Genomic DNA, 144019 nt, shown 5'->3' with positions numbered 1-144019 from the left:
CGAACATTATAATGTATTGTCATTAGGTGAAATCATGTATTTCAAATTTCAGCACATTCGGACTAGAAGAATTAGTTTTAACAGCTTTAAAAATTTTTCGAACACGAGTTCGAATTTTTTTTAGTTTTTATGACACAGAGATTAATTTAAAAACATAAAAAAATTTTCGAAAATAACTTCGAATTTTCGAACTTAATTTCGAATATTCGAACATATTATTGTATTGTCATCAGATCTACTTATGACTGCTAAATTTCAGCCAATTTGGGCTATGGGAACTGGTTTTAAAAGCTTTCAAACCTGTAATCTTCGAAAAATCTTCCTGAATTCTTATCAAATATATTTTTCGACAATTATAAATACTAATTAAATTCGTTTTTAAAAATTCATTATCAAGTTCATTACCATTATCAAAAAAAGTTATAATGAAAAAAAATATAATTTTCATTAAATGGTACTTAAAATATTTTTCATTAGAATTTTTTCTATAAATGGTAATGAAATTTTAATGCTTAATGAAAAATTCCCATGTATGCCAAAATCAAACAATTTTTAATCATTGTTATCTTCAAAACCGATAACACAAGTTTACAAATTAATATTTTTGAAATTTTGAGATATAGTGGTTTTCATTTACCATTTTCCTTCAGTAGTGCTTGCACCTGTTTTGGGAACCTGAATTTATCCCTTATAGTTCATTTCTTACATTCTCATTTAAACTTTTTTCGAAAAACTCTTGGAAGTGTGAGTGATAAAATTAGCATCTATTTACCAAGATTTAAGATTATTGCAACGTAATTTTTAATATTTTCGTGACAGGAAGCCATTGTTAGAGTGTTGTGAGGAAGACCAGTAATTTTTTTATATAAAAAATAACTACAACTCAATGTTTTTCTCCTAATTTAATCTCTTTTTAGCATTTTCTTTCTTTATGAATAATTCAGAAATTTTACGTCCTATATTTTTATACCCACCATCAAAAAAGATGGGGGGTATATTGATTATGTCATTCCGTTTGTAACACATCGAAATACTGGTCATAGACCCACAAATATTCTGGGTCCTCATTAAATTCTAAGACGATCTAGCCATGTTTGTCTGTCCGTTCGTCCGTCTGTCTGTTGAAAGCACCATAGAGTCCGAATGGAAAGAGCTAGAGGATTGAAATTTCACATAAATATTTCTTATAGGTAAGGTTTGTTTGGTATTGAAAATGGGCAATATCGGTCCACGTTTTCGGATAGCCCCCATACAAGTGGCCCCTCGAAAAGCAGATTTAACAGTCATAACTTGTTTAAAAATACGAATATAGCGATGAAATTCGACATAAGTAAGTTTCTTATGATCCAAAATCACTATGCAAAATTTTCTGAGGATCGGTCCATAATTGACCCTACCCCCCAAATAAGGTCCCCTTCAGAAAATGACTTTAACGCTCATTACTGGCTTAAAAATACGAGTGTAGCGATGAAATTCGACACAAATAAATTTAATACGAACCAAATTCTGTCTACCAAATTTTATGAGGATCGACCCATAATTGACCCTACCCCCCTATATAAGGTCCCCTTTAGAAAATTACTTTAACGTTTATAACTGGCCTAAAAATACGAGTATATAGATGAAAACATAAGTAAGTTTTATTCGAGTCAAACGAGGTTTGATGGTGGGTATATAAGATTCGGCATAGCCGAATATAACACTCTTACTTGTGTTAAATATTTTTCCTGGACTTTGACGGACAAAATAAAGAAATCCATATACAGTGGTCTTTTATTTTATAAGGGAACCATACTATATATTAATGCATTAGAAAAGTATGTCTGTTTATGAGTTAAACGCAACTTTTTAAAAATCCATTAGCAATTGACGACGTTATTGATCTTTTTTTTTAATACAAAATTGTTCAAAACCCGTTTTTCTGCAAGATGCTCATAAAATTTGGCAGAACTACATATTATGTTTATATAAAAGTTATTTATGCTGAATTTCATCCTGATATTTATATAAAAAAAGAGAATTATGGGTTTAATGTAAGGGGACTAGTGTCAAATAAAGCCCGATCAATACAAAAATCGGTATAAATGAGTTTGCTATAATCCTTAGTGATACTGCTGATTCTTTAAATAATATGGACTATTTTGTCCCTAGTCCCCATACAAACCTTCCTTCAAAAAATGACTTGTATTCCATGTTTATCTTAATTATATTAATATCACGATGAAATTCAGCATAAATAACTTTTATATAAACATAAATAGTTCCACCAAATTTCATGAGGATCGGTCCATATTTAACCCTATATCTATTGCTAATGGATTTAAAAAGAAAAGTTGCGTTGTACAAATGAACGGACAAAGTTTTCTATTGCATTAATAAATTGTACGGTTCCTATATAAAATACTTTGTAAAAACATCTCCAAACTTTGAAAACGGTGCAAAACTGAAATCAAAAACATGGTTGCCGATGAAATTCACACGTATTTCTATATCACTTCCCAGGTATTTATTTTTGTCACATAGTGTAATAACCTGTTATGTAACAAAAAGCTGATTTTTTTTATTAAAAAGCGGGATTGAAATTTAAGTCGGGATCAACCTTTAAAAACGGGATAATACCCCTTCTACCCTACTGTCCGTATATACAATTCGAACAAATCCGTTTTTCGATTAAAAATGAGATTCCACTATGATATCGAACTTTTTTAAATAAAATTTTTATTTCGTTAATGGGGAGGAAAAAAGTTCCTAAAAGGAGTAAAACGGGAAATTTGGTCTTATTCAAACTCAATTTTGATAAAATTTTTATTTGGGAACTTTTTCGTTCTTCAAATTGTACTTTTTGAGTTTTCTATAATATTAAGCATTTAGAACCCGGAATATATGATGATAATCAATAAAAGAGGACTTTTTGGTATTTTTCGTTCTCTGGTCTTGGACTCTGTGTTTTAAAAACCAAGCTTGATCATCTTAGAATTGTAAAAAAAACCGATGAATTTATGCGAATTTTTAAAAATTCGCTGAATTTTTAAATGGCCAAAAATGGCTAAATGAAAAATGGCAAATTAATTTTTAATAGCTAAACGAGATTGAAATATGCTATGTGATGAAATGGCTAAATTGGCAACACTGCACATTGGGGCAGCTAATGGTGAAGGTTGGCGATAATTCAATAATTAAAAATGATATTTACGAAGAAAAATTTATATTGCTGGAAAGCTGACATTTCCCTCCATGCAACGTCTTCATTAGTTTTTTCCTGGACATTGTACCTTCAGGCGGAAGGTAAAGTCGGAGAAAAATTCTAACAAAAAAATTAAATTCAATTTCTTAATAACTGTATGTTTATCATGAAGAAAAGACCCTAACTTGCTATAAAAAGTCCAAATTTTTAACAAATTACAATAAAATAATTTGTTGCTAATATATGTGTAAAATTTTATAAACATTTATGTAAAAACGGGATCAAATTTGTAATTATAAAAAAACATAATTTATTATTTTTATAATTAAAAAAATATTGTCAAAAATTCTCCAGAATTCTCCTACAATTCGTTACACAAATTATTCATCAATATTTATATTAACACATTCAATATCAAAATGTTGCCACAAATTGCCTATCTGAGAACTAGACCCATTTCCCCCCAATGTAAAATTTTATTCATATTAATTTTAAAATGCTATATTACGGTATTACAAGAATTTATAAAATTCATTTAAAATGCATTTTGTAGCTCGGACTCTTATTTGTTGCTAGAAATTAGTATTAAGCCAAAATTTATGCCATTTTGCATTTTTAAGTATTTTTTTAAACCGATTTTAAACTAGAACATAAACAAGTGTTTCAGGGGTAATTAATTTTTCGATTATTTTTAAATAAGACTAAAGTTTTTTGAAAATATATCATAATCATTGAGAAAATCTTTGCAGAAAAATTATTTGTATAGAGTTATATTACCTAACGGGACATTTTATTAAACTTTTTAACTTTGTAAAGTAATGAATCAGTTTATATGTATATTGTTTCTGAATTTTCAATTCTTTACTTTGAATTACATCTCATCCTCTTTTTAGAAAATTTTATTTTCAGCATTAAAAGAGGGTAAGGTGTATGTCAGATTTGTTCCTAAATAAACATATAAATGTGCATAAAGAAAAGTCACAATTATTCCTAAATATAATTGTTGATACACAAAAACATATATGTACATATATTTTTTTAATATTTTGGTAACAGCGTTGTCAACTTAGAGCTTTTAGCGCTGTTTTTAGTGCTTTTGTAGGAGAACCATAGGCATGAAATGGGGTCTTAGTCCTACTATGACAAATTGGCTTTATAAAAGTGTAATTAGACCAATTCTAGCTTATGCTTCAATAATCTGGTGGACTGCTTTGGACAAAAAGTGTAATATCAAACTACTACAGGGAGTTCAGCGTACATGCTGCTTGGGTATAAGTGGTGCCATGTGTACTACTTCAACCAAGGCTCTGGAAACGTTGCTAGATATTCCACCCATTGAAACATATATAAGATATGAGGCGGCGCTTACAGCCGAACGGCTCTTTACTTTAGGCGAACTGGCCAAAAACGGTTATAGGACACGTCATCAATGTATACTGGACACATTGGAAGGTTATACACATTCATCGGACGTGCCTGATCGCATACCAGACACTGAATATGTCGGAAACTTTGAAACGCTAATCCCAGATAGAATGTCTTGGTCAAGCGGAACATTAGAGCAAATACCAGTAGGAATCCGTTGCTACACGGATGGCTCTAAATTAGGGGACAAAGTGGGTCTGGGGTTCTATATTGAAGACCCAGAAACAGAAATATACCACCGTTTACCTAATCATAACACAAGCTTCCAGGCAGAAGTACGAGCAATAACGGAATGTGTAAATTGGATTAGAATAAATATGGCGCCCACAGGGCTTAATATATTTACCGACAGCCAGAAGGCAATTTGTGCGATATCAGGTGATAGAATTAAATCTAAGACCGTATTGGATTGTAAGAAAGCTTTAACTGAATACTCTCCCAGAGGTAAGGTTCACATCATATGGGTACCAGGCCACTCGGGAGTAGCCGGCAACGAAAGGGCGAATGTAATAGCTTTAAAGGGAAGGGAGCTCGATGTAGTTAACCTGACAAACGCAAAACCATTCGACGCAACAAAAGCTGAATTAAAAATATGGATGAGAGAATCCCATAAGGCCTCTTGGAATAATGAAACGGTGGGTAGAACCACAAAGATTCTATGGGGTGACCCTGATGAGAGCAAGACGAGAAATCTTCTCAAAATGAGCAAGTCTGAGGTTAGTATGATGGTACGTATTCTCAGTGGACACACAGGATTACGAGCACATCTATACAAAATTGGACGTGCGAATTCAGACGAATGTAGAGCATGTGGAGAGGACAGTGAAACTCTGGAGCACTTTCTTTGCCATTGTCAGGCATTCGTCGAAGTTAGATCCAAGTATCTTGGAAGTGATGTTATTCCAGAAATAACATTCTTAACCAACACCGATTGGAAGATTCTTAGGAATTACGTCCAGGAAACTGAGTTTCTGAACATGGAAAAATAATACATTCAGTGAACAATTTTTTTTTTTTTTTTTTTTTTTTTTTTTTTTTTTTTCTTTTTTTTCTTGAATTGGAGCGCACAACAGGCCCGATAGTGGCCTAGGTGTATTTCTTCGGATTTGATGTAGTATACATCCTCCTATCAACCTACCTACCTACCTACCTAGTGCTTTTAAAAATTTTCGACGCGCAAAAAATTCTAGTTAGTGGCTAGTGCTTTTTCAAGAACTTTGGTGGCACTAAATTTAACATCTAAACAGTAAATTTTATATTTTTTTTAGGAAACTATATTTTAAGTAATTTTAATTTAATTTTTTTATCAGTTCTATATGTGTTTTAAACGAAAGCGTTTTTCTGTCCCTATTTCTATCATTTAGGTAAAGTAAAGAAAATCTGTTAAATAACAGTCTGATAACTAACATACCAATTATTGAACTAAGGACGTTCAAGTCAATTTCTGAGGAGCACCAAAAACCTATACGGGATGCAAAATTGCATGCGGCTAGGTGAAATAATAGACCGATTTCCAACATTTTCAATAGAAATCATTAAATTATCTTGAACATTACGACCTTTTGTTTGATTACAAGGTTTAGAAACATCAGAAAAAGCCTACTATATCGTATAAAAACAAGCTTTTAAATTTATATTTTTTAATTACCATAATTGCAATATTTGTCAGGACTATGGAACTAGTTTCGTGAGTTGTTCGTTCCATAATTTTCGTTCAAAATTATTACACTCAGAACTCTTTAAAAGAGTTCTTGAACAAAGTAATTATTATTAGAAAACTTACTTGATACAGTTGAAAGATAAACATAAAATATTCTAAACACCATATTTTAGTATTATCACTGTTTCCGGTACATTCATAAATAATTCTATATTTTATTTAAATTTTTAACATCTTAGCTTATATGTATTATTGTAGTCCTAACAATGGAGCATAGCCTAGTCGGATCTTTATGGACTACGGGCGTAGAATTGGCAGGAAAAGTGGCGTAGCAAAAGTGTGTTTTTTATATTTCATCTAATTTTTAAGTCCTCTTAAGACCAATGAAGCTAATAATTGCCAATATTATTTATATTTGTAAGAATATATTTTCATATTAAGTTTTATTTTTTAAGAAAATAATATAAAACTCAAGAATTATTTTTATTTTTCAAGCAAAAACTTAAAATTAAGTTTTATTTTTGAGGAAAAAGATTTGAAATCTAATCTACAATATTTCGCTGTAGTGTAAATGGGGTATTACACATAAACTTACATGAATAATCACAGCAGTGCACATTGGGGCAAAGGTACTCTAACCATGGCGATTAATAAACTACAAAAAACTAATATAAGTGTTTGGTATCGATGAAAAGAGAATTTCTCCTGTATTACAAATATGTAATACCCATCGAACAATTTTAGGAGGTAATTACCAAACTGCGTCGTGAACTTTAAAATTTCAAAAAGCAACAAATTAAAGAAAAAACGCGTACTTCTCATAAAAAAAGCACTAAAAAAAATATTTTTAATTTGTAGAGAAAAAAATTTTATATGTACTAAAAGAAATTCTAATTTGTTCTAAATTCAACCATGAACGATTGTCGTAAAATTAGGTTGAAAGACTTCTTTTGTATAACACTTATTGGTTTCTTCGATGTACTCGTATTTGTAATTTAGTCGTAAGCGTAAAAGTAATTTTCTGAAGCGTATTTTATATGCGGGTGGGGTCAATTATAAACCGATACTCATAAAATTTTGTACCTAGATTTTGTTTTGTACAGAACTGGTATTTTTAAATAAGGAATACTCGTATTTTAAATAATTAAAACCTTTCCTGAAGGGAACCTTATATTGGGGTCAGTTATAGATCAATCAAACCGGAATGAAGAATTATGTTCCTATAAAGCTTTTTTATGTCGATTTCCAACGCTGTTCTGATCGTAACTTTCTGAAGGTGGCTTTATATATGAGGGATACGTTCAATTATGGACTGATTCTCGTAAAATTTGGTGGACCGATCTTGCTTATATCGAATGTCTTCGTTGTATTTGTTTCTGAAGGGGACCTTATATAGGGGGTATTATCAATTTTGGGCTGATCCTCACAAAATTTGCTAGAGAGTTTCTGGTAAAGAGTAACTCATTTGTGTCGAATTTCATCAGTGTACTCGTATTTTTAAGTCAGTAATGAAATGAGGGTTAAAGACAATTATTGACCGATCCTCTTAAAATTTGGTAGATAGATTTTGGGTCATATGAAACTTATTTATGTCGAATTTCGTCGCTATCTTCGTACTTTTAAAACAGTTATGTCTGTTTAAACTGTATTTGGTGGGCCACTTATATGGTGGCTAGGTGAAAACTTCTGCCGATATTATAATTTTCAATACAAAACAAATTGCAGTAATAGAGAATATTTGTGCAAACGTTCCCTAACTCATTCCGTTTGAACTCTATCGTGTTTTCAACAGACTTAGAATTTAATAACGACCCGAAATACATATGGGAAATTCTTTTTTTGTTTTAGATTTTAAGAAATCAACTTTATGCATTAAATATTTCTTTCTTTAAAAATTAAGTTGTGACGAATTTTTATTCAAAAGACTTAAAAAAAAACGTCTATAAAATTTTGTGGTCGAGAGTAGTTCCATGTTGGAGAAATATACACTCAAAGTTAAAATTTATCAAAAATGTGATTGAAACCAAGTAGTTTTTTTACAACTTTTTGATATTATGAGGGCGGCTTAGAACTTAGAAAGCCAATTTTGCGAATGTAAGCTGTACACACTTATTGAATGACTATAGTCCACATTTAATTGTTGTGCGATTTATAAGTAAAGAATTACGTGGTCGCAATGTTTTGAAACCAAATTTTACAAAATTTTATTTTTTTTGGATAGAATATTTGCGACTCTTCGACTATGAAAAATGTATAAATGAGAAAAAGTAGACATTGTAATTACTCGTCGTTTGTTGTATTTCTCCAAAATGTGCTCTAGAAGGTATCTCTGCGGGAGAAGCTTAAATATTGGAAAAACAAACGTGAAACTTTCGAAAAAAAGGGCTTTTTCGTGAAGCACACTAACAGCGTAACTTCAACATATCCATAATATTTTTTTTTAAATTTAGCATGCAAAGATATTAGAGCGAATACAAAAAAATTGCGAATTTTTCATTTTTTACTTTAGCGAATTTTCGCTTCGCATTATAAACAAATTTCAATTTCAAAGAATTGGTTTGCACCAAAAAAATTTAATCAAGGTCTTTCGTACGCTGGGTTTTTTTTCACAACAAAAATCGATGAAGCACACCTAAGCCGCTAATTTAAATTTGGGACATTATACATCAACCCAAAGTAAATTAATAAAGTAGCATCACTTGAACAGCTGACTATTTTTTTTAAACTAGATAAATGAAGCAAATTGTCAAAGTTTGTTTTGAAAATTGTTAACATTGTTTACGTCGCCATTTTTAAATTGTGTTTTGCTATTTGTTAAAATTTGTGAAAAGTTGGAAAAGTGAATTAAAAGTGGTTTTAAAGTAGTTTAAAAGTGTAATAAATTGTATAATATATAATAATATAATTAAATCGTTAATATCTTTAACTTAAAAGTAATATTTTTTATTTATGTTTTGTTCACATTGTTGTTCAAGGAAATTTTATTTTGACACAATCTTAAATTATTCCAAAAACAAAATACATGTGGTTGTTGTAGATGTTGTTGTACAACAAGAGATGTCGCTACTTTATTAATATACTTTGCATCAACCGGTAGCTGACAATGATGCTAATACGAAAATAGATAAGCCGTTCGAAAAAAACTGCGTTATTGCATTAAAAAAATGTAAAAATTTCATTCATGTAAATATATAAATTCTTTATAAAATTTAAATTAACCGAACAGATTCTCATTTTAACGGTTTTTTGCGTTAATAATTCATTTAAATTTAAAAATTATAAAAGCAGTTAATTGTAGATAAGCTGGGATATGTTAACTGCAAAAGAAATTTCATCAAAAATTTTTCTTTCGCTGAAAACGCGGCGTTTCTTGTGTTACAAGACAATTCGAAGTAGCACACCTAAACCGCTAATTAAAATTGGTAACACTTCACATTCATCGGTAGCTGACAATGATGCTTATGCATAAAGTACTGCTCAAAAATATAGCGCACTTTCTGTTTATTATTTTCTCTTTTTATACCATTAAAAAAACTTTAGATAAAACATTTTTTTGCGGCAAATTAAAGCATATAGTCCAGTTTATTAAAACAATATTGAAATTTATTTTAAAATAGCAAAATAACTGTGCTAGACAATATTTTACGGAACAAGTTGTAGCCAATATGTGGTATACTTCCCCGTTTGGCATGTTTCCCTTTATCCAACAAGCATTTTTTATTATTAATATATTATTTATATGTAACTGTATAGTTTAAGTATACTCATCCTTGTTTATTCATGTCCATTGTCGTTAAACAACAGTTATGTTTTCTTATATTCTTTTCCACATTGTTTTTTTTATGTAAAAGTAATACTGTCTAAATACTTAATAAAGCATAGAGAAGTCAGTCTTGTTATAAAAGTTGAACAGACAAGTTGTTTTATTCGTTCGCGCATGCTACTTGCTACAAAGTCCTTAATTATTGATTCAAAATTATAGCGCATTTTAATTTAAATTGGCAATAATATATTCTTATATGAAATGTTTATCAATATTGGATCTCAGGATGATAAAATACTTCTGCCCCTATATTTTAAGACCCATTTGGTCCCAGTTGGTATTGAGTTGCCTAAGTGTAGCGAACATTTAGGGTTTTTTTACCAAATTCATTTTTTTTGCATTTTACAATCAATTTATGCAACTATTTTAAATTCTGAAGACATGCATCGTTAATCAGTCAATCATAATATAATTTATAAATATTTGATAACAATTTAGTCAATGTTATTTGAGAATATTTCCTTGATAGCATTGAGCGTTTTTAATATTTGAACTAGGCCTATGTTTAAATAGGATCAATAATATGGTCATATTTTCTACAAATCTAAAAAAGAAAAATGTTTTTAAAATTCTTTTAAATGGTAATTGTAATTTCAGTAAATGGAAATTTTATTTTCAGAAAATGGAAAATAGAGGTCAATTCGAACGAAAACTATTATTTTTATTTAATTAGTATACAAAATTGTTATCAAATCGATGTAATACGATATTAGATATTAACGGATTAGTTCTTAAATTTTTTATATTATATGTGAGGTTTAGCTTGCGTAGAATTAAGCATATTCAGATCACAATAATGATGTGTTATTATTCCATAGATAATTATTAAAAATTAGAAGCAAGTTTTTTAAGGTTTTATGGTGAATTGTAAAATTATTACAATTTGTAATCTTAAATCTGCCAAAAAGTGACCCATGTTAGAGGGTCAGACTGTTGTTTACCTGGGAAAAAAATTTTAAAATTTCATTTCAAAGTTATCTCCAATGTCACTAGATATAATTCTCATTAAAAAATTGGACTATTGACCAATTAGGTGCATATTTTGACAAAAAGTAATTTACAAGTACTACAAGACAAATTTCAGCAAAAATAGCCAAAAACAACTGCTTAATATTTTTCACTTCAAATTAAATAGGACTTAGAAGCATAGACAACTGTTCTTTCATAATAATAAGTTGCAATTTTTCAAAATTAATGAACATTTTTCAATATTGTTTCAACTTATTTCAAAGAGTGCGCTATAATTTTGAAACAGTTTTTTATGATAAGTTTTGTATAAAAAGCTCTATTAACGTTATTTTGCCGTCTTACGCCGAATTTTGATACTTTTTACATAAACTGGACTTCGTTCTTGAATTTGCCATCAATCATGTTTTTCTAACTTAATTAATTGTAATAACATAAAAAGAATAAAAACCTAACACAATGTGCGCTATATTTTTGAGCAGTACTTTATGTACCAAAATCGATAAACCGTTAGAAAAAACTTCGATTTTGCATTAAATGCATTGAAAAAAGTTCGGTCATGTGTATGAAATTTATTTCCGAACTTCATATAGATTTTCATTTTAACGCCAAAGTTATAGCGGTTTAAAGATAACAGTTTAAAAAATTCCTAAAATTACGGTTTTACCTGAAACTCGAAAATATTAGCGTGGATATAACCCACAACGAAGGATCCAAAATACAAATTAATTTAACCCAAATATTTTAAATATTCGTGGATAAATTCGCTTTTTTAGAGTTTTTTCAACCTCTTCAAAAAAATATTTTTTTTTTATAAAACTAAGTACACATTTTTTATAAACTATTTAACATGATCAATTAATACATTCATTTACAATCATTAACTAAAAAATTATGCATTTATGTTCGGTAGATTAGGAATTGTGAGGATTTTAATTTATTTATGCATATATTCGAACGGCTTATAGATTTTGCTATAGACCTAATTAATAGCAATCTAAAAGAATATAATTTTATTAATTTTAATTAACGGGAAGGGTGTGCTTCACTAGTTTTTCTTAAAAGAAAAACACTAAGTTTTGTGCACACGAGAAACTTTTATGCAAATATTTTTGTGGTTAGCCAATAACTGCTTGTTTATAATTATCTTCTGCTGCCATTTCTGAATTTAAATGAGTAAATAATATAAAAACCGTAAAAATAAAAATCTATATGAAGTTCGGAAATAAATTTCATACACATGACCGAACTTTTTTCAATGCATTTAATGCAAAATCGAAGTTTTTTCTAACGGTTTATCGATTTTGGTACATATACATAAGCATCATTGTCAGCTACCGATGAATGTGAAGTCTTACCAATTTTAATTAGCGGTTTAGGTGTGCTACTTCGAATTGTCTTGTAACACAAGAAACGCCGCGTTTTCAGCGAAAGAGAAATTTTGATGAAATTTCTTTTGCAGTTAACATATCCCAGCTTATCTACAATTAACCGCTTTTATCATTTTTAAATTTAAATGAATTATTAACGCAAAAAACCGTTAAAATGAGAATCTGTTCGGTTAATTTAAATTTTATAAAGAATTTATATATTTACATGAATGAAATTTTTTACACTTTTTTAATGCAATAACGCAGTTTTTTCGAACGGCTTATCGATTTTCGTTCTTCTCATTTATACATTTTTCATAGTCGAAGAGCCGCAAATATTCTATCCAAAAAAATGCAAATTTTGTAAAATATTATAAATTTGGTTTCAAAACATTGCGACCACGTAATTCTTTACTTATAAATCGCACAACAATTAAATGTGGACTATAGTCATTCAATAAGTGTGTACAGCTTACATTCGCAAAATTGGCTTTCTAAGTTCTAAGCCGCCCTCATAATATCAAAAAGTTGTAAAAAAACTACTTGGTTTCAATTACATTTTTGATAAATTTTAACTTTGAGTGTATATTTCTCCAACATGGAACTACTCTCGACCACAAAATTTTATAGACGTTTTTTTTTTAAGTCTTTTGAATAAAAATTCGTCACAACTTAATTTTTAAAGAAAGAAATATTTAATGCATAAAGTTGATTTCTTAAAATCTAAAACAAAAAAAGAATTTCCCATATGTATTTCGGGTCGTTATTAAATTCTAAGTCTGTTGAAAACACGATAGAGTTCGAACGGAATGAGTTAGGGAACTTTTGCACAAATATTCTCTATTACTGCAATTTGTTTTGTATTGAAAATTATAATATCGGCAGAAGTTTTCACCTAGCCACCATATAAGTGGCCCACCAAATACAGTTTAAACAGACATAACTGTTTTAAAAGTACGAAGATAGCGACGAAATTCGACATAAATAAGTTTCATATGACCCAAAATCTATCTACCAAATTTTAAGAGGATCGGTCAATAATTGTCTTTAACCCTCATTTCATTACTGACTTAAAAATACGAGTACACTGATGAAATCCGACACAAATGAGTTACTCTTTACCAAAAACTCTCTAGCAAATTTTGTGAGGATCAGCCCAAAATTGATAATACCCCCTATATAAGGTCCCCTTCAGAAACAAATACAGCGAAGACATTCGATATAAGCAAGATCGGTCCACCAAATTTTACGAAAATCAGTCCATAATTGAACGTATCCCTCATATATAAAGCCACCTTCAGAAAGTTACGATCAGAACAGCGTTGGAAATCGACATAAAAAAGCTTTATAGGAACATAATTCTTCATTCCGGTTTGATTGATCTATAACTGACCCCAATATAAGGTTCCCTTCAGGAAAGGTTTTAATTATTTAAAATACGAGTATTCCTTATTTAAAAATACCAGTTCTGTACAAAACAAAATCTAGGTACAAAATTTTATGAGTATCGGTTTATAATTGACCCCACCCGCATATAAAATACGCTTCAGAAAATTACTTTTACGCTTACGATTAAATTAAAAATACGAGTACATCGAAGAAACCAATAAGTGTTATACAAAAGAAGTCTTTCAACCTAATTTTACGACAATCGTTCATGGTTGAATTTAGAACAAATTAGAATTTCTTTTAGTACATATAAAATTTTTTTCTCTACAAATTAAAAATATTTTTTTTAGTGCTTTTTTATGAGAAGTACGTGTTTTTTCTTTAATTTGTTGCTTTTTGAAATTTTAAAGTTGACGACGCAGTTTGGTAATTACCCCCTAAAATTGTTCGATGGGTATTGCATATTTGTAATACAGGAGAAATTCTCTTTTCATTGATACCAAACACTTACATATATTAGTTTTTTGTAGTTTATTAATCGCCATGTTTTAAGTACCTTTGCCCCAATGTGCACTGCTGTGATTATTCGTGTAAGTTTATGTGTAATACCCCATTTACACTACAGCGAAATATTGTAGATTAGATTTCAAATCTTGCTCAAAGTCTAGATAGATTACACTCAGAGACTTATAACAGTTATAAGTTTTATTATAAAACTTAAAATTTAATAATTATTTTTCAATCAAACTTTTTTCCTCAAAAATAAAACTTAATGTTGAGTTTTATTTTTTTCTTCAAAATAATAAAAATCATTTTTAAGTTTTATATTTTTGCTTGAAAAATAAAAATTATTCTTGAGTTTTATATTATTTTCTTAAAAAATAAAACTTAATATGAAAATATATTCATACAAATATAAATGGTAGGTAGGTAGGTCGATAGGAAGTTGTATACTACATCAAATCCGAAGAAATACACCTAGGCCACTATCGGGCCTGTTGTGCGCTCCTTATCATGAAAAACAAAAAAAAAGGGAACTGAATGAATTATTTTTCAGTGTTAGTCAGGAATGTTATTTCCGGAATAACATCACTTCCAAGATACTTGGATCTAACTTCGACGAATGCCTGGCAGTGGCAAAGAAAGTGCTCCAGAGTTTCACTGTCCTCTCCACATGCTCTACATTCGTCTGAATCCGCACGTCCAATTTTGCATAGATGTGCTCGTAGTCCTGTGTGTCCACTCAGAATACGTACCATCATACTAACTTCAGACTTGCTCATTTTGAGGAGATTTTTCGTCTTGCTCTCATCAGGGTCACCCCATAGGATCTTCGTGGTTCTACCCACTGTTTCATTATTCCAAGAGGCCTTGTGGGATTCTCTCACCCATATTTTTAGTTCAGCTTTTGTTGCGTCGAATTGTTTTGCGTTTGTCAGGTTAACTGCCTCGAGCTCCCTTCCCTTTAAAGCTATTACATTCGCCCTTTCAAATATAAATAATATTGGCAATTATTAGCTTCATTGGTCTTAAGAGGACTTAAAAATTAGCTGAAATATAAAAAACACAATTTTGCCACACCACTTTTTCTGCCAATTCTATGCTCCACTGTTAGGACTACAATAATACATATAAGCTATGATGTTAAAAATTTAATTTTTTTCTTTCAAATTCTCCGCCCATAGGCCAAAAATCAAAAATTTTGCAACGCTATTTATTCATTCAAGTAATACAAAGCCTTCGAGGCCAAATTACATATTTCTTAGCAATAAAAACCTAAGCATAGAGAAACTTAAATATTTTTAACTAAATACATAACCAACTTTAAACATATTTAATAACGGTTCCCCAACTGCAATGTAAAACTAAAGAACATTAAAAGAGCAAAAAATAAATATAGAAAATTTCAAGAGGTCCAAATTAATAGCAACACTGATCAACAAAACGAGTAATACCAATCTATATATATAAAATTCTGACGATTCATCATCGCACAGCCTAAACGGTTGAAGCTAAAGAGCTGAAATTTGGACAGGAGGTTGGTCTCCCGCCAAATAGATCCACTAAGACGGGATTTTTGGAAATTCGAATGTTTAGGGGGTAAAAAAGGGTAAAAACGGGTAAATTCGGTAACCTTATATCTCCTAAACTAGAAAAGATACAAAAACAGTTTAAAGCTTATTGCCGTTCATTTAAAAAATAAACGGACAGGTGTCTGGTACTTTTTTAAAATTCGGCCCCTTTAGGGAATAAACGGGTAAAAACTGTATTTTGGTACTTTCTTCGCACCCCATGTATCTTTTAAACCAGTGCACATTCAAAAAATATTTTTGACTCCTTCATAACTTAACAAAAAAATAAAAATATGAATTTAGTACTTTTTGGATATTCGGACGTTTAAGGGGTTAAAATTGTACCTATTTTTGGTACTTTTTTCATAAAACATTGTTTTTGGTTTATTAACTTATACATATGAATACATAATAACGGGCTCCCACTACGATGTTGCAACTTTTTGGAATAGAATTTTTATTTCGTTAATGGGGAGGAAAAAAGTACCAAAAGGGGTAAAAACGGGAAATTTGATTTTATTCAACCACAATGATCCAATTTAGATAAAATTTTTAAATTTAGAAACACTAAATATCCTAATGGTGTGTTATTTGGAACCCCGGTATCAAGTGATATTTTTTGGTACTTTTCATTCTCCAACTGGTCCTTTTTGAGTTTTCTATGATATTGAAATAGAAACATGAAATGAATAATAAAGGGACTTTTCGCTACTTTTTCGTTCTACACAGGTACTTTTTTGAATTTTCTTTAAAATTAAACCTAGAAACATGAAATTAAGCATGTAGAGCTCGGAGTAAATGAGAATCTATAAAATGGGACTTTTTGGTACTTTTTCGTTCTTGAAAAGGTACTTTTTGAATTTTCTATAATATTGAACCTAGAAACATGAAATTAAGCATGTAGAGCCCTTAGTAAATGAGAATCTATAAAAGGGGACTTTTTGGTACTTTTTCGTCTTTCGACTGGTACTTTTTGAGTTTTCTATAAAATTTAACCTAGAAACATGAAATTAAGCATGTAGAGCCCGGAGTAAATGAGAATCTATAAAAGGGGACTTTTTGGTACTTTTTCGTCCTTCGACTGGTACTTTTTGAGTTTTCTATAAAATTTAACCTAGAAACATGAAATTAAGCATGCGGAGGCCTTAGTTAATGAGAATCTATAAAAGGGGACTTTTTGGTACTTTTTCGTCCTTCGACTGGTACTTTTTGAGTTTTCTATAAAATTTAACCTAGAAACATAAAATTAAGCATGTAGAGCCCTTATTAAATGAGAATCTATAAAAGGGGACTATTTGGTACTTTTTCGTCTTTCGACTGGTACTTTTTGAGTTTTCTATAAAATTTAGCCTAGAAACATGAAATTAAGCATGTAGAGCCTGGAGTAAATGAGAATCTATAAAAGTGGACTTTTTCGTCTTTCGACTGGTACTTTTTGAATTTTCTATAATATTGATCCTAGAAGCATGAAATTAAGCATGTAGAGCCCTTAGTAAATGAGAATCTATAAAAGGGGACTTTTTGGTACTTTTTCGTCTTTCGACTGGTACTTTTTGAATTTTCTATAATATTGATCCTAGAAGCATGAAATTAAGCATGTAGAGCCTGGAGTAAATGAGAATCTATAAAAGGGGACTTTTTGGTACTTTTTCGTCCTTCGACTGGTACTTTTTGAATTTTCTATAATATTGATCCTAGAAGCATGAAATTAAGCATGTAGAGCCTGGAGTAAATGAGAATCTATAAAAGGGGACTTTTTGGTACTTTTTCGTCCTTCGACTGGTACTTTTTGAGTTTTCTATTAAATTGAACCTAGAAACATGAAAATAAGCATTTAGAGCCCGTAGTAAATGAGAATCTATAAAATTTAACCTAGAAACATGAAATTAAGCATGTAGAGCCTTAGTAAATGAGAATTTATAAAAGGGGACTTTTTGGTACTTTTTCGTCCTTCGACTGGTACTTTTTGAGTTTTCTATAAAATTTAACCTAGAAACATGAAATTAAGCATGTAGAGCCCTTAGTAAATGAGAATCTATAAAAGGGGACTTTTTGGTACTTTTTCGTCTTTCGACTGGTACCTTTTGAGTTTTCTATAAAATTTAACCTAGAAACATGAAATTAAGCATGCGGAGGCCTTAGTTAATGAGAATCTATAAAAGGGGACTTTTTGGTACTTTTTCGTCCTTCGTCTGGTACTTTTTGAGTTTTCTATAAAATTTAACCTAGAAACATAAAATTAAGCATGTAGAGCCCTTATTAAATGAGAATCTATAAAAGGGGACTATTTGGTACTTTTTCGTCTTTCGACTGGTACTTTTTGAGTTTTCTATAAAATTTAACCTAGAAACATGAAATTAAGCATGTAGAGCCCTTAGTAAATGAGAATCTATAAAAGGGGACTTTTTGGTACTTTTTCGTCTTTCGACTGGTACTTTTTGAATTTTCTATAATATTGATCCTAGAAGCATGAAATTAAGCATGTAGAGCCTGGAGTAAATGAGAATCTATAAAAGGGGACTTTTTGGTACTTTTTCGTCCTTCGACTGGTACTTTTTGAGTTTTCTATTAAATTGAACCTAGAAACATGAAAATAAGCATTTAGAGCCCGTAGTAAATGAGAATCTATAAAAGGGGACTTTTTGGTACTTTTTCGTTCTTCAAAAGGTACTTTATGGATTTTCTATAATATTGAAAATAGAAACATGAAAGTATGCATGTAGAGCCTGGATTAAGTGAGAAACTATAAAAGGGGACTTTTTGGTACTTTTTTGTTCTTCAAAAGGTACTTTTTGAATTTTCTATAATATTGAACCTAGAAACATGAAATTAAACATGTAGAGCCCGAATTAAGTGAGGACCTATAAAAGGGGACTTTTTGGTACTTTTTCGTTCTTCAAAAAGTACTTTTTGAATTTTCTATAATATTGATCCTAGAAGCATGATATTAAGCATGTAGAGCCTGGAGTAAATGAGAATCTATAAGAGGGGACTTTTTGGTACTTTTTCGTTCTTCAAAAGGTACTTTTTGAATTTTCTATAATATTGAACCTAGAAACATGAAATTAAGCAAGTACAGCCAAGATTAAGTGATAACCTATAAAAGGGGACTTTTCGGCACTTTTTCGTTCTTCAAAAGGTACTTTTTGAATTTTCTATAATATTGAACCTAGAAACATGAAATTAAGTACGTAGAGCCCGGAGTAAGTGAGAACATATAAAAGAGGACTTTTTGGTAATTTTTCGTTCTTCAAAAGGTACTTTTTGTGTTTTTTATAACATGAAATTAACCATGTGGAGCCCGAAGTTAATGAGAATCTATAAAAGGGGACCCTTTGGTAATTTTTCGTTCCTCAACTGGTACTTTTTTCATTTTCTATAATATTGAACTTAGGAACATGAAATTAAATAAAAGAGGTCTTTTGTTGCTTTTTCGTACTTCATTGGTACTTTTTGAGTTTTCTAAAATATTGAATATATAAACATAAATTTAAATAAGGGGCTTTTTGATATTGCAGATATATATACATTTACAATAATATTTATTTTATTCCATTACGATGAGGGTAGCGAAGCACACTGGGTATAGCTAGTATATAAATAAAACAAAAAAAGTAGCAATGTTCTTAAGTAAAAGATATAACAATCAAGGTAGTTTGTAAATAAAAAGGAGAGAATTTGACCTAGGTATTTTACTATATCTATGCTTTCTAGCCCATCTAAGAGCTTCAAAAAGCTCTGGATAGACAAAAATTGGAGAATAAATAATTAAGGAAATGATATACATATGGGGAATTTCGTGTCAAGTTACCCAACTTAAAAAAAATCCCAATAAGTAATCACAAAGCTCTTAAAGGCAATGGCATAAGCATTCTTTTGAGCAAAAAAAAAACAAAAACGTCCATTTTGAAAAATAGGGGAAAATATTGAAAAAAAAAATTGTATTTTTTAGTTAAAAAATATTTTTTGATAGATATCCCACTCGCATCTCATTATGGGACTATAAAGCCCTTCAAGGAAATTGTATAAACTTTCTTTTAAGCAAACAAAGGCCCATTTTGAAAAAAAATTAAAAAAAATTTTAAAATAAATTAAAAAAAAAAAAAATTTGGAAAGAAAGAAGAAATAGCTATCTGAACTCCTTTGTAAAAATTTTGCTAGGACCAATGCAAAGTATATTAATAAAGTAGCGACATCTCTTGTTGTACAACAACATCTATAACAACCACATGTATTTTGTTTTTGGAATAATTTAAGATTGTGTCAAAATAAAATTTCCTTGAACAACAATGTGAACAAAACATAAATAAAAAATATTACTTTTAAGTTAAAAATATTAACGATTTAATTATATTATTATATATTATACAATTTATTACACTTTTAAACTACTTCAAAACCACTTTTAATTCACTTTTTCAACTTTTCACAAATTTTAACAAATAGCAAAACACAATTTAAAAATGGCGACGTAAACAATGTTAACAATTTTCAAAACAAACTTTGACAACTTGCTTCATTTATCTAGTTTAAAAAAAAAATGGTCAGCTGTTCAAGTGATGCTACTTTATTAAATTACTTTGGACCAATGTATGTCCAAAATATCCAAATTTGACTCCCTCTGACTCCGGCAGTCCTTGACCGATAGAGCTGAACATTTGTGTCTGGCCTACTATCCCATAGTACTAACCTTGGTGCAAATTTCATCTAAATCGGAAGACATAGATTTTTAAAGTTGGTCCCCTTATATAAATACTTCTGCTTACCACACTATGTCAAATTTGTTGTCGAATGACCAAGAAGAGTTGTAAAATATTTTGTGTTATTTATTTATTTAATTCCTACAGGATAAAAAAGATGTCAAAAATGTATTTTAAACATTTTTTGAAAAAAAAAATAATATTGAAAACCTAAATATGTAGATATTAAATGATAAAAAATTTTAAATTTTTGACACATTTTCATCATGACAGTATAAAATAAAAATAATATAAAATATTTCCGAACTCTTCTTGTTCTTTTGTCATAAAAAAAGTATTTTAAATATTTTTTGAAAAATGTACTTTAAAAAGGAAACCTAGTGAAACAGTATATGCTTATATACGTAGATTTATTGCTCTTTGATAAATATTAAGCAGAAGGTTTACAATTAACAAGGATAAACTTAAGATTGATGTATTTACTAAAATTCTTATTACTTTGCTACAGCAAGGTCAGACATTTTCATAAATTCATATGTATGAGTTCAAAATTATCTCATCCTACCAAATTTGGACCAAAATATAAACCTGCCAACCAAACTACCAAAAGTCATTTTAGAGATTTGAAACTACCAAATTTGGTCCAATTGTACCAAAGTGGCTACGCTGGATATAACTATTGACATATTTTGCAAATATGCAAGTTGGCATAATATAGTCGAAAAGAGCTTTAAAAGATATGAAAAACTACGGTATTATTTTTTCTCTTCTTCTAGAAGACGAGTTTTCTCTTATTCTATTTGTATACTCACCAAATAAAATCTATAAAAATAAATCTAAATAAAATAAAAATTTTTAGTTTTTATTGAAATAATGGAAAAATAATTAATTTAACAACTAATTTAAAAAAAGGTAATAAGTATATGTATGAAAAAAATAGAATTATGTATTACCTTATAATAAGATTCAGAAAATCTTTCAAATGTTGACTGGTACACTTCCAAAAATTGTAAAAAGTTGGACTCTAAAATATTTTTGTAGTTCCTCATAAATGTTATGATCAATCGATCAAATTGTAAAAGCTTTATTTTGGAACGCATTACTCCTTCAACGAAATGAACAAAAATAATATTATAATTAATATTTAGTATATATACTTACATATGTATTTATTGAAATTACCTGTTATATTTTAGGAAGCAATAAAAATAGGATTCTTTTATGCCCAATACATTTCCCACCAAAAGTTTAAACGGTCAGATACATTTTCTTCAAATAATCGACATTTTTAATGGAAGAAATGGGACTTATATTACTTACCAGGTCCCTTTTTATACCCACCATCAAAAAAGATGGAGCGTACATTGATCAGAAATGTTTGGTATTGAAAATGGGCAATATCGGTCCACGCCTTCACATAGCCCCCATATAAGTGGCCCCCGGAGTATTGTTTAAAACGTTGTAAAAATTACTTTAACGATCACAATTGGCGTAAAAGTAGCAGTATATCAATGAAATCCGACGGAAGCAAGTTTTATAGGAACAAAAATCTTTCTACTTAATTTGATGAGGAGGTCCCCTTCAGAAATTGACTTTAACACTCACTATGGCTTAAAAAACGAGTATAGCGATAAAATTTGACATCAACAAGTTTTGTATGAACCCCATATATAAGGTCCTCTTCAAAAAATTACTTTATGGGTCATAACTGGCTTAAGAATATAAATATAGGCTATGAAACTTGATATGAACAAGTTTTATGGGAACTAAAATCTACCTACTAAATTTTTTAATAATCGTCCATAATTGATCTTTTGATTTTGCGTGAGAGAGAAAGAAATATCAATTATCTCTCTCTCGCGGTACGGGGTTTCTCGTACTCGGAAACTCGTTTTGTTTTGTTATTCTTCTCATTCGTACAAAAACAAACCAATGTAATTAACACGTAGTTTCTATGTGCAGACATTAAGGAAACTTTAAAAGAGAATTACGAAAAAGTTTCTCAATGACTCTTACTTGTTATATTTAAATTCGGCTAGAAGTATTTTAATAGGGAGTACAATATTGCTATTGTTTTCTAAAAAAATTCAAATAATTGAAAATTAATTTATTTATTTATTGTTTTGGATCAACATTACCTTTCATGCAATTTTTTTAAAATTATTTACAGTGACTAACGATGGGAATGTTGAATTTGTTGAAGTTTATTCAAAGAGTTTCTATTTAAGACTAATATACAAAGTTGAACAAAATACAAAAGTTACTAACGTATAAAGAATGAACATGTAAAAAGAAGAATAAGGACGAACATGTTGCAAGGTAGCAAAAGGGTTGCCAAGTTTCAACACTCCTCCTCAACATGTATGTTCTTTACAAAAAAGGATAGTTAAACAAATCAATAAAATTTTATGACATATTCATTAAATTTACAAAATATGTGTGTTTCGACTTAGGGAGATTCTTAGTCATGATGTCAGCCACCATTTCATTTGTTGGACAATATTCTAAGTTGACTTCTCCTTTACGGATGACTTCACGAACATGATATCTGATATCAATATGTTTGGTACGGTTGTGGAAAATCGGGTTCACGGACAGCTTCAACGCTCTCTAGTTGTCCACGTTCATCAATACAGTTTCATTTTTATTAAAACCAATTTCAGTCAGCAGGCGTTTCAAATATACAGCTTCTTTACACGCATATATCCATATAGCCATATATTCAGCCTCTGTAGAGCTAAGGGCTACTGTAGACTGTTTTCGTGACTCCCACGAGATAACGCTTTCTCCAATGTAAAATATATAGCCCGTATACGACTTTCGATCAACAGCGTCAGCATATCCTCTAACACCACCATCACCAATTTTATAAACCAAGCCAACATTAGCAGTACCCCTTAGATAGCGTAGTAAATGCTTTACTGCGGCCATATTTTCCACATGTGGATCCTGATTGTGTTGTGCAAGCTTCGATATGTTATATATCAGGTCTTGAAGTTATAGCGAGATAAGTTAAAGCTCCAATTATTGACTGATAGTCCTCACTAACAACTCTCTTACAATCATTCGTACAATAGGTCTCCGAACCCGGATCGAGAGGTACAGGCACGGACTTACAGTTCTCCATCCCATACTGCTTCGGAAGATCATTTACATACTGTTCTTGATACAATTTCATTTCGCCTATTTCACCATTACGTTTTAACTGCATTCCAAAAAAATGACTTAGCATCCCTTTATCGGGACTTCAATATGTTTGCCAAATTACATTTAAACTTCAAAATCTCCTCCTTGTTCTTGTTAGCAATTATTAGGTCATCAACGTATACTGCAACTAAAATCATGTCACCTTTAACTGTTGTCTTATATAGGCATGGCTCATTTTCACATGCTTTGAAACCCATTTCCTTCAAAACGCTATCGATTTTTACGTTCCAATTTCATTCCGGCTTGTTTCAAACCATATAAGGATCTATTTACTTTCAGGACTTTAGATGCGTCATTTCTGTTAACAAAGTCTTCTGGTTGGGTCATGTATATTTCCTCGTTCATGTCACTGTTCAAATATGCTGTGCTAATATCGATCTGATGTAAATGCAATTTTTCTTTTACAGCTAGCGCCAACAACATGCGTATAGTAGCATATCGTACCACAGGAGAAAATAATTTATGTGAAACTTCTGGCTGCATCCTTTGGCTATTAGGCGCGCTTTGTATCGCTCTATTTCACCATCGCCACCGATTTTTATGGCAAAAACCCATTTGCATCCAATGGTGTTATTCTTTTCCATTAAGTTCAATCTTCGTAGCCTCCTTCCACTTGAAATTATCATCACATAATATCGCGTCATTGAAATTTTGTGGAATAAAAACATTGTACAAATTGTCAATCAAATTTCGCACCTTCCGTGGTCGAACAGGTTCGCCGCTTTTCATAATTTAGGGTCTACCCAGACCTGGTTTAAAACCATGAAAATCATTCTCTGAATCTTCATCAGCTGTACCAAATGAGTCTGCATTTTCGTCACCGTTAGAATCAACAACTTGTTGCTCGTTTTCCTGCTCAAAGTTAAAAATAATAAAATTATTAGGATCAGGAACACATTCATCCCCAATATCTCGAACAAATTTTGTTTCGTCAAATTCGACATCACGACGTTCAACAACATCATGCGTTGCCATATCATATAACCGATAGGCTTTTGATATCAATGAGTAACCGACCATGATATACTCATCACATCTGGCCTCAAATTTCGACCTTTGTAAACATAAACATACAAATTCAGAAGATACAAATTCGGAAACTAAGTATTTTGTTATTGTAAAATGTGTGTTCTCTCCAAAATATCATTCAGAAGCCACTAAAGCGTATACTTCCAGATGAGAAAAATGCAATAGTCATGTTTATTTTATAAGCAAAATGGATGCACTCTTCTAACTATCATCCGGAGGTGACTTAAAAGTATATTTCTAGAAGACGAAAATTCGAAATCAATGTATTTTGTTTTTGTAAAATGTGCGTTCTCGTTTGACAATCGTCCAGAAGTGTTTCTAACGTAGCGTCTGGGGTGATATGCAACAGTTTTGTCTTCTAAATGTTTGGAGGGTGTGCGTACATTTTTAACATACTCACTGGTGTAGGTTATCATATGTTCGGTCATGCCCGACTATACATTAGGGGGATCGATTATTCGACATTTTCCAAAAACCGGTTTTCGAATAGTTGACATTTGAAAAATACCGGTTGACATTTTTCAAATTCAGAAAAAGTCTTTTAACCGGTTTTCATTATAAATAACAAAATCTATTTTAATTTAAAAATAAAACGTTTATGTTTAAATTTGATTAATAAAACATGGCCCGAACTGATTTTTAACAGTTTAGAACAGAGGAGTTTAGTATTGAGATTTTATTTTTAAGTTGTATTCTGTTCTCTGCTGCTTTACCAACACGAATAAAACTATGTTAGTCTATGGTAGTATATGTTTGAGCTCCACTGGTTTAAAATATTATAACAATGGAACAAATTAATTATTGTAATTGGAATATAATCTTAAGATCGATAAAATTTTATCAACAGTAATTCCAATAAATTTTACAAATAAAATTTGTTGATTACCACAGTAAGACAAAATAAACAACAATTGAAATATCTGGGGTGATGTTATTTTTCTGAAAGGTGGATCAGAGTGGAACAAGAATATGTTTTTGAAATTTGCCAAACACCTACAAAATCTTGTGTTACGGGTAAAAAACCTGTTTTTCGTACCTTTAAGCAGTTATAAGACAATAACTTAGTTGAATCTCAGCCGATTTAAGCTGGGGCCTTTAAAATGACATATATTATGTTTAAGTAACCTGCATATTTATATATTTTTGATTTTGGTTTTGTCAAAGTTTGAAGATGTTTTTTGAAAGTATTTTATATAGGAACCGTACTATTTATTAATTTATTAGAAAACCGTGTCTATTCATGAGTTAAACGCAACTTTGTTTATAAAAATCCATTAGCAATTGATTACTTTATTGATCTTTTTCTTAATACAAAATTGTCCAAAAACTGATTTTCTGAAGGATGCTTTATATGGGGGATAGGGTTAATTATAAGCCGATCCTCAATTTGGTGGAAGGATTTATGTTTATATAAAAGTTATTTATGCTGAATTTCATCGTGGTATTAATATTAAAAGGAGAATTATGGAATTTAAGTCATTTTCTAATGGAGGGTTTGTGTGGGGACGAGGGTCAAATAAGTCCGTATTGTCTAAAGAATCAGTAATCACTAAAGATTACAGTAAACTCATTTATACCGATTTTTGTATTGATCGGACCTTATTTGACCCTAGTCCCCATGCAAATCCTCCTTCAGCAAATGACTTTAATTCCATAATTCTCTTAATCGTGATATTTATCACGATGAAATTAAGCATAAATAATTTTTATATAAATCTATATTCTTCACCCAAATTGTATGAGGATCGGCCTATTTTTAACCCTATCCCCCATATAGAGCACCCTTCAGAAAATCAGTTTTTGAACAATTTTGTATTAAGAAAAAGATCAATAACGTCATCAATTGCTAACGGATGTTTAACAACAAAGTTGCGTTTTACTCATGAATAGACATGGTTTTCTAATCAATTAATAAATAGTACGGTTCCTATATAAAATACTTCCAATAAACATCTCCAAACTTGGACAACGGTACAAAACTAAAATCGAAAATATGTATGCTGATGAAATTCACACATATCTCTCCAGGTTACTTAAACATCATATGTATATGTCATTATAAAGGCATCAGCTTCTGTTTTTAAATCCGCAGGGAAACTTAAAATCGGCTGAGATTCATCTAAGTTATTGACTTATAACTGCTTAAAGCTACGAAAAACCGGGGTAACCGTAACCGATTTTGGAGGTGTTTGGAAAATTTCAAAAACATATTCTTGTTCTACTCGGATCCACCTTTCAGAAAAATAGTATCACTTCCCAGGTATTTATTTTTGTCGCATTGTGTAATTAATAAAAGGTGTGTTAGAAAAATATACTCTAGTTCCTGGATTCCAATATTTTTAAAATTTACACGGGCTGTATTATTATTTAATTTAAGTAATCTTTGAATAAACAGCAAATAAAAGTATTTTAAAAAGTAAAAAAACCGGGTTATTCGTTATTCGAAAAATCAACGAAAAATCAAATCGGTTGAAAAACCGAGTCGATCACCCTACTATACATTCATACTTGTTTTTAATGTAACTTACGGCCTTTTTCAGAAAAAAAAAACATATTCTAAAGTATCTTGGAAGTATCCGGAAATAACATTCCTGACTAACACTGATTGGAAAATTCTTAGGAATTACGTCCAGGAAACTTAGTTTCTGAACATTGAAAAATAATATACTCAGTGAACAATTTTTTTCTTTTTTCATGAAAAGGAGCGCACAACAGGCCCGATAGTGGCCTAGATGTATTTCTTTGGATTTGATGTACTATACTATACTATATATATATATCCTCCTATCAACCTAAGGGCGTAAGTTTTATATCTCCGTAAGTGAAACCCCAAATTTTTCTTCATATACTAATTTGTTAATAAAAAAATAAACTTAATTTCTGAAAATGTTTAAAATTTGTGTGTTATTTAACATTTTAGAAGATTATTTGTTTAGGCTTTTTGGATTTTATATTACGATATTTAACAATTACACAGACCAACGAATTCGACTGATTTTCATACTTTTTTAGCTGCTGAAACCGAACCTGATATATGATTTTCTTTATCACCCACAATTTCCTTTCAAAATGGCATTGAAATAATGTTCATATAAAATTTATAAAATAAATTTAAGGGTTAATTCCGATGTCGTTACAAATATATGTGTATTAGGGTGGCCCCCAAATGAAAGTTGCTGATGTTCCCACCGAAAATGAAAATTTAGTTCATTCTAAGATACCATTTCTCAAAATTTTTGTCCTGACGTCAATATTTGGTGAGTTGGATCAAAGGATAAATAGGTCCTTTTTTAAGGTTTTTATGATTCTTTTTTCACATTTCTGGCAAATAAATTATACGCAAATGTTGTATCATATGAAAGGTCGTTGAGGGACTATTTCAATGACATAACAAAAATTTGTATACAACTCCAAAATTATTACAAATATCATAATTTTTCGGAAAATTTTTAGTTTTTCAAATTTTTACATAGAATTATATAATTATTTGCAAAAAAATTAAAATAATTTTTTTAATTATCAATGTATTTTCTGAAATATTAAATTTGCGATAACTATTTCAACATGCGCTGATAGTCCTTATAAATGTTTACTAATGGGCACTTATTTTATTTGAAAAAAGCTTAACCCGTATTTTTAACGATTTTTTAAATTTTAATATTTTAAACTGCTATAACTTTTGCGCGCATGTTATCCAATTCTTAAAAATTTTTGATTTTGCTCATATATAACCGACTTCTGCAAAATTTTATAGCGATTGCTACAAAAACAACATATTTATTAATGTTTTAACTATTATCCGGGAGGTATGGGTGCTAAGTGAAATCATGAACCGATTTTACCCATTATTAACACAAAACAATATTTGTCATCAATAAGCATTTTTGGAGAATTTAATCACTCTAGCTCATAACGTTCGGAACTTATCCGGTTTTCAACAAAAAGACTGACATACAGACATCGCTAGATGATCTTAAAATTTTATAAAAAATATTTATTACACTCTTAAATTTCAGATTTATACAAATTATATAAAGATATACACAAAAAGTTATTTTTTTAAACAGAGAATTTAGACGTAACCACCTCAACATTGTTTATATCATAAAAAATTTGTGTAGGCAATAAAGACGTAAGTGACAAAAAAATCGGATATAGCGTCAATATAAAATCGAAACAAACTGCATCCCATATTTTAGATGTAATAATATTTATTAACGAAATTTTGGAGTAATGCTATGTCGAAGATAATTAAAAAATGCTCCCCTGTAAAATTTAGTTTTTGTCGGTTACGTCTTTTGTGCGAAAAGCGCTCGATATAAACAAAGTTGTAGAACAAAAGCTGCTTAGAAATGTAAGTTTAATAACATGAATTTTTTTCCGCTCAAACAAAAAAAATCAGGCTATTAAGGGTTAATTCATATAGGAATGCTTATGAAAGTCCACCCATTTTTTTCCTAAGATTCTAGCCCCAATAGTTTCTCAGATAAACGAATTTTAGTGTTTAATTCATATGGGAGGTGCCAAGCCCCTATTGCTTGTCCGCCAATATTTTTTCCTAAACATTCATGTTTATACTAAAGTGCCCCTGAATATGAGGACTCTGTCTGTTATATTTTCTCAGATATACTAATTTAAGATTTTCATTATATGGGATGTGCCATGTGTTCACATGGATGTCAAAGTTGTCCATACAAAATTTTAGGACTCTTGCATTTGCAGTTTCTCGGATATGTGACTTTTCACTTGTCTTGTAAAACCAATTTTGGAATATGCGTTTGTTGCTTGGGATCCACAATAAGAAATCCATATTAAGAGAATTGAATACTTTCAAAATCAATTTCTTTTATTTTGTCTCCGCAATCTACCTTGGAATCCCAATATTAATCATACGTGCTCTTGGCATTACTTCAACGAGGTAAGAGATAAATAAATCTAAAGAAATCTACGTCTCATCAAAATTTGAAAAATATATTTAGTTTTATTTTCATAAAATCCCGATGTGAAGAATGTGTGTTGAATTTAATAACCTGTACGATTTTATTGACTTTTCGACTAATCGTAGTGTTATGAAAAGGAGTATCCTGCAGCGCTTAAACCTATAGCAAAATTTTGGATTTACAGTTACATATATTATTAAATTTGTAATGGAAAGTATAAGATTTAATTGAAATGTATAAAACATTGGCGAACTAAGTAAAAAATATTTTGTATGCGCAAAATTATTTTGTAGCAAAATTTTGGATTTGCAGTTATATTATTTAAATTGTAGTAATAGAATATATAAAATTTAATTAATATGTATAAAACATTGGCGAACTAAATAAAAAATATTTTGTATGTGGGCATGACACGTCACCTACAAAAAATAATGGGCTAATTGGTTATATTAAAATTTTAATTAATACCATGATGTCTTATATATCAATATATAGACAAAGATTAGTGTAATACTTAATAATCGATTTTTAATTTTTTTTTCTAAAATACTACGTTTTTGAACAATATTTTTTTGGCTCATTTGAATAGGTTCGTCATCTCTAAACAAAAACAACAACAAATTGCAATTTTCATGTTTTTATTTTTATAAAAATGTTTACAAGGTTTTAGAAAAGATTTACTAAGGAACATATCCGCCGTTCCTTGACATAACTCCGAAAATTCGAGGTGATAAAGAGTTATAAAGGTTCTTAAGTAATGGCAAGGAAATTTCGGTCCAAGCTTCTTTAGGCTTCTTTTGTATCATACTATCTGCCCGACCTATACACATTACGAGAAAGAATATCCGAAACCTTTTCAATAATAAATAGGTGAGAAGATTATGGATGCCACTCCAAAATTTTTACATTCAGATTTCGAATCCACCCTTTTACAGCCCTGGCGGTATGGATCGGGGCATTATATTTTTGAATTATCCACGGCAATAATTCAAAGATATCAAAAAATGTGAAAAAAGCTGTTTCCAGTATGGCATTACAATTATTACAGTATGGCATTACAATTATTACATGCTTCATAATACGAAATTGCCCCCTACTACATCCCACATACTCAACAGCTATGAAAACGACTCAGGTAGAGCTCTTCCTTTCAAAAATCATAAAAATATTGAATATATCGATCTGGACCTTCTAAATTAAACATTTTTTCATTCGAAAAAAAAACAAGATGTTGATATAGCTTTTTATAACCATGTGTTCACGTGAAAACTAAAGAGAATTTCTCTTTATGAGTGGCAATTAGAGTGGCTTTTGTTAATTATTTAATATTTCTAAAGCCTTAGCCCTTCTTACAATTCGTTTTACTGTAGCTAGGCTTGCTGTAACACCCACTTTTTCTCTAATTTTTGCTACAGAATTACTTAACTTGAAGGCACATTTTATGAAATCTCTTCTGTCCGCTTTTGTTTTGACTCTATATGTAGTTCCATTTATGTTTTCTTAATATTCAAACAGTTTTCTTATAAAATTGCGAATAACATTCTGAATTTGCCCAATTTTGTTTGCCAAATTCCTGTGACTTTGGACAGTTTCCAAAAACGCTTGAATTTTGTCATTTTATTCTTTAGTTAATGGCCTACCGCAACCCATTTGTTAAAAAAATATATTGTCTATATTCACAGACACTAGAATATGAATGGATTTACTCACTGCCAGCAGTAAACTGATTTCATTCTGATTGAACCTAATCATTAGTATGTTAGAAAAAAAAAATATTTTTTGTCCCACTAGTGATACCTAAGACATCATGTTATTATTTAAAATTTTAATATTACTAATTAGTCCATTATTTTTTGCAAAAAATAAATTTGAATGTAAACAAAACAGTGAACCTCTTTAAGTGAGCGGGAGTGTATATCAAAATTTTTTATCTATTTTGGTTCTGATTTGAACATCTGGATCTGCTCAAGCCATTTTTGTAATTTTTTACCATTATTATTCGCAATCGCCTTCCCTTCCCCTTGCTTTTCCCCATACTATTATTTTCAAAAGAAATCCGATTTTGTTCGCTATTTCAGCGGAAGTTTTGATCAATTATGGTCAAAAATTAATTTATTGGATTTATGGCGATGCTCTGAGCAGGTCATTCCAATTTTTCAGTGTTTTTTTTTTTTTTTTTTTTTTTTGCTAACAATAATGTTTTTAACCTTTGTCGTGTGTTTGAAGTCATGAATCTGTTTAGGCATTAAGTCTCCCAAACCCATTTTTACGGCATTTGTTTCAAAATTTTTATTAAATACGCTCATTTGCTATTATTTACTCCATTTTCACTAAGATTCCTGATCCTAAAGTTGAATAATGTACCAATACCGATAGAAAATTCCGATGAAATAGTGATCAAAAACGGATTTCTTTTGAAAATAATCATATGGGGAAGGCAAGGGGAAGGGAAGGCGATTGCGAATAATAATGGTGAAAAAAATTACCAAAATGGCTTAAGTAGATCCAAATATTAAAATCAGAACCAAAATAGATAAAAAAATTTGATATACAAGAAATTTAAATAATGATATATAAAATTTACACTTTATTTTGTCCGACAAAAAAGTAAATTTACTTTAATGTTAGATGTTATTCAGAAAAAGTAAAAGTAAGTACAATAATTTAGTTTTATTGTTATTTTTGTAGCATTGTATATTAACTTAATGATTTTGAAAAAAATTTCCATATATAATAATAATTTAACCGATTTTTCGCTGAAAGAATATAGCATTAGTACTTTTGCACTTATTTTGTCCGATAGTGTATATCGTCACCTAAAACGCTAACGGACCTATCTAACATTTTTAAAATTTTACAGGAGAAACAAAAAAACTATTTAAATTGAAAAGTTTATTTCTGTTCACACGATTTATTTGTAGTAAATAAACAAATTGTTTAATAATGAACCCTATCATTTGTTTTTGTAGATAGGGCCTTTTGTTTTTGTGAATAAAATCGATAATTTCGGTCAGAGGAGTCCAATTTTTGATGTGGACACTTGTTTTGATGCAATACATTACAATCTACAATAAAATCGATTTTGAATTTTTGGTTAGTTAGGGCCGTTTGCGTTTCAGGTGACGATATATAGATTCATATGGGAGGCACTTAGACCCCCCTATGAAATTCTGCTTACTTTTCTCCTAAATATCAAAGTAGATAGCCCGAATCATACTACCCTATGTACATTCCTCATTTTCATTTTCGAAATTTATTATGAATTAAAATACATTTCAAAAATTTTAACATTGTTTAAGTTAGAATTGATGTAACTACTTTTTTTGTAATACTTTTTATAACAACCTTAGAATCTTATAATGCTCCTCTTTATTGAAACTTTGTTGGAAGATTCTAACGAGTAAACCGCTAACGGTGCTTAAATATTGTTTGCCACCAAATTTATGCTTGTTTCGATTTTGACATTAAAAATCACTTTTGATTTGTCTACGACACAAGCACTACGTGCATATTACTTATAAAAACCATCTACTTCTACGAGGTAATATTTTGGTTTAAATAAAAAGAGGTCTTCATCTCTAATAAATTAGAAATATTCTTTGTTTTATTTTTATAAAAAATCTTGGGAATCTTGTTGGAGCTGAACATTTGGTCCTTCGAACAGGATTTCTTAGATCATTTATCGGATTTTTTGGATCTTGATATCAGTACCGGATCTTTTTTGGCACCTTCAACTCCATTCCTACAATACAGTCCACCCGAGATATATTTATAATTTATTTATTTCTACGAAATAAGGTACGTAAATATATTTCAATTGTGAGCAAGTGATAAAATTCGTTGTTTTGGGAACAAGTCGGTTTTAGTGACATTTCTAAAAAAAACCCAATATAGTGCGTTTTGAGACGATAAAAGATATAAATTTTTTTTGTCGGCCACGCCTACTTTCGAGTGGGCGGGGCTCCAAAGTTTAATACATTTTTGTGTATATCTCGAAAACTGTTTTGTTTACAATAAAAATTTATACATCAAATTAAAGGTATTAAAAATTATGATATATAACATGATACTAAAATATGGACCGACTTTGGGTTTTTTCCGGAAAATATATATTTTGACCCGACTTTTTTTTTTCATCTAAAAGAAATCGGAAAAAATGTCTATATAATTCTATTATAAATTTCTATATGTTAATAGCCAATGAATTAAGCTTTTATTTAAGGTATAAACCATTTCTGTATCTAATCAAATGATCAAGGATTTTCTCCTCTATGGTATGTCCAACACCGGCTTCGCTTAATAAAGATTAGTATACATACGTTTTTTTTTATAGCAAAATCATAACTAAATTATTAATATCTCAGGAACTATAATACTTACAAAAACATATTATACCTTAATAAAAAGCTCAATATCTTGGCTTTTAAACAATCTAATTTATATACTTACCTACAAAGGCATTTTTTCCCGATTTTTTAGATAAACCTCAAAAATATCGGGTCAAAAATTATGTTTCCCAAAATTGAACTATAATGGGTCCTTTTTTGTATATCATGTTACATATCATTGGAAAGGTCTTTGAAATACCTTTAATTTCGAGATATAGCCATACATATTTTGAACTTTAGAGGCCCGCCCACCCTAAAGTAGGCGTGGCCGACAAAAAATTTTTACGTCATTTCACTCACAAACGAACTCTCTTTTAGTGACGTGAATTTCGACGTGATTTGAAAAATGTCACTAAAACCGACTTAAGCCTTGTTTTGTTTCGCGAACATACACAAACATTTCTTTTGTTAATTTTTGTTTTATTTTTATTTGTGGATACATCTCACTAATTCGAACTTTAATTTTTATTTGAAATTTTTAAATTTCTTTTTGATCCTACGGACAATAAACTAAAGTAAATTTTATTAAAAAAATCAGTGGTTTTTACATTTTCTTTTGTGCGTTATTTGTTTACAGATTTAGATCTGTAAATTAAAACAATAAAATACATAAACGGTTGATTCTTCTACCCTTATATTAGTCACCCTACGCTCGGTCAATTTGACTATTATCACGTTGTTTTTATAAATTTTGTAGTCAAGTAGTAATTTGATATCGGGCTATTAATTTATTTATTTGAATTTGAAGTAGTGAGTGCTAAATATCAAGCCACCTACTCAGCTTATGTCCAATGTGGAGGATCCATATATGAAAAAATAAATCAATTCAAATCGGCTTCGAAAAGTAGTGAATCTCCAACGGTAAATCCGAACTCCGGTAATTCAGAGCATAGTCTGACTCTACCTCCTTGTGATATCGATCCTTTCGGAGGTGATTATGTTTCTTGGCCCGCTTTTAGGGATTTATTTACGGCAATTTTTATTAATAGCTCACGGCTTAGCAATATAGAACGCCTTTGCCATTTGATACGAAAAACCGAGGGTGAAGCAGAAGAAATCGTTTCTAAATATCCACTTGTTAACGCATGTTTTGAGGTAGCCTGGCGCGATTTAAAGGAAGCATATGAGAATCCTAGTATGTTGGTACATAACCAACTAAAACATATTTTTGGTCTTCCTTTCCTTGACAATGAATCGATAACAGCACTCAAAACATTACAACGCGGAATTAATAGTTGCCTTACGGCTCTTTCTATTTATAAAGTGCCTACTGATAATTGGGACCCAATTATCATTTTTATGTGTATTCAACGTCTGCCTAGATCTACAGTTATTTTGTGGGAACAGGGTGTTAAAAACAAAACAGTTTTGTCTACATGGAAAGATTTCGATAACTTTCTTACAGAAAGAATTCAGACATTGCAATGTCTTCAAGATCTTAAAGGTACGAACTCGACTGACGTCACCTGTTCAGCGCAGTCAAATAGTTCTACTATGGCTAAACCTACATGTATATTATGCCCTAATCAGTCTCACTATTTGCGAAATTGTCGTCGATTTAAAAATCTTTCAGTATCTGAAAGAATTTCTACTGTGAATGATTATAACTGCTGCACAGTGGTATAGGAAAAAAAAAGAGGGAAATAATTCGGTAACTTCTAAACGGTTAATCCGATTTTAATGAAATTTGGTATGCACAAAGAGGAGGTGTTGTCGAGTTTAGGTTTTGAATTTGGACCTTATAGGCCAACCAGGGGCCCGGCGGGGGGTCCTCAAATTAGGACACCTCGGCTATGTTAAATTTTTAAAACGATCGTATTTCTTCATTTGAGTTCCGATTTAAAAAAAATTTCGTATATAGAATCTCCTCATCGAGCACTATAAAAAATGTCGTCGTAGCAGTAAATTATCTCTTATAGTTTAGGAGATATTCGCATTTGAATATTAAAATTTTAAAATTTTTACCGTCCTTACTTTAGTTTTTTTGATAATAGCAGGTCCAAATATTTCCGATTTTCGCCATTTTTTTTTATTTGCTTAACAACAAGTTTATATACCAAGCAGTGAAAGAATTATGTAAAAATCATGACTGAGTCCAAAGTTATAGGCATTTAAATTTAAAAAATTAAAAAAAGGCGATTTTTTGACATTTTTTTGGGAAAAAAGTATCTTTTTCTTTTTAAGTTATCTAAAAAGTTTCTAAGAAGATGTATATAGAATTTATACTTTTTGGAAAGCTGACTTTACATAAAATACGATAAATGAAACAAAACCTAAAAATTTTTGATACCGAGGGGACCAGGTCCATCCAAAAAAACCCTATTTTTTATGGAAAATTAAATTTTGAGCAAAAATTCTCAAATCGCATAGTCGATATCAAATTATAGTGACCTGTTTTATATGACCCAATAAGTTCTTAATCATTTTGTAACGGGTTTCGATAACCCCGCCCCTGGTATGGATATAATAGGCAAAAAACCAAAAAATCCCATTTTTGGGATTTTTTAAAACTTTTTTGGGAATTCCGGGATTTCTAATAAGAAAATTCGAAATTTTTATTTAATTTTGGATTTTGAGTAAAAAAATCTACCTAACTGTAAAATTTCATCAAAAAATATTCATAAATAAAATTTTTATTGCAATTTGAAAAATTTGTATCTTCGCAAAAACTGAATAAAAAACATTTTTTAATTTTTTTTAAAAAAAGTATTCCGCGAATTTTTTAATTTTCAAAAATTATATACAGTTTTGAAAAATAGACAAAATTACCTTTCCATTGATATATAACATGCCTACCTAATGTTTTTTAAGTGACAAATTAATTAGGGAAAACTCAACATCTTTTAGAAAATTTGCCTAGCACTATTATTTTCATCCATATATGTAACAAATTTAAGAGTTAACCTTATGGATGAAAATAATAGTGCTATGTAAATTTTCTAAAAGATGTTGAGTTTTCCCTAATTAATTTGTCACTTAAAAAACATTAGGTAGGCATGTTATATATCAATGGAAAGGTAATTTTGTCTATTTTTCAAAACTGTATATAATTTTTGAAAATTAAAAAATTCGCGGAATACTTTTTTTAAAAAAAATTAAAAAATGTTTTTTATTCAGTTTTTGCGAATATACAAATTTTTCAAATTGCAATAAAAATTTTATTTATGAATATTTTTTGATGAAATTTTACAGTTAGGTAGATTTTTTTACTCAAAATCCAAAATTAAATAAAAATTTCGAATTTTCTTATTAGAAATCCCGGAATTCCCAAAAAAGTTTTAAAAAATCCCAAAAATGGGATTTTTTGGTTTTTTGCCTATTATATCCATACCAGGGGCGGGGTTATCGAAACCCGTTACAAAATGATTAAGAACTTATTGGGTCATATAAAACAGGTCACTATAATTTGATATCGACTATGCGATTTGAGAATTTTTGCTCAAAATTTAATTTTCCATAAAAAATAGGGTTTTTTTGGATGGACCTGGTCCCCTCGGTATCAAAAATTTTTAGGTTTTGTTTCATTTATCGTATTTTATGTAAAGTCAGCTTTCCAAAAAGTATAAATTCTATATACATCTTCTTAGAAACTTTTTAGATAACTTAAAAAGAAAAAGATACTTTTTTCCCAAAAAAATGTCAAAAAATCGCCTATTTTTAATTTTTTAAATTTAAATGCCTATAACTTTGGACTCAGTCATGATTTTTACATAATTCTTTCACTGCTTGGTATATAAACTTGTTGTTAAGCAAATAAAAAAAAATGGCGAAAATCGGAAATATTTGGACCTGCTATTATCAAAAAAACTAAAGTAAGGACGGTAAAAATTTTAAAATTTTAATATTCAAATGCGAATATCTCCTAAACTATAAGAGATAATTTACTGCTACGACGACATTTTTTATAGTGCTCGATGAGGAGATTCTATATACGAAATTTTTTTTAAATCGGAACTCAAATGAAGAAATAGGATCGTTTTAAAAATTTAACATAGCCGAGGTGTCCTAATTTGAGGACCCCCCGCCGGGCCCCTGGTTGGCCTATAAGGTCCAAATTCAAAACCTAAACTCGACAACACCTCCTCTTTGTGCACACCAAATTTCATTAAAATCGGATTAACCGTTTAGAAGTTACCGAATTATTTCCCTCTTTTTTTTTTCCTATACCACTGTGTGCTGTACTAATTGCCTTTCGAGGACACATAAAGTCAGATGTTGTACAATCAATAATAACTGTTTTATTTGTAATAATCGACATCATTCTATGCTTCATCAGCAGCATACAGATAATTCTTTAGTTGAAAAACCTACTGTTTCTACTGAACATAATTCCAGTGAGGTTCTACGACCCACTAACTACGACACTCGAAAATCGCGTACGTCTAATAATGTTACTTCTAATTCTCAAGTATTTCATACTAGACAGAATCAATCCGTTTTGTTAGGGACTGCAATGGAAAACATAATTCATAACAGCCATAAGTATCAGGTCCGTGCTTTAATAGATTCGGGTTCAGAATGTTCTTTCGTTTCTGAACGTTTACGAAAAAGATTAAAACTTCCCACTCATTCTGCGAATTCTAACGTTTCTGGCGTTAATAATGTTATTTTTGGAGTTACAAAATTTTGTCCTTTGGAAATTAGTTCAGATTTAGATTCTTCAATAAAACTATCAACTAACGCATTTGTTTTATCAGAAATAACGGGAAATTTGCCTTCGACTTCTGTAAATGTTGATATTGAAAAAATATTGCCAAATCTTTGTTTGGCGGATTCTAATCTCTTTACTAGTAGGCCTGTAGATATTCTTATCGGAGCAGATTTATATCCGCGATTTATTTTACCTTGAATACAACAAAACGTATTAGGGTCATTATTGGCACAGAAAACTATATTTGGTTGGATACTGACAGGTCCAGCTAATCCTAGGGACTTCGAAACATATATCGACAATTTAACGTATTCTACGTGGTCTAACGCTTTTTAACCTTTAATTTATTATCACTTTAAAACGCTCACAGAAATATATTTATGTTCCTACTACCTTATTTATGTTTTTACCTTCTTATTTATTATCTTTATATATCTTACATTGCTTATATTACATAATAATCCACCTGCGGGACTTCGGTTCTGTGGGGAAAGTCGAGAGACTTCTTTAAAATCCACCGGCGGGACTTAGGTTCTGTGAGGAAAGTCGAGAGACTTCGTTAAAATCGTTAAATCGTTTGAAATTCCTTATGTATTGCAAGGTGGCCGGCAATGTTTAAGTTAGAATTGATGTAACTACTTTTTTTGTAATACTTTTTATAACAACGTTAGAATCTTATAATGCTCCTCTTTATTGCAACTTTGTTGGAAGATTCTAGCGAGTAAACCGCTAACGGTGCTTAAATATTGTTTGCCACCAAATTTATGCTTGTTTCGTTTTTGACATTAAAAATCACTTTTGATTTGTCTACGACACAAGCACTACGTGCATATTACTTATAAAAACCATCTACTTCTACGAGGTAATATTTTGGTTTAAATAAAAAGAGATCTTCATCTCTAATAAATTTGAAATATTCTTTGTTTTATTTTTATAAAAAATCTTGGGAATCTTGTTGGAGCTGAACAAACATATTAAGTACGTTAGTGTAGCAAAATTAATGCATTAAATATGCACAAGTTAATGTTAATGCATGCATGGATCATTTTACCATTTTTGGAATCTTCAATATACCCTTAACATCGAAAGATATTGGAAAAACGCCTTTTTTTGACTTGCCAGACTAAAAAATTATATCTCAAAATTTTCTTAACCGATTTAATATCATTCAACTTTTTTGAAAAGTGTTTTCTTTCTACTTTTTAAAAAGTACACACACTTTTTTTACGGAAATGTGAAAAAAAAATCTATTTTTGTCAGTTTTTGAATCGGCCCAAATTACGACATACGATATCGATTGAAATCTCCATTTAGATTCTATTGAGATTTCGGTCGATATCGTATGACGTAATTTGGGCCCTGATTTCAAAATAAAAGTATGAGCTAAAATAAAAAATATTAAAAAAATATGTTTTCAAATAAAGTGTGGGTCAAAAATGATCTTGAATTGTAAAAAAATTTTAAAAATATATAAAAACTTGTATTTAGATCTAAATATTTTACACATTTCCGTAAAAAATATAAAAGTGTGTGTACTTTTTAAAAAGTTGAAATATATTAAATCGAATAACAAAATTTTGATATATAATTTTTTAGCCTGTCTACTCAAAAAAAATGTTTTTTTTTCAATATCTTTCGATTTTTTGGGGTATGTTGAAGATTCTAACAATGGTACTGTAATCTACTCTACTAGACCTACAAACTTCACTAGGTCTCGCGATGAGTGTATTGATTTTTTCTAATTTTGTCACACCGTGTTATAAATGCATTAACATATCTAATACATTTATCCCAGGTCTGTTTGATAGTAAAGGTTGAACCCACCAAAATTGAAAAAATTTTTAATCGTTTATATCTACAAAGCTAATTGACCAATTAAAATAAAATTTTGGATTTGAATAGCCAATAAATAGATTTTTAATATTTCATGTGGTAAGCTTCATAGCTTAAACGAAAAAAGTTGATTTTGCATGAGACTTTTGTGGCCTCTCATAATTGACCAATATTTGTTTATCGGACGTAATAATGGTTAATTTGAGGGATTATTTTCCTTTAGTACAAAGTCGAATTTTTTGTTCATTTTAATTCATTTCATTTCATAGATCATTTAATTGTGTCTCTGGAATAATGACAAATGGATAGGTTTAGATAAAATAAAGCCCTTGTAGTGTAAAATCATACAAATGGTAACATCCGATTTTCAAAGCATTTTCCTCCATGAATTTTACCACGTGTAAAAACAGATGTTGATATAGAATACAAGAACAAATTGGTGGCTTTTTTGTAAATTTGGTCTTTATTTTCTACTTAAAATAATGTGGACAAAAGCTACATAATATTTTTAATAATTTTCCCTATCATGGAATATTATAATTTAGCGTTTTATTTTCATTTTTATCATATCCGTGCAAAATTAGTTTTCTCCGAATAAGCTGAAAACGAGATTTACAATTAAAAATCTATTAATTGGAATAAAATTAAGATGCTATAAGCTATTTAAATCCAAAATTTTATTTTGATTTCACAATTAGTTTTGATGATATCAACGATTAAAAATTCTTCGATTTTGGTGGGTTCAACCTTTACTCACAATGTTTAATTATAAACCGATGTCTTCCGATCGGGATGATATTTGACATTTTTGCGAATCATGTACTTCTTATCTATGTAACTTATTAGTTAAAAATTATCCCAAATAGTTTATAAAGCTATTTTTACAATCTTACGGAAAAAATATTTAAAGAAATTGTATATTTACTATACAATGCATACTACATATTAGAGCCCTGCAAATTTCATTTGCAGTCTAAAAATTATAACGAAATAAAAAAAAAACCAAAGAGAAATTCAAATATTTTTCAACAAAATTTGTTGAATTTTACAAGTTTTTATGAAGAATGGATGCTTAACTATGGTCGAGGTACTTTATAATTTCTGATTTTATCTGTTTATCTTAACAAAATCGTTAGTAGATGGATGGTGTGTAAAAAATATAGAATATATAAGTAGATAATAGACCTCTATAATGATTTATTATTAAATATTGAAGAAAAAAAAAACATTATTATGCTATTTATGAAGTTTTCTTATTCTGAATGAAAATGTTTTGTATACAAACTATAATGAGTACATACTGCCATATTGAAGTATTTGTGGAATCACATTTTTAATGCAAATTAGTTTTGCACAACTAATGAAAAAAATAATGTTTAACTTAATTCTTAAAATTTCACATTAAGCGATTAACGAGTAACTTTTACATCCAATTAATGGAACGCACCGAAATTGAATTAAAAAACATATATTTTGATATACATACTAACTCTTATGTGTTTTTTTTTTTTTAATTATACATTTTGCTTTTAAGTGAAGCATTTTTTGTTGGCTGGTGTAATATTTTCAAGCAGATTTTAATTATGCGATTTTATTTGATAAATATTTACCGCACAAAAAATACCTGAGAGTATTAACAACAATAGATAAATAAAAAAATTATTATAATTTAGTTAGTATGCCGTATTGCGATATCCCCGTTTTCACATTAAAATGTCCTATATTTAATACATATCTTAAGTCATATTATTTGGTACATTATTGACGTTAGAGTTATTGGTAAAACTACTACAGCAGCTGCTCTGAGACGCCTTTGCACCAAGAGAAGACAGCCCTATAGAATCACCAGAATTTTTATTAGTTATAGATGAACCGTCTTTACTTCGAGCCTGATCAATTAACTCAGCGGCGATTTCATAAAATAATCTTTCTACATTTTCAGCTTCTTTTGCTGATGTCTCTAAAAAGTACATGTCGTGTTGTTTTGCAAATTCTTCACCAATTTGGGTAGGAATTTCGCGGTCATCTCTATCAGTTTTATTTCCCACTAAAATCTTTAATACTTTAGAGTTGGCATACTCCTGTATTTCTCGTAACCAATCCGGAAGGCAATCAAATGTAGGTTGACAACTAATGTCATAAACAAGAATCAAAGCGTGTGCGGATCTATAATAACTTTGAGTAATAGATCGAAATCGCTCTTGTCCAGCAGTATCCCAAATTTGTAACTGAAATTAGAAATTATATAGAGTATCAATAAACTGGAATTTATTAATTAACATTAATATACCTTTATTTTATCACCATCGACTTCAACTGTCTTTATCATAAAATCAACCCCAATTGTTGCTCCTTGGCCTGGAGGGAACAGACCTTGCGTAAAACGTCTAACTAGACATGTTTTACCAACCCCAGCATTACCAACAAGCACAATTTTAAAAAGGAATTTATAGTCCTCCATATCACCTGAAAATAAAATTTGCTTTTGGTTAAAATATGAATACTAAAGGTGCCCAAAAAATATCAATTTTGTTTGGATGGGTCTTAATTTATTTATTAGTCCATGCCAGAGTGGATCAAATGCCTAATCTAGCGCGCAATTGTGTTTCACTCGACTTAGAAGGCACTTTGAAATCTGAAATTAGACAATTAATAGAAGCAATTCCTCAAGGGGTTTTAAAAAGTTAGGTCGTATTGTTAATTTATAGGCATTTTAAACTTAGCTTTTTTCAGTAAAATTTTCTCATATGTAATATAAAAAAATTTTGAGCATGACCCTCTCTGAACTGCCGGACTTAAAGTGAGTCAAATTTGGACATTTTGGTCATACAGGGTTTTATTCAAATGAGTGTAACTTTTCACCTATTGGTCCAAGAAATGTTTCAAAAAAAATTGAATTTAAAAAAAATGTTAGTGAATAAGTACCCAGCAGTTCGGTCGGACAGTCTCGAACTACCTATTTAACATACCACTTAGGGTTACCCCTAGCCACCGGCTGCCCAGGTGACTAGCTATCTTAACATGTGCTTGTCCTACGAGGAATCAATCGTCACCCCATTGATTACGAAGAAACAGACAAAAAGCTTATGGGGACACTAAAGTGACGATTATCTTCACCCTCGTTTACAAAGAGTACATCCGTGACGAAAGACGAATTAGAGCCAACCAGGTGGTTAGACGTTAGTGGAAATCACTTTCTTTTTCGGATGCATTGACTCTTTGTCGAACTGTTGAGCGCTATGCAGTTCATATATACGAATACAAAATTTTTGCATTGTCTACTCTATAGACGAATAGATGCCCAATTTTTCTATTCGATAGTACGAATGAGGCTTTGTTATAGGAATTTTTGTTCTCTTTACGTATGAATGAAGTTTTTATTATGTTTTTACTTCATTATTTCGGTACCATCCACCTTTAGTGGAGTTATTGTATTATTCATTACAAGAATTTTGTGTTTTTTTTAATTGTCCTATATACATAAATTTCTACATGTCAATTTCCCAAATTAACAATTAGATTTTCTTGATTTATTTGATTGAAATCTTGAAGACCCAATAGAAGAAATTGAATTGGATTAATAACTACTTTGAGGAAAGTATTTTATTAGTTACTGATAATATTGAAGACTCAAAAACGCTGTTATTGAAAAGTCTTAGAATCTTTATGAAAAGACTGTAGAATTCAGTTTACAAAGTTATAAACATCGATGTTAAAAGATGGTTATATATTAACTGTTAATTTTGAAAGTGGTATGACCACTTTCGAAACTTTAGGTTTAGGTTTTACTACATATACATATGTGATATTTTAACTGTTTAATAAAAAGGATAATTAGAAAATTATTGTTGAAAGTGATATAGTCCATTCAAGTTTGAAAAAATACAATATATTCGCAATATATGCTAATATTTCTATGTGTATAAAAACTTTTGATTAATTTTAGAACAAATATAAGTAAATTATCATTCATTCACTACCACTTGATGTGCAAAGACGTGATTTACTGTGTTTCTTTAAACCTAATTTTTTTCTACAAGTTTACGGTTACTTTTTGTGATCTCACAATAACTAAATTCAAATATAAAAAATAACAAAATTAAACGAAGAAGAGTCGGTGATGTTGTGTGCCTAGAAGAGGCATCAAAAAACAAATAACAAACAGCTCTCAGAGAACTGTCTACCAAAAATATTATACTCCTCTACAAACAATCGATGATGATGATAAGGATGAAGTTATCGTAGAAACAGCTGTTAAGGTAAAAATACCACCATAACAATATTGAAATGTAAAACAGGACAAATACATATGTATTCCAAAAAACCCTCTACGATTCATGAATCATAAGTTGGGAAGACAACGTCAAGTACTTGGGAATAATACTTAATCCAAAACTCAACTTTAATAATCATATACCACATTTATTAGATAAAATCAACAAATTAATATCCCAGCAAAAAAAGTGTGGAAAAATACAGTGAATCAATTAAGTAATTTGCCTATGTAAAATTTTATAAATTTTAAGAAAAAACTTTGTCTGAACAATTATTTTTTTCAAAGTTAAGCAATTTGTTTGTTGTGTTTTTTAAAGAATATCTTATATTTTAATTTTCTACCAAAAAAGTAAAATCGTGATATTAACTAACGAGATTTTTGATAAAATGTGAACGTATTGTTAATTTTTTAGGTCAATAAAGTATTTTGCTTTTTTAGGTTTTTTGTTCATTCCAGATTAGTAAGCAGCTGCAGGGATGCTATCCGCGAGCTATCTGAGTTGTATACAATCAGGTTGTGTTGGGTTCCAGGGCACTGTAATATACAGGGTAATGAGATCGCAGATGAACTGGCCAGACAAGGGTCAGATCTGGACAATAATAGTGGAGTTAGGTCGATGAAACCTCCTATCTGCTACTATTATAGGTTAATTTCCGACAAATTCAGGAACTCCTCCAACCAATCCTAGCATAGTACGATGGATTGCAGGGTATCCAAAGCCTTATGGCCGAGGTTGAATGCCAAGGCAACCAGAACACTATTAGGATTGGACAGGAGGAGTATTAGAATTCTAGTAGGGGTGATAACCGGTCACTGCGCAATAGGAGCCTTTTTGGGTAATTGGGTCTTTAACACACAGGAGTTTTGTAGGTTGTGTGAGGACGAAGAGGAGCTAGAGACAGTAGAACATATTTTGTGTGACTGTCCTGGTGTACAGAGTCTGAGGCGGAAATGGCTAGGAAAAACATTCCATGATGATCTAGGAGATGTATCTAGGTGTAGTACAGGCGACATTCTAGGTTTTGTCAGGGGAGTGGATTGGCTATTTAGGCGCCGGACCTCGTAGAATTCCCTTCCAATACTATCAACATTCTTTCTCTATTAGGATAGGAATTCAGTAATTTCAAACTTATCTCTCCGGCTTTTCTATCTTCTTTCTATTTATTTTTCTTGTTTCTTCTTAAAGGGAATCACAATGGACCCTCCTGGGTCTCCGAGTGGATGTATACCATTTTTTTGGTATACAACCCTTTTAAACTAAACTAAACTTGGTTTTTTGTTTATTTTTTTAATATTGCTGTATAATTTTATACAATTTTACATTTTTATTACTCCTGTATATTAAAATAAAATTTTATAGATACAGATAAACTTCGATACAACGAATCTGAAGGGGATCGCAAAATACTTCGTTATATCCACTTATTCGTTATAAATATGTATCAGCAAAACCTTGGTATAACGAAATTAGAAGATATACGAAAAAAATTCGTTATAACTATAGTTTTTTTATACAAATTCTATTTACTCGAAAGTATTAATAAAAATGCACTATGTATTTAAAAATAAAATAGAAAATTAAATATTTAATTTTTTTATTTATTATTTTATTAGATTTTAGTAAAATATTGTGTTATTTTAGTTTGTTTACGAAAGTTTCTAATACAATCATCAATACTTTTTTCGACTGAAGCTAAGCTATTGAATGTACTTAGTGGTGTAGAATCCTGTGCCTCCAGAAATGTTTGCAGTTTTCCGATAATTATTTTTGCTTCTTTAGCTGTTACAATATTTTCCATTTCTTCAGTTTCCTCTTCCTCCTGCTCTCCATTATCTTGTAGTTTCGTTACACTAATAATAATGTCATCATCGGTAAGGGACCCAGTGGAAGTAATATTGTCATCGAAATTCACAAAATCATCAAACTGTTCTGTTAAATTAAAATGGTTTTTGAGAATAAGCCATTCTTCGCTGTCTTGAATGCAAACATTTTCTGTAATTAAAATATCAGAGCGCTCGACAAAGCCACAAGTCGCAAAGCAATTAAAAATTGTTGATTTTTGAACACTTTCCCATGCTTTGTGTGCCATTCTTATTCCTTGTAAAATATTTATAGAGCTTTTTCGCCCCTCTTCCAGATCGTTGATTAAAATTTTGACCACCTCTTTGGGATAAAATTGCTTAAAATTCTTTATTATTCCCAAATCTAGAGGTTGTAGTTTCGATGTTGCGTTTGGTGGCAAAAATTGTAATTTAATGGATTTAAGTGATGGAACATTTTTATGTGCCGTGCAGTTATCGACAAACAATAAGACTTTACGATTGGCTTTAGTCATATCGTTGTCAACTGGTAAACTTTTTACGTTTTTAAAACATCTTGGATTGGCCGATTTTCCGATTACAAGCAATTTTCTCTTTTCAGAGCCTGTAATGTTAACAGTAAATAGAATGGATAGTCTTTCTTTACTGTGTTTTCCACCGTGACATTTCTCGGACTTGAACGCCATTGTTCGATCTGGAGCGCATTTAAAAAATAATCCAGTTTCGTCTGCATTAAAAATATTGTGCGGTTCATATTCTGCTAACAAACTTGGTAACAGTTTTTTCCAATCAGAACAAACTTTATCACTTACACTGGCACTTTCTCCACTCACTTTTCGAAATCCGATATCATGGCGTTTTTTAAAATTATCAAGCCAACCGTTACTAGCTTTAAAATCTTTGTGTCCCAAAAGTCCTGCAAACTCTTCTGCTTTTGTTTTTATCGTATTTCCTCCTAAAGGAATGTTTTGGTTTCGACATTGTTTAAACCATTTAGATACACATTGCTCAACGTCTTCATATTCAGCAAAACGCATTCTTTTGCACTTTAAAGTTTTATTGTTACAAATAGTCTCTCGATTTTTTAAAATTGTAGAAAGAGTACTTGGCGCTATATTAAACTGTTTAGCAATTTCTTGCTTAGATTTGTCACCACGATCAACGGCATCAATTATAGAAATCTTTTCACCTATAGAAATTGATCTACGCTTTAATGAACTCATTTTGACAAGAATCAAAACAAAACTGACTAGTTTTATGACGTATTACGCATGTGTCCACTATTAAAAATTTTTGGTAACGGGACTTTGCTTACAATTTTATTTTGCTTTACTAAGACTTCGTTATATAGAGGCTTTTGAATGAGTACTTCGCTATATAGAGGCTAATGACAATTGCAAACAGATTTAGTCTTTGTTGTTTTTGAATCGGGACTAACTTTACTCAAAATTTAATTTTGTTTTATTCTCACTTCGTTATATAGAGGCTTTTGAATGAATACTTCGCTATATAGAGGCTTTGCATAGCCACACGTTTAGACTTCGTTGTTCTTGTAACGGGACTGATTTTGCTTTAAATGTAATTTTGGTTTATTATTAATTCGTTGTATTAAGGCTTTTGAAAGAATTATTCGCTATATAGAGGTTTTATGACTTAGTATTTCTTCGTTATAGCTATAGTGCATTTTTGTATGAAAAACTTTGCAATAAAGAGGTTTTTTCAAGGGACTCAGAAAATAATTCGTTATATTGAGTTTTTCGTTATAACGAGGTTCGTTATATCGAAGTTTTACTGTATTTAAGTAGTGGTACGACTAAATTTGGACATTTCTTTAACCGATTTATTATCCTTTATACCTATAAGATTTTATCAATATTTGACTTAACATGAAATCTATTGTTTCTTTGATTTTATTTCGAAAATAATAAGTAATTTTGAAAAGAATACATGATATACTAGAAATCAGTGGATTTGGACCTAGAAAAAATGTTTAGTGGGGTATGAAACTACATATTTTAACAAAATAATCTGGGTTTTTGGTCATTTTGTATTGATAAACAAAAACTACATTACGGAAACCCCATCTATTTGGGGAGTACTGTGTGTATTTTTTTTAGAATTGTATAATATTGATTCTTATTCAATAAAGCTAACAAGTATGGGGATATCACCGTATACCACTATAGAACTATTACATGCTAAAATCTTGATTTTCTACCTCATATTTTGAATGCTTTATTTTATAAATAAAATTCAGTAGGCATAGTTGGATCTGGATAGTTTTTGATTTACACTTTTTTTAAGAATCTAAACTAATTTTTATATTGGAATTGCCTCATTATTTCCCTTTAAACATTTTTAACGCAAATAACTACACAGTTTCACACAATAAGGATATGATTTTTAAAAATTACAATTGAAAAATACTAAACACGTGTCCTTTTAACAATAAAACAATAAATTCCAAAAAGCAATTAAAAAATAATTTGAAAAACCCAACGAAATTAACTGGAATTTTCAATATGCAAAATACTTTATTGACGTGCAAATTCTGATGAAAAATAATAAAATGCAACAATAAATGCACCAAAATTTTTATTTTAATATTTTTTTCTTGGTTTTCCCATTCTACACAATATCTATTTTCAATTGGAAAACATAGATTGACTTTTTACCTGTTTTTTTGAATTTTATTTATGAACAAAAAACAAAATTCTCTTAAAAAAAGGTAGGCAAAAAACTTAGTTGATTCACTGTATGTAGAATTTTCATCACAACCCAGCAAAAAAAGTGAGGAAAAAGAAGTAGAATTTTCACCACAAATAACTTCCAATTTTGGTGAAAAACCTATGAATTTTACATTAGCGTGTCATTGGAGGGATGTTGTTCATTTTTGACAACTTTGAACTACATCTAATCTTATTCATAGATGCAGTAAAAATCCGATATTTGGATGTCAAAAATAAAGCACATTCTTTCAATGACACGCTTATGTAAATTTCATTGGTTTTTCACTAAAATTTGATGTACTTCGAATATGTTATTTGTAGTGACTTTTCAACATCTCTTTCCTCACTTTTAACTCGGTTTTTATTTGTAAAGAAATATTTGGTTTATAAAAGCGAAAAATATGTAATCGCATTTTTAGATGTGATTAAGATGTTGTTTGTAAAGTATGACATCAATTATTTTTTGCTGGCAACTAGTAACCCGAAGTGCTTCAAATTCAGGTGAAAAACCTATGAATATTACATTAGCGTGTCATTGGAGGGCTGTGGTTCATTTTTGACAACTTTGAACTACATCTAATCTTATCTTTAGAAGCTGTAAAAATCCGATATTTATATGTCAAAAATAAACCACATTCTTTCAATGAAACGCTTATGTATATTTCATTGGTCTTTCATTAATATAATCTTCCTTGGCATTATTTTCAACAACGACTCCACACGCTATCTGGCATTGAACTTGTTCAAGATAAGATAAATAGATTAACCATAAACTTCAACAGGAGATGCCAGTTCTCTCAATATTTACATATAAATGAACTCCAGTAATAAACCTATACTCAATATACTCTAGTATAAATTTTTACCCTTTAACAACCATTTCATAAAGGGTTTTATAAATTTTTCCTTCCTTTCTGTATATTAAAAATCTTACTAAAAGCTCACAAAATTCAAATGTAACTACCAGTGTACACTAAACAGGTATGTATATGCAATTGAACAGCTGATAATTTTTTTGTTTTCTTATTTGCATACCTTCTCTGTCAAAATTTGGTTTTGTATATTTGAAATTATTGTAACAAGTTTGCACAAAAAATTAATTTCAAGCATCTTCCGCATTGCGCCCTTTGTTAGGTCCGCTGTCTTTAGCCAAACTTTATCCGTTTAGAACAGAACTTTAATGGTACAAATCAGGTCATTCCAGATATCAACACTCCTCCATATTGCCCCACGTTGCCAAGGCCGTTGTCGTTAGCCAAACTTTGGTAGCCACGACACAACTTTATTGGCACAAATCAGGCCAATTCATATATCAACAATCTTTAGTATTGCGGCCGTTGCCTGGTCCACTTTCGTTAGCCAATCTTTGGTAGCTAAAGATACAAATTAAGTGGCACAAATCTGGTTATTCCAGATATTAAAAATCTTGCTTTTTTTTGGTCCATTGCCAGGTCCTCTGCCAAGTCCTCTATAACATTTACCAATAGGATCTGTTTAAGTTAGAATTGATGTAACTACTTTTTATAACAACGTTAGAATCTTATAAAGCTCCTCTTTATTGCAACTTTGTTGGAAGATTCTAACCGCTAACGGTGCTTAAATATTGTTTGCCACCAAATTTATGCTTGATTCGTTTTGACATTATTAATCACTTTTGATTTCTCTACGACACAAGCACTACGTGCATATTACTTATGAAAACCATCTAGTTCTACGAGGTAATATTTTGGTTGAAATAAAAAGAGATCTTCATCTCTAATAAATTTGAAATATTCTTTGTTTTATTTTTATAAAAAATCTTGGGAATCTTGTTGGAGCTAAACAGGATCCATATACACAGCTTAATATAAGTATATAAACATGTATGTATATCCCTTAAAATTCCATTTAAAATCACTGCATTTTTTTTAAGATTAACTTAAAAAAATATTTGTATTTATTTTGACATTGAGCTCATACAAGTACAAAAACAAAATACATGTTGTTTTTGTAGTGTTGTAGTGATGCATATACCTGTTTAGTGTACCCTGGTAACTACTAAAGTAATAAAACCATCAGACATTGAGAGAAAATACGGATGGAAAATTTGGCAGTCGTATGGCTCTCTTCATTTTTTGAAATGATTTAAAAAACAAGCAAGTCGCATTAGATCAGGGATGTATTTTTATGTAAACACATACAAAAAAAGTGAAACAACTGTTTCCATCTTACTTTTTTTATTGTTTTATACCAATCGTGTAAACACAAAAAATATAAATCATACGACTTTTATTCTCTTTTTTGTCATACGGATGGAATTTCATTTTACTTTTTCATTAGACTTGTCGTACGTAAAGTGTGATCGTCTGAAGGGCCCTTAAGTAGAAAAGAAACAAAGTTTCTAAACTCTTTAATGTGTATAAGCCAATTGTAAAAAGTATTAACATATTAAACGAAATAAACAAAATTGAAATAAGTACCACATTCGAATGCATAAATATATGGACAATTATCAAAGTTTTTTAAAAGTTAATAAAAATAAAATGGCACATTCCAAATGTTAATATATGTTCGCGTTAACCATTTTGATAGAGGGGCCCACAAGTGATAGCGAGTTTCAACTAAATATTTCAAAAAATTCTTAAAAAAAGTATTTACATAATATGTTACATATTATGTTATATTGAATAAAAATTGCACATTGTTAGGGGTAACCCTGTCAACCACTTTACAATCTGGCATTCTTATTTACTACTGTCACATTTGAATTATACTTATATAATTGCTTTTAACCGTCCATCTCAACTACGCGTCTTTTTTTATAGTTTTGTAATATTCTTTAATAAATAGATTTTAAGTTTAATATTAAAAGTTGTCTTTTATTTACACAAGCATAAAAAGTACAACAAAAGTGGCGACGAGTGAAAATCGGAAATTAATGACTTAATTTTTCGCGAAAACGACATAATCCTAATTTGTTGCTGGAAAGTAGACTAAAACGCAATAATGTCCGACGACAAAATTGTTCAACTTATGGCGCAGCAGACGCAGATGATGGATTTTCTAGCAAAACTCCTCCAAGTACAAGAATCAACAAAACGTTTGTCAGCAGACCAACAAGCAAGCACCAGCATTAATGGATCCCTCACACACTCTATGACAGATTTTGCCTATGAGCCTGAAAGCGGATTAGTTTTCCAGGCATGGTATAATCGTTTTATACACGTCTTCGAAAGAGAAGCTAGCGTTCTTGAAGAACAAGACAAGATTGCACTTCTCTGGAGAAAAATGTCCGACCGTGTACACGAACGTTTTAAAAACTACGTGTTACCAAAAAAGCCTTCTGAGATGACTCTCAAGGCGACAGTGGAAAAACTCAACAAACTCTTCGGTAAAGTAGACACAGAGGTTAGCCAGCGCTATAAATGTTTACAACTTGCAAAAGGTGATAATGAGGATTTCCGAGAATACGCCAGTAAAGTAAACCTACAATGTGAACTATTCAAATTGGGCGAAATGAAAATTGACCAATTCAAATGTGTTATTTTCGTCTTGGGTCTCAAGTCCGGCAAAGATAACAACATTCGCATACGTTTACTCAAACTACTAGATGACTCAAAGGATTCCATGAATCTAGATCAACTTGTGGACGAAACGCAGATAATTCTCGATCTCAAAACCGACAACACCATGATTGAACATCAAACAAAAAGTGTATGTGCTATTGGTAAGTCCATGAAAAAGCCCCAGCCTACTACTAAGGTACCGAAACTACCATGTTGGCTATGTGGAGACCTACATTATGTCAAGTTCTGTCCATTTAACAAGCACAAGTGTTCAAATCAAATGGGACATAAAGGCAATTATTGTGCCAGTTCTAAAAATGGTTATACACCCAAAACAAATTACACTGACAATAACAACGGCAACATCAAAACTAAAACGCCAAAGAAGTTCAACACTTCAAAGTCAAGCTACCGCACCAACGCCGTATATTCTACAAAACGGTTACAGTTCCAAGAACTACGCAAATACATTGAATTGGGGATTAATAATCAACCCGTTCGATTACAGATTGATACTGCATCTGACATATCAATAATATCAACAACAACTTGGGAAACTATTGGTAAGCCTGAGGCATTCACTACCAATGACAGCGCCAACGAAGTCAACACTAACAAAATCAATCTTCTCGCCAAATTCAATTGCTTTGTTTCTCACGGCGATGCTACAATGGACCTTCAATGCTACATTACTGACATCGAAGAATTGAATATTATGGGCATAAATTGGATCGAATCATTTAAGCTTTGGGATCAACCAATATCAGCTTGGTGTCGTCAGATTAAATTTTAAATTTCTGAAATCAAGGTAAAATACCCTGCCGTATTTGATAATTCGTCATTAGGACTATGTACCACCAAAGTCCGTATACAACTACTACCGAACTGTAAGGAAGTATATATACCCAAACGTACTGTTCCCTATGCTGTCAGGACGGAAATCGAAACTGAGCTTCAAAGACTTGAAGATGCAGGTATAATTACTCCCGTAGATACATCTAAATGGGCTGCACCAATCGTTGTTAGCCGAAGAAATGGTAAGACAAGAATTTGTGGAGACTACTCTACCGGTCTCAACAATATGATAGAGCCAAACCAATATCCTTTGTCAATGCCTGAGGAAATATCACACTGTCACGACAGTACCGTGTTTACACACTTAGACTTGTCAGACGCCTATCTTCAAGTTGAAGTCGATGACGAAAGTAAGGACTTGCTTACTGTTAACACCCACAAGGGTTTATACAAATTCAACCGGCTCACACCAGGTATAAAATCCGCCCCAGTGGCCTTCCAACGTATAATGAACCAGCTCTGTGCTGGCATTAATGGTGCAAAAGCTTATATAGATGATATAATGTTATCAAGTAAGTCTATTTCTGAACATAAAATCAATCTTGATAAATTAATGCAGCGCATTCAAGAATTCAGATTTCATCTTAAATTTGAAAAGTGCTGATTTTTTAAACCACAAATTACATATTTGGGTCAAATTATTAATAGTCATTGTATACGACCAGATCCTGACAAGATCAAGTCAATTCAGAACCTCAAGATTCCGGAAAATATAACTGAAGTACGATCCTTGCTAGGTTCTATAAACCATTACGGTAAATACGTTCCCATATAAGAAATTTACGCAAGCCCATTGATGATTTACTCAAAAAGGAACAGCCATTCCAATGGACAACACAGTGTCAAAGATCTCTAGACGAATTTAAAAGCATTCTGACATCAGAATTACTTCTGACGCATTACAACCCAAACTTGACAATACATGTCGCAGCTGATGCATCCTCCCATGGTATCGGGGCAGTCATATACCACACTTTTCCCGATAACAGCATCAAAGCCATACATCATGTATCCCGTTCCTTAACACCAGCCGAAAAGAACTACAGCCAAATAGATAAGGATGGATTTGCTGTGCAACGCACAGTGGTATAGGAAAAAAAAAAGAGGGAAATAATTCGGTAACTTCTAAACGGTTAATCCGATTTTAATGAAATTTGGTATGCCCAAAGAGGAGGCGTTGTCGAGTTTAGGTTTTGAATTTGGACCTTATAGGCCAACCAGGGGCCCGGCGGGGGGTCCTCAAATTAGGACACCTCGGCTATGTTAAATTTTTAAAACGATCCTATTTCTTCATTTGAGTTCCGATTTAAAAAAAATTTCGTATATAGAATCTCATCATCGAGCACTATAAAAAATGTCGTCGTAGCAGTAAATTATCTCTTATAGTTTAGGAGATATTCGCATTTGAAAATTAAAATTTTAAAATTTTTACCGTCCTTACTTTAGTTTTTTTGATAATAGCGGGTCCAAATATTCCCGATTTTCGCCAGTGCTATGTAAATTTTCTAAAAGATGTTGAGTTTTCCCTAATTAATTTGTCACTTAAAAAACATTAGGTAGGCATGTTATATATCAATGGAAAGGTAATTTTGTCTATTTTTCAAAACTGTGTATAATTTTTGAAAATTAAAAAATTCGCGGAATACTTTTTTTAAAAAAAATGCTATGTAAATTTTCTAAAAGATGATGAGTTTTCCCTAATTAATTTGTCACTTAAAAAACATTAGGTAGGCATGTTATATATCAATGGAAAGGTAATTTTGTCTATTTTTCAAAACTGTATAATTTTTGAAAATTAAAAAATTCGCGGAATACTTTTTTTAAAAAAAATTAAAAAATGTTTTTTATTCAGTTTTTGCGAAGATACAAATTTTTCAAATTGCAATAAAAATTTTATTTATGAATATTTTTTGATGAAATTTTACAGTTAGGTAGATTTTTTTACTCAAAATCCAAAATTAAATAAAAATTTCGAATTTTCTTATTAGAAATCCCGGAATTCCCAAAAAAGTTTTAAAAAATCCCAAAAATGGGATTTTTTGGTTTTTTGCCTATTATATCCATACCAGGGGCGGGGTTATCGAAACCCGTTACAAAATGATTAAGAACATATTGGGTCATATAAAACAGGTCACTATAATTTGATATCGACTATGCGATTTGAGAATTTTTGCTCAAAATTGAATTTTCCATAAAAAATAGGGTTTTTTGGATGGACCTGGTCCCCTCAGTATCAAAAATTTTTAGGTTTTGTTTCATTTATCGTACTTTATGTAAAGTCAGCTTTCCAAAAAATATAAATTCTATATACATCTTCTTAGAAACTTTTTAGATAACTTAAAAAGAAAAAGATACTTTTTTCCCAAAAAAATGACAAAAAATCGCCTTTTTTTATTTTTTAAATTAAAATGCCTATAACTTTGGACTCAGTCATGACTTTTACATAATTCTTTCACTGCTTGATATATAAACTTGTTGTTAAGCGAATAAAAAAAAATGGCGAAAATCGGGAATATTTGGACCCGCTATTATCAAAAAAACTAAAGTAAGGACGGTAAAAATTTTAAAATTTTAATTTTCAAATGCGAATATCTCCTAAACTATAAGAGATAATTTACTGCTACGACGACATTTTTTATATGCTCGATGAGGAGATTCTATATAAGAACTCAAATGAAGAAATAGGATCGTTTTAAAAATTTAACATAGCCGAGGTGTCCTAATTTGAGGACCCCCCGCCGGGCCCCAGGTTTGCCTATAAGGTCCAAATTCAAAAGCTAAACTCGACAACACCTCCTCTTTGTGCATACCAAATTTCATTAAAATCGGATTAACCGTTTAGAAGTTACCGAATTATTTCCCTCTTTTTTTTTCCTATACCACTGTGCAACGTTTTCACAAAATGCTTTTTGGAAGGAAGTTTACACTTCACACAGACCACAAACCGTTATTGACAATTTTTGGTTCCAAGAAGGGTATTCCCGTTTATACCGCCAATCGTTTACAACGTTGGGCACTTATTTTACTTGCATACGACTTCGAGATAAAATACACCAACACACAAGATTTTGGGCATGCCGACGTATTGTGATGTCTCATTGACAATCATGAAAACCATCTGATGATTTTATCATCGCATCAATTTCTATAGATAATGATATCAGAAGTGACCTCAACGAATCTGTTTCAGCTATTCCTGTTTCTTACAACATGGTCGTTCAGGAAATCAAAAATGATGCTACTATTCAGAACGTTATTCACAACATTAATCATGGTTGGCCTGAAAATAAAAGTATAGATTCATCATTACTTCCATTCTACAACAGACGAGATTCACTCTCAAAAATTGACGTCATACTATTCAACACGTATTGTAGTTCCAACAATTTTTTCGACTCAGAATACTCAAGCAGCTACATAAAGGACACATCTCAGCTGAAAGAAGCAAAACCATCGCTAGAAGCCATGTGTACTGGCCGAATATCGACAAAGATATTGAGGACTATAATAAAAAGTGTGCAAATTGTCAACTTAATGCTACAAATCCAGTAAGAACAGATCTCTGTTCGCGGCCTTTGACAACACGTCCTCTTGAACGAGTACATATCGATTATGCTGGACCCGTGAAAGGTAAATATTACTTAGTTATTGTAGACGCTTACTCAAAGTATCCAGCAATTTACGAGACAAATACAATGACAACACTTGCGACGATAAAATTACTCAGTGAGTTTTGTTCCCAATTCGGCAACCCCGAACAAATTGTCTCAGACAATGGGACACAATTCTGTTCTGAGAATTTTAAATCTTGGTGCATGCAAGGAGGCATCCAACACACCAAGACTGTAAGATTCCACTCCAGCTCTAATGGCCAGGCGGAAAAAATTTGTCGACACTCTCAAACTTGCTTTAAAAAAATCTGATAAGGAAGGAACGTCCGCCGAAGCACTTCAGACATTTTTAGAAGTCTACCGTTCAACTCCTTACCGCAACTCACCAAGCAAACTTTCTCCCGCAGAATCTTTCATAGGACGTAAAATGAGAACCGTTTTCGATGTTATATTAAAACCCGTACCTAATGCTTTGTTACGAGACGAAAAGATGGAAACTCAGTACAACAAAAAGCATGGAACCAAAAAGAGAATTTATAACACCGGAGACCTGGTATACGCGAAAAACTTCAGATTCAATAAAAGTTATCAGGTTCCAGGAGAAATAATAGAAAAAGTGGGCAATGTAATTTACAACACTTTAATTAATGTTGGAGATAGTAAAATTCTTGTTCGAGCTCATGCAGATCAACTAAGATTGAGAACTCCAACTGAGGACACACTACAAATGGAAAATTCCCAACTACCATTGGATATACTACTGAATGATTACCAGATTGCTTCACCTGTAGCTATGGACAACTTTGTGACACCTCCTACTTCACCACTATGCAAGCCTCAACGTATTGTTTCCCGTAGACAACCAGTTGACCCTATTTCTAGATCACCTCAAGCAACTTAAAGAAGGGAGATGTTTGGGGTAACCCTGTCAACCACTTTACAATCTGGCATTGTTATTTACTACTGTCACATTTGAATTATACTTATATAATTGCTTTTAACCGTCCATCTCAACTACGCGTCTTTTTTATAGTTTTGTAATATTCTTTAATAAATAGATTTTAAGTTTAATATTAAAAGTTGTCTTTTATTTACACAAGCATAAAAAGTACAACACACATTATTGTAAAAATAATTAAAATTCAGAGCTTTAAATACATACCATAAGATTTACTCCCTCATTTTGTAATACGAAACTTTCGGTAACGTAAAAAATTTGTATAAAGAATATATATATATTTCATTTCATAATTCTTATAGCGTGTTGGTTATAGTTTTTGAAAAGTTGCGAATTAGTAAAATTTAAGAAAAAATCAGTTAATATCTGAATTCTACGAGCATGATTTATTTTATTTATTTATTCATTCAATTACAGAATTTTATTTATTTATTCATTCAATTACAGAATTTTATTTATTTATTCATTCAATTACAGAATCTTAGCCAATATTTTTCCATACTCTTCCGAATTTATGTTTCAAATTAATAAAAAACTCAATTTGTAAGTGCGAATGTGCCTATCCAAAAACTGATATTTGTGACAAATTTCAACAACCAAGTTCTAATACGTAAAGCAATGTCACACGGATAAGCTTCTAAAGACTTTATCTCCTAAGTGTCTTTAGTTAATACAATAACGAATATTGTCTAAATGTTTAAAGCTATAGACAAAAACATAAAAAGAAGGTGAAAAAGTTAGTTAGTGACACGCGTTTTTCTAATTTAATGAACTTCCAAAACCGATTACGTTTAGAAATGAAGGCCTCTAGTTTTACAACATTGCACTTTATGGGCTGGAAGTCTTTTTTTCGGTACTACGAAAGGGCCTGACAACATAAAATTGTTCCTGATAGAGTAAAAAACATCAAAATTCCAACTTTATAAAAATCTTCTTTTTTGGTATAAAAATCTTCTAATCTTCACACCAACTCAAAAACTACAAAATGAAGAATAAATCTTCATATATGGCAACATTGGATATATTTATACTACATACGTACATATAGTGTTTATAAACCGGTTAACCGGATAACCGAAAAACCGGTTTTTATTGCATATTTCGGTTTTTCGCAAACCGGTTTTTTTAAAACATTGGTTTTCGGTTAACCGGGTTATCCGGGTTTTAAGTCTCGGTTAACCGGTTCCAAAAAAAAACAAATTTTTGGTACAAAATTGTATGTTTTCTCTGATTTTTTATTGTGGTTTTTAAACATTTTGGATAGATAATTCTAAACATTATTTCCGTTTGTGCATATGAAAACAGACCTAAGATTGTTAAACAAATGTAATGTATATAAAATGGAGATTTACAATTTCAGATAATCAGGAAATTAGTAAAAAGTTGGCATTTAAACCAATAAAAAATTAACTATTTAAACAAATTCCAACCATTATATGAAGAAATTTGTTATTTATTAAGACGGATAAATAACATTGATGGTAAAATTCAGGATGCACTTACTTGTTTACTGCGTGAGTATAATAAAAATCGAGAAGTTTCACAAACGTTCTCAAAACGGACTTTATTTATCGAAACATAAGGATTGTTGTTGCCGTCCGAGAACTTATGCTGCTGGGGTTTTTCACAAACTGTAATGGCGCTTAGGTTGATTGACAGGAAGTCAGAATGACACCTGTCAATATTCCTAAGAGTCATTCACAGTAATTTGAACAACCACAGGCGTAGCGAGCGAAGGGAGGTCACTGTCTTGATAGTTCTGCACATAATTTTTGCTATTGATATAGATGGATTATATATTCAAAGGTCAATTTATCCCTCCTATGGCAACTTCCATATACCTAACGAATCAATAATATCTTCAGATCTATATAAGTTTGTTTTCTTATGATATATTAATGTGCATATCTATACTAAAAAGTGCAAATATCTTATTAAGTAATTCATAATAATGACTTTTTCAACTAAATATTATAATATTTTAAAGATTTCCAAACATTTCGGTTAACCGGTTTAACCGGTTTTTTTATACTCGGTTAACCGACAAACCGGTTTTCTAGAAGTGGTCAATTTTCGGTTAACCGAAAAACCGGTTTTTCCAAAAGTCGGTTTTTTATAAACACTACGTACATACATACATATGGGCAATTTCGTGTCAAATGACCCAACTCAAAAAATCGATTTGGATGCGAATTTCATCCAAATTTAAATTAAAATTTAAATTTTTTTTTTTTTTTGGAAACAATAAAAACATAGCTATCCTTTGGACAATTTTTGCTAGGACCAATGGGTGGAAAATTACGCTCATTTGAATAAAACCCTGTATGGTCAAAATGTCCGACTTTGACCCCTTCTAAGTCCGTCAGTTCTTGACCGATAGAGCTAAAAATTTAAGTCTGGTATACTATGCAATAGTACTAGTTTTGTATGTATATTAGAGTGGAACAGCTTTTTTAACAATTTCATGTAGGAATACCTATTAATCGATGCACAGTGGTATAGGAAAAAAAAGAGGGAAATAATTCGGTAACTTCTAAACGGTTAATCCGATTTTAATGAAATTTGGTATGCACAAAGAGGAGGTGTTGTCGAGTTTAGGTTTTGAATTTGGACCTTATAGGCCAACCAGGGGCCCGGCGGGGGGTCCTCAAATTAGGACACCTCGGCTATGTTAAATTTTTAAAACGATCCTATTTCTTCATTTGAGTTCCGATTTAAAAAAAATTTCGTATATAGAATCTCCTCTATAGCACTATAAAAAATGTCGTCGTAGCAGTAAATTATCTCTTATAGTTTAGGAGATATTCGCATTTGAATATTAAAATTTTAAAATTTTTACCGTCCTTACTTTAGTTTTTTTGATAATAGCAGGTCCAAATATTTCCGATTTTCGCCATTTTTTTTTTATTTGCTTAACAACAAGTTTATATACCAAGCAGTGAAAGAATTATGTAAAAATCATGACTGAGTCCAAAGTTATAGGCATTTAAATTTAAAAAATTAAAAAAAGGCGATTTTTTGTCATTTTTTTGGGAAAAAAGTATCTTTTTCTTTTTAAGTTATCTAAAAAGTTTCTAAGAAGATGTATATAGAATTTATACTTTTTGGAAAGCTGACTTTACATAAAATACGATAAATGAAACAAAACCTAAATTTTTGATACCGAGGGGACCAGGTCCATCCAAAAAAACCCTATTTTTTATGGAAAATTAAATTTTGAGCAAAAATTCTCAAATCGCATAGTCGATATCAAATTATAGTGACCTGTTTTATATGACCCAATAAGTTCTTAATCATTTTGTAACGGGTTTCGATAACCCCGCCCCTGGTATGGATATAATAGGCAAAAAACCAAAAAATCCCATTTTTGGGATTTTTTAAAACTTTTTTGGGAATTCCGGGATTTCTAATAAGAAAATTCGAAATTTTTATTTAATTTTGGATTTTGAGTAAAAAAATCTACCTAACTGTAAAATTTCATCAAAAAATATTCATAAATAAAATTTTTATTGCAATTTGAAAAATTTGTATCTTCGCAAAAACTGAATAAAAAACATTTTTTAATTTTTTTTAAAAAAAGTATTCCGCGAATTTTTTAATTTTCAAAAATTATATACAGTTTTGAAAAATAGACAAAATTACCTTTCCATTGATATATAACATGCCTACCTAATGTTTTTTAAGTGACAAATTAATTAAGGAAAACTCAACATCTTTTAGAAAATTTACCTAGCACTATTATTTTCATCCATATATGTAACAAATTTAAGAGTTAACCTTATGGATGAAAATAATAGTGCTAGGTAAATTTTCTAAAAGATGTTGAGTTTTCCCTAATTAATTTGTAAATTATCTCTTATAGTTTAGGAGATATTCGCATTTGAATATTAAAATTTTAAAATTTTTACCGTCCTTACTTTAGTTTTTTTGATAATAGCAGGTCCAAATATTTCCGATTTTCGCCATTTTTTTTTATTTGCTTAACAACAAGTTTATATACCAAGCAGTGAAAGAATTATGTAAAAATCATGACTGAGTCCAAAGTTATAGGCATTTAAATTTAAAAAATTAAAAAAAGGCGATTTTTTGTCATTTTTTTGGGAAAAAAGTATCTTTTTCTTTTTAAGTTATCTAAAAAGTTTCTAAGAAGATGTATATAGAATTTATACTTTTTGGAAAGCTGACTTTACATAAAATACGATAAATGAAACAAAACCTAAAAATTTTTGATACCGAGGGGACCAGGTCCATCCAAAAAAACCCTATTTTTTATGGAAAATTAAATTTTGAGCAAAAATTCTCAAATCGCATAGTCGATATCAAATTATAGTGACCTGTTTTATATGACCCAATAAGTTCTTAATCATTTTGTAACGGGTTTCGATAACCCCGCCCCTGGTATGGATATAATAGGCAAAAAACCAAAAAATCCCATTTTTGGGATTTTTTAAAACTTTTTTGGGAATTCCGGGATTTCTAATAAGAAAATTCGAAATTTTTATTTAATTTTGGATTTTGAGTAAAAAAATCTACCTAACTGTAAAATTTCATCAAAAAATATTCATAAATAAAATTTTTATTGCAATTTGAAAAATTTGTATCTTCGCAAAAACTGAATAAAAAACATTTTTTAATTTTTTTTAAAAAAAGTATTCCGCGAATTTTTTAATTTTCAAAAATTATATACAGTTTTGAAAAATAGACAAAATTACCTTTCCATTGATATATAACATGCCTACCTAATGTTTTTTAAGTGACAAATTAATTAAGGAAAACTCAACATCTTTTAGAAAATTTACCTAGCACTATTATTTTCATCCATATATGTAACAAATTTAAGAGTTAACCTTATGGATGAAAATAATAGTGCTAGGTAAATTTTCTAAAAGATGTTGAGTTTTCCCTAATTAATTTGTCACTTAAAAAACATTAGGTAGGCATGTTATATATCAATGGAAAGGTAATTTTGTCTATTTTTCAAAACTGTATATAATTTTTGAAAATTAAAAAATTCGCGGAATACTTTTTTTAAAAAAAATTAAAAAATGTTTTTTATTCAGTTTTTGCGAAGATACAAATTTTTCAAATTGCAATAAAAATTTTATTTATGAATATTTTTTGATGAAATTTTACAGTTAGGTAGATTTTTTTACTCAAAATCCAAAATTAAATAAAAATTTCGAATTTTCTTATTAGAAATCCCGGAATTCCCAAAAAAGTTTTAAAAAATCCCAAAAATGGGATTTTTTGGTTTTTTGCCTATTATATCCATACCAGGGGCGGGGTTATCGAAACCCGTTACAAAATGATTAAGAACTTATTGGGTCATATAAAACAGGTCACTATAATTTGATATCGACTATGCGATTTGAGAATTTTTGCTCAAAATTTAATTTTCCATAAAAAATAGGGTTTTTTTGGATGGACCTGGTCCCCTCGGTATCAAAAATTTTTAGGTTTTGTTTCATTTATCGTATTTTATGTAAAGTCAGCTTTCCAAAAAGTATAAATTCTATATACATCTTCTTAGAAACTTTTTAGATAACTTAAAAAGAAAAAGATACTTTTTTCCCAAAAAAATGACAAAAAATCGCCTTTTTTTAATTTTTTAAATTTAAATGCCTATAACTTTGGACTCAGTCATGATTTTTACATAATTCTTTCACTGCTTGGTATATAAACTTGTTGTTAAGCAAATAAAAAAAATGGCGAAAATCGGAAATATTTGGACCTGCTATTATCAAAAAAACTAAAGTAAGGACGGTAAAAATTTTAAAATTTTAATATTCAAATGCGAATATCTCCTAAACTATAAGAGATAATTTACTGCTACGACGACATTTTTTATAGTGCTCGATGAGGAGATTCTATATACGAAATTTTTTTTAAATCGGAACTCAAATGAAGAAATAGGATCGTTTTAAAAATTTAACATAGCCGAGGTGTCCTAATTTGAGGACCCCCCGCCGGGCCCCTGGTTGGCCTATAAGGTCCAAATTCAAAACCTAAACTCGACAACACCTCCTCTTTGTGCATACCAAATTTCATTAAAATCGGATTAACCGTTTAGAAGTTACCGAATTATTTCCCTCTTTTTTTTTCCTATACCACTGTGCTATGCGCATTAATGTACTGAACACGAGAAAACTAAAAATATTTTTTTTTCGACTGTTCCTCAGCTTTCTACCAGCGATTGAAAATCCTAACCTCAGTATAATTTTTGAAAAATAAAATGTCTTCGATTTTTCCAAAATGGGTCTCAAAAGTACCGTAATGTTCTGCTGATTACGGCAAAAATAATTTTAACATTTTTGTAGAATATTTTTGGACCAAAATATGATTTTGGCTTTTTATCGAAATGGGTGTCAAAATTGTCGTATTTTTTAGCTCATACCGAAAAATATTTAAGAAATAGTTTGGCATTTGGTTTAGTCCATTTCAGAATTTTTTAGGATTTTTTGAAATTTATGTGCCCTTTATAATACAATAAAAGTCGATTGCATACCAGAAATACACTAACAAAAATTTTAATTATTTTTCCCGTGATAAGCTCAAAATTACGGAATTTTTGACACCCATTTCAAAAAGATTGCACAAAATTATTTTTGAACATATTGTAATGAGATTAAGATTTTCAATCGTAGGAACTGAGAACCTTTTCAAAAATGTAGTACATTAAGACGCATCGTTTGAGAGATATTCATCCAAAAAAGTGGTCCACGGAACACCCTAATGTATGTATATCCCAGCAAAAAAAAAATCGAAGTCATACTTTACAAACGGCATTTTAATCACATCTAAAAATGCGATTGCATATTTTCACATTTATAATCTAAGAATTCCATTAAATTAAACCTAGATAATAATGTAGAAAAGTCATTGGTGAAAAATTAGGACTTCGAAGTATATGTAACACTAAGGGCTTAATTTACCGTGCACGATGACGATGAACATATAGCCGTTGTAGTGAAGCAGATTAGAGTTTCCGGTTGGAATCGAACCCACAACCCCCAGACTGATGAGATAGCACAGTTCCAACTAGACTACCGGCGCACCCAATAAATGGTGTAATAAAAAGTTATTGTTTTTTAGTTAACATTAAAGATAAAAAATATGACATAATCTTTATCGATATTAAAATTATAAAGATTTAAAAATATTGCAGTAAAAAAAATAATGCACTATAACTCGAAACAACTAAAAATAAAGCAAAATTATCTTTAACCATAATGTAGAAAATTCTCTGTAGAAATTATAATAACATTTGAACGTGTACAGCTCAAAGTTAGGTCATTTTTGAGATCCATTTCAAAAAAAATTGGAGATATTTATTCTTCAACATATTATCTGAGGTCAGAATTTTCAATCGCTGGTGGGGAACTGATGACCATACTAAAAAAAATAATTTTTATTTTTGTCCAGTTCAGTACATTAATACACATTGATTGAGAGGTATGCCTACATGAGATTCATAAAAAGGCTGTTCCTCGGGAAACCCTAATATATTTGCAAAAAAAAAAAAAAAAAACGATGGAAGTCATAGTTTACAAACGACATCTTAATCACATCTAAAAATGCGATAACATATTATTCGCTTTGAAAAACCAATCATTTCCTTAAAAATTAAAACCTAGTTAAAGGATGAAAAGGATGTAAAAAATCTCTAAAATGTTGGTAAAAAACCAATGAAATTAACATAACCCGACAGAAAATTTTCAGAGTACTAGGAATTGTAACTGCCGGTCCACACTAGGAAACTTTTTTTGGGAAACTTTTGATTTTGCGTGAGAGAGAAAGAGAAAGAATATCATTCATCTCTCTCGCGGTACGGAGTTTCCCGTACTCGGAAACTTGTTTTGTTTTATTCTTCTCATTCGTACAACAACAAATCAATGCAATTAATACGTAGTTTCTGAAACAAAAGTTTTCATGTGTGGACATTAAGGAAACTTCAAAAGAGAATTAAGAAAAAGTTTCTCAACAAAAGTTTCCTAGTGTGGACCAGGTCTAACCAATGTTGTGTGCTTTACTTTGCGTTACTTACAATTAGATTTACTTGTATATAAAATCTGGATATGAAGTTTAATTTTTTTAAATTATTTTTTTTTTTCATTACATCTTAATATACATACTTGTGATTAACATTGTATATGAGAACGGAAAATTTAAATATAAAAAAATCAAGTGTGCTGTAATTTAATCAACAAAAAATTTTCATTTATTGAAAAATATTTTTTGGATGAACATTTTTTCAATCTTTAGATGAATTTTAAGCAAAATTTATTGCTTAAAATTAGGATCATGACCTAGTGATAATTGGAAAGGCCTTATACTTATGAATGAATTTGTAGATACATGTATGTGGGTAGCATTTTTAAATATATATTTAGATACTTCTTAATACACAAGTATTTAAACTAGAAAGTTGTTGTAGATACTTTTTGATACACTTGTGTTCCAGCCAGTAGAAACAATTTTACTTACTAGGTATACCGGTAAGAATGTAGGAATATCTACTTTTCCACAAACATGTATAATGTACACACAATATCGCAAACCAAGTACAGTAAAACTTCGATATAACGAACCTCGTTATAACGAAAAACTCAATATAACGAATTATTTTCTCAGTCCCTTGAAAAAACTTCTTTATTGCAAAGTTTTTCATACAAAAATGCACTATAGCTATAACGAAGAAATACTAAGCCATAAAACCTCTATATAGCGAATAATTCTTTCAAAAGCCTTAATACAACGAATTAATAATAAACCAAAATTACATTTAAAGCAAAATCAGTCCCGTTACAAGAACAACGAAGTTTAAACGTGTGGCTATGCAAAGCCTCTATATAGCGAAGTATTCATTCAAAAGCCTCTATATAACGAAGTGAGAATAAAACAAAATTAAATTTTGAGTAAAGTTAGTCCCGATTCAAAAACAACAAAGACTAAATCTGTTTGCAATTGTCATTAGCCTCTATATAGCGAAGTACTCATTCAAAAGCCTCTATATAACGAAGTCATAGTAAAGCAAAATAAAATTGTAAGCAAAGTCCCGTTACCAAAAAATTTTAATAGTGGACACATGCGTAATACGTCATAAAACTAGTCAGTTTTGTTTTGATTCTTGTCAAAATGAGTTCATTAAAGCGTAGATCAATTTCTATAGGTGAAAAGATTTCTATAATTTATGCCGTTGATCGTGGTGACAAATCTAAGCAAGAAATTGCTAAACAGTTTAATATAGCGCCAAGTACTCTTTCTACAATTTTAAAAAATCGAGAGACTATTTGTAATAATAAAACTTTAAAGTGCAAAAGAATGCGTCTTGCTGAATATGAAGACGTTGAGCAATGTGTATCTAAATGGTTTAAACAATGTCGAAACCAAAACATTCCTTTAGGAGGAAATACGATAAAAACAAAAGCAGAAGAGTTTGCAGGACTTTTGGGACACAAAGATTTTAAAGCTAGTAACGGTTGGCTTGATAATTTTAAAAAACGCCATGATATCGGATTTCGAAAAGTGAGTGGAGAAAGTGCCAGTGTAAGTGATGAAGTTTGTTCTGATTGGAAAAAACTGTTACCAAGTTTGTTAGCAGAATATGAACCGCACAATATTTTTAATGCAGACGAAACTGGATTATTTTTTAAATGCGCTCCAGATCGAACAATGGCATTCAAGTCCGAGAAATGTCACGGTGGAAAACACAGTAAAGAAAGACTATCCATTCTATTTACTGTTAACATTACAGGCTCTGAAAAGAGAAAATTGCTTGTAATCGGAAAATCGGCCAATCCAAGATGTTTTAAAAACGTAAAAAGTTTACCAGTTGACTATACTTCTAATAAAAAAGCTTGGATGACAAGCGACATATGGCTGGATTACTTAAAAAAATTTGACAACGATATGACTAAAGCCAATCGTAAAGTCTTATTGTTTGTCGATAACTGCACGGCACATAAAAATGTTCCATCACTTAAATCCATTAAATTACAATTTTTGCACCAAACGCAACATCGAAACTACAACCTCTAGATTTGGGAATAATAAAGAATTTTAAGCAATTTTATCGCAAAGAGGTGGTCAAAATTTTAATCAACGATCTGGAAGAGGGGCGAAAAAGCTCTATAAATATTTTACAAGGAATAAGAATGGCACACAAAGCATGGGAAAGTGTTCAAAAATCAACAATTTTTAATTGCTTTGCGACTTGTGGCTTTGTCGAGCGCTCTGATATTTTAATTACAGAAAATGTTTGCATTCAAGACAGCGAAGAATGGCTTATTCTCAAAAACCATTTTAATTTAACAGAACAGTTTGATGATTTTGTGAATTTCGATGACAATATTACTTCCACTGGGTCCCTTACCGATGATGACATTATTACTAGTGTAACGAAACTACAAGATAATGGAGAGCAGGAGGAAGAGGAAACTGAAGAAATGGAAAATATTGTAACAGCTAAAGAAGCAAAAATAATTATCGGAAAACTGCAAACATTTCTGGAGGCACAGGATTCTACACCACTAAGTACATTCAATAGCTTAGCTTCCGTCGAAAAAAGTTTTGATGATTGTATTAGAAACATTCGTAAACAAACTAAAATAACACAATATTTTACTAAAATCTAATAAAATAATAAATAAAAAATTAAATGTTTAATTTTCTATTTTATTTTTAAATACATAGTTCATTTTTATTAATACTTTCGAGTAAATAGAATTTGTATAAAAAAACTATAGTTATAACGAATTTTTTTCGTATATCTTCTAATTTCGTTATACCAAGGTTTTACTGATACATATTTATAACGAATAAGTGGATATAACGAAGTATTTTGCGATCCCCTTCAGATTCGTTATATCGAAGTTTATCTGTATATCAGTTTGTGTGTCATTTTAAAGCGGCAAGTCTGAGAGAGAGTTTGTAAGGACTTTCGAATATAAAATAAGCAACTCAATATCAATGTAATGTACATGCACGGTGACGATGAGCATATAGCCGTTGTAGTGAAGCAGACCAGAGTTTCTGGTGGGAATCCAACCCACAACCCCAGACTGATGAGATAGCACAGTACCAACTAGACTACCGGCGCACCCAATAAATGGCGTAATAAAAAGTAATTATGTTTTTTTAGTTAACATTAGAGAGAAAAAATATGACATAATCTTTATCGATATTAAAATTATAAAGATTTAAAAATATTGCAGTAAAAAATAATGCACTATAACTCGAAACAAATAAAAATACACTTAAATTATATTTAACCAAAATGTTGAAAATTCTCTGTAGAAATTATATTGACGTTTGAACGTGTACAATTAGGTATCCCGTAGGAATACCTCTCTAACGATGCTCATTAATGTACTAAATACGAGAAATAATTTTTCCCGTAATCAGCTCAAATTTAGGTAATTTTTGAGATCCATTTCAAAAAAATTTGAGATATTTATTCTTCAACATATTATCAGAGATCAGAATTTTTAGTCGCTGGTAGGGAACTGTTCACTATTCTAAAAAATAATTTTTATTTTTGTCCAGTTCAGTACACTAATACATATTGATTGAGAGGTATTCCTACATGAGATCCATAAAAAGGCTGTTCCTCGGGACACTCTAATACGCAAGATATTTCCAAAAACGGATGGAAGTCATACTTCCATACAAAAGACATCTTAATCACATCTAAAAAATGCGATAACATATGTATTTTTCGCTCTAAAAACCAAAAGATTCCTTACAAATTAAAACCTACACTGAAAATAATCCATGCTTAACTTTACGAAAAAAAATTTCGTAACTACTTTTTTCGTAATATATACGAAAATTTCGTGTATAATACGAAATATTGTTTAATCAACCCCTTTTCTAATTTTACGAAAGTACGAAAACCTGTCGTAATATATTTTTTCGTATATATTAAGAAACTTTGTTTTCTTTTACAAAAATAATTTCGTTAAGGCATGTAATATTTAACGAATGTAACGAATTTTTTTCGTAACAAGATTATTTAGTAAAATACAAGAATTATTTTTGATTTCACAAAAAAATTATTTTGTTTCGATTTTTTTTTTTTTTTTTTGTTATTTTCGTAATTTTAAGGGAGTTAAATTAAACGTAATTTCCTATAAAATTTTTTATGTTTTTTTAAAAAACATAAAAAATTTGTTTTTATTTCTAATTCGCAATCTTTTTCTAAATTTACAATAATTATTTTAAAAGAACTAAAATATTTATGTCCTTAAAAAAATCGTAAAATGAACAAATTTTTTTCTAAAATTATATAAAATTATTTTGCATTTTATAAAATATTTCGTACAATTTCGTATATATTACGAAAGAATTTCGTGGTGCGAAACCACGAAGCATTTCGTACAATGTACAACATTTTTCGTATATATTAGGCATGGATTATTTTCAGTGTAGTTAAAAGTCAGGAAAAGGATGTAGAAAAGTCACTACAAATACCCAGCAAAAAATTTTGAAGTTGTTCAAGAAAAAGCTACCCTTTCACGTATTCAATTTAATGCGTTTTAAATACATTCCTATATTCTAATAAATTTGTCATAAGTGAACGCATAAAAAATTGCATTATATTCACTAATGTAACTAATATAGGAATTGTAATATTTCACTGTAATTCGCTATTCTCTTAGGAATTAAAGGAAACGTGAATTTTAAACAAATAAATATTAAAAATAACATTAATTTTATTAGGTTTTGTATTTAATATTTCGTTAGCTTAGTACGCAAACGTAACAAGCCCTCTTTTGTAAATTTTTAGAAGCAAAAAACTTCATAACTTTTCCTTTATATAGGACTTAGCACGTTTTCTTTTTCTGAATTTTTATTTTTTGCTGGACTTAGCACATTTTCTTATAACTTTTTCCTTACGAAAAGAAGAATTAATACGTATTCTCTAAAATATTACAAAAAAAAAAATCGATTTTCCCGAAATCCGCAGAGTTCAAATCGCAAGTACAGCTAAACTGTAAGAAGTATTAATGTAATTTTTTACCGTTTTATTCACCATAAATCCTCCTAAAAATTGTAAAATTTGTTTAACAAAAATTGGAGAAAATTTAACTGAAATTGGAGATTTGAAACGGCTGTTGAAAAAATAAAACTTTTTGACCATAGCTAAGAACAAGTACAACAAATAAGAACAAAAGCTAATATTCGAGTAATTATACATATATTTTAAGTAACAAAATGTTTCTTTACAATATATTCTAAAAAAATTTTTTTTTGGTCACATTTCGAATTCATGTGCTGTGAGACACGTTAATGGTCTGGGGTATTTGCAATAACTTTAAAATTTTTCAACCAATATTTGTCGGAAATGCTTATTATGTTTACATTACGATTCCTTCACAATAAAGTGTAAAGTTTATTATTAAAAGGGAAAATTAAAAAAAAAGCTGAAAAAATCGATTTTTTCCCCTTGTAAATGCACTTGGAAACTTCAGAGCCGTTGCGGCACCTGTTAACGTTATCCTATCAGCCTAATTTTTTGTATGGCATAGTTTTACAACCCATAGAACAATTCTAGAGGGGGAACGGGCAAAATTCGCAACTTCGTTTTTTTGGAGCACTCTAATATATATATATATATATTTATTTATTTATTCATCTTATATCTTACAAAATAAATTTATAAAATATATTTACAAGGCGCCGTGTAACCAGACCATATGTGTTCATAAAATCATAAAATAATACAAGAGAAAAAACATTAAAAATAGAAACTAGTTAGAGTGCTATATTCGGCTATGCCGAATCTTAAATACCCTCCACCAGCAAGCTACTTTTTATTGAAACCCATCTAACTATCTAATTTTTAGATAACTCGCTAAAATTTTTGTCGAACTAATTTTGATTAGGTCCAGAAAAATTTAGAATGATTTATCTATACACAGAACATACTTATGTCGAATTTTATACGGATATAATAATTTAATAACGAATTAAGTGGTATTAAGTGTTAACCTTATGTGGGAGCTAAGACAACTTATGGACCGGTCCGGAAAAAATTCCGTGCGTTTAAGTAATTTTCAGAAATGGTCCTTATATGGGAGTTGTGACCAAATGTGGACCGATCCAGAAAAAATTGTATACCTATGTATAAAATGTGCGTTTAAGTAATTTTCAGAAATGGGAGTTGTGACCAATTATGCACCGATCAGGAAACAATTTTGTATAATGATTTATAAGCATAAAAAGATCAAGTCTAATTTTACTCCAATAGCTTTATTAATCAATGAAATATGTGCGTTTAGGTGATTTTAGGAAGTGGACTTTATATAGGAGCTATGAGCAATTAAGGGCCTTTCCGGAAAAAAGAGTGATTTATGTAATGACAAAACATATAAGTGTCGAATTTTCTAATAACTTTATTTGACAATGAAATATGTGCGTTTAAGTGATTCTCAGAAGTGGACCTTATATGAGAGCTATGACCAATAATTAACCGATCCGAGAAAAAAGTGGTAAAATGATTTGTATGTACACAAAACTTATTCAAGTCGAATTTTATTCCTATAGCTTTAGAATTCAATGAAATATATGCGTGTAAGTGATTTTCGGAAGTGGACCTTATATGGGAACTATGACCAATTATTTTCGTAAGTGGGTCTTATATGGGAGTTATGACCAACAATGGACCGATCCGTAAAAAATTTTGTAAAATGATTTGTACGTACACAAAACATATTCAAGTCGAATTTTATCCCGATAGCTTTAGAATTCAATGAAATATATGCGTTTAAGTGATTTTCGGAAGTGGACCTTATATGGGAGCTATGACCAATTATGGGCCTATCCAGAAAAAATTTCGTAAAGTGATTTATGTTTAGGCAAAACATATTTGTGTCGAATTTTATCAAGATAGTTTTACTTGACATTGAAATATGTGCTTTTAAGTGATTTTCGGAAGTGGGCCTTATATGGGATCTATGACCAATAATGGACCGATCCGTAAAAAATTTTGTAGAAAGATTTGTATGTGTACAAAACAAATTTGTGTCGAATTTTATCCCGATAGCTTTACAATTCAATGAAATATATGCGTTTAAGTGATTTTCGGAAGTCGTCCTTATATGGGAGCTATGACCAATTATGGGCCTATCTGGAAAAAATTTCGTAGAGTGATTTATATTTAGACTAAACATATTTGTGTCGAATTTTATCAAAATAGCTTTATTTGACAATGAAATATGAGCTTTTAAATGATTTTCGGAAGTGGGCCTTATATGGGAGCTATGACCAATAATGGACCGATCCGTAAAAAATTTGGTAGAATGATTTGTATGTACACAAAACATATCCAGCTCGAATTTTATCACAATAGCTTTATTCATCAAGGAAATATGTGCGTTTAGGTAATTTTCGGAAATGGACCTTATATGGGAGCTATGACCAATTGTGGACCGACTGAGATCTACGTTGGTAGTATGATTTCTGTTCATATTATATTTGTATGTACAAAATTTGGTGTTGATACCGATATATTTGATTTAGTTATTAACGATAAACTAATTTCCGGGAATATATACCTTTGTATGGGGCCTATGGGAAATGTTGGATCGATTGTAAAGATTTTGAACATAATTGATCACTGCCCTTAAAAAATTAAGTGTGACAAAATTTATTGCAATATCTTTGGTAGTTTCTGAGAAAACTTCAAAAGAATTAGGAAAAAAACGTAATTTTTTTCGAGGTAGTCTAAAATTTTTACTTATAACTTTTTACGTTGTGAACCGATTTTGCAGATTTTCAATACCAAACTGCTTAGGATAATAATAAATATTTTAGGTGAATTTGGTTGATTTCCTTTACTTAGTTTTAACGTGAGCGTGTTTTACACAGACAGACAAACAGACGGACATAGCTAAGAATTTCATAAGGACCCAGAATATATATACTTTGTTGGGTCTTAGATGAATATTTCTTGGTGTTACACTAATAAATAAAAAAATTACATTTGAAAAAAAAACGTCAAAATAAATAATCTCCAACAATCAAGAATATCCTCCAATGTTTTATTAATCTTCGAAAGAGGGCAATCCACTATCAAGTGTGGAATGGAAAGGACTACGTTACAAGAGGAGCATTTTGGTGGATCAGATTTTTCATTGTGCCAGTAAAATACATTGGCTTCTGGTCAAATTAATGTTGTATTTGGGTCTGTCGAATTGTTGGCCACGAATTGTATTACAGGGATTTGATAAAACTTTGGGAAAGCATGGTGTTTCAGTTATACCAAGTAGGTTAAGAGTTTCCTTAGCAGCAATATCTGCACATTCATTTCCTTGAATACCAATGTGTGAAGGTATCCAAATCAGAGTTATATGGCAATTTTCGCCATGACAAAGTACATTTTCGAAAGACCTATTATGTTTACTCAAAAATGCTCTAGTGGCACTGAGACTATCTGTGCAAATCAAAGTCCTCTCTCCAAGTACAATGGAGTATTCTATGGCACTTTTAATTGCCGCCATTTCAGCTGTAAATATACCAGTGAAATCAGGTAAACGATCCTGGCGAATGACGTCAAACTGAGAAGAAACGAAATTTTTTCCGCCAACATTTGGATTTATGGAGTCCTTATTGAATACACTGAGACTGTCATCAATAGTAACAGAAACGGTATTAATTTTAGAAATATTCTTCTTTGAAGTCCATCCATAAATTGTTATGCCACACAATAGTACTCCTGTGGTTAGAAATCTACAAATATTCAACGAAGTTTCCATATGAGACCCCTTATTACGTGAGCAAATAAGTTTCAGTAAGTTATTCACCTTACTCAATTTAGATTTTAGGAAATTTACATGTGTATTCCATAGCATGTTCTTGGTAAAATATATACCCAATATTCTCATCTGATCAGATATATGCAGGTCACATCCATTTATGTGTATTCTATTTGATATACAGTATCGTTTCCTACATACATGAAGAATGGGGATAACAGGTCCCCTGCTCTTTGCCCAGTTTTGATATCATGATCCAAAATTTCCAAGTTTGTTTGAACTGTTTCGGATTCACCAGCATATATCCCAACTTGGTTAATTCTAGATAGATTTTCAATGGCCTTCGATAATGAGTTGGCATAAATTACGAAAAGGACTACAGACAGTGGGGGCAGAGAAATGGGTCGATAGCCTTCCAGTTGGTTGGGGTTCTTGCCTGGCTTCGAGATTGGTGATAGAATGGCTGTTTTCCAATCATACGGATATACACCGCTGGTCAAAATATTGTTGTACAGATCACAAAGTCGTTGTTTTAGATTATCTGGTGCGTTCTTAACCATGGAATAAGTAATTTTGTCAGGAGCGGGTGTTGATCCCTTTAAAGTCTTCAAGACAAGATTCAGTTCAGAAATATCGATGGCCTGTATCATAATCGCATAACGGTCGCTGGATTTTGGTAACGTACCTATATCAAGATTTATTTTCCCATCAACAATATCAGGGTCGAAAACTCGATCTGAACTAAGCGAACACCAATACTGAGCAAATTTCTCAGCAATCATCTCCGGGTGAGAAATATTATCATCGTCAATACATATGGTAAGAAAGTTATGAGTTCTATCAGATCTTAAATTATTCACTTATTTCCATAGAACACGAATATCCATTACAGGATTTAAAGAATTGAGAAAATTTTCCCAGGTAAGCCTAAGACGGGGTTATTCCTGTTTAGTGGTTTACGGCTGAGGGGAATTGCTTCATTAGCTGCTTTCCTTAATATTCGTTTGATCTGTGAAGCTTCCTTATTAATATTATCCAATCTTACAGATTTTCAGTTATTTGAGATGCTTTAGTAATAAAAAGCGGCTTTTCCATCCGCTTTTCCATCAAGGAAACGTGGAGAAAATTGTCTTTTTACAGTGTTGATATTGTTCGAGATTCTGATCGGAAAATGATCACCAGCCTCTGGCAATGTTAGACAAGTCCAAGATAATCCGGGAGCAAAATCAGCACTACACATGGAGACATCCACAGCAGTGAGAGTATTTCTGGTGTTCAGTAAAGTTGGTGCACCGTCATTTAAGACAACTAAACCATTATCATCGGCGAAGGTCTCACAAATTCTCCCGTTAGGGGAATTGGTACTTGAACCCCATAAAATATTTTGTGCATTTAAATCGCCTAATAGTAGATGATGAATGTTGCCAGTAAAACGAATTTCATTTATAGAGGAAGTAGTCAATCTTGAAGTATGCTCCTTATAAATATTTGTAATCTGTAATTTGGAGCCACAGCTTATAGTCACTGATTGGAACAACAAATCATCAGTTGATGTAGAATACTCTACACAGAAAAAAGTTTGAGCATAAATATTATGAACTGCTTTCATTGACTAAAGTTAATAATATTTAAGAATAAGTTCCTAAATTGTATGAATTTTTTCATTTTTATTTTTTTAAACATAATCTAGAAGCCTTGACTTAAAAAATTAAAAATTTTCTTTCTATTTTTCTATTTGTTAAAAAATGTTTGAAATTTTCTTTGGAAAATTTTTTATTTCTTAATGATTTTTAGATTGAAAACAATGAAATATGCGCGTAACTTGCATGATTGTCTGAAGAATGGATGTTTGGCTATATTTGCTGATGTTTTTTTATTTCATGTTTTGTTTTCCAATATTTTTGTTTATTTTTCATAAAAATTCGCTAATATATGATTCTTTTCCAAAAAAATGGAACGGATTAATAGGTAGTGGATATTTATTGTAATTTTTTTATGAAAATCAAAGAAAATAACTAAAAAAAAAACAAAAAAATTCATTCATGTACAAATTCATACATTTTATGTACTTTTAATATTCCGAATGAAAATGGTTTGGGAAAAAAAAGTCATGTTCGATTCATACAATTTATTACAAAATTCATTCTAGTTATGTATTATTTTTTTCTGTGTATTACATTTATATTATTCCCAATAAATAGGGCAATACCAGATTTTGCATATGTATATTCCTTGTTATGATGAAAAACCCTATACCCAGGAAGGTGTAGTAAGTGTAAAGTTCTGTCGATTATATGAGTTTCCTTAAGGGCAATAATATTTGGTTTATATATAGCAACAAGTCTTTCCAAAGCATATTTGTTATTAATATACCCTTGAATATTCCATTGAAGAAGATTTATGCTAAAGCCATTATTCATTAGAAAAAAAATATTTTCTCTTACCTTTTGAAGATAATGTTTTCTTCAAAGTATTTGGTGTTATTATGGTATTTAACTGGGGAAAATTCTTATATAATTGTGAACAAGGAGTTGTTTCATTTCCAGAATTATCCTCATTCGATCTTGGTGGGGTGTTTAAAACCAAACCCTCTTTTATATCATTTATAACCATCTCTTCAGTAATGTTCTCATCGATTGGCATGTTACTAATTTCCATACCATCCGTTGTAATATCGACAAAAATGTCATCACTAATATGTGAGTAGTTTTGTAAATTATCGTTACTAATATTTAAATTATTTGTTTCAGAGGTGAATGATGAATTTAAAGATTTGTGGTTGAGTGGTTTTGATTGAGTTTCTTGTTGATCTGTTTCAAGATATATTAATTATAAGGTAGTGTTATCAGAACAGCTGATCGTTTTTTGCTATTATGTTCATTTTTCGCCGTGGTGTATAATTAATGTCAAACTTTGTTTACATTTTGTAAATGTCAAACTTTGTGTTCATTTTGTTAATGTCAAACTGGTTTCATTTTGTATATGTTAATTTTATGATTAAAGTGAAATTGTGTGATTAGGGTATATTTTTGTGTTTTTAATCTTTAAAAGTTTAAACATCAAAATAAATTATAAACAGATTCAAATTTATAAAAATTTTTTGTTTAACCGTTATGTCAATACCCACATACCCGGGTATGTTTTTCATTTTTGAAGTGATATATCTCGAGATCTACACTATCGGACAAAATAAAGTGCAAAAGTACTCATGCTATATTCTTTCAGCGAAAAATCTGTTAAATGATTATTAAATAATGAAAATTTATTTAAATTCATTTAGTTAATATACAATGCTACAAAAATAACAATAAAACAAAATTATTGTAGGTACTTAAAATGTTTCTGTATAAAATTTAAAATTAAAGTAAATTCACTTTTTTGTCGGACAAAATAAAGTGTAAATTTTATATATCATTGTTAAAATGTCTTGTATATCAAAATTTTTTATCTATTTTGGTTCTGATTTGAATATTTGGATCTACTTAAGCCATTTTGACCATTATTGACCCCTTGTTTTCCCGCATTCGATTATTTTTAAAAGGAATCCAATTTTATTCACTATTTCATCATTTTTTGATCAATTGTAGTCCAAAATTAATCTATTGGATTTAGGGCGGTGCTCTGAACAGGACATTACAATTTTCCGGTGTTTTTTTTCCTACATTAATGTTACTTTTTAAATTTATCAAGTACTTAAGCTTATTAAGTCCATTTCTAAGGCACTGATCTTTAGATTTGAGTGTAATATGCTCACGTAGTGTTCACTAGACCTTTCTGAATACATTCCCGTAGATTCCCCACACTTAACGTTAAAAATTTAACACATACGAAGAGTCAACTAAACCATACCTTGAATCTTCCACCATCTTATTTAAAAGCGCGGAAAGTTTCTTCCGATTTTAGTATTTAATTTTGTATTTTTTAGCTCAAATTAATGTAGTTCCTATTTGTATCGAAAAATTTTAAATGTCGACAATGAGTGAGAGGTAAGCCATTTAATATACAAAACTTGAAAAACAATACCCTGGTTTTTAAACATTAGCGTGGAGGGCTATCAGTATTGGTACATTATTCAACTTTAGGCGCGGGAATCTTAGTGAAAATGGAGTTAGTAATTACAAATGAGCAATACACGAGCATTTTTAATAAAAATCCTGAAATAAATGGCATAAAAATTGTCTTGGGAGACTTCATGTCTCAACAGATTCATGACTTCAAACACACAACAAAGGCTAAATATCATTATTGGATGAATAAAAACACTGAAAATTGGAATAACCTGCTCAGAACACCGCCCTAAATCCAATAGATTAATTTTAGACCACAATTGATAAAAAATTCTGATGAATTAGTGAATAAAAATGGATTCCTTTTGAAAATAATTATATGCGGAAAAACAAGAGGAAGGGAAGGCGATTGGGAATAATAATGTTAAAAAAATTACCATAATGGTTTAAGTAGATCCAAATATTCAAAACAGAACTAAAATAGATACAAAATTTTGATATACAATAAATTTAAATAATGATATATAAAATTTACACTTTATTTTGTCCGACAAAAAAGTGAATTTACTTTAATTTTTGACGTTATACAGAAAAGTTTTTAGTACAATAATTTTGTTTTATTGTTATTTTTGTAGCATTGTATATTAACTAAACGAATTTAAAAAATGTTCTATGTTCAATAATCATTTAACACATTTTTCGCTGATAGATTTTCTATTTTTACCTCGTGCATCAATACCCAACATACCTCGGTATGTATACAAATTATATGTCAGTTGTCGGACAAAAATTAAGTTCCATTATAAACTTTATGTTTTATTATTAGAATTATATATATTCTTGTATCTTATGAAAAAAATTTAATTAAACCACAAATTTAGTTTCAAATACAGAGTCATGTGTCTTTATTCATAAATATATGTTTGTGGACCCTGTAACATTAACAAATATGGGCCGATTTTGATGAAATACATTTTTTCTGTTGTGACTTAGTAAAGTAAAATTATGCGGATTATAATAATTTTATTCTCATATAAACAAAAACATTTAAGTTTAAATTTTAAAAATTTAATTTTTGACCATGACTAAGCAATCTTTTTTTGCAAAAAAGTTCCCTACTTACGAAAGCAAAAACAGTTTCTTTCATGCTAATCGATTTTATACACCTTAATAAATAATATATTAAAAGTTTTGTTCAATTATCTTTCCCGGTCACAGAGTAATAGCTTCTTGAAGTCAAAATTTTACAAAGTCAAATTCTGCATAATGTACATTATACGTTATAAAGGCGTTTTTCTTTAGGTTTTTTGCATATGACATTTTTGTTAACAGGAAAGCAATAAGAAAACTTTAAAAAAATTGCTAAAATTTAATGGTTTATGATCAAAAACTATTTAATTTATATATACAGACGTTTTATTAAATTAGTTTTAATAATTATCTGAATTATACACTAGAAATGTATAAAAAGATGAAATAGCCATATAAATTGTATGACATACCCGGGTATGTTGGGTATTGATGTACGTAATTTTGCTCGGGTATAGACAAGACGGTTAATATAAATTCGCTTTGATTTATTTGTCAGCTGTTTTTGAAATTTTCCCTTACAGCCAATTCGCCTTCAAGTGCAGGCACAATGTCAAACTACATATAAAAAAATATAACCAATTCGCTTGGTATTCTGAATTCGCCGATGACACTTCCTTATAAAATTAATATACCTTTGACACTACCTTATAAAATTAATATACCTTGGTTGTGTTGAGTTCAATGCGAATTCAGATAAGGTGGTGGCAGTTCTGCAACAACATTTTACATGTATTTTGTTTTTGCATTTGGTTTACGTAGATGTCAAAAACCATAAGTACGGCGAATTCATTTGATGAAAAATTTTTGTAAAATGTTTATATTTTATTAAAAAATAATGATAAAGATATTAAAATTTGTGAGGAAAATATATTCTGAATTGTATAATGTTTGTTTCAAACGAAAAATTCTATTCCGGCAGATTAATTTTGGAAAATTGAAGTGAGTGCCTGAAGTTAAGTAAAACTTAATTTTTTGTGAAAAATAAACATAAAAAAGTACATATTCATGAAAATATTATATTACGAATGAATGAATATTTGTTGCGAATGGATAATTCTACTCCGGCGGAGTAATTTTCAATATTTGGCCGTAATGTAGCAGCCGCCGGATGGGTAAATACCTCATATGGGGTTTGTTATATAAAGCGTTCCGGAACAGACTTTTTTAGTTAATCTCTTTATCTACATAGTGTATATATAAAACAATATTGTTTAATTTGTTAACATGTAATAGATTTCAAAATTAAGCCATAACGTAGAAGTCAGCTGCCGCCAGCCGGGTAAATACTTCATATGCGTTTCTTAGTATTAAGTGTTCCGGAAGAGATTTTTTTTAGTTAATCACGTTATCTACACAATTTTAATATAAATTATAAAACAATATTGTGTAATATGTTAACATTTAATAGAAAAAAATATTTTTCTTAAATAACATATTTGTATACATACCAATTATGCCATTATTTAAATAAAATGATATTTGTTTACGAGATGCTTGGTATTTTCAGATTTTTAATAAATAAATAATTCAAAATATTAACGAAGTTTTTCTCCGTTTAACGGACATTTTTAAATATAAAAATGTAAACAATAACAAACTTTGACAGCTACGCAAACCAGGCGAATTAAGAAAAAAATTATCAGCTGAATAACACCTCCTTATATGAATTCACCTTGGTTGAGTTATTTTCTTGTTCTTCGTTTGTTGTTTTGTTTACAGTTGATACATCACAAAGTATACAGAGGTGTCACTTTTGACATTTAAAAAAGTCTAAAATCAGCTTTTGTTTGATTTTGAAATTGTTTGGTAAGAAGAGGTATATAAAATACAGCTAAAAAAAATCATCGAAATCGTTTTGTGCGAAAGAGACGGAAATAGTTTTTTGCTCGTGACGCTTCTGTATTACAGAGGGTATACAGAGTCTGTATACCCTGTGGATACATGTTCGGTTTTGTTTTCTAGTTGAGCCGTTGAGAATTTTGTTGTGGTTTTGTTTTGCACGATGACTTGCTGTATTTTATCTTTAACAGGTGTATGTTGATCCTTGGATGTCATTTAAAACTTGTGCATATGTGATTTTCTTTGAAGTCTTTGGGGGAATTGGTTTGAGTGTGTTGATATTGGTGTTTTCGTTATAAATTTGCCAGGCTTCTCGAATACTGCATTTTCTGATTATCCGCAAGTAGTTAACTGATTTATGTTTCCAAAAAGTTGGGCAGTTCTGATCATAAGAGGTGTGATCTTCTGTTTGGCAGTTGATACAGAATTTACGAGAACATAAATCATGTGGTGTTGGGAAACCACAGTCCTTGCAATGTTCAATAAAACGGCATCGTTTCTTCGTGTGTCCAAGCTTTTGGTAGTTTATACAACGCATGGGGTTGGGGATATATTCTTCAACAGGGATTCTTTCCCAGCCGAGTTTTAATATTTCGGGTCTATAATATAAATCAAAAGTAAGAATAGCAGCTCCTGTAGCAATATCGATATTTTTTTCCTTTCTTGTTATCTTCCGAACCTCTATTACCTTCTGGTCTCGAAAACTTTCAGTCAGTTCTTGCTCAGAAATGTTTATTATTTTTCTGGAGTAGACACGTCCCTGGATTGTATTCAGTGTTTTGTCCAAAGTGATCTTAACGGGAATAGTATCTATAAAAGATACTTTTAGAAATTTTTCCGCTATTTTGTTGTCAGCTACTTTAATTAAAAGATCACCACTTCTCATTTCAGTGACGTCCATTCGTTCGCGCGAAATGAAATTTAGTCCCCTCTCGACTTGAAACACGTAGTAGGATGATAGAGTTAAAATCTCGGTGCTCTCAGTAAATCTCCGTGTTCTCAGTAATGTGGGCGGTATTGATCATTCACATTTTGTTCTGGCAAGGGCACGAAATCCTCAGAGCGAGATCTCTTATTTTTAGTACGTTTGTTCATTCCGGCCTCGGAAGCTAGCTCCCTAAACCGGTTGTTCGCCAGGGGATGAAGCCCGTTTATTATATTTTCGAAACCAGTAATTTATAGTAAAAATTGTCCAAAAAGCGAATAAAATACCTTACAGTTTGTAACGGAAAATACAAATAAATGCATCGATTCCATTCTTCCCTTCATTGCACCATTCCAGGTAAGTTAATCAGCTGATTGTTTTTCTAAGGATTCTTAACTTTTTTCCAAAACACCAACGTCAAATCAATAGTAATTAAGAACCGGGAAATTCGCAACAGACCAATTAAATTTTGCGTTTAAGTAATGAAAGCTCGTGTCGTGGTAAAAATTAAAAAAAACGGAATATTTATGTCTTTTATAGGATAGTTAGGAATGATGTATTTAGACAATACTGTGACACGTTCTATTATTCTCATTCGACTAGAATTTAGCCTATTATTATCACTAGGGTAAGAATTTCTACATTTGGCAGATCTTTAGTTGTTAGGATAGCCCGTTTAATACAAAAATTTAATATGTTAATAGGTCAATATAAAACCAATGTTTGAGTAAATTTAGTTTTTAGCGTGCTATATATGTATTCCCAAACCTTTAATTTAATTAAAGTTAAATTTGGAATAAAATTAAATGTATTATTGGGGATAAGCTAGTCCCTATTTTTATTTTGGCAATAGATGTTACTTATTTATAGCTTTTAATTAGCCCTATAATTGGTGCTAAAGCCGGCTACACACTATGAGAGAAGTCGTTAGATTTTTGTTTCAAACTGCCAAAACAAAATAAAATGAAAATTGGTATGATTATCAAAAAAATCAAATAGAAAATATATTTTGTTTTTACACTATCAAATTTGAAATAAAATGAAACTTCAATTTGAAAAAATTAAAAGAAAAAACAAAAATTTTCATTTTGTTTCTGTTTTTATTTGAACGTTGTTTCTGTTTTTATGTTTTTCTTTGTTTAAATAAAAATAAAACACAAATAAAAGGAAAAATCCAATCGTTTTGAAATTTTTCAAAAAAATTTAAAAAAATCATACGATTTTAAATTTTCCATCCGTATTTTCAGTAAGTTTTATTACATTTTGTATCTACACTATAATATTTTTAATTTTGAGTATGTGCCAATCGGTAACAATTTACTTGAAAAGGTAAATTTTTGATAGATATGAGGTGAATAAAATTTTACTAGCTCATCGGGCTACATAAATTTTTGACAATTGAAAAGAAAAATTTGAAAATACAAAAAATAAAATATTTTATAATTTTAGTTTGTAATACATTTGTGATTGTAGAAATTTATTTTAAAAATACAAAAATCAATAAAAGTGTTTCTTTTATTAAAATAAATGCAGATTTTCTTGTGAAATTAGTGACAATTGTCAAAATTTAATGTAATCAAAAAAGATTTCGTTTGGCACAGCAAAAGTGATAATATTTTCCACCATAAGAAAATTTTATTTTACCATAGAACTTTGCTGCCGTTTGGCACACAGTCTTGATTTGAAAATTTTGACATGTCGTTTTACTGAATATTATGGTGTGTTTAAGTTTGATTTTTGTAAATTTTTCATTTCAAAGATAATTACAAAAAACAAAGATAAATAAAAAAATAGAAGTTTTATTTCAATGAGACTAATTTTAAAATGTTGTTAACTGATGTTCCTTTAAAATGTGTTGGCACTATACCTATGTATATAAAGATAGTCCTTTCTTTAATGCAAAAATCAATCCAGATTATTGTTTCATATTTTGAAAGTAGGCCAAAATTTTGACCTATGAAAACTTAAAGGTACCCAGCAAAAAAAATTTGCAGTAGTGCAAAGTGAATGCATGTTTCATGACTTCTTTAATAACAGTGCTAATACAACTCATTCTAAACGCCTTCCGAAATTCAACCTATTCCGCAGTTAAAAAATTTCTTTAAAACTTCAAAAATTAATTCAGATTGTTAATTTAATCAAAGGAAATTTATGTGTTATTAGAAATATTTTTGATTAATAATATTATTTTATATATTTTCCCATATTTATTATAATATTTTCCTTAAAAATATTTAAAATATCTTCCAAAAATACATACAAAATAAATAGCTTGAACCAATGAAACATCGTTTTCGAATCATCGAATTTGCATTGGTTCAATTATTCAAAATTTTCGCATAAACACATGATCTCCAATGACACGCTAATGTTAAAATCATGCATGTTTACCTAAATCGAACCACTTCGTCATCACTTGCACCTCTGATTAAACAACATCTTTGTCATGTAACTTTTTGCTGGGTAATAATTATACAAAGGACCGATTTTGATCAAAATTGTTTTTATGATAAAAATCAACAACTCATTCCACTTTGCCATATTTAGTTCTAGCTGAGAACTATGTGCTATGTTACACAATTTATAAGCCATTTTCAGTGTTAGTGTTGCACTTACAATTGAGATCAAATATTCGTTGATTCGGTTATATATTTTTTGTTTAGAGTTAACACAAATTTACATAAATACACACATGATTCCCCAAGAAAATGCAGGGGTTCTCATATACCAATTCCATTTCGTTATAGTCCATAGAGTACAAATACATTTTTAATATTTCCCGATCACTTCGTTTAGTTGCCTTTTAAGAGCAAAAGATGTGAAAAAGAGCTATTTTTGAAGTTTTAACTTAAAAAAATATAAGTTTGATAGTTTGCAACCGATTTTCAAATTGGATATTTTGTTTTAAAGATACAAGTGTTGCCTTTCAATTCAAAATTTATGATCAAATGTCTGAGTTACAGCCATTTAAGTAAAAAACTCGCAATTTTTAATTTTAATAATGGTCTACGTTGGCCATGAAGCAGTAACTTTATTACCTTTGAAAGAAAGCATTTTAAGCTGGGTTTCCAAAGCTGGTCAATTTAAGAAAATCGATGAAAATGGTTATGAGTTGTGCTAAGTTTTATAAAAATATTGCAAATGTTTTCCATACAAAAACGTTCATGTTTCTGGTTTTGTTTGTAACAAGTTTAAAAAATGTTTATAAACAAAAATTAATTAATATAGAAAAAAACCAAAAATTCGAGGAACAAGCTATTAGAAAAATTAGCATACACCATCCAATTTTTCATAGATGTTTATGAAATGACAAGTTTTAGAAACCTTCCTTCATGTGATTTTTAATGAAGGTAATAAAAGATCAACTTACTACCTCATGGTCAAAGTAGAGCATAATGAAAATGCTTAAAAAGAGTGAGTTTTTTTACTTAAACGACCGTAACTCAGACATTTGACCATACATATTGGATTTCTTTTTTTGGATTGAAAGGCAACACTTGTATAATTAAAACAAAATATCGGATTTGAAAATCGGTTGAAAACGACTAAACTTATGATTTTTTAAAGTTGAAACTACAAAAATGGCTCACGCATTTTTTGCTCTTAAAATTAAGTTAACGAAGTGATAGGGGAAAACTAAAAATATATTCGTACTCTATAGACTATAACAAAATGGAGTTGGTATATGAGAATGACTGCATTTTATTTTTCTTCACTTTTGTATCACAGTGCAGGGTTGGCAAAATTGGTAGAGTTGTACTTTTTTTGGTACAATTCAATCCTCAAAAGTACAATGGTACACCAATGACCCATTTTGTACAATTTGATTTCTGAAATAATAATCTAAAATTGTACTTCTGATATAAAGTTCAAAGGTCCTTCGATAAATTCTGAAGAGGAAAAATATAATGCTTGTTTATATTCTCTCATATTGTTTAGAAACCTGAAAGAAATTACAACCAGACAAGCAGAGTAATAATTTTCCACAATTATTTATTTAGGACTTATTTTATCCGATTTTAAATAATTTTAATGGTCTTTTAAGTGCTATTTTGAATAGACTTTCAAAGCACATTTTACTATACTTTCGCGTAGTCTAATGAATTTTCTATGGTCTGGTCCATAAATTATAATCTATAGACTAGTAAATTCACAGCAAAAAAAGAACTTCCAAAGAAGCGAAAAAGAAGTAGAATTTACTCCTTGGAAGTACTGAAAAAGACCTGAAGATGTGATGATTTTAACACAGGCTTGTCATAGGAGGATGAATTTTTATTTGATTCCAAATTCACTACTTCTGAAGTCATTCTCAAGAAGTAATTTTTATGCTCTTTTTCAGGAAGTTATTCGGAAGTAAAATTGTAGTATTATAGAATAAAATTAGCTTAAGTAATATGAACCTAAAATAACATTTTTTATCTCATACAAATGTATGAATTATTTTCGCTTCTTCGGTAGTCTTTAAACATCACTTCCTCAGAAGGTAAAAAAATTCACTTAGTGCTACTTTTGAAGAGGTGATAAATCTTATTCTTTTGGAAGTACTTCGTTTTATTTTTGCTGGGTTGTCTAGTCTATAAAGTAGTATATTGCCTAGTTTATAGACTACTCTATTGTGTAGTCCATAGGGAGTCTATGGACTCCCTATTAGTCTATGGACCAATCTAATAACAAAATGGACTTGTTTATTTACTAGTCTAATGACTAATCTAGCCCATAGATAAAGATGAACTGTTAATTTTGAGAGTACTTCACATTGATATATAACTTCCAAAAAAAAAAAAATGATTTGGTACAAATGGAATCCAAAAAGTACAATTGTTAATGCTGTTTTGTACAATTTTAAACTTGTATTTGCCAACCCTATCACAGTGTTATTGTACGTTTTGTATTAATTACTTTTTTAAGCAAATTTTTGTTAATTTAAAAAAAAAAGCAAAAATTGCTGAATTTTGGTTTAAAATTTTTTTTCCGGAAGATATACATACAGTGAATCAACTAAGTTTTTTGCCTACTTTTTTTAGGAGAATTTTGTTTTTTGTTCATAAATAAAATTCAAAAAAAAACAGGTAAAAAGTAAATTTATGTTTTCCAATTGAAAATAGAGATTGTGTAGAATGGGAAAACCAAGAAAAAAATATTAAAATAAGAATTTTTGTGCATTTGTTGTTGCATTTTATTATTTTTCATCAGAATTTGCACGTCAATAAAGTATTTTGTATATTGAAATTTCCAGTTAATTTCGTTGGGTTTTTCAAATTATTTTTTAATTGCTTTTTGGAATTTATTGTTTTATTGTTAAAAGGACACGTGTTAAGTATTTTTCAATTGTAATTTTCAAAAATCATATCCTTATTGTGTGAAACTGTGTAGTTATTTGCGTCAAAAATGTTTAAAGGGAAATACTGAGGCAATTCCAATATAAAAAATTAATTTATATTTTTAGAACAAATAAATCAATGAAATTCAATTATGAGATGTTTAATCAATCATTAAAAAATATAAAATATAGAAATTGATGAAATAACACAAAGAATTATTAAAAAAACGCACTGAGTTGTCTTTCAAAATCTTTAACTGCCAAAGGAGAGCGACTTCTATCCAAGCAAAAACCACTGAAGTCCTCATTTTTCTTCTCCAAAGTCCATATACGAACTTAAAAGAATACTATGTTTAAATTTAGACCTCTAAACAGACCTTAGGTTGCTTGGAAACAATATAAAGTGAATTATCGTGTGGTACGGGAAAAATACTTAATTTAGATATTTACAAATAGAGGCGGTTCTCATCACCTAAGATCCACAAAAGCAATATTTTTCAGCTAATACATACACTTATATATAGTTAGTACCCAAATCAAGAATAACTATCCAAATCCAACTACGCCTACTGTATTTTATTCATAAAATAATGCATTCAAAATATGAGGTAGAATATCAAGATTCTAGCATGTAATAGTTCTATAGTGGTATACGGTGATATCCCCACACTTAGAGTGGCTAGGATGGTACTTAGTGTTAGCTTTATTGAATAAGAATCAATATTATACAATTCTAAATGAAATTCACACAGTACTCCCCAAATAGATTGGGTTTCCGTAATGTAGTTTTTGTTTATCAATACAAAATGACCAAAAACCCAGATTATTTTTGTTATAATCTATAGATTTATACCCCACTAAAATTTTTTTCTAGGTCCAAATCCATTGATTACCTAATATATCATGTATCCAATTCAAAATTACTTATTATTTTCGAAATTAAATCAAAGAAACGATAGATTTCATGTTAAGTCAAATATTGAAAAAATGTTATAGGTATATAGGATAATAAATCGGTTAAGAAATGTCCAAACTTAGTCGTTCCACTACTAAAATATCTAAAAAAATTTATTCTAATACATAGGAATAATAAAAATATTAAATTTTATAAAATAATGCAGCAATATTAAAAAAATGAACAAAAAACCTAAAAAGCAAAATACTTTATTGACCTTAAAAATTAACAATACGTTCACGTTTTATCAAAAATCTCATTAATTAATATCACGATTTTAATTTTTATGGTAGAAAATTCAAATATAAGATATTCTTTAAAAAATACAACAAACAAATTGCTTTATTTTGCTAAAAATAATTGTTCAGATAAAGTTTTTTCTTAAAATTTATAAAATTTTACATAGGCAAATTACTTAATTGATTCACTGTATGTATATTGCATTCTGTGGTTTATTTGCACTGTTGCCAATTTAGCTATTTTCTCGTCAAATCTAGCGATTTTTAATCCCATTTTGCGGGGAAAAATATGATTTAGCTATTAGCGGGAAATCTAGCGATTTTTCTTTAGATTTTAAGGCATTTTTTTATTCATTTATATTTTGACAATATCGCTTAAAAGTTGCTACGAATGACGATATTTACATATATGTATGTATATAAAAATATGCATTCAATGTAAATAATTTGATTTTTTGAATGTTCTGAAGGACATAATTAGTAGCAAATATTTGTGCGTACAGGTAAAGTTATACGAAAAACTTTAAAAGGGGTATATTTTGTTGTACTCAATTAAAAAACGAATATTTAATTATTCTAGTCTTTTAGTAAATGAGTGATATGATAATAAAATTTACCATAATTCTAAAAATTAGTGAACATTGGAAATAAGTGACGAAAGGATCGATCCATAAAATCCTAAAATTTACAACATTTCTAAGGCGTATAGGGCCGATATTCGATATCGATATTGCAGATAAACTTCCCACAAAAGGAGTATATAATAATAATCTTGGGTGCCCCGGTAGGCTAGTTGGTAGTGTGCTAGCCTGTCAGTCTGGGGGTTGTGGGTTCGATCCCCAGCAGAGATCCTGGTCTGCTACACTACAACGGTCGTATGGTTATCGTCACCCTGCTCGGTAAATTAGGTTAGAATATAATTTGTAATTGTATTGTAATGGAAAAATAAATAATACTCTTATGCCGAAAATAAAGGATCGATCCATAAAGGGCAGCATTTCGAAATTCAATTTATCTTTACAACATTTCTAAAGCAATTTGTATAGGGTCGCATATCGAAATTAACCTCAACTTGACATTTTTCCTAACCAAAAGTGAAAATATTTAACATAAAAAAAGATTCTCTTATGTGTTTGTTATAAAATGTGTTTGTATCACTATCCCATTCCTACGTATGTATATAGATTTTAGCGATAAATCGCTGACTTTTTAGAATAATATAAAAAATCTGAAAAATTTAGCTAGCTTTTTTTAGCTATTTCTTTTCAGAATCATATAATAAATATTATTTTGACGATTTATCGCTAAATTTTTCAAAATGTCTTGAATTTAGCTATTTTCTAGCTATTTTTCAGTCGACTTTAGCGATATTTTTGGGAGAAAAGTTGGCAACAGTGTTTATTTGTGACATTCAAACTAGGGAATGGTAAATCGTCTTCGATTATGACCATTAATCGATTATTGCTGTAAAAAATCGATTATTTTGCGATCGATTCTACACTACCAATTTTATACTGAAATCGATTTTCTGCATCGATTAATCGAAAATTTTGCTCCTCAAAATAACCAGCATAATGTTTCAAATTTTTAATTACCAATATTTCTCAGGAGAGTTTTCTATTTTTTCCTATCGAGCGCGTCCCCGGGTGGCGGGTGGTGATGGACCATCTGTCCTCTCCCAGCTTTAATTTCACTTAAGCTGAGGGAGGGCAGATTGTCCACCACCTGGGAATATTATATTCCCCGCGGACCAAAAAACTGGAAAAAACAAATAGGAAAATAAAAATAAAAAGATAAAAGTTACGGTGCAGGGCCTAAATAACCCAGTACCGGCGGCAAGTGTTGATCTACTCGCGAGTCACGTGTCGTCGTCATCCTGCAATCGTGAGCAAAATACTACTACGGCGGTGGACAATGTGTACATTGTCCGTGGCGGACAATGCGTCAAGTGTACAGCATGCCACTGGCAAAAATATAGGGGTGAAAGAGAAGGATGTACTCGGAGAGAGCTCTAAGCTACCCCAGCCTTTAAATATAGTTGAGGGTTCCGACTCTGAATCCTCAGATGATAATAATAATACCATTATAGCAAATTCCAAAAAGGAGGAAGTAGAGCAAATGGTGAAAGAGGTGAGTGATAGCATAGCTAAACTACCTATTACTAAGAAAAGACTTTCTGGAGCACAGAGGAGAAAGTTGAAAAAGATGCTTCAGAAAATCATAGTTAGTCAATCTCACGACGCTCCAAAGGAAAAATCGGACTCTCTCACAAGATCTGAGGCAAAAAGGATCAGGTCTCCCGAGGAGTTGACAACTGAGAATAAACCTAAGAAGAAAAAGAGCTCCCCGTCTTCTAATACACAGTCGAAGCCAAGCCATACTTCACTTAAAGGAATCCCAAGTGAGAATCCTGCGAGTAAGAGTGACAACGCCAAGCCAGATATTCCGAAGACGAACACTTCGGCGAAATCAACCTCGAAGGTAAGGGAATCTCAAAAGAAGCCCCGAAAAACGAGGAAGGAGAAGCTAGACGGAGGATGTAATGTACATTTTGGACAAAATGAAAAATTTTATATTTATGTTATGGTTAACAGATTTATTTTTTTTACATCTGTGTGTACGTTTATTTTACATTTGAATGTAACATACCATCACTAATGATATTAACCTAGGTTGGTGTCTAGGGTAATAAAGGTAACCTATGTAAGTTACATTGGTTAATCGACTGGGATGTTATATGAGTTTTTTTTTAATTTTTTTTTCTGTTTCTCTAAGCTTTCATAGTACTTTTCCATTAAATGTTTTAATAGACTTCATCATAAGTAACATTACAGTTGATCTTTCTTTCTCTCGTCAACCTTCAAATAACATACATCATTAAGCTTTAAAAAATTTCTGAAACATATCAAAATTAATTAAGAAATATAGAAATTTGCTCACATTAAGAGCAAGCTAAATTAATAATTTTTATAAATATTCTATACAAGGAAAAATTAACTTGTTAAATAAAATTATACACTCCTTGGGAAAGTATCAAACTTTAGGAAGTGAAAATTAGATACGAAATAGTAATTTTATACATCAGCCCAACATTTTCTTCCCTAACCTCATTTTCGTTGGATCACGTGAACATTATATTTCATCATCTTATATAACACAGGTAATACACAGTTTTTAAGATAATTTTATGGGTTAACCAAGAAAATTTCTGTGTAGTTTTTTTTTTTGTTTTTGGATCTATCAACACAAATTGCTTTACCTACACTCGCCTTATTGGTGGCAAACTGGTGGCCACTGGGAGTTGTAAATTTTTAATCTAATCCATCTAGAACTTGGAGATAGTTGTAAGGAAAACCCTCATTCCATAAACAACGCAACACCAGCCGAACTTTCTAATACCATCGTTTATAATCAATAACCTGCAACGCCAGCTAAGTTCTTTTATATTATGTGCAGTGACGGAATTATTTTCATTCAATAGTCATTACGGTTTTTGAAGCTCCAGAAGAAGAAAAAAAAACATAATTGTACTTAGAATATTTTTAAACAAGACCCAAAAAAAAAAAAAAAAATTTACAACCGATAATAATTTTCGTTATATGCATATTTACTCAATATAAATTTTTATCTTATAGAAGGCTTATAAAGCCAAAATGTCTCTGCAGAATTTGCATTATAAACCTTAAATAAAATAGAAATTTGCTAGTAAATAAGGCAATTTAAATATAAGATATAATTAATGAAGAAGTGGTGAAATTAGTTAAATAATACTGAAACAAAAAAAAAAATAAAATCTTTCCATTACATATTTCTAATTACTATTACTAATAAATTTCTAAACTAAAGCGCACATCATAAAGTCGGTGATTACCTAGCCAATTAAAATACTAGTAGTTTACTTAAATTGTTAACTTTAATAACTTGTGGATCGAACATCGAACTTCAAAAAAAAAAAAAACAAAATCAAAATAACCATCATATGCACGAACAAATATTACTAAAATAAATTCTTATTCATACATACAACATCAAACGCAGTGTGATCATCGAGGCCCCAATGACAACAGCAGCAACGAACTTAAAATTGGTGAGTGTATCAAACACAATTGTATGTATTTGTCGTTTTGTTTTTTCATATAAATAGTAGAGACGCAACATAATCTTAAACATTTTATTTCTATTTGTCCAAATAGTCGTTTAAAGAAAAGCTAATGAAATATTTAAGTTTGGTTTTGTTGCTTCGAACATTAATGTAAAAATAATGATTTTGACATTTAATTTGTTTTCATCATCATAAATTTTAGAATTTAGTAATTTTGCTTTGCAGTAAAAGTCTTTTCATTGGTTAATCTTTCATTTGACTACTATGCGCTTTTCATTTTTTTTGTAATGTAAGGAAACTTTATAACGAAATTAGTATTTATTTTAATATAAATATAAGTAAGTTTAACAATATTAACAGTCCGTTATATGTTCTTTTAAAATGAATTATATTTTTTATATTTTTTTTCCTCTATATACTGAAATGTTTTGAATAAATATACATTAATTATGGATTTCTAATTTAAAGAATTCGTTTCTTTCGGTGAGTGGAAAAGAACAGAGTAGTTAGCATCGATTATGGAGTTTTATGTTCATCAAATTAAGCCTATAAAGCCAAGGTAGGCTAGGGTAGAGAGGCTCAGGACTCCAATAACATCTGGAGAACCTATTTATATAATGTTAGTAATTGATTTTTTTTGGATCTTGTTATCAAGGGGACATTTGTTATTGTATGCAGTATTTAACCAGTGTACAGACTTTTTTCCCTAAACGCGAGTCTTTAATAAAACTTTTATGTGACAAGTCCTCCTTTAAGTTCTGCAATAAGCACATTTTGTTAATGACTAGTCTCTAATACTTACATACATATTTCATTTCAATATGACTTAGGGCGGGTTTCTTACTACTCAGTTAAACTAGGCTTAACTTGCTGTTAGATTAAACTCGGAACAAATTTAGGCGGACTTTAACCAATGATTGTGTTTTTCAGTTATGGATTTAAGTTCAATTAACTTCGTTAGTATTGCCAACTTTTCACTCAAAAACATAAACAATGAACAGCTGTTTTTTGCAAATAATACATTTGTAAAATGAAACATTTTGGAAAAATGTTAAATAAACATTTAAAACAATAATAAATAAAACAAAACAAATCAGAAAATTACAATTTACTTAAAATATTAAGTTTTTGTTCTTCCGAAATCATTGTTTTATTGTTTTTGTTAATTGTGTCTTTTTACTTATAACTTAAGTTTAATTGGCCAATAACACTCAGTTAAACTAAGATAATAAGTAACGTTACTGTTTACTGAAAAACACAAAACATATATTAAACTAGGTTTAACCAAAGAATGTAGATTATCTTTATCTGAAAAACCCGCCCTTAAAGTCTTTTATTGATAGCAATATGATGGTATTTGTTACAAGGAAAAGGAAAAGAGCCGCCATCTTACGCCAAAATTGCCAGAAGTAGGCACCGGGACGATCTCTGCTATGCAGTTTACGATGCCGGTAATCCGACAGGCAAAATTCCAATAGACCAACGGAGTAGAATAGAAGACCTGGTCAACAATAAGATAGTGGACCATGCAATTGCTTCAAAGGGCAAACAACCAATAGAGAGCGAGAGCTGCGAGTTCAGCATGGGCGTGATGTTGATGAGGTTGGCATCTCACTAATGTGTTAGCACCCTAAAGAACTTGGCGGAAAGTATCCCTCCTCAAAATCAAAATGCTGAGTTGGCAGTGGAAAAATGGGATGTCTTTTACAGGAAAGAAGAACCTGAGGGAACTTTATTTGTAATAGGTATCGACCAGAAATCCATGGCTAGTCTTGCCAAGAATAAAGGTAGGGCTTACTTCGCTTCTAAAGCTGTCATATTCAAAATTGGGAAGGTGCCGATTGGAAGGGCTGTTACAACAAGCCTCGAAAAGGACACTAAAAAACCTAAGACCACATCAGTATCCACTACTGATAACGTTGAGGAGTCAAATCCTAAAATCGAGGAATTTACCATTAACTCGTCAGAATAAAGTGTAGTTGCCCTTTCCAAAATTGAGAAGGCGCCGATTGAAAGGGCTGTCAAAACCGGCCCCGACAAGGACACTAAAGCACCTAAGACAGTACCCAAAGCATCATTAGCATGTACTGGCAATGTTGAGGAGTCAAATCCTAAAAGCGAGGAAGAAATCACTCACCCGCCAGAAGACAGAACAGCAGTGCCATCAACAGTACCCACTGCATTAATAGCCACTTCAGGCCATACGGAGGAGTCAAATCCAAAGAGCGAGGAGGTGACCACCATCTCGCTGGAAGACAGTTTAATGGATGACCATGATTGAGGTTATCTAAATAAACCTCCATCGGAGCGAGACAGCTACCAACAGGATCTCGCCCGAGCACTCCTTTTCTGATCATCGGTACATAAGATTCAAAATACTAAGGCCACCACCAAAGCCGATAAAGTTTCGGAATAAGTCTAAAACTAATTGGACAATGTTCGGTACCTTACTAAAGAACCGTTTAGGTCAGGACACTTTTCAATGTCGAAATAAAGAGGATATAGATGCCAAAGCGGAAACGTTCACAAGTGCCCTGGTTGAATCGTTTGAGGACAGCTGCCCTCTGCGAGAGCGGAGATCTGCCCAGGAAAAATCCTGGGTAACTGGGGAGATCCGGAACCTTGGGAAGACTCTTCGCAAACTATTTAACCGGACACGGCGTAAAAAGACCGCAGTATACTAGGATGAGAATCGTAATAAACTTCGTGAATATAAGAAAATCGTTCGAAAAGCCAAACGAGACTCCTGGAAACTTTTCTGTGAACAGGTAGATAGCTTAAATGACATATCGAAGATAAAAAAATTCCTATCCAAAACACATGTCCAAGCAGAATCTATGATCGATGACACGGGCAGGAGGCTTGAGGATATGGAGGAGACAATGAAACTCCTAATGGATTCTCATTTCCCACCCGGTATATCGAATAACATATATGAACCGATATTGGAGGAAGGGGAGGCTAACACGGAAATTGTTATTACAACTGACATGGTTAAAGGGGCAATCAAGAGCTTTGCTCCCTTTAAAGCTGCAGGGCCGGATGGAATTTTCCCGGCACTTTTGCAGATGGAGGCGGGACTGGTTTCCGTACATCTGTCACAGATATTCACTGCATGCTTAAAATTGGCATATACCCCAGTTAAATGGCAAGATGCAAGGGTAATATTTATACCCAAACCAGGGAAACCTAGCTATGCGACACCTAAGTCCTATCGACCGATAAGTCTTACGTCCTTCCCACTTAAAACCTTGGAACGGATAGTCGTTGCATGGTTAAAAGCAGCATACCATACAAAGGCCTTAAATATAAGCAGCATGCTTATGTAAAGGGGCGATCGGTGGAAACCGCTTTAAACGAAGTTGTCCACTACATAGGTCAATCTTTCGATAGCAAACTGTATACACTGGCGGTATGCTTTGACATCGAAGGGGCTTTCAATAACGTGCACACTGATACCCCTATCCAATCCCTAGACCAGTTTTATGTTGACCGGGTGCTCCGTAACTGGGTCAACTACATGCTAAGGAACAGATGGATAAGCTGCGAAATGCACGATATAACTATCAGGAAAAAGGTATTTCGCGGTATACCACAGGGTGGCATTTTGTCACCTTTACTCTGGGTTACCACGATCAATAGCCTCCTAAGGACCCTAACCGAGAAAGGACTTAGACCTGTCTGCTATGCAGACGATGTCGTAATACTTTTAAAGGGAAAGGATCTAAATTACCTGTGTAGAAGAGCTGAGGAGGCTCTGAATACGGCCTTGAGCTGGGCTCAACCGAGAGGCCTCAATGTCAACCCGGCAAAAACGGAAATCTGTCTTTTCACAAGAAAGACAAACATTTCTACATATACTGAACCTTGCTTCCTGGGCAAGAAGATACCGGTGACAGACAAAGTTAAGTACTTAGGTGTAATACTTGACCGGAAATTAAAATGGAGACACCACATAGAGGATAGGATCAACAAGGCACATAGGTGCTGGGCGATATGTAGGAGAACCATAGGCATGAAATGGGGTCTTAGTCCTACTATGACAAATTGGCTTTATAAAAGTGTAATTAGACCAATTCTAGCTTATGCTTCAATAATCTGGTGGACTGCTTTGGACAAAAAGTGTAATCAAACTACTACAGGGAGTTCAGCGTACATGCTGCTTGGGTATAAGTGGTGCCATGTGTACCACTTCAACCAAGGCTCTGGAAACGTTGCTAGATATTCCACCCATTGAAACATATATAAGATATGAGGCTGCGCTTACAGCCGAACGGCTCTTTACTTTAGGTGAACTGGCCAAAAACGGTTATAGGACACGTCATCAATGTATACTGGACACATTGGAAGGTTATGCACATTCATCGGACGTGCCTGCTCGCATACCAGACACGGAATATGTCGGAAACTTTGAAACGCTAATCCCAGATAGAATGTCTTGGTCAAGCGGAACTTTGGAGCAAATACCAGTAGGAATCCGTTGCTACACGGATGACTCTCAATTAGGGGACAAAGTGGGCCTGGGGTTCTATATTGAAGACCCAGAAACAGAAATATACCACCGTTTACCTAATCATAACACAAACTTCCAGGCAGAAGTACGAGCAATAACGGAATGTGTAAATTGGATTAGAATACATATGGCGCCCACAGGGCTTAATATATTTACCGACAGCCAGAAGACAATTAGGGCGATATCAGGTGATAGAATTAAATCTAAGACCGTATTGGATTGTAAGAAAGCTTTAACTGAATACTCTCCCAGAGGTAAGGTTCACATCATATGGGTACCAGGCCACTCAGGAGTAGTCGGCAACAAAAGGGCGAATGTAATAGCTTTAAAGGGAAGGGAGCTCGATGTAGTTAACCTGACAAACGCAAAACCATTCGACGCAACAAAAGCTGAATTAAAAATATGGATGAGAGAATCCCATAAGGCCTCTTGGAATAATGAAACGGTGGGTAGAACCACAAAGATTCTGTGGGGTGACCCTGATGAGAGCAAGACGAGAAATCTCCTCAAAATGAGCAAGTCTGAGGTTAGTATGATGGTACGTATTCTGAGTGGACACACAGGATTACGTGCACACCTATACAAAATTGGACGTGCGGATTCAGACGAATGTAGAGCATGTGGAGAGGACAGTGAAACTCTGGAGCACTTTCTTTGCCATTGTCAGGCATTCTTCGAAGTTAGATCCAAGTATCTTGGAAGTGATGTTATTCCGGAAATAACATTCTTAACCAACACCGATTGGAAGATTCTTACGAATAACGTCCAGGAAACTGAGTTTCTGAACATGGAAAAATAATACATTCACAGAACAACAGGCCCGATAGTGGCCTAGGTGTATTTCTTCGGATTTGATGTAGTATACATCCTCCTATCAACCTAACCTAACCTAATTACCAAATTTTACACAAATTATTTTTCTATAACTCTCTTAAATATTGTGAAAATCGGTCCACATTTGTCGGCAGTCTCTATAAAAACCACAACAACCTATAGGTATAGCGATACAATTCTACACAAACAAGTTTTATGTGACCCATGGCATAGCTCTGCCATAATGTGAACCTACATACATATGTATATCTCTAATTAATTTCATGGAAAAATCGTGTTGTTTTAGAGTCTAGCGATAACCATTCGTAAGCTGGACCAATTTTAAAAAAAAGGTATTTTCTAATTATTTTTTTAAATTTTAGTATATGGGCAATTTCGTGGGGTAACAATAACACGATTTTAGTTTCAATGAAATTTTTTAGTGATATATGTAAGTAGGTTCACATCATGGCAGAGTTTCGCCACGACCCCCTCTAAGACCGGCAATTCTTGACCGATAGAGCTGAAAATTTCTGTTTGGCTTCTTTACAATAGTTCTAACCTTGGTTGGGTCACTTGACACGAAATTGCCCATATATATTTTTGATACAATATATATGGGTTATCATTTGTAAGGCCGCATCCAATGGTGAAAAATCATAAATAACGGCCTCCTTATAATTGTCATATTCCAAACAAAATATGTATATAATTGTAAGGTTTTTATAAAAATTAAAAAAAATGCACAACAGAGTTGGCAGAGTTTCGCCACGACCCCCTCTAAGACCGGCAATTCTTGACACGAAATTGCCCATATATATTTTTGATACAATATATATGGGTTATCATTTGTAAGGCCGCATCCAATGGTGAAAAATCATAAATAACGGCCTCCTTATAATTGTCATATTCCAAACAAAATATGTATATAATTGTAAGGTTTTTATAAAAATTAAAAAAAATGCACAACATTATCAAGTTTTGTACACTGCACTATGATTCAGACGACCACTTTCTTTGGCCAAAACTATTTTTTTATGTCGCATTTTAACAAATTTTTCAATGCAGTATTGTAGGCCATACTTCGGAGCTATAGAAAATGTATTTTTATTTCATCAACATTAAATTACTCTTTAATAACAAGCCACTAAAGTTGCTTTTTTCATAAAATGTAATTTCGAATACAGATTTTTGCAGATTATTTTTTCCACTTTCAGCGAAAAAAAAAAACAAATTAAAAAATTAATGTTGGATATAAAAGATAAAAGGAAGTACTTTAATAACACAAGTTTACAAATTAATATTTTTTGTTTGCTCATGGAATGAAACATATATTTTGGGAAAGGGCTATGTCCGGTGGTTAATTAACAATTTTTATTTTTTTCCTATACGTCGAAATTTTGAGATAAAGTGGTTTTTATTAAGCATCCTTCTCCAGTAGTGCTGGAAAAATATTTGAAAATGAGAATTGTTTTTTGAGTGCTTCCTCCTGTTTTGGGAACCTAACAACCAACTCAGAAAAAAATTCAATTATACAAAATTTAGGACTTTCTTAACCCATTTTTTTACCACTTTTTTTGTTTTTTACCCGATTTTTAGTAATTGTTTTGTTAGATTTTTTTAAAAAATTAAAAAAAAATAATTCCAAAAAAAATTATTGACATTTTGTTCCATACTTACAAACTGTATTTATCCAACATAATTCATTTCTTACATTCTCATTTATACTTTTTCTAAAAAAATCTTAAAAGTGTGAGTGATAAAAATGGCATATATTCACCAAGATTTAAGATTATTGCAACGTAATTTTTAATATTTTCGTGACAGGAATCGATTGTTAGAGCGTTGTAAGGAAGACAAGTAAAATTTTTTATATAAAAAATAACTACAACTCTAAATATTCAATTTTTTCCTCCTAATAATAATTCAAAAATTCTACGTCCTAGATTTTTTAATATTTTTTCTGGACTTAGACGTCCAAAATAAAAAAAATTTATATAGGTTTTATATAATGAGCAAAATCGTTGTAAACTAGTATAATTAACGTAAAAAGCTGACCCAAAAAGAATGTGGGGGTACGTAAAACATGGATGTTTGGTATAACTTCTTAAATCTTTGCGATCACCAACTTCATATAAGCTTTTAAAAAAAGTCCGACCTCTTCCCAGTATGAAACTTTAAGAATCTCTTTGTCGGAAATAATGGGATTTTATTCGGGAAAACTGACATTTTGTTATAAAGGGGTATTTTCTTTAAATATTCCAAAATTTAGCAAATATCGTTAAATATTGGAGAATAAAATTTTAAAGTTGGATAGTAATTTAGAACTATAATATAATTAATTTAATTAATAACTCAAATTTATTTTTTCGATAAATTTGAAATATACCTATCTAACGGTTTAAAATAATAACTCCATATTTTAAATTTCTGTTAAAACTTAAATTTCTTAACTATGTAAATTGGCATATTTTTCTGTCATTGCACTTAAATTTTAAGCAAAATAGTATATCTATTACACCATAAAAATATTTTTTGGACACATTTTTAGTTTTGGCCAAAAAAGTGGTCATCTGAACCATAGTGCACTGTTAAACACGGATTCAAAAAACCTTTTAAATGATAAATGTTAAAAAATTAAAATATATCTAAAAAGAATAAAAGAATGGTTTTTCAACCTGGGTGAATTTTCCTTCTAAATATGTAAAAACTGTCCAGCTTACGAAGGGACAACAGTAAACCCCATAACAATAAATATTTTAAGAAGGGTAATTAAAGCACCTTTTTTGAGGTGCATCTAATATTTTAATTAGATTTCGAACGAATATAACATTTTTAACTGTTTTTAATTAAAAACTGGAAACATTTTTATATAAAAAATTTTTAAAAATAGTCGTAATCGGTCAAAATAATCGATTATTGGGCCCGATTAATCGACTTAAAAATGGAAATTAAAATAGTTGATCGAAAAAATCTAAAATCGATTATTGGCTTTTCATACCATTCACTAATTCAAACATCGGATTTTTACTGCTTCTAAAAATAAGAATAGATTTAGTTCAAAGTTGTCAAAAATGAACAACAACCATCCAATGACACGCAAATGTAAAATGCATAGGTTTTTCACCCGTATTTGAAGCACTTCGGGTTACTAGTTGTGATGAAAATTCTTCATCTTTTTCCATACTTTTTTTGCTGCGTAATTGATGTCATACTTTACAAACGACATCTTAATAACGTCTAAAAATGCGATTACATATTTTTCGCATATATATATATATATATATATATATATATATATATATATATATATATATATATAATATAAATGAACAACAACCATCCAATGACACGCAAATGTAAAATGCATAGGTTTTTCACCCGTATTTTTATATAAAAATGTTTCCAGTTTTTAATTAAAAACAGTTAAAAATGTTATATTCGTTCGAAATCTAATTAAAATATTAGATGCACCTCAAAAAAGGTGCTTTAATTACCCTTCTTAAAATATTTATTGTTATGGGGTTTACTGTTGTCCCTTCGTAAGCTGGACAGTTTTTACATATTTAGAAGGAAAATTTACCCAGGTTGAAAAACCATTCTTTTATTCTTTTTAGATATATTTTAATTTTTTAACATTTATCATTTAAAAGGTTTTTTGAATCCGTGTTTAACAGTGCACTATGGTTCAGATGACCACTTTTTTGGCCAAAACTAAAAATGTGTCCAAAAAATATTTTTATGGTGTAATAGATATACTATTTTGCTTAAAATTTAAGTGCAATGACAGAAAAATATGCCAATTTACATAGTTAAGAAATTTAAGTTTTAACAGAAATTTAAAATATGGAGTTATTATTTTAAACCGTTAGATAGGTATATTTCAAATTTATCGAAAAAATAAATTTGAGTTATTAATTAAATTAATTATATTATAGTTCTAAATTACTATCCAACTTTAAAATTTTATTCTCCAATATTTAACGATATTTGCTAAATTTTGGAATATTTAAAGAAAATACCCCTTTATAACAAAATGTCAGTTTTCCCGAATAAAATCCCATTATTTCCGACAAAGAGATTCTTAAAGTTTCATACTGGGAAGAGGTCGGACTTTTTTTAAAAGCTTATATGAAGTTGGTGATCGCAAAGATTTAAGAAGTTATACCAAACATCCATGTTTTACGTACCCCCACATTCTTTTTGGGTCAGCTTTTTACGTTAATTATACTAGTTTACAACGATTTTGCTCATTATATAAAACCTATATAAATTTTTTTTATTTTGGACGTCTAAGTCCAGAAAAAATATTAAAAAATCTAGGACGTAGAATTTTTGAATTATTATTAGGAGGAAAAAATTGAATATTTAGAGTTGTAGTTATTTTTTATATAAAAAATTTTACTTGTCTTCCTTACAACGCTCTAACAATCGATTCCTGTCACGAAAATATTAAAAATTACGTTGCAATAATCTTAAATCTTGGTGAATATATGCCATTTTTATCACTCACACTTTTAAGATTTTTTTAGAAAAAGTATAAATGAGAATGTAAGAAATGAATTATGTTGGATAAATACAGTTTGTAAGTATGGAACAAAATGTCAATAATTTTTTTTGGAATTATTTTTTTTTAATTTTTTAAAAAAATCTAACAAAACAATTACTAAAAATCGGGTAAAAAACAAAAAAAGTGGTAAAAAAATGGGTTAAGAAAGTCCTAAATTTTGTATAATTGAATTTTTTTCTGAGTTGGTTGTTAGGTTCCCAAAACAGGAGAAAGCACTCAAAAAACAATTCTCATTTTCAAATATTTTTCCAGCACTACTGGAGAAGGATGCTTAATAAAAACCACTTTATCTCAAAATTTCGACGTATAGGAAAAAAAAATAAAAATTGTTAATTAACCACCGGACATAGCCCTTTCCCAAAATATATGTTTCATTCCATGAGCAAACAAAAAATATTAATTTGTAAACTTGTGTTATTAAAGTACTTCCTTTTATCTTTTATATCCAACATTAATTTTTTAATTTGTTTTTTTTTTCGCTGAAAGTGGAAAAAATAATCTGCAAAAATCTGTATTCGAAATTACATTTTATGAAAAAAGCAACTTTAGTGGCTTGTTATTAAAGAGTAATTTAATGTTGATGAAATAAAAATACATTTTCTATAGCTCCGAAGTATGGCCTACAATACTGCATTGAAAAATTTGTTAAAATGCGACATAAAAAAATAGTTTTGGCCAAAGAAAGTGGTCGTCTGAATCATAGTGCAGTGTACAAAACTTGATAATGTTGTGCATTTTTTTTAATTTTTATAAAAACCTTACAATTATATACATATTTTGTTTGGAATATGACAATTATAAGGAGGCCGTTATTTATGATTTTTCACCATTGGATGCGGCCTTACAAATGATAACCCATATATATTGTATCAAAAATATATATGGGCAATTTCGTGTCAAGAATTGCCGGTCTTAGAGGGGGTCGTGGCGAAACTCTGCCAACTCTGTTGTGCATTTTTTTTAATTTTTATAAAAACCTTACAATTACATACATATTTTGTTTGGAATATGACAATTATAAGGAGGCCGTTATTTATGATTTTTCACCATTGGATGCGGCCTTACAAATGATAACCCATATATATTGTATCAAAAATATATATGGGCAATTTCGTGTCAAGTGACCCAACCAAGGTTAGAACTATTGTAAAGAAGCCAAACAGAAATTTTCAGCTCTATCGGTCAAGAATTGCCGGTCTTAGAGGGGGTCGTGGCGAAACTCTGCCATGATGTGAACCTACTTACATATATCACTAAAAAATTTCATTGAAACTAAAATCGTGTTATTGTTACCCCACGAAATTGCCCATATACTAAAATTTAAAAAAATAATTAGAAAATACCTTTTTTTTAAAATTGGTCCAGCTTACGAATGGTTATCGCTAGACTCTAAAACAACACGATTTTTCCATGAAATTAATTAGAGATATACATATGTATGTAGGTTCACATTATGGCAGAGCTATGCCATGGTTCACATAAAACGGATTCAAAAAACCTTTTAAATGATAAATGTTAAAAAATTAAAATATATCTAAAAAGAATAAAAGAATGGTTTTTCAACCTGGGTGAATTTTCCTTCTAAATATGTAAAAACTGTCCAGCTTACGAAGGGACAACAGTAAACCCCATAACAATAAATATTTTAAGAAGGGTAATTAAAGCACCTTTTTTGAGGTGCATCTAATATTTTAATTAGATTTCGAACGAATATAACATTTTTAACTTTTTTTAATTAAAAACTGGAAACATTTTTATATAAAAAATTTTTAAAAATAGTCGTAATCGGTCAAAATAATCGATTATTGGGCCCGATTAATCGACTTAAAAATGGAAATTAAAATAGTTGATCGAAAAAATCTAAAATCGATTATTGGCTTTTCATACCATTCACTAATTCAAACATCGGATTTTTACTGCTTCTAAAAATAAGAATAGATTTAGTTCAAAGTTGTCAAAAATGAACAACAACCATCCAATGACACGCAAATGTAAAATGCATAGGTTTTTCACCCGTATTTGAAGCACTTCGGGTTACTAGTTGTGATGAAAATTCTTCATCTTTTTCCATACTTTTTTTGCTGCGTAATTGATGTCATACTTTACAAACGACATCTTAATAACGTCTAAAAATGCGATTACATATTTTTCGCATATATATATATATATATATATATATATATATATATATATATATATATATATATATATATATATATATATATAATTAATTCACATATTTGAATAATTCATGGAATTGCATTTAAAGAAAAAAGATAAAAACCAAATAAAATGATTTTGACCGCTAATTGGTTGACAGATGGGAATTTTAAAATTGAGGAAAAATTTAACAATTAAAGTTTGTCAATTATGGTCTGCATAATTTCTCTTATAGGTACAATTAGAAATGGTAAAATTATAGTTAGGCTTTATTAATTAAAAATAAAACATGAGAAGATTTTGTTTGTTTCAAACTAAAATTAAAAAAATTATCTTACAAGATAGAAAATGTTATAAAATACCTTATTTTAGGTATAAACCATTTATTTATTAATGGTTCATTTAAGGTATTTTAAGCATTTTAAAGTTTATGTATAGGATTTTTATAGCATATTATTAGGAATACATAAAATTAATTGAATTTAGATAAAATCATAAAATTTTCAATTTGTTAACATTTAGAATCAACTTATGTTGGAAGTTGTTTAAGAAGTTATTCAAGGCATAAATAAATCAGTACTCTAACTTGTTTGATATGTGCGATATGACAAGGTAACACAAGCACTATTTTCTGCGTGTCGCTCTAATGCACAATATACCTACATACATACATGTATGTAATTGTAAAAAAAATTATGGACCATAGTTTTACTTATTGTATTACTTTCTAATATCACTGACAAAATATTATATTAATTTTATTTCGAAAACTTGATCAAAACTGAAGTCGATATGTACATACATACATAGGTCGAAACAACCACTTATGTTGTAATCCAGTTCATATTCGCTCATGCATGTTAACAAAATATTAACGCTTTTCGTCTGAAAGGAATTACGCCATATATTTTTTATAGTCGCACCTATTTTTACGCAGAGTGTTTTATTGTTAGAAACTCCAAAATTGTTTAACTTTCAGGAAGGTAAATAGTTTTACATCTGAAACACAAATGCATTTATGACTCACTTATTTTACGAAACGACAATATAAATACGACCAATTTAATAGATTCCGTTCTTTACAATATGTAAAATATTAATTTTCACTTTGAATTCATTAATTTTGATTTTCAATACAATAGTTTTGCATTATAAAAATATTAAAATTATAATACACAGCACCATGGCTTAAAACATGATTTAAAAATATAGAAGGTTGTTTCAATATAAATTTGTTGTTCTTTTGTCTACAATGGTAAACAGAGCCCTGCGCCGACAAATATTAACGGCGGCGGAGGCTAACACTAAAAATATCGGCGGCGGCTTAAAATCGACTGTAAACCGGCTAAGTATTAAATACGCTTAATTTCAGCGTTGCCAATTTAGCGCTTTTGGTGCTAGATTTAGCGCCTTTTAACAATCCAAAAGTCGCATTTTTTCCTCTTAGCGCTTTTTTGGCAAAAGGCGCTAAATAAGCGCTTTTTTCAAGAAATGAAAAATCTTAAATTAAATTTGCAAGTGCCCGTGCATTTAAAACTGAATACCCTATTGTGTTGTTTTTATGAACAACAAAATAGAAGTTGCTTATTTTGTTTTTATTTTTTCCCTTACAACTGCATTTAGAGTTGGAAAACAACCAGCCAAGTGTAGAAAGGAATGTAAGAAAAAACAAGTAAGAGTGTTATATTCGGCTGTGCCGAATCTCATATACCCACCATCAAGCCGTATGCCATAAAAGGAATGCTCCCCTACAAACATCAGGGTGATATTTGGAATATGTCTTAAGTCAATTATGGACCGAGCTCTTTTGAACTAACAAAATATTAATTTTTAAAAACCAAATATTTTATTTAAATTTTTAAACCGTGAGCGTATGAGTGATTTTCTGAAGAGGACCTTTATATGCGTTAATTATGAACCGATGCTCATAAAATTTTGTACATAGATTTCATTTGTATAGAACTTGTTTATGCGAAATTTCAGCGCCATACTCGTATTTTAAGTAAGGAAAACTCGTATTTCAATAACCAAAACTCTTTCCTGAAGGGAACCTTTTATAGGGGCTAGGGTCAATTATAAATCAGTCCTCATTAAATTCGGAATGAAGAATTATGTTCCTAAGTATAAAATTTTTTATGTCGAATTTAATCGCTGTACTTCCAATTATCTGAATTTTCTTCATAAAATTTTCTAAAGAGGAACTCATATGGGGTGTGGTCAATTGTTGACCTATCCTCATAACTTTTTTTGTAGACCGATTTTGGTTCATATAAAACTTGTTTACATTAAATATCATCGCTGTACTCGAATTTTTATGCCAGTAATTAACGTTAATGTAATTTTATAAAGGGGGCTTGTATGGGGGGTAGAGTGAATTACCGACACATTCCGCATGAAATTCGGAGCGAATTTCATAACCGTATTTCATAACTCATATTTTTAAGCCAGTAATGATCGTTTAAGTAATTTTCTGAAGGGGACCTTTTATGGGGGGTAGGGTAAATTATGGACCGATCCTCCCTAAATTTGGTGGAGAGATTTTGGCACGCATTTAACTTATGTTCGTCACTACATTCATATTTTTAAGCCAGTAATGAGAATTAGAGTTATTTGCAGAGGGGTCCTTATATGCGGGAAGGGTCATTTATGGGCCGATCCAAAAAAATTGGTGCAGAGGTTTTGGCTCGTAAGAAACTTACGTGTGTAGCATTTCATTGCTTTACTCGAATTTTTATGACAGCAATGAGCGTTGAAGCTATTTCCTGAAGTGGACCCAATAGGGGGAGTAGGGCCAATTATGGACCTATCCACATAAAAGTTATTAAAACGATTTTGGCTCGCGAGGAACGTAATTGTGTAAAATTGCTATATTCGTATTTTTTAGCCAGTAATGAGCGTTAAAGTCATTTTCAGAAGGGGACCTTATATGGAGGATAGGGTCATTTATGGGCCGATCTTAAAAAAATTCGTAGAGCGATTTTGGTTCGTAAAAAACTTACTTATACCGAATTTCATCGCTATACTCGCATTTTTGGACCAGTAATGAGTGTAAAAGTCATTTTCTAAAGGGGACCTTATATGGGGGTGGGGTAAATTATGTACCAATCCTCAAAAAATTTGGTAGAAAGATTTTGGCTCACATGAAACTTATTTATGTCGAATTTCATCGCTGTACTTGCATTTTGGGACCAGTAATGAGTGTTAAAGTCATTTTCTGAAGGGGACCTTATATGGGGGGTAGGGTCATTTATGGGCCGATCCTAAAAAAAATCGTGTGCGATTTTGGTTCGTAAGAAACTTACTTATACCGAATTTCATCGCTATACTCGCATTTTTGGACCAGTAATGAGTGTTAAAGTCATTTTCTAAAGGGGACCTTATATGGGGGTGGGGTAAATTATGTACCGATCCTCAAAAAATTTGGTAGAAAGATTTTGGCTCACATGAAACTTATTTATGTCGAATTTCATCGCTATACTTGCATTTTGGGACCAGTAATGAGTGTTAAAGTCATTTTCTGAAGGGGACCTTATATGGGGGGTAGGGTCATTTATGGGCCGATCCTAAAAAAATCGTGTGCGATTTTGGTTCGTAAGAAACTTACTTATACCGAATTTCATCGCTATACTCGCATTTTTGGACCAGTAATGAGTGTTAAAGTCATTTTCTGAAGGGGACCTTATATGAGGGGTAGGGTCATTTATGGGCCGATCCTAAAAAAATTGCTTAAAAGGTTTTTGTTCATCAGAAACTTACTTATACCGAACTTTATCGCTATACTCGAATTTCTAGGCCAGTAATGAGTGTTAAAGTCATTTTCTGAAGGGGACCTTATATGAGGGGTAGGGTCATTTATGGGCCGATCCTCAAAAAATTTGGTAGAAAAATTTTGGCTCATATGAAACTTATTTATGTCGAATTTCATCGCTATACTCTTACTTCTAAAGCAGTTATGCCCGTTAAAGCTGTTTTTTGGAGGTCCACTTGTATGGGGGCTATCCGAAAAATTGGACCGATATTGCCCATTTTCAATACCAAACAAACCTTAGCAATAGAGAATATTTATGCAAAATTTCAACTGTCTAGCTCCTATCGTGTGGTCCCTATCGTGATTTCAACAGACAGACGGACGGACATGGCTAGATCGTCTTAGAATTTAATAAGGACTAGGAATATATATACTTTGATGGGTCTATGGCCAATATTTCGATGTGTTACAAACGGAATGACAAAATCAATATACCCCCCATCTCTTTTGATGGTGGGTATAAAAATAAACTCACTGTTATTGTTGGTGTTTTGTTAAAACTTTAATGTTTTGCAAAAAATGCGTTTTGAATTCTTATTGAGTTTAAAATAATTCTTTCATAAGACATTTCTAGTTTTCCTAAAATATTGGGAAAGGTTTCCTGATGAGCTGGCTTAAGCAACCGGCGAAATGCGCATAGGAACTAGCTTCCCCACCATCAATACATGACAGTGAATTTATTTAAAAATTGGGGTTTAAAGCACGATGAGAAACTCTTTAACTTATTTCAGAAAAATCTTTTATAACATAAAATTATTCTAGTTTAACAATAAAGATAAAACAGAATAATTTTAGACAGTACTCTGCTGTACAAATTTATTAAAGTTCCTTTTTCTAAACTTTCCAAATTAAGAGTAATTCAAAGATCTTTTAGTGTGATGAGTTATTTTAAAACTTTAAAACTCCACAATAGTTGATTTTGTTCGTAACAGCTTTTTATTGATTAGAAAATTCTATAAAAAATTCACAACAAGGGATGTTTTTCACGTCAAAAAGGGGAAAAGTTGTAAATTAACTTAATTTTAGTTAGGTTAACTTGAACATAAATTGCATTTCGTGAAAACTATTGATATCGATAATGTGAATAATACAAAAATAATTTTGATCGCACAAAGTTTGATTCTCAAAAATTTTGCATTATTTTTTTTATAACTTTACTGTGAAGGAAACAATAACTTGACGATTACTTCAGTTTTTTCACAAAGTTTTGGCTCTTGGTATTTTTGGAAATGAAGAGTTTAATTAAAATTTATTATGGGGAATTTCAAAGAATCTCTTTGACTAGTTATTGAGATCTTGATCGATGATAGCAATTAGTCATTGAATAAGAAAATCGAACATATTTGTATTAACCTTAATTTTTTAAATTTCGTTCCCGAATCAAAATTCCAATTAAGGAGTAATTTTTTTAATAAACAAATTTTAGCTAAAAACTTTATTTTTAAAGACTGTGCGTTTTAGTATAAAATAGTTGACAACACTGCTTAATTTACAAATTTCCAAAGATTTTATATAAAAACGAAATCCGAGAGATAAAAAAGTGGGATTTTGTATATAATTTATAACAATAAAATAGAGCAAGCACAAAAGTTGTGTGAGAAATTATGCAGTGATGAAAAAAATTAAAAAATTTAACTCTATAAAAGATACAAAAACAGTTTAAAGCTTATTGTCGTTCATTTAAAAAATAAGCGGACAGGTGTCTGGTACTTTTTTCAAATTCGGCCACTTTAGGGAATAAACGGGTAAAAACTGTATTTTGGTACCCACGTATCTTTTAAGCCAGGGAACATTCAAAAAATATTTTTACTCCTTTATAACTTGACGAAAAAATAAAAATATGAATTTAGTACTTTTTGGATATTCGAACGTTTAAGGGATGAAAATTGTACCTATTTTTTGTAATTTTTTCATAGAACATTGTTTTTGGTTTATTAACTTATTCATATGAATATATAATAACGGGCTCCCAATACGATGTTGGGACTTTTTGAAATAGAATTTTTATTTCGTTAATGGGGAGGAAAAAAGTACCAAAAGGGATAAAAGCGGGAAATTTGATTTTATTCAAACACAATGATCCAATTTATATACAATTTTTAGATTTAGAAACACTACTTTTGAGTTTGCTATGATATTGAAATCGAAACATGAAATTAATAATAAAGGAATTTTTCGGTACTTTTTCGTTCTACACAAGTACTTTTTTGAATTAAACCTAGACACATGAAATTATGCAGGTTGAGCCCGGAGTAAATGAGAATCTATAAAAGGGGACTTATTGGTACTTTATCGTACTTCGACTGGTACTTTTTGAGTTTTCTATAAAATTTAACCTAGAAACATGAAATTAAGCAAGTAGGGCCCGGAGTAAACGAGAATATATTAAAGGGGGGCTTATTAGTACTTTATCGTACTTCGACAGGTACTTTTTTGAGTTTTATATTAAATTGAACCTAGAAACATGTAATTAAGCACGTGGAGCCTGGAGTAAATGAGAATCTATACTTCTGTTCTTCAAAAGGAACTTTTTGAATTTTCTATATTAAACCTAGAAACATGAAATTAAGCATTTAGAGCCCGGATTAAGTGAGAACCTATAAAAGGGAACTTTTTGGTTCTTCAAAAGGTACTTTTTGAATTTTCTATAATATTGAACCTAGAAACATGAAATTGAGCATGTAGAGCACGGAGGAAGTGAGAACATATAAAAGGGAACCTTTTGGTACTTTTTCGTTCTTCAAAAGGTACTTTTGTGTTTTTTATAATATTGATCCTAGAAACATGAAATCAATCATGTGAAGCCCGGAGTAAGTGAGAACATATAAAAGGAGACTTTTTGGTACTTTTTCGTTCTTCAAAAGGCACTTTTTGAATTTTCTATAATATTGAACCTAAAAACATGAAATTAGGCATTTAGAGCCCGGAGTAAGTGAGAACATATAAAAGGGAACTTTTTAGTACTTTTTCGGTCTTCAAAAGGTTCTGTTTGTGTTTTTTATAATATTAATCCTAGAAACATGAAAATAAGCATGTGAAGCCCGAATGCAATGAGAATCTAGAAAAGGGGAATTTTTAGTACTTTTCCGTACATTTATAACTGGTACTTTTTGAGTTTATTATATTATTTTATTGGACTTAGGAACATGAACTTAAGTATGTAGACCCTGGAGTAAATGAGAACATATAAAATGAAACCTTTTGGTACTTTTTCAACTGGTACTTTTTGAGTTTTCTATTTTAATGATCCTAGACACATAAAACTAAGCAGCCAAGGACTTGATTGAATGAAAATTTAAAATGGAGTACTTTCTGGTACTTTTTCGTTCTTTAACTGGTACTTTTTGAATTTTCTATAATATTGAACTTATTAATATGAAAGTAAATAAAAGAGGTCTTTTGGTACTTTTTCCTACTTCAACTGGTACTTTTTGAGTTTTCTAAAATATTGCATATATAAACATAAAATTAAACACTCAGTGTCCTGATTGAACGAAAATTTAAGAAGGAGACTTTCTGGTCCTTTTTTGTTATTTTACTAATACTTTTCGAATTTTTTATAATATTTAACCTAAAAACATAAAATTGGATACGCAGCTTCCTGATTGTATAAAAATCTGTATGAGAGGAATTTCTGGTTGAAAATTAAACATGCATTATTCTGATTAAATGAAAATCTATAAAAAGTCATTGTCTGGTACTTTTTCGTTCCTCAACTGCTTTTTTTAATTTTCTGTAATATTGACACTAGAATCATAAAATCAAACTTATAGAGTCCTTATTAAAAGGGGACTTTCAAAGATTTTAAATATTAAACCTAGAAACAAGTATATTTATTTTAATATTTATTTTATTCAATTACGATGAGGGTAGCTAGTCTATATAATAAAATTTTGAATAATCTAAATACATGATTAATTTAAAATTTCTGGGTTTAATATTATAGCAAGCTCAATAACTACCAGTTAAATGAAAAAGTATCAAAAAGTTCCAGTTTATATATTCTTACTTAATCCGGGTTCTACATGCTTAATTTCATGTTTCTAGGTTCAATATCATAGAGAATTCAAAAAGTACCTTTTGAAGAACGAAAAAGTACCAAAAAATACCATTTACTCCGGGCCCTACATGCTTAATTTCATGTTTCTAGATTTAATTTTAAATAAAGCTCAAAAAAGTACCAAGAAGAAGGAAAATGCACCTAACTAAAAGTCTCTTTATTATTATATTCATTTTTCGATTTTAATATCATAGAAAACTCAAAAAGTACCAGTTGGCTCCCGGGGTTCCAAACAACTCCCTATTGGCATATTTAGTGTTTCTAAATCTAAAAGTTTTATCTAAATTGACTCATTCATGTCTATTCTGTATATCGATTCGTTTTCAAAACCGAGAAGCTTTTAAAACCGAATTTTGTTTTCTGCAAATCGAATTTTTATTTGAACGTTAAATTCAGAAAAATAAACATATTTTAAATGAAAAAGAGTCTAAAATTTCATTAGCATTTATATTAAGTTACAATTGTATGTATTCAAAAACGCAAAAAATAATTATTTAATTTATTAGAATAGAGTTAAATTCGATTTACTTTCGACTAGATTTGTGTACTCGGTTTTAAAACGAGAAAAATTATGAGAATTGGGTTTTAAACGAGAAATTTACTCGGATTCGATTTATAGAACAGTCAGGATTGTGTTTGAATAAAATAACGAAATAAAATTTGTATTCCAAAAAGTTGCAACATCGTAGTGGGATTCCGTTATTATGTATTCATCATACATAATACACTTCGTTACATGAAATGCAAACGGCCTTAACTAACCAAAAATTCAAAATCGATTTTATTGGTGATTTTAATGTATTGGTGATGTAAAACTTGGGTACACTGAGAGAAAATATTAACAGTTTCTACACACAATCAGAGTAAACAATTTTGCGAATACTATTTCATTTATTTCTCCTCGTTATTAATCTCATTTCCATGAAATTAATTTTTAAACTCACGAAAAGCATTTTTATTTTAACTCTTCATTGTTTTTGTGAAAAGAAAATATCTATAACTTTATTATTTGTCACTCGATATTAATATTTTACACCTTGTTCGAAAGGAAATTTTCCTGCAGGTAAGATTTCATAGAAATGTTAAGAAGATATAATTTTATTTTCAGAAGAAAAATAAATTAAATTTTACACTTTTCAGCCGATTTCTGGCACGTTATCTGATTGGGCTAGATTTGTGATATATGCCTTTTAGACAACAAGCTTTTATTTCTGGAGTCGTTATACTAATATTTCACGAACCGGTTCGGAAAATATACATCTTTACACCTACAACTTTCCAACGATTTATAATATGACCCCATTTATTAAACCGTTGAAAACCAATCCCACAAAACATATTTTCAAATCGAGTTCTTTTTACAAAAGAGCCGTTATTTCAATAAATCGTCGATATAACGGTACAAAAAATATTACAAATTTTGTAGAAAATATTTATCTTATAAAATATTGATATTTAAGTTTGAAAAGGGGAAAGAATATAAAATCTAAAGTTTTCATTTGATTCATCCATATAACGTTACCAAGAATTACATACTACAAAGTGTGTAGAAAATATTTCAAGTTTTTATTTGTTGGTCTTATGTACATATATACCTAGTAAACAATTTTTACATACATTTCTTATGTCAGAAATTTTCTGAAATAATTCTTATACTTTATTAGAATTTTTAACGAATTTCTAAATTTCCTTTAGACATTTTACAGAATAATCGGCAAACTGTGTTACGACAATTATGAGACTACTCTGCACATTAGCGGAGACAAATTGTTTTTATATTCGTATATACTTCTTTAGACATAAAGGAGAATAATCTGAAAAGAACTGTTTTTGTAACTTCATCAGACAATAAGCGAATAATATAAATTTCCTTTAGATATTTTCTAATATTTTTTTCTGTCTTTTTGTTCCCATTTTCAGTACTATTGTAAGAAAACTTTGCGACAAATCTGTACATTGTCTGAAGGAAATTTTGTTTATTTTTATCAAAACCATGCACAAACCAGTTTAAATTTTGAAATTCGTCAACTGTACTTTAAAAGCAAATTTAATTTTTATTTTCTATGTAACAACATACATATGTGATGATTATTGTTTAAATTTCTTTAAACTTTGCTAATACACAGAAATTAGCAAAAAATTACATAATGTCTTATGGTTTAATTGTATAATTTTAGTTAAATATAATGAACACTATTTTCATACATATATAATATGTAAGTAGTATTATTTAATTTTATAATCTATCATTTATTTACTTATTTATGCAACCTTAAGAAGTCATGAATAATGGAAGCTTATAAATTATTATTAAAATTAAACCATAATAAATTATGTTGTATATACTAGATTTTTGTACCCGGCGTTGCTTGGGGTTTTAAGTGGTTTAGAAATATAAAAATTTCGTTGACTTAAATAACATAACATAGCATTTACGAAATAAAAAAAAAATTTTACTCATTTTACCCCTCACTAAGAAATTACTTCACAAATTTTTTTGCCAATTTATAAAGCTAAAAGATTCCAAATTTATAATTCTAATACTATCTAGTTAGGTAAAACTATAGTATACATATTTAACTTAGGAGAAAGAATAATTCTTGACTTAAAGCATAAAGTGCTAATTTTTTCCTAACTTCTTCGTGTTTCAAAACATGGTGAAGGTCTCTTTATGAAGAAAGTCCTTGCAATTTCTTTGTGATCTTATAAAGCTATAAAAGAAATTTCATTGAAATTTCACAGTACCATAACTACTACCCATATCCTCCTTCTCCATTGAATTATTCAAATTTAGGTATTTTGTTTAATATATTTTGTATCATTTCAGAAATCGATGTTGTAGAACATTTATTAAGAAAATCACGTCAGAGAGGAACCTTTCCCTCTTCAATGATGTTTTGCAAAACACATTTCTTGACCGATTGCGGAAAAGTATTAATAAAAAAATATATATTTCTCAAATTTCATACAAAAAATGTAGCAAAGGAACACATAATTAGCCGTTTTTGCCCGTTTAGTTTGAATTTCATTTTCCTGTTTTTCCCTCTAGGGGTGGACTTTCGTGCATTCGAAATACATATCTCTTAAACTAAAAACTCATCGTCTAAAATATTTTTACTCAGACTTAAAATATAGATGTACAAATTTTTTCTGTTTTTTCGCCTTTTCTCACATTTCGAAACGAAACTTTGCTACATAAAACTTATTTCAGACACTTTAAAAGCTTAATCCGAAATGTTTTTGCTTGAGTATAGACAATAATTAGTATTTACTCCCAAAACTACGAATTTTGTCCCTTTTTCATCCACATACCTCTTCTTGTCCCTTCTTATCCAAGTTTTGGAAAACAATATAGCCTATCACACCATACACCTATATATCTAACTATGATTCAAATTTAAAGAAAATTGTTCTACAAGAACATTTAACATATTTATGAGCTCAAAAGCCATATTCAGTGGATTCGTTCTTGAAATTTCATCATTTTATTTTGTAAAAAAATATAGCCTATAACACTCTCCAAGTGTAGATCTAACTATGTTCCAAATTTGAAGAAAATTGGTCCAGCCGTTTAGGCGTGATTGACGAACAAACAAACAAATAAACAAACGAACAGACTTACAAAGAGATTTATAATATATGTATATTAGGATTAGGATGTATATGAAATTAGTATTCATCAGACGTTGATCAGAATATTCAGGCCATTTTCTTATACTTGATCAGACTTTTATACGAACTGTCGGACATTTTATCAGCTAATTATCCGACATCTATCAGACTTTCTAATAATTGATCAGAATTTTGACATCGGTCATTTTATCAGACATTTGTCCGACATCAATCAGACTTTTTATTATATTTGTCAGACTTTTTTACGAACTGTCGAACCTACTACCTTGAATGGTGATAATTTTGTCGTAACCTTTATAGATGACTTCATACATTTTGCAATAATCTTTTGTATGAAGAAGAAATCCGAAGTTTATAGTAAAATGCAAGAATATGAGGCCTTGGTTAGCGCAATGTTTCCTGAATCAAAAATTTCTTCAATTACCATCGATCAAGGAAGGGAGTATCTATCATCCAATCAGTTAGATTGGTACAAAAATAAGGGCATTCAAGTCAAGTGTACTGTTGCACAGTGGGGCAGAATGCAAATTTTTTGGAAATAAATCTGGCATTTCTAAACGGCTGATCCGATCGGGATAAAATTTGGCGTGAGCGTAGCCAAGGAGTATTCGAGTTTAAGTTTTGAAGATGAACCCTGCAGATGCCCCAGGGACGGCGCTGTGGCGGCTCAAAGTAGGGTACCTACGACATGTAAAATTTTTAAACTCGTACAAAGAGATTTATAATATATGTATATTAGGATTAGGATGTATATGAAATTAGTATTCATCAGACGTTGATCAGAATATTCAGGCCATTTTCTTATACTTGATCAGACTTTTATACGAACTGTCGGACATTTTATCAGCTAATTATCCGACATCTATCAGACTTTCTAATAATTGATCAGAATTTTGACATCGGTCATTTTATCAGACATTTGTCCGACATCAATCAGACTTTTTATTATATTTGTCAGACTTTTTTACGAACTGTCGAACCTACTACCTTGAATGGTGATAATTTTGTCGTAACCTTTATAGATGACTTCATACATTTTGCAATAATCTTTTGTATGAAGAAGAAATCCGAAGTTTATAGTAAAATGCAAGAATATGAGGCCTTGGTTAGCGCAATGTTTCCTGAATCAAAAATTTCTTCAATTACCATCGATCAAGGAAGGGAGTATCTATCATCCAATCAGTTAGATTGGTACAAAAATAAGGGCATTCAAGTCGAGTGTACTGTTGCTTATACCCCACAACAAAGATTCAACAGAACAGTATTTGATAAGGTAAGATCTATATTATTAGAATCCGGTGTGCCAAAATACTTGTGGAACGAAGCAGCTCTGTCAGCTATATATATTATTAATAGATGTCCTACTAGAGCAATTGCTAATGATGAAACCCCTGCAGATTTGTGGTATCGTGATAAAATTAATATACAGAAAATAAGAACATTTTGATGTAAAGCTTATACCTGGGTACCTAAAGCCACTCGAAAGAAACTCGATCCAAGATGTAAGCAAACGGTTGGTTGGTTATGCTCCAAATGGATTTCGTTTGTGGGACATAGAAAACCGAAAAATAATATTAGCTCGTGATGTAAAGTTTAATGAGTTATGTTATCCTTTTAAATCTGAACCAAAACCAAAAGAAACTTCAAATAATATTATAATAACCAGCCACGAGCAAGAGGGGGATGATGAAGAATGTATTGCTGTGTCTGATATTAATAATGTTTCTTCTTCGGTAGAATCAACTCCAATGCCTTGCGAAGATGAAAATGAATTAGAGACTGAGTGTGAAAATGCATCATTAAATCCATTTAATGTTACAGGTGTTTTGGATTTAACAAACGATTTAACAGAGGTAGAAGAATCTGCAGATGTGCCCCAACCTGAAGTACGAAGAAGTGAAAGAATAAGTCGGTTACCAAGCAAACTGTTGCAGATGAATTGAATTCATTGAAAATGAACCATGTTTGAGATATAGTCCAGCCTCCACCTAAGACTAAATTATTAAAATCGAAATGGGTGTTTCGAATAAAAGAAGATGAGAACGGAAACCCAACAAAATATAAGGCTAGACGAGTTGTCAAAGGCTTTCTTCAAAAATACGGCACAGACTACTGGGATACATATGCTCCTGTAGCAAAATTGAGTACCATAAGAATAGTGTTAGCTGTTGGTCTGCACCATGGATACAAATTTCATCAACTGGATGTCAAAACTACATTTTTACATGGCGATTTAAAAGAAAAAATTTATATGGATCTTCCGGAAGGCGTTAAAGGAAATGGTGAAAAATGTTGCATGTTGGTGAAATCCATTTACGGTCTTAAGCGGGCTCCAAATGCGTGAATGATAAATTCAATAACTTCTTAGAATCCCTTGGTTTCACAAGGTCAAAACACGATTATTCTTTATATGTTAAAATAGATAAAAGGAAAAATGAAACTTTATACCTAATTCTGTATGTTGATGATTTGCTTATTGTTGGAAGCTACATCGAAAGTATTAACAAATTAAAAACTAACCTTGAAAGAAAATTTGAAACGTCGGATTGCGGCCCTATAAAATATTTCCTTGGAATGAAACTAACATTTGAAAATAGAACTTTCAAAATATCACAAGAATCGATTATAAACAAACTATTGAATAAATTTGGAATGTCGGAATGTAATGTAGTGAAAGTTCCAATGAAAAAAGGCCTGCAGCTGGAGTCGAGTAAAAATAACCAAATTACAAAACAACCCTATCGAGAACTTTTAGGTAGCATGATGTACCTAATGTTACGTTCAAGACCTGACATATGCTACCAAATTGTATATCTGAGATACTTAAAGGGGACTTCTTCTATGAAACTCAGCTTTTCAAGCAATAACAATGAGCCAAAAATTGGATATGCAGATTGGGCATCAGACCTTTCAGATCGAAAGTCTGTAAGTGTTTTTTTGTTTAAAGTTTATAGCTGTACAATTTCATGGTGTAGTAAGAAACAACAAACTGTAGCTACATCATCGTCAGAAGCTGAATACATTGCTCTTAGCTTAGCGACCACAGAAGCTATTTGGTTGAGAGACGACAAGTATCAAATTAAAATTTTTGAAGATTATAGAGGATGCATAGGAATGGCAACTAATTTAGAAACCAAACATGTAAAGCATATTGATATCAAACACCACCAGAGACTATATTTCAAGTGGAAAAATCAGCGTTGTTCCAATTCCTACCGAGATGCAGGTGGCGGATATTTTTACAAAGTCAACCGATTCGAGTCGGTTTATTAAATTGAGAAATCAGATTGGACTAATCGATTGAGAGGGGGTGTTAAAATAAGTTTTCAATCGCAGTAGATTTTGTATTTAAGTTTTTCATGCTATTGAAAAATATTGTTATTCTGGAAAAATTATTTTAAACGAATAAACGTTTTATTAACTTTTGTTTTCTAATTCAATGTAACAATACATTTATACAAGTTAAGCACGACGATATTCGTGCTTTAAAAAAATAAGGGTTGGGCCACCCATGGGGCCCAACTCACCTTTTAAAATAATACACAATTAAAATTTTATATTTATTAATTTATTTCCGTTAAACTATCCCGATGTCAGCCTAGAATTGAACTGATTTTAATTGTCAGTTCAATTAAAAATGAAACTTAATTCTAGTTTACAAAAGTGCTAAATATAATTAATAAAAATGCTTACACTAACTTAAATTAATGGGAACGGATGGACAACCTTTTATTCCCATAAAAATGTACGCATAAGCGGAGTTTCAAATGACTACACACTTGCCCAAAAGAATTGCTTAGTTGCAATTTATATTGAGCGCGTGGACAAGTGGGGTTAATGCCTTTAGTCATACCAAATGTGTAGTGTGTTAACTCCCCCCTCCTTAAAAATCAGCGTCCCGCTGATCAATTGACAACCGGTTTTAAGTTATCTGTAGTATTCAGCACTGGCATGGTAATACGACCGAATATTTTCTTCCAGATTACGACCAGAATTATCACCATTGTTACAATACACAAGAAAATTGCAGCATTCGACCCAAGAGAGAGATTCACATGACGCGCTAGACTTCGAATATGTTCCACATTCCTTTCATGGAGTTCATGCAAAAGATTAGTGTCAAGTTTGCGTGTTTTTTCGTACACATTCGATAGTAGTGGAGGAAGCGCCTGTAAGCTCGTGATTCTTTCATTTGTAAAATTTCTCTCACCGACTACAATTGTTTCGTTAAAAATTCGTATAAGATATGTCCCATTAATGCTCACAGTATTTTGTTCAGAAGAAACGTTTCCTCTGAAATTGCTGACGTATATGAGATCATTCTCTATAAGTTCTATTATAGTTTTCTCATTCGAACGAAATGTACAATTTGCGTTGGTTCCCCTTAAAATTATCGATAAGCAGTCCCCGTCTTGTAGCTTTTCTAGTTGTTCTAATGAACAAATTGTGACGTTGTTAAGTGATGAACAGTGATCCTTAATGCCATAAATTTTCTCGTGATTTAAAAGAACCGTGTTAAATTTTAAATCAAGCTGGCGATTTACGGATATGGCCGCTCTAAGAATAATTTTATTGTATCTACTAGAATCAACCTTTGGTATTGATATTACGTATAATAATGACGTTCCGTTCGATAATATACTTGGCTTTCCATATTCTATTGCTTCGATCTCGTTATTGTATGGAAGCGGTTCGACCTCAGAAACAATCTGATGAATTTCTTCCATATTCAACAAATTTGTATTCACAATGCCTCCTTTTGCAAGTTGGCAAGCCCGTACAATTTCCGCAATATCCTCCTTGATCGCTATTACTTGGTTAAGTACTTCACGGATGATATCGTCCGATTCCGACGTTACCACTTTATTGTTAAATCGGTCGATAAGGACGTTCATTTTCCGTACTAGCTCATCAGTTGTACTATTTACAACGTACTGCTGCTCATTATTTTCAATTAATTTCTGCTGGCTGTCCAAAATCGTATTCCAATCGGTTGCGTCAGGGTTTCCAGCTATCCATTTCCATGCAGAGCCAACCCAATCTATGGATCTCTTATGTCTTGTGATTCCTTTCATTGTTGTTATTCGGTCGTACGCCTTTTTGAGTTGATATTCGAACATCTCCTTGCCCTTCGCATCTTTTGCAGTTGCAGTAAATACATCTGCAGTTGTTCGAAGCATCTTCTCAAATTTGTCCAGATGTATCACATGTACGATGTTTAGATATCCGTTTATAAGCCATCCTTCTCCGTCCTTGATTGTTACAAGCGGTGACCGGTACTCGAATACGTGAAAACTTCCAACATTTGTTGAAAGTAAAAAAATACTTAAAAATTCAAAATGTTAAATATATGTTAGTACTTATAACTTGGGTGCTATGCGTAGAATTGGACGAGTTTAATAGTGCTTATATGAAATAAAATATATACTAAAGGTACAAATTAAATATAATTTGATATACAGATTATACGGAAAACTTGATAAGATTAGTTGGTTATTAATCAGTGTTCTCTTGATTTTAGTAAAATGATTTAATATAATTGTAAAATTTCAATTTCTTAAATACTAAATTATTAAAAGTATTTTTTTGTTTAATAATAGCTTTTAAATTTCCAATAAAATAATTTTTTTATATAAAAATTTTTCCTCTTTTTATAGATTACAATTAATAATGAGGAATTCTATATATATCCTAATCCAGTTTTGGATTTGGTTACATTCATGATTAGTATGTTATGATTTCTGGGGTAAATGCAAGGGTACACACTTTTACATTTTAACATTTTTAATTTGTGCTTTGTGGTATTTTCTCCCAGTTGTAGTTCGGATAGTTACTCTATTGTTGGTGGATACCTTGTTATGTTTGTATAGAGGTTTGTGTTTCGGTTTAATTTGTCTATCTTTAATTAAAACATCCTGATTTTCACTAAACTCAACTGGATCCGATCTATTTCTATTCAGACGATCGTTCACCGTATTATGATTATACTCGATAAGGCCGCGAATATCCTCATTGACTTGGTCGCGAAAATTGGTTAACTGTTGATAATTAAACCGTTGAGACCTATTGAAAAAAATATCTGACGGTTTTCTCTTAATAACCGAGTGTATCGTATTATTATAACGATCCACAGCAAGATTAATCAATTCTTTGGGACTAAGATTCCCTACATCTCTAGCCAAACACCTGTATATTTCAATAAGAGTCGAGTGAAATCTTTTCACTTGCCCGTTTACTTCACTTCTTTGTACAGGTGTAAAATATATTTCTATATTAAGAGATCGTAAAAACTTTTGAAAGTTTGTTTCTCAAATGGATAGCAGATCGGTTTTTAATGTGGAAAAGTTTAGCAAATTTAGAAAATTTGTCAATGCAACTGATGAATTTAAGACCCTGAATTTCGAAAATGTCAATATGTAAAATTTCACATGGATAAGTTGGAACAGGAGTTGGTTGAAATTTAGGTTTACTTGGGTGTCTGTCATATTTATTCAACTTACAAACGTCACAGTTTTTTGCGTATTGTTTGACAAGACTTCCCATGCGGGGGAAATAAAATTTCTCCAAGATCTGTTGCCCATTTTCCCTTGGGTTTCGGTGAGCTCGCCTATGCTCATTCTCAATTATGCTACAGATCCTCTCGGGATTACTTATATCCTCAACTATTCGTTGAGTAATTCTTATTTTATACGAAACGAAGTGAGCCAAATAGACCTCATTCAATAGTGGAATAAAACATTCCGGTATCTTAATACCATTAATGCAGGTTGGCTTTAAATACCTTTTAAGTATTTCCGAAAGTGTTTCAGAAGTCACTTGCTCCATGGTAGCATGATATCTATTGAAACCTGGATGTGGCTGTATGTTGCTATGTAATTCCTTTCCTTGTCTGACTATTATCTGATTTCTAAAGACGTTTAGAGGAGCCTCAACATGGGGAATAAGATCGCTACTATCTTGATCGGCACTGTGCATTGTAGCGTCAGATCGAAATGTTTCCTCCTCTAAGCCTTCGTCAGCTGTCACTGTCCCAGATCCAATTTCTGAAGCTGTAAATGTACCTGAACCTGCTTCTGAAGCCGTTAGAGTACCTTCTTCACTAAGCGCATCGATTTGATTTAAAACCGAAAATCTGGAAAGTGCATCCGCCACTACATTCGACTTGCCAGGTTTATATACAAGTTCATAATTATACTCTTCAATCCTGGCCTTCCATCTTTTCAGTTTGGCGTTATGGTTTTGGTTCCCAAGAGCGTAGGTTAGCGGTTGATGATCGGTAAAAATTTTACTTTTTTTCGCACCGTACAGATAAGATCGCAAGTTATCCAGAGCCCAGACTATGGCTAGCATCTCCTTTTCATTAGTAGCATAGTTTTCTTCCGTTTTACTCAGAGAACGAGAGATATATGCTATTGGTCTATCTATATTGGAATGATCTTGAGATAATACTGCTCCGATTGCGTAGTTTGAAGCATCAGTAGTCAGTATAAAAGGCTGTTCAAAGTCAGGAAAGGCTAAAACTTCAGATGACATTAATAAAGTTTTTAAATCATTAAAAGCTTGTAATGCCTCTTCCGTGAGAGTAATGGGAACCTTCCTAGACATATTCGCCTTAATTTGTGCGTTCTCCCCTCTTGTAAGATTTGTCAATGGCTTAGCAACCTTCGCGTAAGAAAACCAAGAAAACTTTTCAAGTCCTTAAGTGTTGCAGGAGGTGTTAACTTCTGTATGGCCTCCACCTTACTTGGGTCTGCTCGTATCCCATCTCCGGAGACTATATATCCCAGGAATGACACTTCCGTTTTAAGGAACTGGGTTTTTTCCAGATTAACCCTAAGGTTTGAAGCTAATAATTTCCTAAATACAATTTCCAAGTTTTTCAAGTGATCTTCGAAATCTTGTCCAAAAACGATAATGTCATCGATGTAAACGTAACAAATTTTACCGATATATTCTTTGAGGATATCGTCAATCATCCTTTGGAAGATAGACGGAGCATTCTTTAGGCCCAATGGCAGGCGCAGAAATTCATATTTGCCATTCAGTGTGGAAAAAGCAGTCTTTGGGATATCAGAATCTTTCATTGGGATTTGATGAAATCCAGACGTTAAATCAAGAGTAGTGAAATATTTCGCTTTGCCCAAGCTGGCCAATGTAGAGTTAATGTCTGGGATGGGATATGTATCAGATATTGTGACGGCATTTAACCTTTTAAAATCGATCACCATTCGATATAGTTTCTCCCCGTTTGGCTTAGGTTTTTTGGGCACCACCCATATAGGCGAATTATATGGGCTTTTTGAGGGCCTAATAATATCTTGTTCTAGGAGTTCCGAAACTTGTTCTTCCACAACAGACCGTAAGTTCGCTGGATATGGATAACTTTTGGTATATATAGGTTCATTAGTAGAAGTCTTGATCTCGGCTCTGACAGAGGTCAAAGCCATTTCACCAGCCTCAAGAGGGCCAAACAATGAAGCAAATTTCTCCAGGAGATTACCCAGTTTATGTGTCACCTCTTTGGGCATTCTCTGAGTTATACTATTAACTTCTTGTGAAAATTTCTCCATGAGTGGAATAACCATACCAGATTTAATGGTCAGTATATTATTCTTCCTATCTATAATAGCTTCCATTTCCTTAAGAGTGTCGTCTCCTATAATTCCATCGAAAGATTTTAATCTAGGCAACACGTAATAGGTTACGACCGTATCTATTCCAGCGGACTCAAAAAATTTACCATCGACTTTATGACTTATAATTATGTTTCCTGTTGCTGTTCTTACAGGGAAAGGTTTAGGGAGCGGTGTAGCGCTACTACAAATGTGGGACCCAATAAAATTTTTGTTAGCTCCTGTATCAACTAAAAACTTGAATAACGCCCCATTGGAATTGTACTCTATTTATGGTACGCTTGAAGGGAGGCCTCTGACATAAAATTTATTTCAGAGTCCTCCAGGTTACCATTTTCGACACCGATGGATTCTACAGGAACACTGTGCTGATTCAAATAGGTGTCTGACGAATTTTGTTCGTAATTATGTTCAGTCACATTGTCCTGTTCCGCATAGGTATGGAACAACCTTTGCTGTTTGAAGGGATTGGCTAAGTTCTCCGATTTTGCGTTCCTTTCGAAGGCAACGGGCCTGTTCATATAGTTTACCTTCCTTGATTTTACGGATTGATCGATCTCCATTTTTTCCTGAGGTTTAGGAAAAGGCCTTGGTGGAATATCTTGTTGTTTTGGTGGAAATCTCCACTGTCCGTACTTGCTACTCCTGGTTGGAATAAATGGTCTAGGCGGAAATTCCGGTCTTATCTCCCTTCGAGACATAGTGTTAATTGGGACGGTCACCTGGTTCCGAATATAAGGATGTAGAGATGTACTCCTCAAATTCAGGTTTTGCATTTCCATGCACATTGCATATGCTTCCGGGAGAGTTTTCGGTTTTTGAATAATTAGAAGCCTGGACAGATCACTGTTCAAGCCACGGACAAAAACATCCAGAGCTCTGTTTCGATACGTTTCTACCAAAACATCCACAGTCTCTTTTGAATAGTTTTCGGTCTTTATTTTGTTGATAATCAACGAAAATTGATGGTTTACCGCTGCATAAAATTCATCTACTCTCGATCCTTTTTGGAGCAGTTGGTTAAGTTGGTGCTCAAGAGTTCTAATATCCCTCTTGTCCGCATAATAGGATACTAGAGCCGAATCTGCGTTCCCCCTAATCTTCTGTCTGATACTCTGCAGTATTGCCCTATAAATTGGTTTTGTTCTAACTATTTCATAGTCGTTAAGAATCACTTCAACGCTATGTATCCACGAAACATATTGTGTGGGGTTACCGTCGAATGTTTGCAATTCTTTGACGCAGTCCGGGAGCCTGCTTAATTCACGGAGTTCCAATTCACTCCTGGGCGCACGCGGTGTTTCAATAATATTAGTTTCCTCTGAAGAAGGACTTGTTCTATTCTCGAGACTTTTTATTTTAGCTTCCATGGCCCTAATCTGATTAATGGTAGCGTTCAAAGCTCCAGTCATTTCCATTACATTTTTCTTTAATTCCTCCATTTTCAAATCTAATCTAATAACCTCAACAAACAATTCACAAATTTCGCAATTCTTTTTTTTTACAATAGTAATTATTTCTTTTGCCCGGCAAAAGAATGGGAGTTACCACGCAATATTTATAAAAATTAAAACAAATTTAAATCCTTGCACTTACCCTTTTGATCCAATTCTAGGCTGTTAATGTAAAGTTAGTAAATTATTTTGTCGTACGTTGTGATGGTCGCGATCGCGTACATGTGGTTTTTCTTTTTCTAAAATGATAAGATTATTAAATCATTAAATTATTATCTTTTTTATTCAACTATTCTTATATCTTGGCTCGCGTCTAAAAAATTTTTTAAAATTATATCACTTTTTCTATATACTTAGTAGAATTCACTCTTTTTATTTTATTTCATTTTATTCTATTTTATTTCATTTAATTTATATTATATTATTTTATTTTCATTTTCCATTTATTCATCAATTCAATTTTCATTAATTTCCATGTTATTTTGTGGAATTCATTTAAAGCCATCATGCTCATAATTTATTGTGTGATTTAGTTTTTTAAGTTATTGTCCTTAGAGATGGAGGATCGTTTTGTCCGGTTTCGAGCAGTAAACACTGACGTACTAAGGAACGATTTGTCTCACCTCGCGAATTTCTCGACTTTTAGCTTTTTTTCTTTATCGAAAAGGGAGTGCTCCTTCCATACTAAGTAGTGTAGGTTCTTAAGTTTACTACAACTTGTAATGGTATTTGAGCCTGCCTTCGCAATATCACCAACTAAGGTTAAGCATTTTGAAGGAAAATTGCGCGTTTTTCAAAAAGGACTAAAATTATTAAATTATTATAGTGACATTACAACATTTTTTACGTACTGGAGGGCCTGGAATTCAGGATCGCAGTACGCTGGGATTGGAATCCCATATTGGTCACATTTCTTATTTTATAGCACGTCTTCAACTATTTCACTTCCACAAAATTTTCATTCATTCTCTTCATGAAATTTCTTTCATTACTGGAATAAAATTTTCATTTTTTCACAAAAATTTTTATTTTTCCATTATTATTTTCTATTTATTTCATATGGAATTTCAAAATCATTTCCATATTTCATTTATCAAAAATTATCTCAGAAATTTCTTATAATTCCTTAATAATATTTTTTTTTTTTTACGAGGAATGACATTTTAATCATCCTTATATTTCACTAAAAAAAATTTTTTTTTAATATTATTATTTCACTTCGCGAGCCAAGATTTTTTTAGGACCCGGCACGTCCTTTTTTCCGACTGGCCGGTCCCTGCTCGGGCGCCAGTTAAGCACGACGATATTCGTGCTTTAAAAAAATAAGGGTTGGGCCACCCATGGGGCCCAACTCACCTTTTAAAATAATACACAATTAAAATTTTATATTTATTAATTTATTTCCGTTAAACTATCCCGATGTCAGCCTAGAATTGAACTGATTTTAATTGTCAGTTCAATTAAAAATGAAACTTAATTCTAGTTTACAAAAGTGCTAAATATAATTAATAAAAATGCTTACACCAACTTAAATTAATGGGAACGGATGGACAACCTTTTATTCCCATAAAAATGTACGCATAAGCGGAGTTTCAAATTACTACACACTTGCCCAAAAGAATTGCTTAGTTGCATTTTATATTGAGCGCGTGCACAAGTGGGGTTAATGCCTTTAGTCATACCAAATGTGTAGTGTGTTAACTTACATCTGAACTAAATAAACACTTATTATAGCCATATATATACATATATTTATTTTTTTTATACCCACCATCAAAAAAGATGGGGGTATATTGTTTTTGTCATTCCGTTAGTAACACATCGAAATATTCATATTCTGGATCCTTATTAAATTCTAAGACGATCTAGCCATGTCCGTCCGTCTGTCTGTTGAAAACACGATAGAGTCCAAATTTAAGTAGCTAGCAGGCTAAAATTTTGCACAGACCTTTTATTGATGCAGTTTGTTTGGTATTGAAAATGGGAAATATCGGTCCATGATTTCGCCTAGCCCCCATATAAGGACCCCTTCAGAAAATGACTTTAACGCTCATAACTAACTTAAAGAAGCATCTATAGCGATGAAATTCGACATGAACATATTTTATAGGAACCTTAATATCATTGTAAAATTTTATAAGGATCAGTCCATAATTGACCCTACCCCTCATATAAGGTCCCCTTCAGAAAATGACTTTAACGCTCATATCTGTCTAAAGGAAGCATCTATAGCGATGAAAAAAGGAATTGAATGAATTATTTTTCAGTGTACAGAAACTCAGTTTCTTGAACGTAATTCCTAAGAATCTTCCAATCAGTGTTAGTCAGGAATGTTATTTCCGGAATAACATCACTTCCAAGATACTTGGATATAACTGGCAGTGGCAAAGAAAGTGCTCCAGAGTTTCACTGTCCTATCCACATGCTCTACATTCGTCTGAATCCGCACGTCCAATTTTGCAGAGAAGTGCTCGTAATCCTGTGTGTCCACTCAGAATACGTACCATCATACTAACTTCAGACTTGCTCATTTTGAGGAGATTTTTCGTCTTGCTCTCATCAGGGTCACCCCATAGGATCTTCGTGGTTCTACCCACTGTTTCATTATTCCAAGAGGCCTTATGGGATTCTCTCACCCATATTTTTAGTTCAGCTTTTGTTGCGTCGAATGGTTTTGCGTTTGTCAGGTTAACTGCCTCGAGCTCCCTTCCCTTTAAAGCTATTACATTCGCCCTTTCGTTACCGACTACTCCCGAGTGTATAGGAAACTAACAGCCTGTTTTTCTAAAATGAAAATTTGTATTCGTTCTTAGAAATAACGAACGAAATTGGCTTTACGTTTTTGTAACGAAAAAATTAATTTTCATGTGAGTGGCAACGAAAGAGCTTTATTTTTCCATATATTTTTGGTTTTTAGAAAATGAATTCGTTCGTAATAAAAGAAAGAAATGTCAGAAATAGACGATAGGCAAAGGCCTTTCGTTTGCCAAAAAAACAACGAAAATTATACCAAAATACGAAATAATATGTGGCCGCTTGAACCTGAATGCAATTTGCAATAGAAACCTTTCAATTTCTTGAGACATTGCATACAATTTTCATGTTGTTTTTAAAAAAAAAACATTTTTTCATAATTTAAATTTTTTTTGTAAAATTATTTTATTTTTGTTTATTTTTTAGGGTTAATACCAAACACCTTGTTACTACATGAAAAAATATTTAAAATTTCAGAAATAAAATACGTAGGCAATATTGTTCTGTTACGATAGAAAAAGCTCACTTCATTTTAGACATTTTTAAACGAAAACTTTCAAATGTTTTATAAAAACCTAATTTTAAACTTGATCGTAATAAAATGAAATATTCGTGTGAGAACTAAATTGTTTTAGAAAAACAGCCTGTAAATATCATTGTAAAATTTTTTAAGGATTGACCCTATCCCCATATAAGGCCCCCTTCAGAAAATGACTTTAACGCTCATAACTGTCTAAAAGAAGCATCTATACACGCAAAGAAAGAACATGGTTGTACATTTTCATTGCGATCAAAATATTTTCCTAAATGTCTCATATGACTATTACAATAAAACCTTAATTTATATAACCATTTAACATATCATATTATAAAATTACATGATCCTCAATTATGAAATTTATTTTATTTTTCTACCAAACATTTGAAATTATTCTTATAAAAATTAATTTGTTTTTCAAATTTGTAAACATATTTTAATTAAAATTTACTCTTTTAAAGAGTAAACAGTGTGTGTGTTCTCAAATTAATTTAATATTAAAAATAAAAATTAAATAAAAACAAAATATATGTTATTAAAGGTAAGTATAAATGTGAATTTAGAATAGCAATTGCGTTTCCTATTCCTTTCATTTGTTTAGTTAAATATACTTAAAAGGGCAAAGAGTCCAAATTTAAATTTTCTTATTTGAAGAAAAAAATTAAATGTATATTTGAGTTTAATTGACATTTTTACTGTGACGTCATTGCTAAAACAAAAAAAGTTGAAGTTCAAACATGTATTGCTTACTGTTTCTATGTATTTTCAATATTAAACTTTCAATATTTATACGAATCATTTAATTTTTGAAGGTACAACATCATTGTTGAATATGCCATTTTTCTCTCTAAAACGCTTCAGAGCGTCATTTGATAATAAGAACTTGAAGATTAATGAAGTGTAAGAAACAAGTAATTGAAATTAAAATAAAAAACTAATTGAATTAAAAAAAATACATTTTCTTATAAAACTATGTGAGTGTAAAATTTAAAAAGTGATTATTTAATTCATAAAGTATAAGAAATTTTCTATTTTTACATATTTTATAACAAAGAATAATAAGAAGTTGGACTATGACATTGTTTTACAACAATAACATTTCCTTCTCTTCACAGACGAGTTCTGTGTAAATTCAACACACTTGTGAGAACTCAATTCTCTCACAATACTTCAAAACTTTTTCGCGAAAATACCGGGATAATAGGACTTAAACTACGTTTTTTCACAAACACATAACTATTTTTTAATTTTTTACACAATTTTATCGCATTTAACAATCCGAAATATTTTTATTTTTCACAAACTAAAAAAATATTTTTTTAATTTTTTTGACAATTAATTTTTGTGTGTTGAAATTAAAATTGACAAAACAAAGTTGTATATTTTGGTATTGAAAATGAAAAAATTATTTAAAATAAACTTGTTTTTTTGCAAAAAAAAAAAAAGAGATTTTAAGTCCGAAAAATATATTTATTAAATGTTTACTGATTAGATGTGGGCAAAATAAATTAAAAAATCTGCGAATGTAGAAATATAAATGTTATTTATTTTTCCTAAAATTTTTATGTACGATTTTATGCAAGTATGTATGTTTGGAAAGTGTGGTGAAAGTGGTTGGAGCTCCAATACTAATACAAAAATTCTACCAATACATACTTAGAGTTAGGTACCGAATGACAACTCCTTTACGTACCAATACAAAAATTCTACCAATACATACTTAGAGTTAGGTACCGAATGACAACTCCTTTACGTACCAACTGACAAGCCCCAATTTCTTTATATTCTTTGTTTTATAATTTTTCTTTTTAATTGTTGTAAACATATCTTTTTTGTGAAATGTCACAAAATTATTTTTTTAATATCCATAGTCAACGAGTAAATCTAATTTGGATGTATTTTTCGTGTCCGCAGAACAAAAGAATCGTATACCAGACTCTACACCGTTTGATCACCTTTAATCAGTTTTTAGCAGAAGTACCACTTAACTAGAAATAAACATTACAAATGTTAGCAGATCTTCCATCAATATATGTAAGTAATAATGTACGTAATTACATATAAATTACGTAATTTTAAAATCATATTGATTTTTCTAGGATATTCTTCAATTTATACTGGCTGATGGAAAATTTTAATTTTGATTAATTGTTATTTTAATTAAAATTATTTTTTGTTGGTAATAAAATGTTTCCTTTAAATATTTGATGTTATTAATGAGGATAATATAATAGTAAATTAAAGAACAAATTATGGTAAAATTAAAAATATATTATGATTGTAGTGACCATTTTATAGTAAATTTTTTTCCAAAACTTTAATCATATTATTATTGTAGGAATCATATTATAATTGTTATAGGAACAATAATATGTTAACTTATGACAACCTACAAGAATCATATTATGATATCCAAAGGGAAATATTTTATATGGTTGTCCTAATTATAATTCCAAACATTAATGATAGTTTCAGTTTATGGTAGCCCTAACCATATTTCTTCTTTGCGTGTATCGATGAAATTCGACAGGAACCTTTATATAATTGTAAAATTTTATAAGAATCGGTCCATAATTGACCCTATCCGCCATATAATTTCCCCTTCAGAAAATGACTTTAACGCTCATAACTGCCTTAGGCTGATGTCAGAGTGGGCGCTACAAGCGATGCGAAGCTTTGCGCTACAAACCTTTCCTTGTGCTTTCTTATGTGTCATGTCAGAGTGAAAGCGAAGCTTGATGCGAGAAAACACAAGCAAAAGTTTGTAGCGTCCACTCTGACATCAGCCTTAAAGAAGCATCTATAGCAATGAAATTCGACATGAATATATTTTATAGTAACCTAATATTTTTGTTTAATTTTGTAAGGATCGATCCATAATTGACCCTAAAATTTCTCTACCAATTTTTAGGAGGATCAGGGCATAATTGATCCTATCGATATATGTATGACGGTAAAATTCTACATAGATGTAATAAATGACAAAATTAAATATAGTTTATTTATAAGGAAGCATTCCTTTTCGGCAATGATTTGATGGTGGGTATACAAGATTCGGCACAGCCGAATATAACACTCTTACTTGTTAAAGTGCTTTTTTATTATCTTAATTTCTTAAATCCCAAAGTCTCACTTCATCTAGCAATTGTTAAATTGGTATTTTATAAAACACTTCATTATGACATGTCATTGTTTATGTTAGAACAAGTGAACATGTTTCCTAATTCGAAAAAATGTATAGAAATTCATCTATATATAAAATTCTAACGTTAATGACCATGGTATACATAACAAGGTACCAGCACTTGAGAGCAACCGCACAAATTTTTTTATATGGAGTTTGACAAACGTGTGGTTTAAGCCTGTATACAAGTCTATGTATAAAAAATTGTAAACAATGATCAGCTGGACAAATGATGTCACCTTGTATTCAGTACACTCTGGTTAATGACTGACTGACCATTTTAGCATTTTTGCAGCTAGATTTAGCATTTTTATAAAATATTTTTAGCATTTTTATCTTTTTTGCAATTTTAGTATATAAACAAAAAAAGACAAATTTTTGCAAAAAAGATTTATATTGGAAATAGGTTTAACCGGAAAAAATCAGAATTAAATGTCTACCCAAACACAAGCAACAAGAAATATGAGAAATGTAATAATTTACACTGTAATTCAAAATAATGCAAAAAGATTCATGAAGATAAATAACTTAAAATTACGCCAATACATGTGAATACTTTAAAATGTTGTATTCTAAAATATTTTACTGGAACCCAATGCTTTTTTAAATTCGAGGTGATAGAAATAATTCAAGAGATTTCATATATTTTTACAAATACGTTCAGTACGCTATTTTACAAACTAATACTTTTTGTTTGCTCATGGAATGAAACATATAATTTTGGAAAATGCTATGTTTGAGGGTTAATTAACAAATTTTATTTTTTCCTATACGAAATAAAGAGGTTTTAATTTTTATCATCCTTCAGGAGTTCTTGTTAATTTATTGAAAATAAGTATTGAAAAAAATCAATACTATATAATTAAGACTTTCTCATCCTACTTTCTGTTCTTTTTATTTTTACCAAATTTTTAGTAATTTTGTTGTCACGTTTTTTTTTTAATAAAAAAAAAAATACATAAATTTCGAAAATATTATTGACAATTTATTCCAGAATTACAAACTTACGGATTTGAATATATCACTCAATTCATTTCATACATTCTCATATATATTTTTCCGAAAAAATCTTGGAAGTATGAGTTATAAACCTGACATCTATACACCGAGATTTAAAATTATTTCAACGGAATTTTCAATATTTTTGTGACATAAAAACTATTTTTAAAGTGTTTTGAGGAAGACAAATAAAATTGTTTATATAAAAAAAGTAAAACTAGAAATATTATACTTTTCCTTCCGAAAACACATATAGGTTTTATACCATGAGCAACTAGTGTAATTAATAGAGTTTTAATGTAATTTTTGCATTCAGAAAAATTTTAAAGTTAGAGACATTACATATTGCTAAATTTACAAAAATTTTGAAATAATTTTTAGCATTTCTGTTTATCCACTCCACTATTTTATACTCCACTATACTACGTTTGAGTATACTAATCGGTTAAGAATCATTTTCTGAATCGATTAAGCCATGTAAGTCTGACCGTCTGGAAGAGGTTGAAATTTTCAAAACAATAAGCACGTATGCTTTTTGATCCAATGACAAAACCTTTTAAAAATGGTTAAATGTATAAAGCCTTTCTCAGAAAATTAGTTTAAATATATCGGAACCAAGGTTCAATTCAACATAAATGCTTTATTACGATAAATAAATCAAAATTTATACTCATATGGTCCACCACGGCAGAATATACTTTCTTACTTGTTATAAATTACAATGAATTTCAGTTACAAATTAATATGAATTGTTCATAAAAACACTTAAAAATTTTAGCATTTTTTTTTTGGCATTTTAAAATCAATTTAGTATTTTTTCTAGCATTATTTTGGATGGGATTTAGCCGCAACATTTTTTGAGACCTGGTCACACTGCTGACTGATTCGTCAGCCTAAACCAGTGATGGCCAACGAGAGAGTGCTTAAAAGGCATATGTTTTAGTGAAAAACAGTACACAAATGGTAAAACGTGTGCTTTGCACTGAAAAAATTATATGTTTGTATTAATTTGGGTTATTCATACTACATATTTGTATTATAAATGAATAACGGAAGGTATGTATTTATGTGACGATGTATGTACGTATCATCGTATGTCTTGATGCAGGAGTTGATATATGTAATATAATAATATATGAAAAATATTCGCCTTGTATTATAACTTCAAGCGACATAAACCTGCTTTGTTGAATGCTCACAAGCAACTTAATTAAATTGTTTTTATTTTCAGCATCCCTGCCAGCAAATTTGAGTTTAATTTTGGATAAATGAACTAAATTTACACTATTTAGGCTCAACTTCATGTTTCTCAGTGCTAAATAAAAATATTTACAAAAACAAAATACATTATTTTCTAATTTTTATCCCATTTTTGTAAAATTTAAGTTCGATCTAATATACCAAAAAGAAACGTAAATGATAATAATTAGATAGAATAAAAATGTATAAAAAGAACACTTTTTAATACACTAACAAGATAATTAAGGGCAGAATTATTTTTGCTCTCAAAATTTAAAAGAAAAAGTGTTAGTATATTTCAGTAAATATATTAAGTTTATTGTGATCAGTTGTGTGAATAGTAACACATTGTGAAATTTTGTAATGATTTTATTTAAAATTTAATATATAAAAAAAAAATTTAATATATAATAAACATAAGTGAGAGATTAGTGAGTATAAACAATTTTAAATTATTCATAAAGTAAGAGAAATAAAGAAAATGTATTATAAAGTCGCTTTTACTACATAAAATAGTGCAAAATTAGTTAAATTTCCAGTTTCCCTATTGCTATGGCAAAACTGGAAATTTTACTAATTTTACGCACTTTTATGCTATAAAAAAGTGACTTAAAACTGAAACGAAATTGACTCACTAAGTAAGTATTAAACAGGAGGAACAGTTTCTTACCAACGCGGTCACTTTTCTTCCTTTCAAATTGTGCAATATTAGATGTTTTTTAGATATTTTTACCTACACGTTGTTACGTTATGGATACTATTTAGATAGCAATTGTTTGCAGGGATACTTTGTGTTTTTACTCAGAGTCATATAGTAGCATATAGGCGAAAGGGATTGTCAAAGACCTAAGTCCCCTGTCAAAAACCTAACTGGTGAGAATGTATTAGTAGAAGCACAAAAATAAACATAGTTGTTCAAAAGGTACTAACTAATAAATGTATTTTTGATACGTTATTTTTTGTATCTTATTACTCGGATTTCTTATACTAGTAAATGAAAATATTAGTTAATTCATTTTTTTCAGAAGATATTTCATCTTAAAACATATTATAAACACGTCTTTTTATTATTTTTTTCTGCACCAATGGAAAAAGAAAAAAAGTATGTGAAACACTTTTTTCATTTTCAATACGAAAATTTACAACTTTTCTTTTTTCGGTTTTAATTAAAATGAAATGTCAAAAAATAAAAAATATTTTTTTAGTTTGTAAAATATAAATTATTTTCGGGGTTTTAAATACATTAAAAGTGTCGCAAAAAATAATAAATATTAAGTTTAAGTGATCGCTTAAGTGCTAATATCCTCGCAATTTCGCGAAGAAAATTTTAAGTTTTGTGAGTGCGTTTAGTTCTCTTAAGTGCGTTTTATTCTCTCAGAACTCGTATGTGTGAAGAGAATAACAAATTTTGTTTGACAACCCCTTCAGTTTCGCCTATATCCCCACTACATGCTCAGAGTATTAGTATTGCACAAAGTAAATTAATAAAGTAGCATCACTTGAACAGCTGACTATTTTTTTTTAAACTAGATAAATGAAGCAAATTGTTAAAGTTTGTTTTGAAAATTGTTAACATTGTTTACGTCGCCATTTTTAAATTGTGTTTTGCTATTTGTTAAAATTTGTGAAAAGTTGAAAAAGTGAATTAAAAGTGGTTTTAAAGTAGTTTAAAAGTGTAATAAATTGTATAATATATAATAATATAATTAAATCGTTAATATGTTTAACTTAAAAGTAATATTTTTTATTTATGTTTTGTTCACATTGTTGTTCAAGGAAATTTTATTTTGACACAATCTTAAATTATTCCAAAAACATGTGGTTGTTGTAGATGTTGTTGTACAACAAGAGATGTCGCTACTTTATTAATATACTTTGGTCTGTTTGTTTATTTAAACAAACAGCTGACAAACTACACCACTACAGTTAGAGATTTTTTGTGAACAGAGAGTCTAATGGGTTTTAAATTTTATATCCTTTATACTAGCCTGTCTGTCATAAAAACGTTTTTACATACATATATGCACATGTACATACATAATTGTTTATGAATGAATGTCCTTCGTGAGCCATAATATGGTGAAACTATGTTAAAGAGTGGAAGTATGTCCATGTTCATACATTTAAAACGGTCTCATACATATATATATATGCAAGACCAATGGTCATTGAATTGCAGATGTATTACGACCTACATAGTTATGCGAAATTATGTTTTTATTCTATAGGTGTGGAAGTCAAACTTCCACGTACCATTCAAATCTGCTATACAGTGTCTCTCATAAGTATTCGAATTTAGGTAAACTATGAAAAGAAACCAAATTTAACAACATATTTTGTGTGCAAAAAAAATAAATTAATTTGTTATAATGTCTAGACAGTCCTTAGGTTTGATATCACACTTTTTAAAACTTGAAAAATTTACATTTACTTAAATTAAATTAGCTTTTTTTAAAAAAGTCCATAATATTACTTCACAAAAGTATACGAATTTTTCCTGTATTTCATATTTGATCATATTATACGAAACACAAATTTTAGAATCGAATGGTTTTTATGCTTTAAATTGTTACTATCAACCGAAATGATATATTTTTGGCCCATTTGGTCCACAATTTTTGGGGATTTGTACCGTCTTTTTATGTAATATCACTAAAATGGCGATTTTTGGCAATATTTGTAGTATTTTCTCTTTTTTTTCCAGAGATAAAACCAAAATTTGATATTGGGATTTAATAGACCCCTTGGAGTATCTAAAAATAGTATTTTTTGTTACAAGAATCTGTATATAAACGATCCAATATATATTATTGATATCATTATTCTGTCGCTAATTCAATATATTGGAACTTAAGTCCATTTTCATAATACTAGGGTCAAAAATTTTCAGGGAAAGTTTTCTTGTATATATTCTTTTAGATATCAGCTTTTATATATTTTAAGTTTTCAATGTATTGTGGAAGTGTACAACTCCAAAACATGCCTCAAAGAAACACCATTCAATATGGTAGAATCATTATTTTTATATACCAATGACCTCCAGGCTGCAAGCCACTATATCATTATGGTATAACTCAAAAATATCGATATCTGTTTAAATATTGATTACTATGATCAAAATAAACCCAAAATTTTGGACTTACAGTGTTATTGTAATGGGCAACATAAGCGTGAAAGTTGCGAATAGTAAAAACCGAAATCTACTGTATAGGATGACGTTTTGTAAAGACATGTTTTGGAATTGTATACCGATATAATGTATTGAACATTTAAAATATATTAGTGCTAATATGTACATGAATGTATACTAGCCAAATTTGTCGGAAAATATCGATCCTAGTGGTACGAAAAGGGACTTAAGATCCATACAATTCAATTAGAAACAGAAGAACGATACCAAAAATACATCTTGGAACTTTTAAGTACAGATCCTCATAACAAAAATTATTATTTTTGTTGTTAGAATAAAACGCGTGTGACCGGGTTGAGTGTAACAAAAGAACTAAAAAACATTTATTTCATACTCTCATCTTATTCACTAATACATACTACTTAAAACCGTTACTTTAATAGTGATGCTAAAACTAAATGGTTATTCGATTTACAACACCTTCCCTGAATAAACATATTGTTTAACATCTTAAAATTAAATTCAAAAATAAATTATGTGTACAAAAACAAAATCATAAATTAAGAAAAAATATTATACAAGATTAAATTGGATTATTAATTTTTTATAAACATCAGCTGGAACGCCTTTCGTAAAGATGTCAGCTAACATTTTCTTTGACTCCAAATAACCGAGTTTGACTTCTCCGCTTTCCAATTTTTCCCGTATAAATTTTGCTCGAATGTCAATGTGTTTGGTTCTGGAAGAATATGAGTTGTTCTGTGCAATTTGAATCGCACTTTTGTTGTCACAATATATATAGATGCATTCAGGAGGATTTTCAACTAATTCTCGCTCAAGTTTGCGAAGCCATATAGATTCCTGAATTGCTGACACTATCGACATAAATTCAGCCTCTGTCGATGAAAGTGCTACCGTTCGTTGTCTTCTTGAACCCCATGATACAGCTGCACCTTGCATAGTAAAAACATAACCAGTCGTAGAACGCCTGTCATCTATGTTTCCTGCCCAGTCTGCATCACAATAACCAATGAGTCCTTCAGATTTACCGTCGTATACAAGACCTTTATCAATAGTGCCTTTTAGGTATCTCATTACCCGTTTCACTGCCGACCAATGCGCCTTCCCTGGATTGTTATTAAAACTACTGAGCTTATTCACTATAAAGCATATATCCGGTCTTGTATTTTGTGCAGCGTATAGTAAACAGCCAACAGCTTCCATATAAGGAACATTTTTCATTTCCTCTTTTTCCTTTTCAGACACCGGACACATTTCCAGAGATAGTTTCTGGTTAATATCTACTGGTGAACACACTGGATTGCAGTCATCCATTGAAAATCTTCTCAGAACATCTTGAATGTATTTTGATTGATCCACTTTTATTGTACCATTGGATTTTTGAAATCGCATTCCTAGCACCGAATGCGCCTCACCCAGATCCTTCATAAGAAAATGCTTAGACAGCTCTCCTTTTAGTTTTCCCGTCATAGTAATATCATTGGAAAATATTAACACATCATCCACATAAATGGCCACATATAAAATTTTACCATCATCGATATTATAGTACACGCATTGATCCGTATCACTTCTCTTTAGTCCATATTTAATTAGAACATTATTCAATGTTGTGTTCCAAACACGGCTGGATTGTTTTAATCCGTATAAGGCTTTTTTCAACTTACAAACACGGCCTGTTCCATCATTGTAGCCTTCAGGTTGTTCCATACAGATTTCCTCCTGCAAATCTCCATTTAAAAATGCAGTTACAGCGTCAAGTTGATGAACGTGTAGATTAAATTTGACGGATAATGCAATTGGAAACCGTATGGATGTGTAGCGGACAACCGGGGCAAAAGTCTCGTCATAATCAATTCCCCTTTGTTGAGTACAGCCTTGTACGACTAGCCTTGCCTTATGACAGAGCTTATTTCCACTGGCATCATATTTGGTCTTAAAGACCCATTTGCATTTTATTGGATTCCTTCGAGTAGATGCATTGATTAATGTCCATGTATTGTTCAGCTTTAACGAGTTCATTTCTCGATCCATTGCCGCTTGCCATTCGTTGGCTTCTATAGAGTTCAGGGCATCTTTAACTGTTACAGGATCACTTGACACAAAAGTTGTCGCACAAAAATTATATTCCCGGACAGTTTTAGCAGCTAAACGATCAGAACGGCGAACTTCAGATGGGTTTTCATCACGCTGTTCTTCAAATGCATCCTCAAAATTCATACTATCTTCAGAGTTGACATCGTATTCCACATTCAGACTGTCGGTTGATGCATCAGCTACCTCATCATCAATTTGCTCTTCCTTAATATCATTTGCCAATTCCCGTACTATATTAGATGGCAATTCACAATTCAATTCCTCCGCTGAATTGACATCATTGATTTCAACTATAAGATTCGGAACGATATTAGAAAAATCTATTTCATTACCACGTACCTGATCTTCCATGAAAACAACATCGCGACTTATATGCATCTTCTTCGAGATAGGATCATATAATCTATACGCCTTGGCCTCCAGACTATATCCAACAAAAATACAAGGGATAGACTTTGGCTGCAACTTCGAACGCTTCACCTTAGGTATGTGCACAAACGCCTTACATCCAAATACTCGAATATGGTTGAGACTCGGTTTTCTACCAGACCATAGCTCGTCTGGACAAACTGTTTGATTTCTGCATGGTGTTCTGTTCAACAGATAAGATGCGGTCATAGCTGCCTCAGCCCAAAATTTTTCATCAAGACCAGAATCAATCAGCATACATCTAACACGGTCGATGATTGTACGATTTAGGCGTTCGGAAACCCCATTCTGCTCTGGAGTGTATGGTGCCGTTTTCTGGTGTATTATTCCGCAACCATTCAAAAAATTCTGGAACGCGTTGTTCGTATATTCAGTGCCGTTGTCTGTTCGAAAAATCTTAATCTTGAGCACTGATTTTCCGCCATGGCTTTAAATTTTTTAAATTCCTCAAAAACATCGGATTTGTTCTTTATCGGTGATAAAAATACCTTGCGAGAGTAGTCGTCCACAAAAATTACAATGAATCTCGCACCAGAAAATGATTTTGTCTTAAACGGTCCCATAACATCCGAATGTACAAGTTCCAAAACTTCATTTGCACGATGACCGTTTTCCTTGAATGAGTTTCTTACTTGTTTGCCTTGAAGACAAACTTCACATTGAGACAAATTCATTTGAAAGTCAAATTCGTACTCATTTTTTATTTTCCTTAAATTTTCATCGCAAATATGAGCAAAGCGTCTATGCCATAACTGTGCATCATTTTTTGCCACTAACGCTTTTTGTGTCTTCTTCTCAGAAATGCAATCTAGTCTGTATAAATTATTATACAAACTTGCTGTTGCCATGAGTGCATTGTTGCCATCAAAAATTTTACAACAGTTCTGCTCAAAAATCACTCTTTTACCGTTAGCAGTTAATTGTCTAACTGACAACAAGTTTGCACACAGCTGCGGAACATACTCAACGTTTTGTATTATTGTTCTTCTCTCTCCCTCATTAGTAGATAAGTATACACTTGCATCACCAACACACTCAACTGCTAGCTTGTTGTTGTTTGCTACAACAACTTCTTTGCCATGACTTTCCTTAATGTTGTCAAGTATTGTTCTTGTTCTCGACATATGTGTTGTTGCGCCTGAGTCTATATACCATTCATCTACGCCGACTTCACTTGATGAAAACAATGACGCCAACAGAATTCTCTCGTTCGACTTTTTTGTCTGCTGCTTTGAGCCGTTACCATTTGAGCTCTTATTTTGTAGGTTTGGACAATTTTTTATAAAATGCCCCTCCTTCTTACAGCCATGACACTTAAATTTTTTTGATTTTTGAAATTTTCTGTTGGTAACAAAAGCATTCTCCTCCGTCTTTATGTTGTTGTTGTCAAATTTCACGTCCTGTAATAGTAAATTCTTTACCATGTCCACGCTCAATTTTGTCTTGGAATTTTCAACAGCCAAAACCAGTGAACGGAAATCTTCCGGCAGACCTGCCAACATGAGAGATGCAACCAGCTCGTCGTCAATATTCAAACCGGTATTCTTCACCTTCAAGGAGGTCATTACCATTTTATTTAGGTAATCCTCCATGGAATCAAAATCAGCCAATTTCAATTGCACCAGTTGTTTCAATAATTCAACTTTTCTGGTTAACCCAGTGTCCTCAAACGCACGCATCAGAGCCTCCCATGCCTTCTTCGCTGTAGTTTCAGTCGCTATATGTGCAAAATTATTCGGCTCTATCATCAGAGTCAATTCTGCTAAAGCACGTTCATTTATGTTCTTGTCAGCTTCATTGGCATTTTCACTCAAGCCCGCTTCGACAATCTTCCAACAATTTTTCAATACCAAGTACGATTTGGCATGACGCTTCCAAATATCAAAATTTTCGCGACCACGCAATTTCTCAAATGGAAATGATAAACTCGTTGCCATTTTCACAATCGTTTCACACTTTTATCAAAATTATTGTTCAAATTGTCCTTTTATCAAAAAAATTTTCTTTTTTAATTTTCACTTTAAACAAAGGCCCATAACCTGTTGTTAGAATAAAACGCGTGTGACCGGGTTGAGTGTAACAAAAGAACTAAAAAACATTTATTTCATACTCTCATCTTATTCACTAATACATACTACTTAAAACCGTTACTTTAATAGTGATGCTAAAACTAAATGGTTATTCGATTTACAACAATTTTTAGATACCTCTATTAAATCCCAATATTAAAGTTTGGTTTTATTTCTGAAAAAAAGGAAAAAATTGCAAATATGGTAAAAAAAATCGCCATTTTAATGATATTACATGAAAAGATGG

The 144019-nt window shown here is 30.8% G+C and overlaps 5 protein-coding genes across 7 annotated transcripts; 3 read left to right on the top strand and 2 right to left on the bottom strand.

The window, feature by feature from the left end:
- Positions 1-41868: 41868 nt before the first annotated feature.
- LOC119603748 (ras-related protein Rab-30) lies at positions 41869-106999 on the bottom strand. 3 transcript variants are annotated; one of them, XM_037955919.1, is made up of 3 exons: positions 106648-106999; positions 42928-43103; positions 41869-42865 (listed from the first exon to the last, which is right to left on the bottom strand). In XM_037955919.1, the coding sequence occupies exons 2-3, from the start codon at positions 43096-43098 to the stop codon at positions 42374-42376; spliced, it is 663 nt and encodes a 220-aa protein (XP_037811847.1). In that variant the 5' UTR covers positions 43099-43103; positions 106648-106999; the 3' UTR covers positions 41869-42373. The 3 variants fall into 3 exon arrangements, with proteins under 3 accessions (XP_037811847.1, XP_037811840.1, XP_037811855.1); XM_037955912.1 differs by having other exon boundaries at positions 106752-106999; XM_037955927.1 differs by lacking the exon at positions 106648-106999 and adding an exon at positions 106527-106546.
- LOC119603618 (tigger transposable element-derived protein 6-like) lies at positions 43214-47957 on the bottom strand. Its single transcript, XM_037955720.1, has 2 exons — positions 46625-47957; positions 43214-43272 (listed from the first exon to the last, which is right to left on the bottom strand). Exons 1-2 carry the CDS (start codon positions 47955-47957, stop codon positions 43214-43216), a joined length of 1392 nt encoding a protein of 463 aa, XP_037811648.1.
- Positions 52731-53801, top strand: LOC119603613 (uncharacterized protein K02A2.6-like). Its single transcript, XM_037955706.1, has one exon. The coding sequence runs from the start codon at positions 52731-52733 to the stop codon at positions 53799-53801; it is 1071 nt and encodes a 356-aa protein (XP_037811634.1).
- Positions 53858-54955, top strand: LOC119603608 (uncharacterized protein K02A2.6-like). Its single transcript, XM_037955694.1, has 3 exons — positions 53858-53895; positions 53942-54375; positions 54795-54955. The coding sequence occupies exons 1-3, from the start codon at positions 53858-53860 to the stop codon at positions 54953-54955; spliced, it is 633 nt and encodes a 210-aa protein (XP_037811622.1).
- Positions 57934-58375, top strand: LOC119603601. Its single transcript, XM_037955681.1, has one exon. The coding sequence runs from the start codon at positions 57965-57967 to the stop codon at positions 58373-58375; it is 411 nt and encodes a 136-aa protein (XP_037811609.1). The 5' UTR covers positions 57934-57964.
- Positions 107000-144019: the final 37020 nt, after the last annotated feature.

Source organism: Lucilia sericata, unplaced genomic scaffold, assembly GCF_015586225.1.
Source record: "Lucilia sericata isolate MDLA Ls3-8-SP2 unplaced genomic scaffold, ASM1558622v1 Contig000010F_arrow, whole genome shotgun sequence".
Taxonomy (NCBI): Eukaryota; Metazoa; Arthropoda; class Insecta; order Diptera; family Calliphoridae; genus Lucilia; species Lucilia sericata.
Note: the sequence above shows the minus strand (reverse complement) of the source record. Positions and strands in the feature narration are given on the sequence as shown.

Coding starts and splice junctions, on each gene's coding strand:
- LOC119603618 (XM_037955720.1), bottom strand. CDS start 47,957: ATGAGTTCATTAAAGCGTAGATCAATTTCTATAGGTGAAAAGATTTCT. Junction 43,273..46,624: donor ACAGGATTCTACACCACTAA/GTACATTCAATA, acceptor GTCTAATTTCAG/ATTTCAAAGTGCCTTCTAAG.
- LOC119603613 (XM_037955706.1), top strand. CDS start 52,731: ATGTCCGACCGTGTACACGAACGTTTTAAAAACTACGTGTTACCAAAA.
- LOC119603748 (XM_037955919.1), bottom strand. CDS start 43,098: ATGGAGGACTATAAATTCCTTTTTAAAATTGTGCTTGTTGGTAATGCT. Junction 42,866..42,927: donor TCGATGGTGATAAAATAAAG/GTATATTAATGT, acceptor TTCTAATTTCAG/TTACAAATTTGGGATACTGC.
- LOC119603608 (XM_037955694.1), top strand. CDS start 53,858: ATGTACCACCAAAGTCCGTATACAACTACTACCGAACT. Junction 53,896..53,941: donor TATACAACTACTACCGAACT/GTAAGGAAGTAT, acceptor CTATGCTGTCAG/GACGGAAATCGAAACTGAGC. Junction 54,376..54,794: donor AGATGATATAATGTTATCAA/GTAAGTCTATTT, acceptor TACATGTCGCAG/CTGATGCATCCTCCCATGGT.
- LOC119603601 (XM_037955681.1), top strand. CDS start 57,965: ATGGAAACTCAGTACAACAAAAAGCATGGAACCAAAAAGAGAATTTAT.